The sequence below is a fragment of the Cygnus atratus genome, chromosome 24 (assembly GCF_013377495.2).
Source record: "Cygnus atratus isolate AKBS03 ecotype Queensland, Australia chromosome 24, CAtr_DNAZoo_HiC_assembly, whole genome shotgun sequence".
NCBI classification, from domain to species: Eukaryota; Metazoa; Chordata; class Aves; order Anseriformes; family Anatidae; genus Cygnus; species Cygnus atratus.
In genome coordinates this window covers 4,910,592-5,046,146 of record NC_066385.1, presented here as the reverse complement: position 1 = coordinate 5,046,146, position 135,555 = coordinate 4,910,592, and the positions used below count along the sequence as shown (strand labels likewise).

At 61.0% G+C, this 135,555-nt stretch overlaps 4 protein-coding genes across 5 annotated transcripts in view; all 4 read left to right on the top strand.

Annotated features, from left to right (window-relative positions):
- The window catches only part of LOC118255381 (lysozyme C-like), a 40,286-nt gene extending 554 nt beyond the window's left edge, over positions 1-39,732 (top strand). The window contains exons 2-5 of one of the 2 annotated variants that reach the window (XM_050715291.1): positions 36,977-37,069; positions 37,432-37,593; positions 38,240-38,318; positions 38,745-39,732. In XM_050715291.1, the coding sequence (XP_050571248.1) occupies positions 36,977-37,069; positions 37,432-37,593; positions 38,240-38,318; positions 38,745-38,805 (395 nt within the window). In that variant the 3' untranslated portion in view covers positions 38,806-39,732. Of the gene's footprint in view, positions 1-36,787; positions 37,070-37,431; positions 37,594-38,239; positions 38,319-38,744 lie in introns of those variants that run through there. The other variant, XM_035561529.2, reaches the window with a different exon arrangement.
- A 2,815-nt stretch (positions 39,733-42,547) lies between these two features.
- Positions 42,548-77,052, top strand: CACNA1S (calcium voltage-gated channel subunit alpha1 S). The gene is made up of 44 exons (XM_035561364.1): positions 42,548-42,708; positions 46,537-46,642; positions 51,363-51,502; positions 52,035-52,168; positions 52,563-52,715; positions 52,996-53,201; positions 53,748-53,851; positions 55,274-55,422; positions 56,375-56,456; positions 57,015-57,175; positions 57,836-58,061; positions 58,411-58,618; positions 58,935-59,055; positions 59,522-59,636; positions 59,751-59,844; positions 60,194-60,263; positions 60,479-60,611; positions 60,767-60,896; positions 61,801-61,860; positions 62,402-62,508; positions 62,792-62,879; positions 63,142-63,249; positions 63,641-63,693; positions 63,931-64,077; positions 64,379-64,580; positions 64,912-65,070; positions 65,359-65,469; positions 65,615-65,698; positions 67,215-67,271; positions 68,695-68,823; positions 69,007-69,072; positions 69,600-69,691; positions 70,123-70,282; positions 70,675-70,802; positions 71,252-71,348; positions 72,092-72,194; positions 73,260-73,361; positions 73,477-73,601; positions 74,197-74,325; positions 74,869-75,059; positions 75,711-75,775; positions 75,984-76,093; positions 76,522-76,638; positions 76,798-77,052. Exons 1-44 carry the CDS (start codon positions 42,548-42,550, stop codon positions 77,050-77,052), a joined length of 5,538 nt encoding a protein of 1,845 aa, XP_035417257.1.
- Positions 77,053-79,546: 2,494 nt separating this feature from the next.
- Positions 79,547-109,428, top strand: KIF21B (kinesin family member 21B). The gene is made up of 35 exons (XM_035561363.1): positions 79,547-79,584; positions 90,419-90,641; positions 90,934-91,116; positions 91,828-91,977; positions 92,175-92,309; positions 92,656-92,823; positions 93,297-93,412; positions 93,941-94,136; positions 94,703-94,892; positions 94,976-95,039; positions 95,430-95,636; positions 95,891-95,969; positions 96,341-96,461; positions 96,761-96,952; positions 97,483-97,682; positions 97,859-97,966; positions 98,396-98,464; positions 98,829-99,058; positions 99,336-99,483; positions 99,561-99,755; positions 100,257-100,358; positions 100,458-100,623; positions 100,820-100,880; positions 101,148-101,205; positions 101,620-101,825; positions 102,204-102,278; positions 102,445-102,558; positions 103,151-103,189; positions 104,895-105,031; positions 105,285-105,465; positions 105,766-105,930; positions 106,355-106,472; positions 107,256-107,426; positions 107,911-108,110; positions 109,281-109,428. The coding sequence occupies exons 1-35, from the start codon at positions 79,547-79,549 to the stop codon at positions 109,333-109,335; spliced, it is 4,860 nt and encodes a 1,619-aa protein (XP_035417256.1). The 3' UTR covers positions 109,336-109,428.
- Positions 109,429-117,871: 8,443 nt separating this feature from the next.
- On the top strand, positions 117,872-122,635 carry ELF3 (E74 like ETS transcription factor 3). Its single transcript, XM_035561558.1, has 8 exons — positions 117,872-119,027; positions 119,521-119,742; positions 119,964-120,050; positions 120,144-120,263; positions 120,441-120,530; positions 121,069-121,185; positions 121,338-121,533; positions 121,653-122,635. The coding sequence occupies exons 1-8, from the start codon at positions 118,865-118,867 to the stop codon at positions 121,771-121,773; spliced, it is 1,116 nt and encodes a 371-aa protein (XP_035417451.1). The 5' UTR covers positions 117,872-118,864; the 3' UTR covers positions 121,774-122,635.
- Positions 122,636-135,555: the final 12,920 nt, after the last annotated feature.

Here is a 135,555-nt window from a genome sequence, read left to right as displayed (position 1 = left end):
TCATTAGCGTCGAGGGGAGCAGCGCGTCTCGCAACCCAGATGGTTTGGGGCCAGATCATCGCCGTGCGTGAGCCTTGCCCGAGCGGCGATTTCCTGGGCGCTGAGCGGCACCCCTTCCTGCGGGCACGGAGGGCTGGCACCCCGTCTTGGGGGCGATGGGGAGGCATTTCCCCATGTGGGGCACGGCACGCTGCCCTGTTTCCCAACCGTATCCATCTCCTCCCAGAATAACCCCCCCCCAGCCACATCGCCGGTTCCCAGAAGACCCCAAGCAGGGCTGGGAGCCGGCTGTTCCCCCAGAGCCCAGCCCACGAGCTCACTTCTCCCTCCCGCCAACCCCAGGCGACGCCGTTGGGATGTGTCAGACATTCAGGTTAACACGAAGCCAACCTCATCCTCCTTTGCCTTCCTCCGGAGGAATCACCTTTTCCCCCAACCCTCTTCCGCTTACTGAAAGCCATCGGGCGCAGCAGAGCACCCCGCACCTCCCAGCGTGCGTGGGCACACGGCCGGCCCTATGCGGGTGGCCCCAAGAGCCGGGCACCAGCATCCCCAGCCCATGCTGGCTCTTTCCACCACCCCTGGGTCGAACCCCAGGCTCGGCAGGAGCCCCGGGTGCAGCTCTGGGAGGAGGTTACGCGGGGCTGCGAGGACAAAAAGCCCGAGGGACCCACGCCGGGGAGAAGCAGGACCCCGGGGCTGCACGTGGGGCTGGTGGCGGGTCTGCGGGAGAGCAGCTCCCAGCAGACATCAGAAGATCGGTTCTCAGCCTGCAAACAATCCCGGCAGCTTTCGGGCTCTTCAGCGGCATTCCAGTCTAACCAGGGCTGCCTTGCATGATAATCAGGCTTAATTACTGCTTTATCGCTTGATTGCTGTGCTGGGCCCTTGGAGCTGCAGCCTCGCTTTCTCAGTTTACTTTTTGTGTTTCCTCCTCTCGCCTCCCGCCCTTCCCTGCTGGCACAATTAGCAAATAGGTGACGGTGGGGAGGGCCAGGGCAGTACCCGGGCTGAGAGAGGGGCAGTTCCCTGCTCTCGCTGGGGCGTGGGGGAAGCAGATCTGCACCCTCCGGAGGAGGTTTCCCCCATAAGCACGGACAAGACAGCGGGGTCGGAGGCAGGCGGCAGGGAGCACAACCCCGTATCAGCCCCGCGAGCATCCCCCGGCGGAGGGGCCGGCCGGGGCACCCCTGCGGGAGGGAGGGGAGGACGATTACCGCCGTGACACAGAAAGGCTGCGGTTTTCCTCGCATGAGCTTTGAGTCACGGCGTGACCTTGGCTGCGCCTGCCCGTGGCTGGCGGCCGCTGGGGCTCAGTTGCCCGCAGAACCGGCTGGCCCAGGGTGTGGGGTGAGCCCGCGCTCCGAGCGGCGTCGCCGCCTCGCCAGGCGTTGGGAAAGCCCGAAACCGCCGCGCACGGGGCCAGGAAAGGTGCTGCCACCCCGCAGCGAGCGATTCCTCCCCAGAAGGGGCGCGGGAGCTGCCCTCGGCCGGGCATTTTGGGACATCCCCCCCCCCCCTGCGTTTGGGGCCTCCCCAGCCTGCTGTCACCTTCCTGAGGTCACCCAAAACGTGCCCCGGTGTCTCACCGGCGATGCTGGGAGTGCCATGAGACGTGTACACGATCCCCGGTGCCACCGCGGTGCCGGGGACAGGCACTGCCCCGCAGGATGCGGCCGAGCCCAGGGCGGATGCCCCCCAAAATATCGTGGTCCGTGGGGCTCCAGCGCTGGCTGGGGGCCGCATCCCTCCCCACCCAGCCTCTGGGTCCTGGGGTCCCCCAGACCTTCTGGGACCCCAAAACAGCGGCGACAGCTTGGGACACGCACGTCCCATCCCGGGACTGGCATCCCCTGGCTAAACCAGCACCTTTGGGTGCCGCTCCCCAGCAGCCGGGCGCCTTGGCCCCGGCTGGGAGCAGGGCGGGAGGAGGAGAGGCCGCGGGAATTTGGTCTTTTCATCCCTTTTGAGTTTTTCCTCCCTCGCCGCTGCTCGCTTTTTAGCGCGGGCTTTTTGGGAGAGGTGCGCGTGGAGCCGGCAGCATGGCTAATCTGCTTTGTGAATGGAGCCGCACGGGGGGCGGCCGAGGGGATGGGGAGGTGGAGAGAGCCACATTTTTGGGATTCCTTCATCTGGGTGGGCTCCTTCTCCCCAGACTCTCAGGATGTGGGAAATGGAAGATGAAAGGCGCTGCATTTCCAGCCTCTCGGGTTACAATGTCTAAAGCAGAAAAAGGGTGGCTGGGGGTGGTGGGGGGGGGGGGGGGGGATGCTACAGGGAAACCTGGGTTGGGAAATGGCCCCGGCGAGATTTGGGGCAGGGAAGGGGGCGGCTGGGGCCGAGCCGCTCGTGTTTCACATCACGTCAGGCCTGAGGAATTTCCTCTGCTCTGGGGGTGCCTCGCAGAGAAAGGGGGAGGCTTTAAGGTTAGCCGGGGATGAATAATAGCCAAGAGGCGACGGATTAAAAGTGTTACCCGGGGACTGCTGTTTACAAGCAAAACCCTCTCGCCGAGCGGAGCGGAGGGGAGCGAGGGGCTCGTCGGGGCGGCGCGGGGCACGAAGCCACGTGCTGCGGGGGTCCTGGGGCCGGGCACCACCCACGGCCCCTCCGGAGGGGAAAATCCTCGTGCCACCCACTGGGTGCCCTGGGACGGGGCCAGGAGAGGGGCAGGAGCAGGGAAGCAGCACCCGAGGCTTTGGGCGCAGGGTTTGTGCCGTGCCGGGGCACGGAGCAGCCCCAGGACCTCCCAGTGTCATCCCACAACCTCGTGGGCCCGGGTCCTGTCCCCATTCCCTTCGGTTTCATTTCCCTTTTATTCTCATTTCGGGTGATGCAAGGTCAAGGTGGAACAGAGGGGAAGGAAGTGCAGTCCTCCTGTTGTCAGCCCCTGTTAGCCTCTGCCTCGGACACGACGGCCGCGCAGGGACGGTGGCGGGGTGGGAACGCAGCCCCAGGCTGGGCGCGGGGATGCTGCGGGATCAGCCCCGGCTGCCTGCCCTGGGGTGGCAGGGACACGCCACAAGGCGCTGTCCCACGCAGGGGGGGACCCAGCACCATGCCCAGAGACTCAGGATCCGTCCCGGTGGCATCACCTGGGGGGAAAGGACGCAAAAACCCAGCTGCAGCCCAGGCTCCCTTGCACCCCCAGCAGAACTGCTCCCTTCCGCAGAGCCTTTCCGTGGGGACAGCACCTTTTTAAGAGGATAAAGGTGATTTTACCCGGCTCCCCGCTTCCCCTGCCGCCCTGCCCAGCCTATCCCCAGGTACATTCCTGGCATTGCTCCGGCCGGGAGGGCAGGGAGGGCGCTGACCCTCCGAGCATGGGAAAAATGCCTCGTCTGCCCGCGGGAGCGGAGGTGCAAACAGCGCGGGGTGAGGAGGTCAGCGGGGAAATCCCTTTCATCTTTTCCCGGGGTTTTGGCGGACACGCGGCCGGGAGAGCGCGGGAGGGAGCGAGGGAGGGAGGGAGGGAGGGAGGGAGAGGGTTTTGTCTGCGGCCGCTGCGGGGCCGGAGGCTGGGGAGGCTGCGTCGCCACGTGGGGAGGTCGGAGCGGCGATGGGAAGGATGCAGGAGGTGCCGGGCAGTTATTTAGCTTTGGGATCTGTCCCTTTGCACAGATCTGGGGCTCTGGGTGCTGGGCGAAGCCGGAGCAGGGCGCTGCTCGGAGAAATCCCGCTGGAAATCCAGCCCCGTGTCCGCGAGGCAGCCTGCGGGTTGGGAGCAGGGCTCGGGAGCAGCCCTGGCACCGGACCTGGGCCGTACGCAGCCCCCGGGGCCACCCGCGCTGTCCTCTCGCCGTCGCTTGTTGGCCAAAGGAGGAGTCCCCAGCACAGCCCTGCCCCGCGCGGAGCCGGATCCCGCCTGGCTTCCAGGAATCGGGGCTGTGGGTGACAGCTGGCGCCTGGGGTGGCATCGGCGTGTCCGAACGCACCCGGGTCCCGCGGCGCCCAGCTCCCCGTGAAACCCGGGGACTCCTGCAGCACCCAGGGATTTCCCTTGCCCGGCCACATGGCGAGGGATTCTCCTGCACGCACAAAGCAGATGGCAAAACGCGGCCTAACGAGATCAGCCATTAGTCTGCGCTTTGCTTCCCAATCGCATAATCACGCAATTATTCTTGGTATCGGGGCGGAGCGGGGCCCCGGTCCCTGCTCGCTCCTGGGGCACCGCGGCGGCGACGGGTCGGCTCCCTCGGAGCACAACAGGAGCACGCCCAGCCCAGCGACTCCCAGTTTCCACCAGTAAGAGGCAACAGGGCCGGCACTGGGGCATCGCCCCTCTGCTGCGCGGTGCCGCCGCGCGCCCCGCACTCTACCCGGGGCCGCCTCCTCCCCGGCACCGCGGCCGCTCTTCGGGGCAGAGGAAACGGGGGAAAAATCTCGCGTTTTCGGGGCGGCGTGTGCGGCCGGCGGCCCCGAATTCCTGCGCGGCACCGGCGCGGCCCTGTTATCAGCAGGCGCGGGCTGTTTGCTGGAAAAGGGCGGCAGCGGGGCCGGGTGACCCCACACTTCCTTCCTTTCTTGGAAGCCGCTCGCTCCGAGCGTGACGCTCGCGCGCTGATAACCGGCTGCTTTCACAACACGGGGCCGGGGCTGCTCCCGCTCTGCGCCCTCCACGCACCCGCTCCCTGCCTCAGTTTCCCCCTTCCGTCTCCTCGCCCCTCTCCCGGTCCCCCCCTGCCCCGTGGGTGGCTGCGGGACCCCTGCAAGGCGCGGGATGGCACAGGGGCAGCTCGAGGGCTTCGTGGTGTCCCCGTGCCATTGCCGGGTGGCTCCTGGTTGGGGCCGGGGCTGAGCAGCCCCTACTGCTGCTGCAAGCGCTGGTGGTGGTGGAGATCAGGGGCAGCGTCCCCAGGCCAGGACCACGAGCCCTGGCCGCTCCCTGGACGCTGTTTGGCAGCTCCTGGAGCCGCTCGGAGCCAGGCTGGTGACAGCAGGGTTTGGTCCTGGGCTCGTGCTGGGCGCTGAGCAGCTCACGTCCCCCCTAAAACCTCTCTGGTGCCCGCAGCACCGGCACCAAGGGACCCCCCGAGGGCATCGACACCCCCGATGCAACGGGTGGAGGCTGGAGGCGAGGCCGCGGCTCCGGCGTCCTCCCCGCGAGGCCGGAGCGGGGCCGAACGCGGCTCCCCCGCCTTATCGGGCCCGAGCGAGGAGGAAGTTTGCAGGGTGGATTCCAGCAGGCAGGTAAACAGCAACCAGATGGGGCCCAGATACCTGCCCGGAGACACCCGCCGAGCCGGGTTTGCACAGCCTGGCCACTTATTTGCTCTGGGGACGGCTTTTCCCTCCGTCGGACGTCAGCAGCGGGGCAGGGATGTCACCGCAGCAGCCCGGCCGGGCTCTTCCGTCACCGGCCTGGCCGGGTGCCTGCATCCAGGGTGGCACCGTGGGGCTGGGGGGGCGGGGGCTGCGTGGCACCACGACCCCCCCGGGAGCCGCATCTCCCAAAGCCGGCGCTCAGGGCGATGCTCATGCCGTGGCCAAAAGGACTCGGGGTGCATTTGGGGTCGCATGGGCACCAGCAGCGCCGGGATGTGGGGGGTGGCAGGATGAGAGGTCCTGGCCCCTCCCTGGACCATTTTGGGGCATTTTCCCCCACGGTGGGTTGGCAGCGGCAGGCGCCAGGCGTGCCGTGGCACACGCGCGGCTGCGCCTCGCGCCCAGCCCTGGCCCGCAGCGCCGGCGGGATGCTCCCAGCCCCGGTTGCGAGATCCTGGCTTGGCTCATCCGGCTCGCCCGGCTCCTCCTGCCACCCCTGGCAGCCCCATCCGTGCTCTGGATGGGCAAAAACTGAGGAAAATGGGGGAAACCGAGGCAGCAGGAGGTGCGGGACCGATGCAGGGACGTGGCGGGGAGGACACCGGGCAGGTGGAGCACCTGGGCAGGCTGAGCCACCGCCAAGCATCCCCCATCCGTCAGACCACGGCATCTCGGGGGTCCTGAGGCGTTACTCGAAGCCGTCTGCATCTCTCCCATCCGGCGGATGCTGCTGCGGGGTTTCTCCTTCCAGGTCTCCACCTCCTCATCCCCTCCACCTCTCCCATCCCTGCAGCCCCTGTCCCCGAGGTGGGGCCAGCTCTGGGGCGCAGCACTCGCCGCGGCATCGCCCATGGGTCCCTGGGCTTGGCACGGTGCTGGTGAGTAAATGCGGAGCCCAGAGGGGTTCTGGCTTCACGGGGCGAGCGCCCGTGTGCTGCTGCTCCGTTTCCCTGCTGGGGCAAGGAGGGGACTGGCGGGTCGGGACCCTGGGGAGAGCCCAGCAGCTGCTCGGAGCCCGTGTTTGCTGTGTCAGAGAGAAAAGCCGTAAATTCACCCGGTTTAATTGAAAGCCGGTGCTGTGGGTTTGGCTTAATCCGCCCTCCTCCTCCTCCCTCATTAGATAACGTCTCGCTGAAACCACTTTGCAAACTCACAGCATTCCTGCGTGCTGAGCCCGGGGGCAGTCGCCGGGCCGTGGCCCCGCTGCACCGCGCTCATCCTGCCCCGCTCCAGTCCAAAGCATGTGGGGAGGACGGACCCGCTGGGGGAGAACGGACCCGCTCGTGACGTGGATGGGGATGGGACGGGGATGCTGCGGGTGGTGGGAGAGGGATGCAGCGAGGTGCAGGGGTGAGCAAAGGCCAGCAGGAGAAACAGCCTCGTGGGGCTGGCAGGAGTGGGATTGGGTTCATTTAGGGGGGAAAAAAAAAAAAAAAAAAAAAAAAAAGATTTCTCCGAGCCTTTGAAAGGGCGAAAAAAGGTCTCTGGGAGTGGATTCAAAGGGCTCAGATTGGAAAGATAAGGGGAAATGTTTAGGGCGGGGGCAACCCAGCCGGATGCAATGCGTCCAAAAAAAGAAAGCGTGGGTACCCTCCGTGCCCAGCAGCGCCGCGTTGGCACCGCTCCCCCCGGCCCCGTGCCCGGGGAAACCGAGGCACAGAGAGGGGCAGGGCTGGGGGGGGCTTGGGGCCGTTCCTCTTTGGGTTTCTTCAGAAGCAGCCGGAGAGGAAACTCGCAGGTTGCGGAGAGGCCGGTTTGCTGGCAGCGCGCTTCTCGCTAACTACCCACGCTCTTCGTCACCCGTCCCCGTCATCCTCCCTGCCCAGGGCCACCCATATGGGGAGGGGGGGAAGGGGGGGGGTCCCCGCTGCGTCCCCCGTCCTCGGCACCCGGCTCAGGGGGAAGTTTGCTTTGGGAGGGGAGTTCAGCGGCAGGGCAGGGATGGCGGGGGCCGTCGGGGTGTCCCCCCGCGCCGCTGACCTGCGAGGAATGCCGTGAGTCACGGGGAAGGCATCCCCGCTCCGCCGGCACGCTCGCGGCCCTTGGCACGGCACGCTCCGGGGACGACAGCTCCAGGGTTTTAGGGAGGACAGAACTGGGTGTGCCCCGTGTCCCCCCCCCCCTCCCCCCCCCCCCCATTACATCCCGCACAGGCACCCAGGGAAAACGCAGGGTGCAGGGAGCGCCCCGCAGGGGCACGCTGGTGCCGCAGAGGTGGCCGTCACCGCAGCGCCTGGCCGCGGTCCCCAGCCGGGGAGACCAGACGTGACCTCAGCCTCTCCGAGCAGGGAGAGGTGACTCGAGGCTGGGAGGCCAGCCGGGGCCGTTCTCCGGCTCTCCACATCTGGCTGGAGGGATGGAAAGGGGCAGGGATGCTCCCCGAGGCTCCTCCTGCTCCCTCCCTGGGAACGCCGCCGTGCTGGGCTTTATCAGCTCGCTGCAGCCTCGCGCCCGGCGTTGGAGAGAAAGGTTTTTCCCAGCGGTGCCTTATCGAGGCGCCGAGCCCTGGACCACGCTTTGTTTCAGCTCATGTCGCAATTAAAGATGGAAAACGGCGTTTGGGTGAACAATTGCAAATTCCTGGAAGATTATCGGAGCGCCGCAGCTGCCCCGGGGGCTCTGCGGGGAGGGCGCAGGGCAGGAACCCCAGGAGGGGACGAACCTGGGAGCATCCTTCCGCGGGGAGCATCCAGGAGCCCCTTTTTGGAGCTGTCCCCTCGGAAGCAGCCCGCTGCTTTGGCTTCCGTGCAATAAAAGGTGATGGCTCATTGCAGGGACAAGCGTGCGGGGACCTGTTGCCACCTCCTGCCTGTCCCCAGCACCAGGGCAGCAGACCCGGGAGGCGCACGGAGGTGACGGGGACAGCCCGGCTTCAGGGGCTGGTGGAGGTGGGCAGGAAGGGACCTTTGGGACCCTTGGGGGTCTCCATATCCAATCTGCCACCTCCTCGTCCCATCCCTCCCGTCCCAAGCCAGCACCCCTGTTCCCGGGAAGAGCAAAGGCCCGATGCTCTTGTGACACCTAACGGCAGTGACTTCTCATAGCCACCCACGGCCGGCCCCAGGTGCTCTCACATGCTCCAGGACACCAAAAGGGGAAAGAAAGGTTTGGGGAACAGAGATACGGGCCCCAGGGAAGATGAGCCCAGGAGCTGGATTTTTCCCCCATTCCTTAGGGGGACGCAGGCTGTGATCGTGGTGCTGCTCATCCGCTCACCTCCTTTTGGACCTGCCGGCCAAATCCAGCCACAAACCGAGCGCGTGGCGGCGCTCGCAGGCACGGGGGAGAAAATCTGCAGGAGCCCGGGCAGGAGGAGCCCCAGCTCTCTCGCTCTTCCATCCTCCCCCAGACGGAGGGGAAGGCAGGAGCCTGCCCTCAACCACAGCGCCAGACATCAGAGAATCCACAGCAAAGCACCCGGGAGCAGCCCTGGCTCCCCAAATCCTGCTGCCGGGGGAACGCCCTGATAAACCCGTCCCGTCCCCAGGGAGCAGGACACGTCCCCTCGCATCACTGCTGGAGGAGACCTCGGGGAGAGCCGCGCACCAGCCGGGGAGGTCCCAGAGCACCCCAAAGCCCCCCGCTGAGGGGATGCCTCCTCGACTGACGACAGCCCCGGGCTCAAGCTGATCCTGATGCTTTTTTTTTCCCCTCCCTGGGCGCATCCAGCACAACATCTACCTTGGCTCCAAGCCACAGCCCCTCTGCAGCGGAGCCACGGGGCCTTCCCCACCCCTGGGCCACCCTTTTTGGGGACCGCGGGGCCATCCTGGGTGCCGCACCCAGGCTGCGGGTGCCTCAGGAGAGGATGGGGTTTGGGGAACTTGGCCACCCAGCCATGCGCCGCGCTCACCGCTGCTTCCTTTCCTGGGAAGAGGGGTGGCGGGGGACACGGCACGGACACGGGGACAGCAGCTTGGTGGCACCCAGCAGCGCCAGATATGGGGAAACTGAGGCACGGAGCAGGTACGGGGCCACCCATGGGTGGTGTCACCAGAGACACGGGTCCCAAAGGAGGCAGCTGAGCCTGGGAGGGTCCTCGCTGCCTCCCCTGCGCTTCCATCCACCTCCAGGCCGTTCTCCCCGCCTGAAGTGGCTCTTTGCAGGGCGGCTGGCAGAGGGGGGCACTGCCTTTAAGTGTATTTGATGGATAATTCCTCATTACCTTAATGCATTCGCAAGCTGGGATAATTGATGGATGTTTAACAGGATGCGTTTCCGACAGTCGGCTGGAGAAATGGACTCCCATTACTCCGCAGCCCTTTCTTTTTCCCATTGAACTCCTTTGTTTCAATTGATCCTCGCCTCTCCCAGCATTCGCTGCTCATTAATAATCCCCCAAGCAGCTGCTTCCCCCCGGCCCTCGGCGCGCTCGCTCCTCGACCTGCGACGCCGAAGGCTCTCACTGGGCTTTCCAGGAGGATTTGGGCACCGTTCGGGGCCGGCCCCACGTCCCCGCCCCATAAAAGAAGGGGGTGTTTTCCCCCGGAGCGTGGGGTCTGAGACGAGGCAAAGTGGTTTCTGAGCAAACCTACAAAGAAAGCAGGGGGGAAGCACACCGGGGGTGGCACCGCGGTCAATCAGAGCCACGCAACCTGCTTGGCCGGGGGCAGTTTTGGGGTGAAACATAGAGGTAGTGGGACTGAGCCCCAGGGAGAGGTCGCCCTTGGGGCCGGTATCAGCCCAGCGCAGGCGAGGAGCTGCGCACACCGCTTTTATCTGCGGATCCTTCTGCTCGGGACGGGGTTATCTGCCCTGCCCTCCCGTGTCCCCGCCCCGGGGGGCACAGCACCGAGCAATCCCGAGCCGTTCCCCGTCCTGGTGCCTCCCAGGTGCTGCCTCGATGCTCTCCCCACACTCCCAGGTCAAGGCTCCCAGCTCCGTCCCTGCCTCCAGCCCCGTCCCCTGGCCCCCAGCCAGGATTCAGGGCTCCCCCTTTCCCCTTTTCCCCGCAGATCTCAGCTCCCACCCGCCTGTGGCTCACCTCCTCACCTCTCCACGTTCCTCCTGGAGCTGCAGGGAAACCTGCGGCATCTCTGTGGGCTTTCTGTAGGGTTTGCCCTGCTCTCAACCCCCTCAATAGGGCCCAGCCCCGCGTCTCACCGCAGCAGGACCCTCTGCCACCCCTCAGGCGCTCTGTTTGCCTCATCTGACGACCCCACAACGTCCCCGATGTTTCCAGCCCTTCTCCCACCTGTGTCCTGCCCAGGATGAAGCAGAAGAGCCCTAGCACGGGAGACAAGCAGCCACAAGCCCCATTGGAGGCAGAATTAGGAAGAAAAGAGCCCAGCAGAGCCAGCTGGGGCTGTTTGGGGTTTATACGGCCCCAGGCAGGTGGGGTGGGGGGCATCGGGTCGGATCCAGGCCAGCTGGGGAGCAGGGATGGAGCAGGGCTGGAAGACCCCAGGTGGTCGAGGTGGCTCTGCTTAGGGTGAGGGCACCCAAAGGGGACGGCCTCACCTCTTGGAGCCCCCCACGTCCCTTTGCACAGCCCCTGGGGATGATTTGCTTTAGGGGGCCCTCGGCAGGAGGACCCAGGGACTCCGCCACCCGTGTCTCCATCCCGTGCTGGATGAGGAGATGCTGAGCGGGACGGGGACACGGGGACAGTGGGGATCGGGACTTCCCAGGTCCCAGGGAAGGTGTCCAACCCGGGCTCATGCCCCAGAGATGTCCCCATGGAGCACACGAGGTGGGTGCTTGCCGTGCAGGGCTGTTCCAAGCCCAGACCGGGTTTAACCTGGGCAAACCTGGGGGGTCCCGCGGAGCCACCAGCCACGGCTCCGCTCCCTTCCCGAAGTGCAGAGCCGGCCTTAAATCATCGCGGGAAGGCTGGTAAAAGCCTCGGTGCCTTCAAGCATGAAATACAAAGCACTCACCGCCCCCTTTCAGCCTCTTCCTTGAGTGCCCGTCTCACCGCATGAAACCTTTTATGTCCCCCTCCCCGCTCTCCCCGCCAGCCCCCAGAGCGCCGGCGCGCAGCCGGAGCCTCTCCTAGCAGCGCTCTCCAAAAATTGCTCAAAAAAACCGAGGCCGCAGTTTCCCTTCTCACCTCTGAAACGCCAGCGGGGCGAGGAGAAGGGCCGGGACCCCAAAACCTCCCCGCGGTCCCGTCCCCGGTGTCTACCCCAAACCCCAATGGACCGATTGTAAAGGGGAAAGGGCTCAGCCGGGCACCGCGGCAGGGATCTCGGGGAGGATGCGCGGCCCCACAGCCTCCGAGGGGGGCCCCGGGGTGGGGGCGGCTCCGTGCGGCGATGCCACCGCAGGCAGATGGGGCCGCGGGTGGCGCGGGGCCGTCCCCGGCTGCCGGAGGAGGATGCAGATGGCGCGGGGTGGGATGCTGTCGCGCCGCCATCAATCAGCAGCGGCTTCGCCGAGCGCGGCAGCGTCACCGGGGCGTAAATCAGACCCGAACGAGGCCGGGGATTTCTCTGCGGGGTTTGGCCTCGCTGGTGGCATTCGCTCTGGGTGGCAGCAGGACGGGGGGAGAGCTGGTGGCCCCAGCAGCCGTGCGAGGATGCCGAGCTGCCACCACGCCACCGTCGGGGCGTGCGGGGCCCTTGCTGTGGCCAGGAGAGCCCCGGCAGCAGTGCCCGGCAGGCTCGGAGCCTCCTGCGGTGCCTCCTCTTTTTGACGCCCTCCCTCCCCTGTCCTGCTGCTGGGGGATCGGCCAAGCCCCTGCCTGCCCACCCGCCGTGCCCCTACAGGGACCTTGTAACGCCTCGGTGGTTTCTACACCTGCACGAACAGGGGGGTGTTGGTGCAAGGCCAGCGTTTTTTCCCAGGTGTGTAGAAAGGGAGACCTGGGTGGGGACAGGGAGCCCTTGGGTGCCCGGGGCAGTGGCAGGGGTCTGGCTTGTCCCCGTGTCCCTGTCCTCGCTGGAAGACCGGACTGTGGGACGTCTCCATTCAAGCTGCCCCCTTTTTCCTTGGAGACCGTTAGGTCCAGCACAACCCCGCGCAGCACAGCATCCCTGCTCCTCAGCCGCAAGGACAAACTGAGGAAGCCTCTTCCCTGCCCCCCCAAACCCTCTTCTGGCTGCCCGCACCGAGCTCGTTGCCATTTTCCCCACATCAGGCACTACTTCCCCAACTGCAGGAACTTGGAAATCCTCTCCGGTGACCTGTGAGCCCAAAAAGGTGGAGCCAGCACCACCGACAGGCGCTGACCGTGCCGGGAGCCTTTTGCCCTTTGTGCTTGAGCTTTTCTTTCCCATTGCTTCGTTTTTCCCTCCCCATGCAGCGGGTGCCCGATGAGGCAGAGGCTGCACAGGGCCGAACCACTTCGGCTCCTTCCAGCCCAGCCCTCTGGCAACCCCGGCCCGCACCGACTGCTCCGTGCCGGCGGCTTTGGCTTCATTTGCGTGGCCGGGGCTGAGCATCGCCGCCTTCGCCGTAACTGAGCCGCACGCACCGAGTCCGGGCGTTCGTGGCCGCCTCCCTTCCCCTCGCAGCCTCGGAGCCCTGTGTTTTCATCCACTTTTTGCCATCACGGTCCTCCCTGCAATGTTTCGCCTTCTTTCCCGGTCGTGGTCTGTTGTTCTCCCTCCCCTGGGTGCCCCCCGGTGCCCCCGCTCTGCCTCCTGCCCTGTTCATCTCCTCTGCATCCATCCTTCGGCTGCGGTCCCACAGCCGGCGCGTTTTCCCCGTCCCCACCGAAATGCGGCTGAATCTGCTCCTTTCCTGCCGCAGCGGCGGATGGGGCACAGCCTTTAGCCGGCGGGGGGGTGGGGGGGGAGGAAGAGCAAGCGAGCTCCCTGCGTTGTCTCGTGCGAGAGCCGTGCGCATCCTTCATCCCCGCACGATCGCGCTCACATCTAAGGCGCAATCACCGCGTGACTCAGCCGCTCCGGCGAACGCCAGCGGCTCCGTGCCCGCGCGCCCCGATTCCTCCAGCAGCGCCCCCCCCCCCCCCCCCCATCCTCTCTGGGGGCAGCGGCTGCCAGGTGAGGTCTGGGGGATGCGGAGCCCTGTGTCCCCCCCCCCCCGCCCCGCCGTGGCACGTCGGACCCCTGGGGACAGCGGTGCCCGTGCAGGGGGCGCGGGGACGTCGGCAGCCCGGGACGCGGTGGTCCAGCGGCACCCAGAGCATCCTGAGCTGGGGCTGCCGCCCGTGCACGCGCTGGGGCGGCTGCGATTCTTCAATCCGGAGCAGCCCCGACCTGCTGACAAAGGCAGAGTTATTTTTAAAAAGCAGCCACTCAGCGAAATTTGCCTCCGCCGCCCGTCCTGCAGCCGCTGCCCGCCGCCGGGGATAAATCCACCCCGGGATTCAGGCTCGGGGATGCCTGGAACAGGGACGGGGAGCGCGGTCCCTGCCCTGAGCCCTCCCAGCCCCCCAGCACCGCAGGCTTTTTGGGCTGCCAAAGCCTCGGCGGAGCGACGGGAGCGTTGCAACCTGCTTTCCTGCACTATTTATAGCCCCACGCACACGGCGCAGCCAGCCCAGGGTGCGGCGGGGGGGGGGGGAGCACCCCGCATGCAGACCCTGGAGCATGGCGGGCAGCGGGGTGGATGGATCCTGCCCAGCTCCGAGGCCTTTTTTTTTTTTTTTATTGCTCGGTTCTTTCTTTATTTATTTATTTGCATTTCCAGGTCAACAACCGGACCCACGTGGAATCTGCAGGGTGAGAAAGCGGCCCCGAGCCTCGCTCCGGTCGCTTTTTGACGGCAAATTAATGCCTGGTTGGAGGGGCGGGCGATGCTTTGCCCGCAGCCGGTGCTCCCATTTCGCAGCCCCCACTTTTTTTTTTTTTTTTTTTTTTGAGTCCAAAAACCTCTCAGGGGGGTGAATTTCCAGCTGGGGCGGGGGGGGGGGGGGGATGGCGGATTTGCTGCAACAGGGCACGGCCGCTCCCCAGCCCTGCTCAGCCGCACTCCCCGGGGGCCGCCACTCTGCCCGGGAGCCCTCCTTCCCCTTTATTGCCTGGCTGTGAATTAATACCCATTTCCTGAAGCTTTTATGGTTTCCTCCCAAATGGCCCTTACATCAGGGGGATATTGGGTTACAGCGAGCACTCGCGGCGAGGAAAGAGCCCAGGCTCGGCGTGCTCCTAACCCCACAGCCGGGTGCTGGCTCCCCCCGCCTGCCCCTGCCCTGCACCCGGGGGGGGATCGGTGCAAATGCCCCCGCCTTGGGGCCTTGGGAAGCACCCAGGGCCCTCTGGAAGCGCTGCGAGGGGACAGAAGGGCTCTCTGTGCACGTGGGGTACCGGGGTTTGGGGGTGGCCGAGGGATGGTGGGGGGGGGGGGTCCCCGGTTTTGGGTTGGTTTTGGGGCTCCTGGCTTTGCTGCCTCTGCCTCGCTTTCTGCCGCGGGGCCGAGCGCGTGCACACCTCTTGGGCTGGTTACTGTAGAAACGAAATTAGCACAGGGAGGGAATGCAATCCCAGAGCTAATTAAGGTAATTACAGCTTCACACCAGCTGCTCACGAGGTCCAAGGACCTTCTGTAACTTGTGGAGGGGATCTGCCGCTCGGGGGGACCTCGCACTCCGGCTCCTTGCCGCGGTGGTGCCCCTGGCTCGCAGGGACCACGCGAGGACAGCGCCTGGCACGGGGCCGGGATGTGACACGAGTGACACCGAGGTGGTGGCGCACGGCCCCAGGGGTGCCTCCCAGCTGTGCCGGCCCCATTGCAGCAGCGGGGCCCAGGCTGGGTTTGGGGTCTGGGGTCCCCCCCGCCACCGTGTCCCACCGGCGGTGGCACTGGGGGACGTGCCCGGTGACGCCGCTTTGGGTCCTCGGTCCGGCACAGCCAGCAGCAGCGGGGTGAGGAGCTGGGGATGCGCTGACCCAGCTGGGGGGGACTGCGGCCGGGTTGGGGTCCCCTCCATCCCCCGGGGACCGGCTGGCCAAGGCTGGGGGGAGCGGGATGGGGGAAGGCTGCGGGGAGGCAGCAGGACCTGGGGCTGGGGGGTGCCGGGGGTGATTTTTGGGGACATGGGGCTGGAAAACAGCAGAGCTCAGCCCCAGGGGAGGATGAACCCACCGGGAGCAGCGAGGGACCAGCAGCGATGGGGTTGGGAGCGGGGACAACCTCAGCATGTCCTTGGGGGGGGGGATGGTGCAGGAGCATCCCCAGGTCTCCCGCAGCCTCCCATCAAAATACTATTACCTAGCGGGCGCCTTCCCACAAAATATGATTTTTGAGCCGATTCCCGGCACCAGTCTGGGGCGGGAGCCAGGGGAATGCGGCCAAACATGTTTGTGCCGTGGCCGAAATTTCCCCGTGGCCGGGTGGCGTGGAGCTGGGGGGCTGGCGGGGGGCCAGGGCCGGGGACAGAAGCGCCGTGTGCTTGTCAGCGCCGGGAGCGGGTGGTGATTCACCGCTTACCAGAACGCTGATATTTATTCCCCGGCTTCGTTAAGAGGCTGAGACGAGACGTTAAAATAAAGAGATGAATGAAGAAAGAAAGAAATTAAAAAAAAAAAAAAAGGAAAAATCTAACGCCGCAGCTGGGGGGGGGGGGAGGCAGCATCCCCTCCGCGACCCCCAGGGGGTTTCCTCGCCCTCCCCTCCCTCTCTGCTTGTTCTGCGGCTGGGGGATTTGGATGGAGGAAAGGAAAAGCTGGCAAAAATCAGACTCTGCCGCTCCCCCCCCGGCTTGTCCCCGTTTGCCCTGCGCTTTGGCAGCTCCGGGCTGCGGGCAGGCAGCGGGAACGGAGCGGGGAAGGGGCGGGGGGGGGGGGGGACGGATCCATCGCGGGGCTGGATGCGATGCAGGGGGCTGGAGATGCTGCGGGGGGGGGGGGGGGGGCACGGGGCTTTGTCACCCCCCTGCCCTGCCATCAGAGCCCAACTCCCCCTAATTCCAACCCCTCCCCCCCTTCCCCTTTCCCTCCCCAACCCCTCCCGTGCCTCAGTTTCCCCGCACCCCCCGGGGGCAGAGGCTGCTCCGTCCCCATTTCCCCGCATCCATCCCTCCGTCCGCCCACCCAGCGAGGATTGGGGGGGGGGGGGGGGGCTCCGGCCTCTCCCGCAGAGGCCGGGGATTTGGGGGGGGGGGGGGAAGACACTTGGGGACAGCGCGGGACGCGGGGACAGCACGAGCCGCCCCCGAGCTATTTATAACCACCTCCAGCGCCGGTGCGCGGCGGCAGCTCCCGGCGATATTTTTAGCCCGCTGCAGGGAATCACGGCGGGGCGAGGGCGGGAGGCAGGCCGGGAGGTGCCGCAGCACCAAGCCTCCCAAGCCCTGCCCGCAGCCTCGCTCCCAAATCCCCCCCCACCCCCCCCCCCCACCTTTTTTTTTTTTATTATTATTTTTTTTGTGTTGGAACCCCCCCCCCCCCTCTCCCCCCCCCGCCTTTCCCTGCAGGGGATGCGCCCGGCTTTGGCACCGGCGCATGGATGAAGGGCGAGGGGGCCGAGGCCCGGTGCCCCCGGCAGCCTCCGCCAGGCCCCCGCTGCTTTGCGCAGCCCTGCGGCAGGCAGGAGGCCGAGGGGGCTGCGGAGGCCGGGGGCGGGGGGGGGGGGCTGCGCGGGGGGCTGCCGCCTGCTCGAGACAGGAAGACATTACCGCGCGCCGCTGTCTGCATTTCTAATGGGCCTCGCTCCGCCGTCGCCTCCCGCTCCCCATCCAGCTCCAGAGGAGCGCTGCTGCGGAGGCTGCGGGAAAAAGGGGGGGGGGGCGAGGGCGCCCCGGGGTCCCCGCCGTGGGTGCCCCCCACGTGGAGGGGAAAGAGCGCCCGCGGCGAGCTCGGGGAGCTGGGGATGGAGATGCTGGCGGGGGCCACGCTGCAGATGTTTCGACCGGGTGGGGAATCGCCTGCAGCCAGCCCCTGGCCCCACAGAGGGTGCAGGTCCGGGATGTGGGGCTGGGGGCAATTGCCCCAGATGGGGGACAACGCCCCCCCCCCCCCCCCCCCCCTCCTTCCCGTGCTCTGTGAGGCTCCACAGCTTCGCCCCGCACAACCCCGACCTGGTGCTGCCCCGCATTTTCCGGCCCCCGCAGCCTGCAGGACCTGCGGAGCAGCCGGCGGCACCTTCCCGAGCGCCCCCAAAAATGGGCACCCCAAAAAATCTGGGCACTCAAATACGGGGTCAGGCACCCCGGGGGACTGGGGCTGAGCACCCAAACCAGGGCCAAGTACCCCAGGGACTGGGGCCGGGCACCCAAACCAGGGGCGTGGGGCTGAGGTGCGAAGCCCTCCCGTTCCCGGCGGTTTCACAGTTTATTTTCTCCCCTATTAGATTCCAGCTGGCAGGACGGCGCCCATAAATATACATAAGGGCTCATTTCCATGACGGTTTATTCGGGGAGCAAATTCCACAGCTGCCTGGCAGACGGCTCCGTGCCCGGGGACACGGCAGGGCCGAGCCCGGTGCCGGCCGTGCCTCAGTTTCCCCACCTGCAAATCGCGGCGCGGGGGAACGGCTTTCCCCACGTTTTTGGAAGAGCTACTCCTGGAAAGCTCGGGGTGTCATTATCGAGGCTATTTATAGTAAATGGGTTATTAATACGATTCTTCGCAGCGTGGCAATGGGTAATTTGCCCCCGAGCGTGCGTGGGGACGGCCCCAGCCCCAATCTGCCTCCATCCCCGGGGGAAATCACCCCAAAACCCTGCGTGCCCGGTGGGGTCCCACATCAGGGCCAGGGCCTCGTGGCGCTGGAGTCCAGCTCTTGTGTTTCGATCATGATGATGAGCTGAGTCACAGCTGGGGTGCTGCTAATTAAATGTATTTCTTAATTAACAAGATCACAGAGAAGGCCTGCCAGCTCGGCTGGGCTCTCAATCACGGCTGACAGAGGCAGCTGCGGCCGCAGCCATGGCCTGAGGTGTGACGAGTGTCCCGGTGCTCAGCTCGGCCCCCCGGCCCCCTCCCATGCCGTCGTGTGCCCCCCGGGAGCTGTCACCATGAGGATGAGGAGGGGTCGTGTGAGGCAGCGGGGTCCCATGAGCGGGTGGCCCTGGGGTGCTGCGAACGTGCCGGGGCTCGGCACGGGGCCGCCGGTGACTCAGGGCTGCGGTGGCTCCGTCCGGCTTCCACGTCCGCCCCGTCCCTCCCTGCCACCTGAGCCCATTAATATTAATAACAGCACCCCACTGCTGCTCGGAGACCTCAAAGCATGACCTGAAGTCACCCCCTCCTGCCCCCTGCCTGGGGACATCTCCGCTCCCCTTCGGACGGGGAAACTGAGGCACGGGAAGTGGGGCAGGCGCAGCGCTGGGAGCGGGGCTATCCAAGGGGTTCCCTGCTCCCCTACGGGGTCTGGGCTGGAGGATGGGGCAGCAAATACCTTGGGGAGGCACCCATGGCCCCACGGATGGGCGATGTGAAGCGGGTGAAGGGGATTTTCCCGGCCTGGAGGGGAAAAAAAAGGAGAGGAAAAAAAAATAATTAAAAAAAAAGAGGGAAAAAAAAAAATAAAAAAAAAAAACCAATCTGCCCCCCCATGCTGAGCTCTCCCACGCTGAGCTCTGCCCCACGGCAGTGGGGCGATGCCCCAGCAGGGTGCTGAGCAATGTGGGGGGGCTCCCGCGTCCTCCCCGCCGGTGGGCGCAGGCAGGCGGCGGCGCTGGGTTTCTCCCAGGCTTTGGCAGTCCGGTCATGTCCTGCCGGGGAGCAGCAGGACTGAGTCACGTTCCAGCAGCGGCGGTGACTCACGGCTGCCCCAGCCTCCCAGGGAGCAGCCGGCACATTGCAGAGATTCCTGGATGGAGGCAGGAAAATAAAATTAAATAATAACAACCCCCCCACCACCCCCCCACCATCCACGTTCCCCGTCCCCGCCTCCCCCCCCCCCGAGCCTCCTGCAACACAGGCGCAAACAGCAAATTCCTGCGCCACTGGGAAACACCTCCCGCCCGCGGCTCGCTAGACGCCGCGATGCACGACCTGGTTCTCAATTGCACGAAACGCCCTTCGCCGGCAGCCTGCGGGGGCCCTGGAAAGGATGAGGAAGCTGCAACCCCCCCCCCCCCACCCCCAAAAGATCCCCCAAAGCTGGCAGCCGGATCCTGCCGCTGCAACGCAAAGCGGGGTGCAGCCGGCTGGATGCAGCCGGCTGGATGCTGGGGACCCCCCCCCCCCCCAGATTTGCCTTCTCCCTGGAGGGCTTTTTTGGGTGTTGCTCAGTCCCAGCTGCATTCTTTTTTTTTTTTTGGGGGGGGGCATCGTAGCCTTTTTGCATCATTTGGCAGCATCTCCCGTCCTAAATCCCCGCACCCAGGGGTGCCCCCAGCGTAGCCGCGGGGGAGATGCGAGTCCCACGGGACCCTGGGTGCCGCAGGGATGGCTGCACTGGGCAGGGCTCCCCCGTGGCCTCCTTCGGCCTCGGCCATTTCCTACCGAGAGCGCTCGGCCGGCGCGGCAGCCCGTGAGCGTAGCCAAAAACCCCGCGGGCTGCAGAGGCTGCGAGCGGGGAGAGGCCGCGCTGCGGTGGCTCCGACTCGCGCGGCCCCAGCGCCGCGGCGCGGGCGATGCTCCCGAAAAGGCCCCACGGGGATGCGCAGGCAGCAGCGTTGAGCAGAGCCCCTGTGGACTGCAGCCCCTGCGGATTACAGCTCCTATAAGGCAGGACTGCAGCCCCTACAGGGCAGGATTGCAGCCCCTATAGGGCAGGGCACCGGGAGCAGCCCTTCATGTGCCGCAGACTCCCCTGGCTCCGCTCCAGCAGCTCCTGGGAATGCACCTGTGGAGCCCAACACCTATAGGGCAAGAGCTCCTGCTGTGGGGAGCCGGCCCCTATGGAGCCCGGCTCCTATACAGCCCAACCTCGGCCACTATAGCACGAGGGATACCGCCCTAGTGATGCGGTCCACTGGAGGCCAGCCCTATAGAGCAAGAAACCCCATCCCCTATGGTGCAGTGCAGCACCTACATCAATTATCACGCAGGAGAATCTACCCAACAGAGCAGTCCCTATTGGGAGGGGGATGCTTACCCTGTAGAGACCCCCCTATGGAGCCTGTCCCTATAGAGCAAGAGCCCCCGCCCCACAAAGCAGCCTCCCAGGGGTGCCAACGTGCTGTGGGACAGGATGGGGTGCAGGGTGCGTTTCGGCTGGCGCCTGCTGGACGCCTTTCTGCTGGCTCCAGGCCCTTGAACCTTTCTGCCTCCCCTGCCCGACAGCCTCGTGCTGTGCCACCCAGCCAGGATTTGGGGTCCAGGGTTCGGGTACCTGGCTGGGATTTGGGGTGAGCACAGGACAGCGAAGCCTCTGCAGAGAGGCTGCTGCACCAGCGCAGGTTCCTCCTTGCCGTGGTTTGCGTTTTCTCAATGATGGGTGGCCCGGCCCCCCGGCGTAGCAGCCGTGTGGGTTTCACAATGTATTTCGGTCAGTGCTTACAAGAAAAGGCCGCGGGGAGGGCTGCGGGGATTCCAGTAAACGGCCCCCGAGCCTTCCTCATTCTCAAGAATGGGAAACTGCGCGACTTCTCCACGGGGTTTCGCTTTCCACGTGGGGAGACGAGAAGGTGAACCGCTCCGCGTGGCCATTGCTGCGAGGGGGCTGGAAAAGCAGGGGCAGGCAAAATTCAATAAATTTGTATCATTTAAAATTATAAAAAATATATATATTTGTATGATTTTTAATTATAAAAATTGAACCCATTCAAAATGGGTTTTGCTGAGCGCAGCATGGGGCCCTGCTTCCCCCAGAGCTCCCCAGTGGTCCCGCTGGGCTTTTGCTGCAGGTTTTGGGTGCAAAACTCTCTTTTCTTATGGGAAAACACAGTGGGGAATCACAAGGTGCCCCGTGCGCTGGGTTTCGGGGATGCTCAGGGCAGCTCAGTGATTGCTGCACCCCAGCAGGACGGGGGATCCAGGTCCAGGCACCTCTGGAAGTGCTCCTTGCTACGGCAGGGGGCTGGCAGCTGACATCCTGGGGGCTTCATCCCTGCCCTGCCTGGCCCCCCAGCGCCGGGGAGACGCTTGGTGCCGGGGGCAGGAGCTGGCTCCGTGCCTCCCTGGCGCTCACGGCCCGCGGGTTTCGTGCCCTCGGCACCCCGCAGCCATCCTCTGGGACGGCGTGACGCTGGTGTCACGGCTGTAACCGTGTCTCTGCCCTGCTCCTCCGGTCCTCGGCAGCCTCTGCTCCCCAGAGGATGCTGCAGCGGCGCAGGGGTCCCCGAGGGGTCCCCGAGGGCGGCTCAGGGCCGGCCAGAGGCAGAGCGCGCTGGGGAGCGGGCTGGGCAGGGGCTTGGCAAAAATAGCAACCAGGTGCCCTCTGCCCCAGAAGCGATTTGTCGCTGGGTAAACAGGAAATCTATTCTTAGGCCCATTCATGAGCTGCGGGCTGACGGCAGCTCCCCGCTCCGGGCTTGTTTTGTTCCTCGCTGACACACGGGTGACGCTGGGGCGGAAGGCGGCCACGCAGATGTTCCAGCCCCGCGGGCTTCCCCCTCGCTTGCTCTTTCCCTCCCACCCCCGGCAGCACCCTGAGCTTCCTCGGCTTTTCCAGGGGTGCTGGGGTTTCCCCTGCGCAAGGCAGCGGCAGGAGGTGCAGGGGCGAGGGGGGAACACGCGCGGTCGGTGGCACCCTGAGGCAGGCGCCTTGGCAGGGCTCTGCCCCCCACACCTGAGCTCCTCTCGCCCTTCCACGATGCTATCTCTTGCTTCCGAGGAGATAAAGCCACCACGGTTTGCCCTTTCCTGGGATGGGCTGAGCTGGTTAGGCTGGGGAAGGGGGGAAAAATACTTACAGACCTCTCCTGGCTCCCCAAAGACCCCCAGGGTGGCGACGGTTGAGGTTTATCTTTGCCCCTGATTCTTTTCCCGAGTGTTGTCCCCATTTGCAATACTGGGCAGTGACCCACCTCCCTCCCACCCTCTGCAGATCCCTTTCACCTGTGACACCCCTGGGCCCTGGCTGAAGCTTTGGACTGGGGCTGGGGCTCTGCAGCTGTCCCCACCTGATGGGTAAGCGGGCACCCCCTGATCCCTGCGGGATGCAAGGCTCCTGGGGCCCCCGGAGCCTCCCCGCATCCCATTTGAGCCCCTGGCAGGCTCAAAGTGGTGACTTCTGCCTGGACAACATTTCTGGGGAGCTAAAGAGGATGGGGACAGAGAAACATGAGGCAAATGCTGGGTGAAACAACCAGGGGCTTTCATTACGCTGATGGTGTGGAGGGAAATTCCCCTGTCTCCCCGACATCACTCCCCTGCTTTAGTGTGGCAGTGCCATGGGTGTGGAGCCCGCCTTGTCCCAGAGCATCGCTTCCCAGGAAGCAGATGGCCAAGAGAGGTACAAAGGTGAAAAGCATTTGTGGGCAGAATGAGGTCCAGGGAAAGTCTGGGATGGGCAGGAGTGCAGGGACACAGAGTGTCTGTGGCTACGGGGTGCCCCCACACCAGGGGACTGCAGCCAGGAGCAGTGACAGGCTGGGAGAGCAGCATCCTAAATCCTTAATTAGGGTCCTCGAGCTGGGTGAGGGCGAGCTACCAGCCTGGGCTCTGCAGGCTGTCGGCCTGGGGCCGGTTACGGGCGGGATGCCGCTGGGGCACAGCCCTTGGTGACCATCCCGCAGGGCACTGCAGAAAATACACCCTCCAAAAAGGCTCCTGGAGCGCACACTGGGGTGGCAGGAGGGTTTAGGGCAGGGTTTATGGCATCAGTACCACAGATGCTTGCACAAACCCGGGCATCTCCCCTGCACCAGCCGGCACCGGGCTCAGAGGAAAGCTGAGGCGTTGCTGCCCTCGGGCGGCAGCAGGCAGCACAGCACCAAGGGGGGGCCGGTCCCCAAAACGTCCCCAGATCGTCCCGTGGTGTCCCCCAGCCTCTGCATCCCCTGCTGGGGAGCGAGGAAGGAGGGCAAGGGGGATCCAGATCGTCCCCTGGGTCCCCCCAGTCTCTACATCCCCTGTAGAGAGCAAGGAGGGAGGGGAAGGGGGATCCAGTTTGTCCGTGCGGTAGCGACCGTGCCCCCAATTCGCTCCTTTTTTGCCTCAAAAAGCCAAAGCGCAGGGAGGTGGGGATCTGCCCAAGGCTGGCCAGGAGCAGGAGGTGTTGGAGGCCCAGCCTCCGTGGCTGGCACGGGCTGAGCCTCACGGGCAGCGGCGTGTCCCTGCCAGCCAGGGGGACCTGGCTCGGTTCCCCAGTGCTCACGGTCCAGCATCGAAGTGGATCTCGCTCTGGGTGAGGTCAAAGAAAGGGCCTCAATGTGACATGCAGCAAAACTGAGGGCGAAAACGAAGCTGAGGGGAGGCCTGGCTCATGTCCTCCTGGGTCACCCTGTTTCTCCCAAGGCGATGCAGTGCTAGCGATCCCGAGGAGTAGGGCAGTATGGAGCAGGTTAACCTGGATCCATCTGACCAGGAGGAATTCCAGCTTGAAAGGAACTCACTCCCCCTTCATGAGATGTTTTCCGTTCCCCTTCCTGGGAGTCACATCACTGGAAACAGCTGAGGCTGGTGCCCAAGGTCTGGGGCCTCCCAGACACTCAAGTGGCCGGTCCCAAGGGCTGTGAAGAGCCAGCTGGGTGCCCCCGGCCCAGAGCTGCTGGGGCTGCTGTGGTCGGAAGGCTGGGTGACAGGAAGGGCGATGGTTGGACCAGATGATCTTGAAGGGCTTTTCCAACCTTAATGACTCTGTGATTCTGTGAAGGAGGTGTGCTGGCGGAGCTGCTGTGGCTGCACCTGCCTCTGGGTGAGAATGGTCTGCGTGTCTGCAACCGAAATCCTCTTCCCCGGAGGCAGCAGAAAAAGAAAACGTTGGCCAGGCAGGCTGGCTGCGAAGTGTGCCACTGCCTAGACCTGAGTCCGGCACCGAAACCAACAGCAAAGTCAGCCATGTCCCAGCTGGGGTTTTCAGGCTTCTCTCCAGAACCTGCAGCAGGAAGCAGACTGCGGGGTGGATCTGGGTGCTGAAGAAAAGCAAATAACCCCACCTCCTTCCCCACAGCCTCCAAACCATCTCCACATGGGGCTTCTTTCCCAAACCCACACCATGTGGAGCCCTGGTGCACCTGCAGCACCCACGATGCTCCCCAAGGCCTTCAAACACAGCCACCGTGTCCGACACCATCGCCTGCCATCCTCTCCATGGCATGGGCCATGGGTATATTGGCACTGCGGGGCCGGTTGGTGGTGACCACGGCTCCCAGGAGCCTTGTCCTCCCTCTTCAAGGTCTCCCTGGGGCCCTGCAGCGTTTGGGGACGAGGATTTGCACCACAGGGGATGGGAATTTGCACCACAGGGCTGCAGAGGACGGAGGGAACGGAGGACGGACTTCACTGTGGGTCCACAGGAGGCCAGGGGGAGGACAGCATCTTATGAGGAGCGGCTGAGGGCACTGGGGGTGTTTGGCCTGGGGAAGAGGAAGCTCAGGGCAGACCTCATTGCTCTCTGCAACTGCCTGAAAGGAAGGTGTGGGGAGCTGGGGGTCGGCCTCTTCTCGCACATAACCAGGGATAGGACTAGCAGGAATGGCCTCAACTTGTGCCAGGGGAGGTTCAGGTGGGAAATGAGGAGACATTTCTGCTCAGAAAGAGCAGTCAGGCGTTGGGACGGGTTGCCCAGGGAGGTGGTGGAGTCCCCGTCCCTGGGGGTGTTCAAGGAGAGGTTGGACGTGGTGCTTGGGGACAGGGTTCAGTGGGTGACAGCGGTGGTAGGGGACGGTTGGACCAGGTGATCCTGGAGGGCTTCTCCAACCCCAATGACTGTGTGACTCTATGACGGCAGGAGGAGAGCCGCTGTGCCCTTGGCCTGTCACAGCCTCCCCCTGCCTGGCCTCGTCATGGCCTCCCTGTGCCAGCGCCAGGCCCAGGGGCTGCCAGCTCTGGGGGCACCCTGCTATGGAGCCTCCACTTCCAGGGCCTCCATCGCCTGCCCTCCACTGCCCGCCCTCCTCCCTCACCCCACAGCTCCTTCCCCCCCCCCCAATCTCCCATAATGGTCCCTCCCGCCCGCTCCCCCCGCCCCTCCCGCAATGTTCCCTCCCTCACCCCCCCTTGTCTCCCACAATGGTCCCGCCCAGCCCAGCCCAGCCGCGCGGCACCGCCCGGAGTGATGACGTATGAGGCAGGGAGGGCGCAGGCGCGGTGGTGGCGGTGGCGTTGCCATGGCGACCCCGCGGGGGGGGCTGTGTGAGGAGGGGGGGACAGGGATCCCCCCCCCCCCCCCCCGTGTATGGGGCCGGGGGCGCCACGTGCACGGGGCCTGTAATGGGGCAGGCAGGGCCCCTGCTATGGGGACCTGGGTGTATGGGCATGGGGACAGCCTGTGATGGGGTCCCTATATATTGGGGGGGTCCTTTTTGGGGACCTCTGTGCAATGGGGACCGCTGTGTAAAGGGGGAAGGGCCCCCGGTGTGTAACGGGTGGCAACCTGTGTAATGGGGTCCTCCCTGTAACAGGGGAAGGGTCTGCTGTGCAGTGAGGTGATGGGGAACCCTGTGCAAGGGGGACAATGTGTGTAACAAGTTGAGGATGCCCTGCATAATAGGACCCCTAGAATCATAGAATCACAGAGTCATTAGGGTTGGAGAAACCCTCCAAGATCATCTGGTCCAACCGTCCCCCTACCACCGCTGTCACCCACTGAACCCTGTGCCCAAGCACCACATCCAACCTCTCCTTGAACACCCCCAGGGACGGGGACTCCACCACCTCCCTGGGCAACCCGTCCCAGCGCCTGACCGCTCTTTCTGAGCAGAAATGTCTCCTCATTTCCAACCTGAACCTCCCCTGGCACAGCTTGAGGCCATTCCCTCAGGTCCTATCACTGGTTACCTGTGAGACGACACCGACCCCCAGCTCCCCACACCTTCCTTTCAGGCAGTTGCAGAGAGCAATGAGGTCTGCCCTGAGCCTCCTCTTCCCCAGGCCAAACACCCCCAGTTCCCTGAGCTGCTCCTCACAGGACTTATGCTCCAGGCCCTTCACCAGCTTCGTAGCTCTTCTCTGGACACGCAGGGCCTCCATGTCCTTCTTGTACTGAAAGACATGAGGGCACCTATAAAATGGGGAGCCCTGTATAGTGGGATGAGGATACCTTCTGCAACGGGGACCTTCTGTATGACAGGGAATATGTAGTAGGGCAACAAATGCCCCCATTACAGTGCAGGCTCCTTTATAGCAGGTTTTGGGGCTTCCTCACGTGACAGGTTTTGGGGGCCCCTGTAAAGTGGCAGGGATGAGGATACCCTGTACCCTAGGGACCCCATGTCACAGGACCCCTAATGTCATGGGGATGTGGCCCTTCAAGAGCTCAGGGAGCTAGGATAGAGGCTGTTGTGGCCCAGAGGGTTTGGGAACACCAGGACCTGCCCAGGGACCTCCTCATAGGGTTTTTCCTGCAGGTCAGGCATGAGCCACTACCTCCAGCTGTTGAAGAAATGTGCAGGGAAGGAAAGCTCTGTACCTGCCTGGCTTCACTTATGGTGAGCATTCCCCCCAGCTGTCCCTTGCAGCCCAAGCACGGTGCCGTACCCAGCCTGCAGCAGCTCTCCCAGCTCCCCAGCCGCACCCTCGGGCTCATAAAACATTACAACCAGTTGCAGAGCTGTCAGATTTATGTACCTGTTGTTGCAGGGCGGGGACAAGGAGATGTTGGCCCAGGCGTTGCTGCCGCATCCCCTTGCTGTGACATGTTACGTTGGCTTTGCTTATGGATGAGGGCGCAGTTTACGTGGCATAGATTTGTTGGTGGAGGGTTTTGCGTGTATTAGAGATGGTGAAGCATGCTTCTTAGCTACAAAACAGCCCTTTAATAACTTGGCCTCCTGACCTGCTCATTTGCAGTGTAGATGGAGCCCTAAAAGGGTCAGAAACGCCAAGAAAAGGGATGTTAGTGCATTTGGAAGTAAAAAAAAAAGTGCTATTTTTGCAGATGCAGCACGGGAGAGGCACGTGAATACTGTATGACCTCGGAGGTTGCTTTCACAACTTTTGCAGTGTTTTGGCTATGCTGTGGTTAATTCTCCCCAAAATGCAGTTTGTCCTCGTGGCTGCCAGGGTGCGCTGCTGGCTGGTGCTGAGCTGCTGCCACCAGCACCCCCAGGCCCCTTCTGCTGAGCTGCTTTCCAGCCAGGTGTCCCCCTATTTGTGCCTGTGTCCAGCATTGCTCCATCCCAGGTGCAGCACCTGGCATTTTCCTTTGTTGAATTTCATGCTGATGCTGATTGCCTAATGCTAGATCCTTCTGCAAGGCCTTTTGTCTGTCCAGAGAGTCAACAGCACCTCCCAGTTTAGTGTCACCAGCAAACTTGCTGAGGGTGCACTCCACTCCTGCATCCAGGTCAATAATAAAAACATTGGACAGAACCAGCCCAGGGGAACAGCACTGATATAGCTCCGTTTACTGCAAACTTGTGAGCTGTACCACCACCCCAGTTCATCACCCAGCATAGCATAAACCTCATTATCTCACAGCTGAACAGTTTGCCCAGAAGGATGCCGTGAGGGTCAGTATCAAAGGCCTTCCTAATATCCAGAAAGATTATGCCCGCTGCCTTCCCTTAATCCACCAAGCAGGTGACTTTACCATAGAAGGAGATCAAATTAATAAGGCAGGACTTTCCCCTGAAGAACCCTTGTTTCGGCCTGACTGTAGCTTGGTTCTTTAATTTTATTTCACTGTCCTCCAGGATGATCTACATAACTTTTCCAGGGACTGACTTTAGACTAACTCTGTAGTTTCCTGGGTCTTCTCTCATACCCTTTTTGTAGATGGGTTAACGTTGGCCAGATTCCTGTCAGCGGGGACCTCCCTGGACTCCCCAGACCTTTGGTAAATTGGTGAGAGGGATCCAGCTACAACATTAAACTCCTTCAGCACTCTGGGTGAACCCCGTCAGGCCCCATGGACTTATGAACATTGAACTAGTACAACTGGTCCCTTACAATTTCAGTGACCACAGATCATAGAATCATTCAGGTTGGAAAAGACCTCTAAGATCACCTAGTCCAACCTTTAACCTAGTACTAATGTCCACCACTAAACCATGCTACTAAATTCTACATCTACATGTTTCATGAAGACCTCCAGTGATGGTGACTCTACCACTTCCTTGGTCAGCCTATTCCAATCCTGCACAACCCTTTCTGTAAAGAAATTTCTCCTCATATCTGACCTAAACCTCCCCTGGTGCAACTTGAGGCCATTTCCCCTCATCACCTGGTGCTTGGGAGAAGAGCCTGATCCCCTTCTCGCTGTAGCCTCCTTTAAGGTAGTTGTAGAGCACGATAAGGTCTCCCCTGAGCCTCCTTTTCTCCAGGATAAACAACCCCAGTTCTCTCAGTAGCTCCTCAAGACCCTTCACTGGCTTTGCTGCCCTTCTCTGGACACGATCCAGCACCTCGATGACCTTCTTGTAGCGAGGGGCCCCAAACTGAATGCAGTACTTGAGGTGCGGCCTCACCGGAGCTGAGTACAGGGCACAATCACTTCCCTACTGAGCCCTGGGGGACACCACTGGTGACCGGCCTCCAGCTGGATTTAACTCCACCACAACACTTTGGGCCTGGCCTCCCAGCCAGTTTTTAACCCAACGAAGCATACACCCGTCCAGGCCTTGAGCAGCCAGCTTCTTCAGGAGAATGCTGTGGGAAACAGTGTCAAAAGCCTTACTGACATCCACAGCCTTTCCCTCGTCCACTGGGCACATCGCTTTGTTGTAGAAGGAGATGAAGTTCATTAAGCAGGACCTGCCTTTGATAAACCCAGACACAGACACAGACACAGACACAGACACAGACACAGATTTCTAGGTTGGAAGAGACCTCAAGATCATCGAGTCCAACCTCCGACCTAACACTAAGTACTCCACTAAACCATATCACTAAGCTGTACATCTAAACGTCTTTTAAAGACCTCCAGGGATGGCGACTCCACCACCTCCCTGGGCAGCCCGTTCCAATGCTTAATAACCCTTTCGGTAAAGAAGTACTTCCTAACATCCAACCTAAAACTCCCCTGTCGCAACTTTCGCCCATTCCCCCTCGTCCTGTCACCAGGCACGTGGGAGAACAGACCAACCCCCACCTCACTACAGCTTCCTTTAAGGTAACTGTAGAGAGCGATAAGGTCGCCCCTGAGCCTCCTCTTTTCCAGGCTGAACAAGCCCAGCTCCCTCAGCCGCTCCTCGTAAGACTTGTTTTCCAGACCCCTCACCAGCTTGGTCGCCCTTCTCTGGACTCGCTCGAGCACGTCCATGTCCTTCCTGTAGCGAGGGGCCCAAAACTGAACACAGTACTCGAGGTGTGGCCTCACCAGAGCCGAGTACAGGGGGACAATCACCTCCCTAGACCTGCTGGCCACACTGCTTCTTATACAGGCCAGGATGCTGTTGGCCTTCTTGGCCACCTGAGCACACTGCTGGCTCATATTCAGCCGACTATCAACCAATACTCCCAGGTCCTTCTCGGCCAGGCAGCTTTCCAGCCACTCATCTCCCAGCCTGTAGCTCTGCTTGGGGTTGTTGCGCCCCAGGTGCAGGACCCGGCACTTGGCCTTGTTGAACTTCATACAGTTGACCTCAGCCCATCGCTCCAGCCTATCCAGATCCTCCTGCAGAGCCTTCCTGCCCTCGAGCAGATCGACACACGCACTTAGCTTGGTGTCATCTGCAAACTTACTGAGGGTGCACTGGACGCCCTCATCCAGATCATCGATAAAGATATTAAAGAGGACCGGCCCCAGTACCGAGCCCTGGGGGACACCACTTGTGACCAGCCTCCAACCAGATTTGACTCCATTCACCACAACTCTCTGGGCCCGGCTATCCAGCCAGTTTCTAACCCAGCGAAGCGTACGCCAGTCCAAGCCCCGAGCAGCCAGTTTCTTGAGGAGAATGTTGTGGGGAACGGTGTCAAAAGCCTTACTGAGGTCAAGGTAAACCACATCCACAGCCCTTCCCTCATCCACCAAGCGCGTCACTTTGTCATAGAAGGAGATCAGGTTCGTCAAGCAGGACCTGCCTTTCATAAACCCATGCTGACTGGGCCTGATCGCCTGCTCGCCCTGCAAGTGCCGTGTGATGACCCTCAAGATAATCTGCTCCATGAGCTTTCCTGGCACTGAGGTCAAACTGACAGGCCTATAGTTACCCGGGTCTGCCCTCCGGCCCTTCTTATAGATGGGCGTCACATTGGCTAGCCGCCAGTCAACTGGGACCTCCCCCGATAGCCAGGACTGCCGATAAATGATGGAAAGCGGCTCGGCCAGCTCCTCCGCCAGTTCTTTCAGTACCCTCGGGTGCATCCCATCCGGCCCCATCGACTTGCGCACATCCAAGCTCCTTAGCAGGTCGCCAACCATTTCCTCATGAATAGCAAAGGCCACATCCTGCTCCCCATCCCCTTCCGCCAGCTCAGGGCACTGGGTATCCAGAGAACAACCGGTATTGCCGCTAAAGACTGAGGCAAAGGCGGCATTAAGCACCTCAGCCTTTTCTTCATCCTTAGTAACTAGGTTTCCCCTCGCATCCAGTAAAGGATGGAGATTCTCCTTAGTCCTCCGTTTCGCATTGATATATTTGTAAAAGGATTTTTTGTTGTCTTTAACGGCAGTAGCCAGGTTGAGCTCCAGATGAGCTTTGGCCTTTCTAATTTTCTCCCTGCACAGCCTCGCTACATTCTTGTAGTCCTCCTCAGCGGCCCGCCCTTTTTTCCAAAGATTATAAACCCTCTTTTTTCTGCTAAGCACAAGCCGCAACTCTCTGTTGAGCCAGGCCGGTCTTCTTCCACGCCGGCTCGTCTTTGGGCATGTGGGGACAGACCGCTCCTGTGCCGTTAAGATTTCCTTCTTGAGGAGCGCCCAGCCTTCCTGGACTCCTCTGCCCTTCAGAACCGCCTCCCAAGGGACTCGGCCAACCAGTGACTGGCGATGACTGGCAACCCATGCTGACTGGCGTAGGTTTCCCTGGCACCGAGGTCAGACTGGCAGGGCTGTGGTTCCCTGGATCCTTCTTCTGGCCCTTAGGATGGAAAGGCACTGCTCCGCCGGTCATGGTCCTCTGACTGTGCAGGCAGCCCAAGATCTGTCATTACCATTAAAAACTGAGGCAAAAAAAAAGGCATTTAATGCCTTCACGTTTTCCTCATCCTTCCTTTGGTGACCATCTGCATAAAATATCAGTCCAATGTTTTCCTCTGACCTCCTCTTGCTCTTGGCATACTTGAAAAAGCCTTTTTTTGTTGTCTGACACAACAGTGGCCAGTGTCAACTCAAGGCTGAGTTTTGGCTTTTGTCATTTTCTCCTTGCAGATGAGAACTGCAGCTCTGTCCTCTCCTTGTGAAGACAGACCTTGTTTCCAGAGGTTGTATACTTTTTTTTTTTTCTGCCCTAGTTCCAGGAGGAGTTCCCCATTCAGCCAGGCCGGTCTGCCACCCCACTTGCTTGACTTGCATCAAATAGGCAATCCCAAACTCTTCCTGAGTCTTGCAGTAGGCACCATTCCTAACTGGATGATGCAACTTGAGGACTGGATTTTAAGGCCAAGAGGGAGACAAAACACTTTAAGTCTTTTTCCTCCTCAGAGGGGATCATGGGCATGGCTTGGCTTTCTGACTAGCTGGTACCACTCTTGTAGCCCAGCAGAAGCAGTATGCAATGAGCAGGTACGAAGGAAGGTGAGGTGAGGTGCTAGTTCCTTGCAGAAGTTTGGAGTCAAGGCTTATGAGCAGTGTATTTCAGGTCACCACAAGTTGTGGCAAGACCTCCACACCCAGCCACCTAATTTCGGGTGTGATGGAGCACCAGGAAACTTAACAAGGAGTCAGCAGAGTTGAATAGGATGTGCAGAGCAGAATCAGTGTCTTCTTCTGCTGTTAGCCTTTTCTCATATGAAGGTATAAACTCTGGGTGAGACAAGGAACAATATTTGCTTGAAGATGTTTGCTTTTGGTTATGTTCAGCCTATTTCCTTTCCCATGGCAGTCCAGTGGCATTTTGCTTCCTTGAACCTATTTGTGTGTCTTCACAGGGAAAACAAGTGATAGAGTACAGCCAGGTTAACGTGATCGTTCCAGGTGTGCTGCATCAGGAGGGGTGGTTAGCAAGATGATGCTCTAGTGGAGACCTCCGCACTTTAATTTAAGGTAGTGTTACTGGCAAAAGACAGGTGAATGTGTGCATTATTTTCTGTATAGTGCCATGGTTAGCAAGTGCAGAATGGAGTAAAAGAACTTGCTGAAAGCAAGGCAGTTACTGTGTTTGCTGATGGCACTCGGTAGCTGATGGAAGGGATGGAAGTGAGCCACAGGGAGGAAAACTTTGTCGTGAAGCCTCTTCCTGAATCGCACAACTCTGGCACAGGTTGGACCAGGTCCATAGTGGTGGCACAACTGTGTCGTAGCCCCCCAGAGGCCAGAGCTCCCATAGTATGAAGAATATACCACCCGTTGTTTATCGCTGTGGTCAGCTCCACTGGTGCAGTGTATTTCTGTCGTGTCTTAGGACAGTTCGGTCTCTATCAGCTCATACTGGGAAAAGTGCGAATGAAACATAGACTATGCAAAATGTCTGCTTGTGAAGACGTTGAGGAGCATTCATTGAACTGTTAGCGTACAACTCACAGTGCTGGGGTGACATTTCTGCCTTTGTGTGACTGTTTACTTAATCACTTCTTTAACCACATCCGTGACCTGACCACCCAAGCATTACTATCTCAGCAAGCAGTAGGCAATTGTCTTCATTTCTGTGGTTTGCCTCCCATTCTACTCGGATCAGAAGACCTGGAATCAGGCCTTTACAGGCAATGATATAGTTAGAATTTCCCTAAACACCTGAGTAGCCCACTGTGAGGTGGATACGTGAGCAATTTCTGCTGGAGATAACCTTTCTGTGGCATCAACACTTCCCTCATTTTTCCTCTTGAGGACTGGGGTCTTGCTTTGCCTTTGCTGGTGCACAGATGGATCCCGCAGGGTTGCTCGGGGGGCTGAGAACCCCAGACAAGCGAGCTCCTGTGAGGTTCATGGAGCTGCTCCAGCACAGGGACGATGCTGTCCCTGAGGACTCGGGAAGACACGCAGAGTGCTGGGAAGGAAGAGAAGCCCCCAGCTTTGAGCAGGGCTCAGCCCTGCCAGGGTGGATGTGGGGAGCTCCAGGCAAGAAATTCCGTGCTACAGGAAGGCGAAGGCTGGTGTCAGTGCACGAGCCAATTGTTGAGTGTTCCTTTATGTTTAATTTGATGGCTGACCTAAAGGGAGTGACTTTACTGGAAAAGGGATTTTAATAAGATAACAATGCAGAAGTGGAATTTACTTAATAGACAATGACTCTTTTATTTTTCTAATATGGAGTAAGCATAATCATAATAGAACTATTAGATTCATAATTGGAGCTCCAATATTTTCATTAGGACACGGGATGGGTGGAGGTATTCCATGACACCTATACTTTGTGCTTCACTGGCAAAACAGCTGCTTGCAGGTCTCCACATTTGCTGGTGAAATCGGGAGGAGAGCGGCACTACCCGCAGTAGCTGCATCATAGGATCATGGGGTAATTTAGGTCAGTTTTCTGACACTTTCTGAGCACTTCAGATCATCAGATCCAACCACCAACCTGACACTAGCCAGTCCACCACTAAACATGTCGCTCAGTGCCTCATCCACACATCTTTTAAATCCCTCCGGGGCTGGGGACTCCAACACCTCCCTGGGGCAGCCTGTCCCAGTGCCCAGCCATCGTTCTGTGAAGCCCCCTGTAGGAACGACTTTGAGATGCTGGAGATGCGCTGGTCCCTGATACCTGTGGGATGCCTCTGAAGGTGCTGCTGGATATTTCCAGTATCATCGCAGGAAAGCAGTCATGCTTTGAGAGGTTCTCGTTGACTGGAAAGAAAAGCAAATGCAATGTCCATCTCCAAAAAGGCAGGAGGGCAGAAGGATGCAGGGAACTACAAGGCAGTGAGCCTTACCTCTGTCCCTGGGAGAATCATGGATTCAGCCCTCCTGGAAGCCACTTCCAGTGGGACTGGGAACAATCATTGTGGATTAAACAAGGGCAAATTGTGGCTGAACAGCCTCTGGGATGAGCCCATGAATGAAGGGAAAGCAGTGCTTTGTTATTTACCTTCCCCTTTCTAACACAGTATCCTGGATGAAACACCAAGATCGGAGGAAGAGGAAGTGCATGGTGGAACAGATATTCCTGCAGCCAGAGGGGAAAACACGTGAAAACAGAGGAGAAGTATGAGGAGGAAGGAGCAGCACAGAGGAACCGCCACGTACCGACTGTAGCCCCCATCCCTCCTGTGCTGCCTGGGGGTGGCAGAGGTGTCCAGGCGTGAAGGAATGAATGTGAACCTGGGAAAGGGGAGAGGAACAAAAGAGAAATTTCCCCTATTTAAGCCTGTTTTTCCTAGGACAATAATTGGTAAGCGACCTCCTTGTGTTTATCTCAACCCACAAGGTTTCTTTGTCCCACTCTTCCTATTTCGTCCCCCTGTCCTGCTGAGATGGGCAGCGTGCGAGCAGCAGGGTGATGGCTTGGCCGAGGCTAAGCCTCTGCGAGCAGGGAGGCCGGAAGGCTGATTTCCCAGGTCTGGAGCTGAGGTGGGATGGCAGAGCTCAACCTGACAGTGCCTTGGGGACAGGACGTCTGGGCAAGGCTCAGTTGTCTACGCGCTGATGTCTGGTGCCATCTGGGACAGGATGCCCGAAGCATCAGCGTGGATCTGTCAGATACGGAACAGCACTTACAGGAAACCTGAATCAGTGACCAGAGGCCACTTCGGGTACCTCAGACATTTCAAGACACATGTGTTTGGTATCTGAACCTTACCCCGACCCTCTGCAGCACAATGGGCAGTTTGTGTTTCAATGCAGACGGCAGCAGGTCCCACAGAAGTGACTGCAGTGACTGTCCTTGTGATCGAAGGCAGAGGGTGTGAAGACAGTGGGAACTGCGCTTTCTCGTCATCTTCTCAGGCACAGAAATAAACAGGATCGTGACCTGCCAAACCCTAAGGCGCTATTGTTGCTTCTGAGCTTTTGCTGGAGACATAAACACAATCAGTGATTTTACCTGTGCATGTCTTGCAATTATACTAATCATGTTAATTCTCATACATGTGTTTCCTGCATCATTGAATTCCCGGTACTGATTCAAATTAATTCCTATTTGTCACCATTTTGGCACCTCCCTGTCTACAAGGGAGGTGCTCGAGTATGCATAGGTTCAAGCTGTGGCCATTTCCTTCTCTCCGTGCCATCTTTGGACTCCTGAAGGCTCAGATAAACAATGACCCAGCATCAGAAGACCAACCCTGGTCAGCTGGAAGATTTGTCCTCTTCCTGTCCGCATTTACCAGGAATGTCTGCGGGATTAGGATTCAATCCACAATGGGAGCACATTGGAAATGTAATTACGGGCAGGAGGAAGTTGTTTTATCAACCCGAGACTGTGTCCAGCACCCTGTGCCAGGTGCTTTTCCCAGAAGCATGCCTCTCAGTTAAGCCTGGTCAGATATACCGGTTCCTTTGTGAACAAACTGAAAAGGGATTGGTTTTCAGATTGACACGTTTAGCCCGCGTTGATTAGCAGTGCTGCATAACAAACTAGGAAGGATGACACCTGCAGAATGAGGCATCTACAGTCACCAGCTGCTTTGGAAAGTTTCCCATGTATCGTTTCATAACAGACACGGCTTGCAGTGTGGGTTTTTGGTAGAAATTGCAGTTGGTTTTGAAGCATCTGCAAAGAGAGGTGTTGACGTTTTGCTGTGGACATGTCTATGACATTGGAGACACAAATATTTATTTTTTTTTCCCCTACCCCACTAACCAGATTGCTAATGTCTTAAAAAGCTGTATACAACCAATTTAGTAGGTATTTCAAACCCAGAGCCCCCGTCTGTCAACTGCTGCTTCCCACAATGGGAACAAACACGGGTGTTCCGACTCCTCGTCCTGCCTTCTTCTGAACTACTAGACTGTGTGCCCTTTTCTAAGCTCACTACACCAACATAAAGTCTTTTTTCCCCACTCCCACTGAATATACCTTAAAATGTGGCCTTTGACAAGCCTGCATCCTAGCCCAGCTTCTAGGACAATGCCATTTCCAGCTCCGGGGTGACAGTAATCCACCCAAGGTAACTGATCCATGAAGTGTCCGTGTGGATGCCTCATGAATTGGTACCTACACTGTCATAAAACTAATAAATGTGTAGCCAAACCCTAATTTAGAGGAACTTGGGGTGACCTCAGTTACTGTAATTACCCTAAAATGGTCCCTATGGCAACCCTGCCCCCATATGGTAGGGCAACACTAAATCATATCAACAGAATATACCTAAGGCTAACCCATGGGTAACTGTAACTTAATCCTAAACTCAGTCTTTTATGTTGCTGGAAATGAGACTCTCAGAGTTTTCCTTGCCTTTATCCACAGGTAAATCCCAGCTCAACTCCTATGGCAACCATAAACATAATCTCAACGCTAACCCTAAATTTCATCCCTGGAACAACCCTGTCCATGACTTCTGGCTGTGACCTCTGTCCATGACCCCAGCCTCACCGGGCTGGTGAGATAGGTACTAGCATCCTCCAAGAATTGTCTTTGGCTTTTGGCCCAATACTTTGCTAATTACTGCAAAAACCTCCCACGCTTACCGGACACACTTGATGAGCCAGTTGGCCGTCCTCCTGCCGGCGGGAATAAAAGGCTGGTGTTGGCAGTCCTGGTAGACAGAGAGTTCGAGGCAAAGAGCTAAAGTCGCTTTGGCACTTCTTCGCAGGGACTGCGGTATGACAAAGTCAATTCTCTTCTTTGGCTTTCTTCTTGTCTTCCTTGGCCTGACTCTGCCAGGCACCCAGGGAAGAAGGATTCCCCGATGTGAGCTGGTGAAGATCCTACGCAACCGTAGCTTTGAGGGCTTCGTTGGCAAAACTGTAGCTGACTGTGAGTATAATGAGCTCCCCCTGTACCTTTCTGCCCATACCACCCTTGTCCTTCTCAGCTTCTTTGTAATCCTCCAGCTGTACCACTCTGTCCCACCATTCCTTTGACAGGCTGTCTTTCATCATTTCTCGTCCTCATCCCCTTCCTGGCCTCCTGTTGCTTACACTTCCCTGCTCATGCGTCTGCCCACCCAGACCTTTCTCCTTCTGAACATTTGTGCATCCATATCTCAGTCTTACAATGTCCACAATTTAATTACTCTTCCAGGTCTTCATTCATCATTGACTCCTTCATCTCTTTCCGCTTACTTACCCTGAGCATACTTTGATGTTCCTCCTCTGGGCTCTCTCCTCATCCTGCAGGGGTCTGCCTGGTGCAACATGAGAGCAATTATGACACCCATGCTTTTAATGACAACGGGGGTAAGAGCCGGGACTACGGAATCTTTCAGATCAACAGCAAGTACTGGTGTGATGATGGCAGAACCCCTGGAACTTCAAATACCTGTCGTATCAATTGCTCAAGTAAGTGCTGGGGCAGAGCAAAGAGCCTTCTTCACCCACTTGGTGAAAGCACCCTGCTCTGTCCATGCCACCTGTCCAGGCAACTATTCTGGGCATTTCTGTCCATGTGTCTGTCCTATTTGGAGTAGCTGAGGGAACTGGAGTTGTTTGGTCTGGAGAAGAGGAGGCTCAGGGGAGACCTTACTGCTCTCTGCAACTGCCTGAAAGGAAGGTGTGGGGAGCTGGGGGTCGGCCTCTTCTCACACATAACCAGGGATAGGACCAGAGGGAACGGCCTCAAGCTGTGCCAGGGGAGGTTCAGGTGGGAAATGAGGAGACATTTCTGCTCAGAAAGAGCAGTCAGGCGTTGGGACGGGTTGCCCAGGGAGGTGGTGGAGTCCCCGTCCCTGGGGGTGCTCAAGGAGAGGCTGGACGTGGTGCTTGGGGACAGGGTTCCGTGGGTGACAGTGGTAGGGGATGGTTGGACCAGATGATCTTGGAGGGCTTTTCCAACCCTAGTGATTCTATGGTTGTATGGTTCTATTCATCCAGCTCCTCAGTATCCCATTTACCCCTCCTGATGAACACCTTTCCCTCTGCTCATCCATCTGTGCTGTTTCTCTACCCCCCTCCCCTCCATGCTGACCTTTTTTTCCCTTCTCTGCAGAATTTCAAGATGATAACATTGAAGATGATATTCGGTGTGCCAAGATAATTGCTAAAGAGGCTCGTGGCCTCACACCCTGGTAAGGAGCTTTGCAGAGGGAACTGGGGATGGCTGAGCAGAGGAGACAGAAAGAAATCCTCATATCGTCTGGTGGCGGTGGGGGGGGAGCCCTAGGTATGGGGGTGTATTTGGTAGAATTTTAGCACAGCCCTTTTCCTGGAGCTGGGAGAACAGAGGGGTCTTGGATCCCAGCACTCACCCTAACTCCCTGAATTTCTCTCCCCTTTCTGTGGTGAGGATACATCTCTGTTTTTCTTCCCTCACATTCTCCCAGATTGAGTACACCAGACTTTTCCTTAATTTATATCTTTCAGGATAACCCTGCTTTCTTCATCCAAAACTATCAAAGCCTAATGAATTCTCTTTTTATAACCAATTCAATCATTATCTAACTCCTCAAATTGCATTCTAAGTCCTCAAATTACATTATGTATTTCTTTTCCAGGGTTGCCTGGAAAAAATACTGCCAAGGCAAAAAACTGGATTCCTATGTCAAGGGTTGCTAATTGACTCTGCGAGCAGCGGCTGTGTTCTCAGGATGACCAACGGTGAAGAGTGAGGCTGTGTAGAGAGCGACTAGGAAAATGGATGGGTGCAGGGAATTAAACGCAGCGTAAGGTAGATGGGTTGCTGGCTATCGCTAATACAATGAGGCTTTGTGCTAATACAATGCAAGTAGGGAATTTAAAGGCTGATGGCTTAGTAGAAATGAAACTTAGTGGAAGTGAGAGCATTACAGGTGGATTTTCAGCGATTTACTTGCATAGTCCTGTCTCAAGATTTTGTTGTCCTGAATGATGACCATTTAGGTGTTCTCTCTGTTTCCCTATCTTTCTCTCTCCTCCTTCCTTCCTTCCTTCTTCCCACCCTTTCCCTCTCCTTCCCTTATCTTCTTTCATTCTTTTCTTCCTTCTTATCCGAGATGAAGAAAATAAGATCATTAATGAATGCTGCATGAGTTACAAGGCCTGCATAATGGCAGGTGCCTTGTATCTAGGGCAGTCCCCGGCTCATGTGGGAAGTACAGAGACAGAGAACTGCACTGAAACAGAACCTTGTCCTTAAATTTGTCCTGAACATCTGCTCCTAGCTGATGTGGGAGATAGGGCACTGAAATGTATGGACATCTGGTCTGGCTGAATATGGCTTTTCTTACTATCTTTTGAGGTGTCAGATCAAATACAGTGTAGAAAAGATGCAGGGAGTTCCTGTCTCAGTGAGGAAATAAAGGATGGGAAAGCCAATTAGGGCAGGGAAATGTTTTGCCATTTAGATCACAAGTAACTTTTCCAAATGAATGCTGAATCCAGGAGCTGCACAAATGGAAGGGGACAACACTTCAGCCTTCAGCCACGCTTGCTTCTTTGTATGCTTTGTTCTGCTGCTTGGTGAGCAGTGACTGCTTTTATGTTTAGACAATAAAGAGATGCTTTCACTTTTGTCTCCAGAGTTTATGTTAATGTATAAACCAATTATGAAAGGTACGTTTATTCAGATGGCTAAAAAATGAAAAAAAAAAAAACCCACACCAAAAACAAACAAACAAACAAAAAAACAACTTGAAGTAGCCTTGCAGAAGACCCTCTCCCTGGCTACAGGGCAGACCTGTGGCTCTTTCCCCTCCCATGACAAAATTAGGGTTCATGACCTCATTAAGTAATTCAAAGAAGAACTATTGCACATGCTGGAGTCCTTAAAATTTTGAGAAAATTCAAGAGAACTTGAACTGAAGCCTGACCTTGTCATTGTATTCAGTGCAGGTAGTTTCAATCTATGTGGGGTTTAGAACAAAGCTTATATGGGCTTTTTACTTGTGGGTTGAACTCTGATGAAGGGATGTTTTCTGTCTAGCTGATAGTTAAGGCCATACATGAGTGTCCAAGGGACACGCTCAACAAAAAGAGATCAGGGGAAGTGAAGGCTGCAAACCACATGTGTCCCTGCTAGGGGCTGCCAAATCCTACCACAGCTCCACAGCCCCAGGTCCAGCCAGAAGTCAGGCTGTAAATTCAGTCTAGCACACGCCAGTCGAATCTGCCATTACCTCAAACCCTGTGCGCATCACATCGGGCACCAGAAAGGGCTGCTGTGGTTTATCCCTGGTGGCAGCTGAGAACCACGCGCCTGCTCACTCAGTTCCCTGCTCTCACCCTCTGCTACAGAGCACAGGAAGGTTCTTGTAGGGAATCTTAGCAGAATGAGGACTGGCCACAGGCTGGTGGTTATAATTGGAGCTTTATTATGACACAAAAAAATTAGCAATCAGCATAGCTTAGTGCTATCTACAATCTCTAGCAGCTAGCACAGCTTGCAGCCACACAGAACTCCCAGCAGTTAGCATTGCCTTCTTGTTATCCACAGTTCTTGTTCCCTGCATTTTTCAGACAGCTGAACCCTCTGCAGATCGGGTCAAATTCTTAACAATCAGCACACAAAACAATCCTCAGAATCTAGACTCAGACACGAGTCGCTCGCTCAGTCCTCGGGGGGAGCAGCCGACGGTGGCGGCAGCTCGATCGCCATCCCTTGCCGCACAGCGGCTCCAGTCCAGGTCCCTTGTAGGGTTTGCTGCTGCTTCATTTTATAAAGCAGAGCCCGTGCGTTGTTACGCCTCCCTGTTCCACGAGTGTCAGCCTTCAGGGACCCCTCCCTAACTGTGTTGTGCTAATGCCACGTCAGGCTGGGCTTGCAGCAAGCCCCCGTGCAAAACCCGGGGTGCAGGAAGGCAGCTCCCAGCTCCTGCCCGCAGGTGCAGAGATCTGAGAGGTTTCTGAGCATCCTCTCCAGGAACTGCTCGCACCGAGCCCGCCGTGCCCTTTATCACCAAGACAGCTTTTCCAGGGGCAGATGCTTCTTCATCCCTCACAGAGACCTCCTGAGGAGGTTCTGTGGGTGCCCTCGCAGCATCCTTAGGGCGAGGGGCCGCAGGTGCCTGGGGTGCTGCCAGCCTGTCGCTGCTCTCAGCATCAGCACCACTAGATGGGCCCCGAGCCCTTGCTGTGCATGCAGCAAGTGAGCTCCAGAAACATAAACTCATGGCTGTCACCAGGGAGAAGGGGAAAAACAAGGGCGAAATGAGGAAAGGGATCGTCGCCAGTGGCACAGAGACGAGTCCGCAGCCCTCAGCAGGAGCAGCGCGACTGCTTTGCCCAAAATGCCCCAAAAGGGTGGTGGGGTTACTGCAGGGAGAGGACTGTCACGGTCTAAAGGGTTTCCAGGCCTGCTGGTGCATAGAGGTCACAACAGTGGGTTCATGGCATTCTGTAATACACACAGATGAGGAGGCTTTATTTTCTAAAATATCTCTTTATTATAGATTACCACAAATCGTAGAATCATAGCAGGGTGATGGTTGGACCAGATGATCTTGGAGGTCTTTTCCAACCTCAGTGATTCTGTGATTCTATGAAATCACCACTAACTAATATATATACCACTAACAAATATATATAGAATATATACACAATATATAGAATATATACACAATATATAGAATACATACACAATACACAATATATTGTATACAGTATATACTGTATACAATATATATACAATATATACACCACTAACTAATATATTATGATTAAAAAAAAGGCAGGCATGTATCTGGATAATAAGCCATCATAAATATTGCCAGGAAGTGAATAGATAATCATAGATAATGAGGGAATAGCACTACTAGTAGTACTTTTCCCAGTAGGGATGGCTTACTTGTGGCTGCCCCCATCCAGGGGTCTGACCAGTGACTTCTTTGGGAAAGCCCCCCACCGGCTCTCCACCTCGCCCCCAAATTTGTGATGGGGGCACGCATCCCCCCAGCAGCCTGGCTTCCCAGATTGGGCTCGGGAGGCTGGGGGAGCCGTGAAACGGGGTGACCTGGGACAAAGGCACTTTTCTTTTTCGCAGAAGGGTGTCCCGGGGCCAGGCAGCCTGTCGCCACCCCCAGCCCGGGTCCGCGGCATGCGAAGCACTCGCCCGCCTCGCAATGCGCCGGGTGAAGGAGCGACAGCTGCTGGGGGCCTTTTGCTGCCTCAGGAGCTGTGACAGCACCAGGGAGCCAGGCTGGGATCTAAATTTAAATCCGTGCTTTGTGTGTTTGGACATGCGAGCGCAGCCTCCAGCCCCCACTGCCCCACCACTCCGCCCGGCGCGCGGAGGAGACGGGCTCCGCAAGAAGGGGGCTCCCGGGGGGCTCCGGCTGGCCGCGACCCGGGCAAGGGGGCGAGAAAAGGCTTGGGGACGAACACCATGGAGCCCACTTCTCCCCAGGATGACGTGAAGAGGAGGCAACAGAAGGAGAAGTCCAAGAAGCCGGTGCCACCAGCAGCCCCTCGGCCGCCCCGGGCTCTGTTCTGCTTAACCCTGCAGAACCCGCTGCGGAAGGCATGCATCAGCATCGTGGAGTGGAAGTATCTTTTGGGGTGTGCAGGGGCTCGGGAGTGCACGTGGGTGTGTGTGCCTGTGGGCAGGGGTGCAGGGGAGCGGGACCCTCGCCCTGCGGCAGCAAGGGAAGGGCTTGGAGGGAGCGGGACAAACCGAGGAGGTGATCGGGGACCCCTGTAGGAGGTGTCAGGATGGCTTGCCAGGAACATTAGGGGGGTTGGTGTGTGAGGAGGGGGCACGGTGCCCGTCTCGGGGTGAGGACAGGGCCAGGCAGAGCCGGACAGGGACAGGGAGCAGCAGCCGAGGATGGAGAAAGGGGAGGGAGGTTTGGGGGGGAGCGAGGCCACGGCGAGCTGCTTGGGATGGCTCCTTGTGTGCGTCACTGCCTGCCTGGTCCTGCAGCTGCTCCCTGACGTAGGGGGGGAGAAGGGGGCTGGACAGCGTCCCCCAAATCCTTGCCAGCACTGGTGACCCCTCACCCCTTTCTCCCATCCCTCCCTGGCACCGCTGCCGCAGGTGAGGGCTTTTGTGAGTGACTGCTCAGGGGGACGGCATCTCTGTGCGCCCCTGGTTTGATTTAGGGATGGGATTTTGTTGGTTGCTCCTTGGTCATGTGTTTACTGGGATGTTTTGGCTTGGAAATGGTAAAATGTGGTGTTTCTGCCACCTGATCAGCAACTATTCCAGGCCGTTAGACGTGGTCTTGTTCACCTGCATTTTATGGAAGGGAAGAGGGTGATTTTACCTAGTGGGAGAGGAAACATTTCGCTTTATGTTCAGTGAAACATCTGGGATCAAGTGAAAGTGGTGGGATTTGGGGACATTTCCAGCAAACCCAGTCCTTCCACCCCAGTTTTTCTCATTTCACCCACTGAATTCACGTGCGTGTTCCCAGCCTTGGCAGGGGTGTCCCAGCCCAGCCAGGCTTTGCTCTAAACCGAGGAGGAGGCTTGGTCGCCTTGTTCCTACACTGCAAAGGGGCTCTCTGACTGTCGAGTAGAGGAGCAGAGCCAAAACTGGGGAATTCTCCATTCCTGCTTCTCCTTGGCTTTTCAAAATCATCCTTCCCAGAGCTGTGTCTGTCTTAAATGTGCAGTGAGCATGGAATAAACTTGCCCATACATCCCAGCAGCAGGGGAAGAGTTGGAAATAGGCCTTACGCCCTCCAGCGTGCTCAAACACGTTCCTCATCCTAGGCCAAGGCATGCTGGAGAACACATAGCACGGGGGGACTTTACCCACGTTGCTGCCCTGGCAGAGGGGCCTGGGGGGACGAGGCGGGTGTCCCACCAGGAAGGGTGCAGGTGCTTCTGCCCCATGCAGGACAAACGATCCAGGGCGTTGGGTTTCGTTGGCATGGCTCGTGTGCCTGCCTGTATTTGTACCCCAATGCACCTGACCGCCCGCGTTGCAGGGTCGGGATTTACAGGGTCTGATGGTTCCAGCTCCCATGGGCTGCTGCGGGCTTCAGGGCCAGGCAAGCAGCCAGGCGGAGATGAGCTGTGTCTGTTTGCTGGGGGGATGCCTCGGGGGTGGGTTCGGTGTTGCTGTCCACACTCGTGTCCCTTGGGCTCACCTCTGCTGCGCAGCATCTGCTGCCGGAGCCACCAAGGTGCAGAAGTGGGACAGGGTCATTTCCAGGCTGCTGGGCAGTGGGGTTGTGTCACTGCTCTCAGCCTATTGTGGGTGAAAGGCTGGCCTGGGGCTGTCTTTTTTTTTTTTTAATGCTGAAATTTGCTCACATCTCAAACCCTGTATTTGTTAGTACAAGGAAATTGGGGTACTCTGCAAAGTGGCACGGCATCACACGCTCAGCAGCTGGCCCAGCAAGCTGGTGGCTACTGGGATGTGCCTGGCTTTGTGGTGCTACTGTGGCATTTCAGGTCATTTCCCAGCCAGGAGGACTTCAAGGCAGAAGTCTCGGTTGGCTGGATTTGGCCCATTGCATTTCTACCTCGTTACGGTGCCAGATTCGCACACTTGCATGCGACAAGTTCCAGCTCCAATTACAAGAGTTCACCCTCCAGGAAGGCAGAAATAAGCCCGTGGCTGTTTTCCCAGAGCAGGGGGACGGGCCAGCCACGAAGGAGCAGAGAGGGAGAGGGCAACCAGCAACCCCGCGGAAGAGCGATGGACAGGGCTGCTGAACAAAGGGCACGGGGGGTGTGGTAGGGAACGATCCCCAAATCAACCAAATGGGGATCAAACAGGGTCCCCTCCAGCTCTTGCAGATTAGCAGGGAAGATGAGAGAAATCCCCCAAACACTTTCTAGGAACCCAATAAGATGGGATGCCAAGGGCGACATGAGGGGCTTCTACAAGTATATCGGTGACAAAAGGAAGACTGGGGAAAACGTGGGTCCTCTGCTGAATGAAACGGGACACAGGGTGGTGAAAAGGCCGAGGTACTGAAGGTCTTTGCCTCAGTCTTTACCAGCAAGACCAGCCTTTGGGAATCTGGATGCCAGAGACCAGGGTGAAAGGCTGGAGCAAGGAAGATGTACCCTCAGTGGAAGAGGATCAGGTCAGGAAATACTTCAGCAAAATGGACATTCAGAAGTCCATAAGATCCTCATAAGATCCAGCAGACTTTGGTTTTTATAATGTCATCAAGTTAATAAATAGATGGGTCCAGATAAGGCAAAATAACCCATGACGATCAGAGAACATGACTGACAGCACTCAGCCAGCTCAGCATGCCGAAACAGAGAAAACACCCCCCAGGTGCCACTTACCCCGTGATGCTGAATCAGGCAGCCCAATGCCATATAATTACCTGCAAAGCTGAGCTAAGTAGTTAATTAACCGTGGTGCAGGGAAGTGTCAGTATGGCTGCAGGGCTGAGTTTCAAGGGCTGTGCTGGGCTCTGTAGTGGTATTGCTCTGCGTGGCTGAGCTGCTGGTGTGCCCATGAGTTGTCCTTTGTAGGGTCTGCCCGAGGGGAGGATAGGGGTGCTGGGAAAGCCCGATTGGGAGTGATAGCAGGTTGGTATTTATAGGCTGGGATGAGAGATCTCAAAAACAGTCTGTGGGGATAGGCGCTGGCTGTGGTCATAACTGGATGTTGTCTGATGGGACAGTGGAGAGGAGAAGGAGCTGGAGGGGGTGTGCTGGTTTGTATTGCAGTTTGTTGATTTAACCTGTGGGTGGGTTTGGCTCCATGGATGGGACTCACTTTCTCCATCTGCACTTAATTTCAGTGGCTTCCAGTACTACTGGTGGGCACGGGCAAGGCAAATAGATCAAGGAGAACTGACATGAGCATTCTGACCAAAAATGTTCATTGTCCCTTTCCGTGCCATGCTGTACCCAGCTGTCTTCTGCCAGCACAAGGCCACTAAATGAACAAAAAAGTCCTCTCTGCTTCCAGGCGTGTGCACGGCTCCATGGTGCAGTGGTTAGAGCTCTTCGGAGCTGCATCAGGGCCTGGACACGACCAGAAAAATGATGGCTGTCTTCTTCTGACCACATCTGCTGCAGGGTACCGCAGAGCGGTGGGTTTGAACCACGCTGGGAGGAGCTGGGGTCCCTGGGGTGAGAGCCCTGCCGTTCGTGAGGTCCTGGAGATGGATTTTGGGCCCTTCTGGGACTTCAGGGAGGTAGCAGCTGAAGCTTGACCTCGAGGCTGAGAGGTCTCCAGGTCCTGCATCTCATCCTAAATCCTCGTTCCTGAATTCCTTCCCTTTCCAAGGACCCCAGGAAGGGGCAGGAGCTGGGGGTGTGCAGGGGGTGAGGTCTGGCTGTTGTCTGGTTCCCTGCCCCAGGGGGAGGTTGGTTCCCTATGTGTACCCGGCCAGGGTGGGGGCTGCGCCTGCTTTTCCATTCCCGTCCCCCTTCCTTAACTCTTCCTCTCAGGCCTTTCGAGATCATCATCCTTCTGACCATCTTTGCCAACTGTGTCGCCCTGGCCATCTACCTGCCCATGCCCGAGGATGACACCAACGTCGCCAACTCCAGCCTGGTAAGGCAGAGCCCGGCGTGTTCCCCGAGCCTCCTCGCTGCGTGGCCCCGTGCTGCATCCCCTGGGTGCAAAACAGGGTATCTGTAGTGCTGGGGAGCTGCTGCCACCCCGGTGGGTGCAATCAGGCCTTGGCGCTCCATCGAGAGAGACAGAGAGGGGCAGGCAGTGGAGAAACTGCTGCAAAAAGGGTCTTCAGAGGGGCTGAAACCGCCCCCAGGTCGGCACCCAGGGCAGCAGACTGGTGTGTGAAGTGCACAGGAAGGAAGAATTGGTGCCAAAAAAGGAAAGAATCCCCTCAGGTTTTTTTTTTTTTTATCCCGATGCTTCCAAAAGGAAACATCCTGTTCCAGAAAGGCTGAAATGTTTTGTTTTAGCATTTTTGGAACAAAGTTTCCTGACCTTTTATTTCTAAACTGTATATTTAACTCTGGGACCCTTTTTTTTTAAAGGGGGGAAAAACCTCTGTTAAGCAGAGTGGTCACTCCTTTCCAATCAGTAACTCATTTTTTTCCAGTCACTCCATATTGCCTGGAATAAAATATTTTGGTGTGATCCCAATCAATAATTTTCATTATTTTTAGCTCACCACCACCACCTTCCCCCTCTTCAAATCCCTCTTGTGGTTCAATCCACATTGATTTCCATTGAAAGCCTGAGTCCGGGCACTGAATCAAGGCAACCAAATATGTTGTTTTTAATTAAATGTTCTCTTCTGCTAATTTCAGGACTCGTCAGTGCTGGGGTGGGGTGTTGTGTGCAGGTATTGCTGACAATTTGTGACTTAAACACCGCTCTGTGTTTTGACTATTCTTAGAGGCTCTGCAGGGAAAAATATTAAGGCAGTCATAAGATTTGAGGTTTGGAATACAAAGCAAGGCTTTCATCTGAGCAGGTTTTAATTCCTTGAGCTGCTTTTAGCTCTTTCCCTCCCAACAGGCTTTTAGTGGCACTGAAGATGGTGCTTGCTTCTCATTTCCTTGGAGAAAGGGAAGGGGATGCTGTTGCCAGTGTGTTAGGATTTTAAAAATAAAACCAAGAGAGGTTGGCAGAGGAGGGGAATTAAATGTGTGGTGGACATCTGGGGTTTGTTCAGCCTCCTGACATGGTCCCTGAGCATCTTCTGACCCCCGGTGTGCTCGGAGCAGGACGCGCTGCTTTGGGTTTGTCCCCTGGCCGTGGGGGCACGAGGGGATGGGGAAAGTGCTGCTATCTCAGCCGAGAGATGAAAGAGGCAAAGCAAAAAAAAAAAAAAAAGTGGAGGGGGCAGGGGCGATGGGGGCTTCCCACTGGGAAGGGGTTTGGGATTTGGCTGAGATCAGCCAAAGGATGAGCCCGAGCCCAGCAGCAGGACAGGAGGCGGCCGGGGGGGCTCCCACAGCACCCAACACGTGCTACCTAACTGCGTCTACAAAGCCATTTCAGCTCCTTATATTTATTACGTATTAGCTTATTTATACTATATCTGATTTGGATTTTTTTCAGCCTGTTGCCATGCCAACGGCCCGCTCTATCAGGAGCCTGGCAGCCCCGGGGCTCTGTTCTTTCAGCCCTGCTCCACACATTTCTTTGTCTCTTTGTCCCCATGTGCTGGTGGCATTGGCGAACATCCCCTGCTATGAGCTGGGCCAGGCTCAGCCCTCAGGTGCCAGGCTGGGCGCTGCACGAGGCTGCAGGTCCTGCAGCAAAGGCTCCTTGGATGCATTTCTTCCCCCAACAGAGGGATGCTGCGATGCATTTAGTCTCTCCTTGTCAATTTTAATTGTCTCTCCTCGTTGCCCACTTGTCTCCAGGGAGGATTGCTTTTATCTGAAGGCTTTAAAATAGGTGATGAGGGGAAATATGTGAGGGGGAAGAGAGCAGGGCAGTGAGGACGTTGCCCTAGATCTCCTGCAGGACCAAGGCTCCCATCTGGGCTCCCCGTGGGTCAGTGCAGGGAAGGGGGGATCTCCTGGGACACCTCTTCTGCTGCTTTGGTCCTGTGTGCCTGGAAAACCTTGTGAGCAGCCACGCTTGTGGGTGTCTTCCCAGGACCACCCAAGGAAGACTTGCATACGGAATTTGCACTAGGTACAGAATTAGTCTCATTGACGCTTTCTCAATCAAAACTCATTTAGGGTGATGGAAAATATTCGATAACCCCTAAATGTTCTATGAATCTGTTTTCCTATATCCTGGGAGAAACACAGATGCTTAATTTCAATGTATTTAAGTTTTATTCCTTATAGATTAGATTTCATCTACCACAGAAGGTTTTTGTTTTGTAATGCAGATTTTAGAAAATTTTGTGTAGTTCTAATGAAATCAAACTTTTTCAACACTGAAATGTTTTTTGACTTCAAGTCAATCCAAATGTCAGAGCGTCTCATTTGGGGCAGCCCAAGGAATGTCATTGGGGTGCCCCACAGCTTTGAGCCCAAGCCTCTGTTCCCCCTATTTGCTGGAAGGAGACGCTGGGGCTCGTTCTGGAGGGTCCTGAGCGCCCTTAGGGTTGGGGGCTGGTGCTGCCCAGCAGGCTGGAGCTGTGTCATGTTGCATCGCAGCGGCGTGGTGCACGCTGTTATTTCTGCTGTGCTGTGTCCCCGTTCAGAGCCCGCAGGTCAGGTTACCCCATGTCCCTGAGCATTGTTGAAGCATGTCTATGTGCAGCAGCCAGCAAGCTATAAAGATCTGCATCTTTTTATAGTGCTTTTTGAAGGCTGGACTTGCACATTCAACCCCAGCTCTTCAGGGCAAAACACCCCTGGCTTCTCTCTGCTGGCATCCAGCGGCAGCAGTAAGTTTGCCCTGGCTCAGGACATCTCTTTGGGGCCACATGGGTTTCATTCTCAGTATGTGTTCTGCACCTACATTTATTTGGGGAATTCATGGAGAGTTTGCTGAGAGGCGACAGCCCTAGTTAAAGGCTGTCCCACCTCAGTCCACTGATATCTTTATAGTCAGGGGGCTGGTTTTCCTTTGCTCTGCTAACATCAGAGCTTGTCTGCAGTTTACAGCCAGACAAGGCTGGGGGAACTGGACCCACAGCTGCTGGACAAGTGATGTGGGGGATTCCTCCAGCCAGCACTGATGGATCCCAGCATAGCACCTTCATACTGACTGTGCCACGAGCTTTTCTTGCACCGGAGGAGTCAGACCAGCAGGACAGACCAGGATGATCCAGTTCTGCTTGTGTGGCTGGGTCTGCAAAGCATAGCATGGAGCTGGAGCTGTAAGGATGTCTGCAGCCTCCCAGGAGGGAGGCGACGCAGCCAGCTAAGGTAGCAGGGGGCTTTCGGGTTTGAAACTCCCTGTCTGGATATACGTGGTGGGCTCCAAATGGCATTGGAGGTGGCCAAAGGACAGTTCATCTGATGTGGGCTTCTCAAGGGGATCATGAAGGAACAGTAAGTCATCCTCTGAATCTGTGTGAGGGGTTTTTAGAAGGGGAGCTCTGCTGGTTGGAGACTCTGGAGGCTGATCCTGCCTTGCTGGGTGAAGCAGGGCGGGGAATTAACAAGGACAGGCTACGGGGGATCTGTCACTGATAAGCGGGGAAGGCAAGCAGCGTTGCCTTCGTGAGAACTCAAAGATGTAGCCCCGATAACAGCCGTAGTTGCAGTGCTTAGGTCTCTGCTCTCACCACTGCTTCCCACCGATCTAACAAGGGGCTGGCACTGGTATGGGTGGCAGTCACACAGGGACACTTCGCATGCCAGCCGCTTTTGGACGCGGTAATTGAGCAAGCAATGGGTCTGTCTGAGCCTTGGCTTCATACATGGACAGCATTTTCCGTTTGGCAAGCCAGATGGCCCTGTGAGGAAGCAGCGCTGTGGCAGCGTGCCCTCGGTGCTGCGGCCTCCCTCTGCCTTTCTGGGTGCGATTCCCCATAGAGACCAAGTGGGGGGGATGCTCCTTGCCCTCCGTGGGGTGCAAATTGAGGAGAGGGGCCACGGAAAACTAGAAATATAAATATCCCCATCCATTTGACTGCTTCAGAGGCATTTTAATCCCAGCCTGGAAAGGGCCAGCAGCAGCAGTGGCGGTGGTGATCGCGGTGACGGGCAGAACCAGGTGGGCACAGGCAGATTTTGGCCAGGCTCCATGGAAAACGGAGCTATTCTGGGCCTGGTGGCTGTGGCACGGTGCCGAGCCCCTGCAGCGGGCACCAGGCCCTGTTGGGGGGAGTGGGCATGGTGGCAGAGCCCCCGGGCCAGGCTCTTTCTCACAGCTCAATTTGCTGTGCAGATGTCTGGAGCAGGCTGGAGGCCTCAAGGATGAGGCCTGGCTTCCCTGGGAGCCTGTGACGGAAAACACAACGCAGCCAACTTGTACCATGGGGTTTGTGTGGTGTCTCCAACACGTACCCAGCATGTCTGCTGCTGGGGAGGCTGAGGAGAAGGAGCAGTGGGATGAAGGCCCCAGGGGAGTGGGAGGGTGAGGCAGGGACGTGCACTGCCCTAGATCAGGCACCTTAGGGTGCTGGTTTGGGAGGTGGCGGCGGTCCTGGTGTAGTTTGTAAGAAGCAGGGGTAGGATCCTGTCCGCACGTTGTTGAAGGGATGCAGAGGGTGGCATGTGGTGGCTCAGCGTGCCACCGAGTCCTGCCTGGGACAACCACGGTGCTGCCTGGGAGATCACAGATGGGTCAGCAGCAGGGGCAGAGCCAGGGACACATGGCGGTGAGGCTGAGGGAGATGACAGACTGCTCTAACGGAGCGTTCTCTCCTGCTTGCAACCCCCAGGAGAAGATCGAATATGCCTTCCTGATCTTCTTTGCCATCGAGGCGATGCTCAAGATAATTGCCTACGGGTTTCTTTTCCATACGGATGCCTACCTCCGAAATGGCTGGAACGTGCTCGACTTCTCCATCGTGTCCCTTGGGTAATGCAAGGAGGGGAAGCTGCTGGCACTCGGCTTGTGCCAGGCCTGGTCCATAGCCCATCAGCTACACTGAGGGTTGTTTTTTTATTTTGCTTTTAGTGACTGCAGTGGGTTTTTGGGCAACCTGTAGAGTTAGTTCATGGTCTTCTCCCAAGGGCCCCGTTTTCTTGCCCTGACCTCCCCTGAAAGTCTCTGTAACTCCCATTTCTTCTTGTCTGACTCCTTAATGCCTCTCGGACCTCCTTGCTCTGGGCTGTAGGAGTGGCATGGTGTCCTCCCATGCTTGGCACATGGGGAATGGGTCCCCTGGGCATGGGATGGGAGGACTGTGGGCTGCAGAGCAGGTTGTGCCCAGCCATGAGTGCATCCAGTAGCTGGGCTTAGCCAAGAGCTGGCGGAGTCCTGTCCCTCGCCTTCCTGCCTGCAGAGCTCTGACTCCATCACAGATCCTTGGTTTCCATCCTCATGCCCTTCTCTTCCTCCCTGTCCTTCCTTTTTTCTCCCCTTCCCTCCCTTTCCTGTGCCTTTTCAGGCTTTTCACCATGACCCTGGAGCAGATCAATGCGAAGCAGGGAGGGTCTTCGGGGGGGAAAGGCGGCTTCGACGTGAAGGCCCTGCGAGCGTTTCGTGTGCTGAGACCGCTGCGCCTGGTGTCGGGAGTGCCGAGTGGGTGCCGGGCTCCCTGCCAGCAGGACGGGCTGTGGGGTGGATGGGGCCCTGGGCCTGGCCGGGTGGAGGTCATAGGGCAGGTTTCATTTGCTTCTGGCCGGGATCTTCTTTTCCCATAAGCCGTGTAAATATAAGAAGGGAGCAACAGAGTGGATGGAGGGGCATGAAGTATCCTCCAGCACTGCTCTGCTGGAGTCTTCCAGGTGCTCACATGGTGGGTAGAGAAAGGAGCAAGAAATTGCTCTAGAGATCTCAGTCCCAACACACCTGAGCTTCTCTTCCCTTCATGGGGCATTTCCAGGCTGGCTGTCGGAGGGTCTGGCAGGAACGCAGGGTGCACCCAAAGCAGTTTGGGGAGTGGCTGAGCTCCTCTCTCTTCTCCCTGGTGCAGGCCTTCAGGTCGTCCTGAACTCCATCATCAAGGCCATGGTGCCCCTGCTCCACATCGCCCTGCTTGTGCTCTTCATGATCATCATCTATGCCATCGTCGGGCAGGAGCTCTTCAAGGGCAAGATGCACAAGACCTGCTACTACTTCGGGACAGGTGGGGCTGCGGCAGGGGGGGACATGGTATAGAAGTCTCTGTGTGGCTCCTGTGGGGACCACAGAGCCTATGCAGGTAGCAGAAAGTCTGGTCCTGCCAACATCAGGCCTGGGAGATCATGAGGGCTAAAGGATGTTTGGTACAGGACTGGCAACTGTAGATGGTGGGAGGAGGTGGTGGAAGGAGCCCCCTTTGGAAAGCTTCTGCGGGAGGCTGGGAGGTGCTGGGACCTGCTCGCCTTGGCCCAAAATGCTGCTTAGACCATGGCTTCTTCCCTCAGATGTGATCGCCACGGTGGGGGTGGAGAAGCCAGCCCCCTGCACCACCTCTGGCCACGGGCGACACTGCACCATCAATGGCACCGAGTGCCGAAGCGGCTGGCCGGGACCCAACAACGGCATCACTCACTTTGACAACTTCGGCTTTGCCATGCTGACAGTCTACCAGTGCATCACCATGGAAGGCTGGACTGAGGTCCTCTACTGGGTAGGCTCCAGCAGCCTGGGCTTGGTGTCCAGCTCGGCACCGGTGACCGCTGGTTGTGCCTTGCAGCAGGAAACTCCCTCCGGGACCCTTTCATGGGGTTAGGTCTCTCCCCCACTGGCAGACACCCTGCCCTCACCCAGCTTCACGCTGTGATGCACAGCGCATCGTGCACGGGGCACATATCCCACATCTCTGCCCTGCAGACACTGCCCACCATGCCTTTGCTCTCCAGGGTGTTTCAGCTCCCACCTTTGGGGGTGCAGACCAGGCAATGGGGGGCTGGTGGATGCTTCTGCAACAAAACCCCGTGTTTTGCAGTCCTTGGGAGGCTGTCTTGCTGAGGCTTAGGCGTGAGGCTGATGTTTAAATCTGCTCCCCAAATGCTCTGGCTTTTCCTCCACTAACAGCAGATGCAGAGTGGTGCAGGGTAAGGGCTCAGCCAGGTTAATCTGCTGCCATCCCAGGTGCTCCCTTCGGAGGGGACAAAGCTCCCAGAAGCTGTTGGGAGGCTCCCAGGTGGCAGACTTCTGCCTCTCTCCTTGCCAGGTTAACGATGCCATTGGGAACGAATGGCCCTGGATCTATTTTGTCAGCCTTATCTTGCTCGGCTCCTTCTTCGTTCTCAACCTGGTGCTGGGGGTGCTCAGCGGGTAAGTGCCACCCTGTCCCTTCTCTTTAGCAGCAGATCAGCGAGCGCAGTGTGGACATTTAACTGTACAAGGAGAGAAAGCCTTGAAAAGTGTGTTCCTTCTCCTCTCCCAATCCACTCCCTTTCTTTTTGCATGCTTGGAAAAACAACCTCGAGTTACCTTTTGTATCAGCATCTGTGGCTGCCTGAGATTTTAGCTCAACACCTAACACAAAAACACCTTTTCCCTGCAGTACTGGCACCTGTCAGCAGATGCAGCCGTGAAACACATTTGAGGTGTTTGCATTGTGGTTTGCAGCCAAAGGAGCTGAGCAGAGAGCTCAAACCAGCTGTCCTTACCCTACAGCTGTGTCGAGACACCAATTAGTTATATGCTAATTACTTGGATATGTTAGCCCTCTTTTAGGACTAACAAGCGATTTGACAAGAGGCAATGGGCACAAACTGAAAAAGAATGGTAACATTGGGAGCCCCCCCCCACTGGCAGACAGATCTTATCCCCATTGCCATGGAGACAGCATCCTGATTATTTGGTGTGTGATGAGCTCCCCTTCCCCACATGGAGAATGTGGGGCCAGCTTTTTGTCTCCAAACAGGGGAGACTCTGCTTGTTCTAATCATGGGATCACAGAATCATTTAGGGTGGAAAAGACCTTCAGGACCAAGTCCAACCATCAACCTGACCTACTGAGTCACTAACCCATGTCCCTCGGTGCCACGTCCACATGTCTCTTAAATACCTCCAGGGACAGGGACTCCACCACCTCCCTGGGAAGCCCGTTCTGATGCTTGAACCACCCTCTGCGTGAAGAAATCATTCCCAATATCCAAGCTAATCCTCCGCTGGTGCCACCTGAGGCTGTTGCCTTGTGTTTTATCACTTCTTTCCCAGTCCCTTCCCAGCTTCGCTGCCCTTCTCTCCACATCCTCGAGCAATTCAGTGTCCTTGTCGTGAGAGGCCCTAAACTGAGGGCAGTATTTGAGGTGAGGCCTCACACCTGGATCCACTGCTGGCTTGTGTTCAGCTTCCCCAGGGCCTTTTCTGCTGGGCTGCTTTCCAGGCACCCTTCCCCACGCCTGCCCCATGTGTGGGGTTGGTGTGCCCCAAGTGATCTGATCCTGAGCAGGGCTGGGGACCTCTGCAGCATCTCGTGGTGGTTGGCCTGCCCAGCCACAGCCTCCTGCACCACTGAGGTCCCACGGAGCAGCCGGTGGTGGGGAAGAAACCCTGCCTGCCAACACATGATCTCCCGTGATCTTGTGTCGTGGAATGGGGCTGAGGGCGAGGAGTCAGCAGAGCAAGCTCTTGGTGGGAGGGTATTTTGGGCTTTTATCTTTCTACGAGGATTGGTATGGGACAGGGCTGCGGGACGTGGCCTCTGGCTGCCTCCTGAGCCTTGCTCTGCTCCTTGCCTCGTCCCAGTGAATTCACCAAGGAGCGTGAGAAGGCCAAGTCGCGGGGCACGTTTCAGAAGCTGCGGGAGAAGCAGCAGCTGGAGGAGGACCTGAAGGGCTACATGGACTGGATCACCCACGCTGAGGTGATGGACAGTGACCGGGCTAGAGGAGAAGGTACTGGCTCTGCCTGGGCAAAGTCCCTGGTGGAGGGTTGGGTTCCTGACACTAAGCACCCTGAAGAAACAATGTGACTTCTCCAAAGCTCTCCCCAGACTCATTTTGCCTGAAAAGCTATCAAACAAAACGTTTTGACTTGTGCAGAACAGTTTCCTTCCTCCTGTTTTTTCGCTTTCCTGAATCGTGATGCTGAATCTGACCCAAACTAGTAAATAACTTGGCACCTAAGCTAACCCTCCACCTCAGCCACTGTATTTACCATTGGCCAGCTGCTAACAAGACCTAGGTCCCCTTTGGCAGAACGCATTTGAAATGGCCACGAGAAGCCTCGTATGTGTGCAGGGGCAGCCAGCAGGGCTGCTAGCTCTCACCTAACAGATGCACGAGTTTCTTGCCTCTGCTTGACCATTTTGAAGGATTAGAAGTAGCTTAGGGAAGGAGATGAACATCTAGGCAAGGGCTCTGCCACTGAGCCTCTGTATTTGTGGGTCACTCGTGTCCCTCACAAGCGCTTTGCCACTCTGCCTAATGCAATAACTGAGAGGTGATACGTGTGTGGAAAAGGCCTTGTAAAACAGTGGGAAAGACCACACCTGTAGCCAGTGTTCTCCTGTTGTTCAGCATTTGCTCAGATCCTGGCTGACCCCAGTTTTCTCTGTGCTGGGGGTGTCTGGAGCTGTGGGGAGCCATCTCCACGCTGCTCTCTGCTCCGGCTGCCTCCCTGGGCTGCTGCTGCCCTTGCTGCAGGAGCTCCTGGGGCCTCCCAGGGCTTTGCACCTGACATTTAAACCTTCCAGCTCAGGCTCCCTCTGCTGTCTCCCTGGGATGGCATTTCTTGATTTCAGTGCTGGGGGGGAAGCTCTTCCAGGTGTTGTCCTGGGAGAGGTCCCCTTCTGTACGCTTTTCTCAAGGGCTCCAAGGAAAGCCTGGGATGTCGTTCCCTCCATAGGTATGATGCCTTTGGATGAAGGAGGGTCGGAGACGGAGAGCTTGTATGAAATTGAGGGCATGAACAAGTGGATTCTCTACTTGTGAGTATTCATGGGCTGCACCATCTGCTGTCTCTCGCTTGCTGTCGTGGCTGGGCCAGGCTTTCTTTTCAGCTACCAGTTTTGTGGGGAGAGCCAGATGCTCTCCTGGAGCAAGCAATAGGGAAGGATGCTTGGTACTGGCAAGATGCTGCTGCAAGGGGAAAAACCTCTTCAGCTTGGGTCTAGGCTCCTGGCATCCTCTCACAGCCCATGCAACACATCTTGTGCTTCAGAAGCTGGGCCCGTGGCAGGAAACCAGAAGCCAACGTAAGCCAAAAAGGAGCCAGGAGGCGTTCATGTGAATGAACAGCAAAGCTTGAGCGATTGGGGACGATGCCTGGGGTCAGGGTTATGCTCCTGGTACCTGCATGCCCCCAGTTTGTAAATGGGGTGACACCATGCATTGCCCCAGCACCGGTGGTGGGCCAGCTCAGCCCTTCTGAGGGAAGGGCCTAGGAGAAGGGAGTGGGGTGGCTGTGCCTGGCTGTCTGTTAGCATTGCCCCGGGCTGCTCGGGACCCTGTGTTCAGCCCCACTGACCCATTGGCCTTCTCTGCAGCCGGCAGTGGAGGCGCTGGAACCGAATGTTTCGTAGGAAGTGCAGGGATGTGGTGAAGTCCAAGTTCTTCTACTGGCTCGTCATCCTGCTGGTGGCACTGAACACCCTCTCCATTGCCTCTGAGCACCATTTCCAGCCCGAGTGGCTGACGGTGGTGCAAGGTGAGCAAACAGCCCCAGGGAGAGGGAGGGCCTGGGAAACCCTGCTGCAATGGAGACATGCACGAGGAGCTCTTACTGTGTGTGCACAGCCACACTGGCCTGTTAGACACCCACAGCCTTGCTCATGCACACAAACACAGCCTGCATGCACATATGCGTACACCATCCGCACTAGGCTGTTGCACAATTGCACATTGCATATGCACAGTGCGTGCACCTACAGGTGCATAGTGAGCACAGGGTGTGCATACTCACAAATGTACGTACATAGTTCACTTACATGCACATTGCATGCACTCACACGGTACGGCCATGCGTGTACACACTGTACATGCAATCGCACTGTGTTCACACACACACAGAATGTAGCACACGTGTACACAGCTCAGCCATGCAGCACACAGAGCCCAGTACACATGGACACAGCACCCGGACACACTGCGTGGACTCACACTCTTATGTGTGCAAGCATATGGTTATACATTGCCCATCTCCTCATCCTTTTCTCCCGAGTGCTCCCTAGAAAACTGCATTTGCTGCAGCTCAGGGCTCGGTGGTAGGCAGAAAAGGGATGTAGGCAGCACTGCCCTCCTTCCTTCCTGCCATGCCATGCTGAGAGGAAGAGGCCCGTGCTCTGACGGGCTGGATCTCCCACCCCAGACAACGCCAACAGGGTGCTGCTAGCACTCTTTGTGGCCGAGATGCTGCTGAAGATGTACGCGCTGGGCCTGCGCCAGTACTTCATGTCCCTCTTCAACCGCTTCGACTGCTTTGTGGTGTGTGCGGGCATCTTGGAGACCATCCTGGTGGAGCTCAGCACCCTGTCACCCCTGGGCATCTCCGTGCTGCGCTGTATCCGGCTCCTCCGCATCTTCAAGATCACCAGGTTGGGATGGGAGCTCCGTGGGTGCTGGGGGCTGGATGCCCCCCAGGCATCGCTGGCCTTGTCCCTGGAGAGGGCTGCAGCATGGGCAGAGCTGGTAGATCCTGGGGTGATGAACAAGGCCAAGCCTGGCGATATCTGTGTCCCTGGGACGTGGTCTCTTATCTCCTGACACCAATCCTGGGGCCAGGATGGAGAAGTCCCAGTGCCCACCCTGCAAGTGGTGCTGGCTCAGAGCCCCCCTTGCTGGGTTTCTGGGACATCCCGGGGGGCAGACAGGGTGCTCCCTGCTCCTCCCTGGTCCTGCCCCACTCCTTCACCTCCTGCATGCTCCTCTCCCCACTCTCCCCAGGTACTGGACATCCCTGAGCAACCTGGTGGCCTCTCTGCTCAACTCGGTCCGCTCCATCGCCTCTCTGCTTCTCCTCCTCTTCCTCTTCATCATCGTCTTCGCCCTGCTGGGCATGCAGCTCTTTGGGGGCAAGTACGACTTCGAGGACATGGAGGTGCGGCGCAGCACGTTTGACAACTTCCCCCAGGCCCTCATCAGTGTCTTCCAGGTACGGGGCTGTGGCAAGCAGGGCAGGGGGGCTGGCAGACTCCCACAGCCTGGGTTCTCACCTCGGGGGTCTCCTGGCAAGAGCTGGGGTTAGGAGAGATGTGGGTTCATGGGAGGTGGTGCAGCTCTGAGGATGGAGTGGGGAGGGGAGATGGGGTCGTGGGTGGCAGTGGGGGTTCAAGGCCAGAGGAGGGAGGTGAGATCTGGCAACGGGGCTGGAGCAGGGAGCAGGATGGAGCTGTGGGGTTCTGCCCTGCTCTGCTGCGGGGACTCTCATGTCCCTGTTTCCCCTCATGCTGTCTCTGCTCTTCTCCCAGATCCTGACCGGAGAGGACTGGAATTCAATAATGTACAACGGGATAATGGCCTATGGAGGCCCGTCCTTCCCTGGCATGCTGGTTTGCATCTACTTCATCATCCTCTTTGTTTGTGGGAACTGTATCCTTTGACATCGAAGCCATGCCTGGGCGCCCTGTGCCCAGCCCCACAAACTGCTCCGGCTGTGCGAGGCTGAAGGCTCGGTGTGTCTGTGTGTGTTTGTGTGTGTGTGTGTGGTATGTGTGTGTGTGCATGTGTTTGTGTCCAGATTGAGCCCAGGCAGGGATGGGGCGGTCATCCCAGAGCTCAGCACTCACGAGGATGGGTGCAAGATTGAATCATAGAATCACAGAATCATTAAGGTTGGAAAACCATCTCCCTACCACCAATGTCACCCACTGAACCATATCCCCAGGCACCACATCCAGCCTTTCCTCGAACACCCCCAGGGACAGTGATTCCACCACCTCCCTGGCCAGGGTTGTCTCAAGGGCTCTTCTCCAGGAAGGTTTCTCAGACCACGGGCAGCCCCAGCCACATCGTCCAAATGGGAACCAAGTTCACGTCCTTAGTGCTGTCCCACCAGATATCCTCCTCAATGTCTTCCTGGCCATTGCGGTTGACAACCTGGCCGAGGCTGAGAGCCTCACCTCAGCCCAGAAGGCCAAAGCAGAGGAACGCAAGCGGCGCAAGATGTCCAGGTGAGCGCTGCAGTGCTGGCAGGGGGAGTTCCCAGGCCAGGTGTTTTGGGGTAAGGGGACAGAACAGCGTCGCCTGTGCCCCTGCCCTAAGCTCAGCCCTTGCTCTCCGCTCAGGGGTTACCCAGAGAAGTCAGAAGATGAGAAGCAGATGCTGGCGAAGAAGCTTGAGCAGAAAGCGAAGGGAGAAGGGATTCCCACAACAGCCAAGGTCGGTGCTGGTGGGGCTGGGCCTTGGGGAAGCCCTGGTGAGGGATCAGGCACCTCCTGCCACCGGCAAGGGCTGGCAGAGGCTTGGAGCTAGCTCAGGTCTGGACTCTGCTGGGCCAGAATTGCTCCTTGCCTTAGTGTCTTCTGGCGATAGAGGCTCTCTGGGCCCAGACTGGGCCTGCTGTGTGGTGGAACAGGTCCACCACATCCTGGGCCAGCACCCCACATGCCTGGTGTTGTACAAGGCCAAATGTAGACACCACTGACCCCACAGGGCTTCCAAGGGTCTTTGGCAGCAATACTGGCACACTTACTTGCGTGTCTTCCTTTCTGTCTCTCCCTTGTTTCAGTTAAAAGTGGATGAATTTGAGTCCAATGTCAATGAGATCAAAGACCCTTACCCATCTGCAGACTTCCCAGGTAAGACTTGTCCCCACTGAAGCTGGGGAAGGTGCCACAGCCCTGGCTGTGTGAGGAGCGAGGGATGTGGTGGCCCCTCACCAGTCTTGGGGTGCTGAGGTCTGTCTGGCCCAGAGGCCAGCTCAGGATCACAGCATCAGATCTTCCACACGGTCACGTTGCTACTCCCTCTCTGGGTGACCCTTTCCTTCTCCCTCCCTGTGACCATCCTGCAGGTGACGATGAGGAAGATGAGCCTGAAATCCCCCTGAGTCCTCGGCCACGTCCCCTGGCAGAGCTACAGCTGAAAGAGAAGGCTGTGCCTATGCCTGAAGCCAGCTCCTTCTTCATCTTCAGCCCAACCAACAAGTAAGTGCCGAGCCTTCTCCTTGCCTCTCTCTGGCACCAACCCTTCCCAGTGGGACCCTACTCGTTTTGCCATAACCCTCTTCCAGGCTACCACGGCCCCAGCTAATGTCCTTCTGACCTCTCACAGTGTCTCACACCATTTTTGTCCCCGGTAGGTTTCGGATGCTGTGCCACAGAATCGTCAATGCCACCTGGTTCACCAACTTCATCCTGCTCTTCATTCTGCTCAGCAGCATCTCCCTGGCGGCCGAGGATCCCATCCGCGCCGAGTCGTTCCGCAACCAGGTGCGTGGGTGACTTGGGTGGGTTGGGGTGGGTGGGGGAGACATCACGGAGACCCCCAGCTCCCCTGCGAGCAGATACCTGCTTGCCAGGTGTTGAGCCTGGGGGAGTTTTGGTAGTTGTGATTTTTTTCCCTCTAAGGGAATTTTAAGCAGAGAAAGGGAGTCTCAACAAGAGCTCCCTGTTGCTCTTCTGGTCTACAGGAGGCAAGTCTTTGTGTCTACCTCATTGCTCTTGTTCTGAATCCAAGGAAGATGAATCTGGGGGACTGGGTTCTCCTGGGTTAATCCCTGCCTCTGGGAGGGCAGGACGCTTGGGGAGGGGAGGCTGCTTGTGCTTCCCATCCAGGGGAAACAGCCGGGACAAAGTTTTACTGCTCCATGTCTAAGGTTATTCCCGGTAAAGAGATCTACCTGCCAGGGTGAGCAAGATTACCTTGATTTAGGGCTGTGGCAGCTTCCTGGGGACAGGGACATCCCATGCAGACTGGACCAGTGGTGTGTGCAACACCGGAAACGCTGCCTGCATGGAGCAGGGGTAGCCCCATGGGGTCTAGGCTTGTGTGGTGCCTGGCAGGGGCTGGGGGGTCTCTCAGGGGACAGCTCCCCAGGGTGCCCATTGCTTTCGGGGACCAGAGTCTTCCAGGTGAATCAGGGCAAGCATCACTCGCTTGGAAACTGAGAGCTTGGTCCCAGGCTGGAAGCTGGATCGTGTACTGGGGGTAATTGAGAAAGTGAAGGGAATTTCACGGGTGGTCTCAGCCCTGGGTTTGCAGCCCCTGTTGAGCTAGACAGGCTCCCCAGTTTGCAGGGTGGATGGCAAACCACAGTGCCAGGACGTTTGAAAACAGTGGTTGCATTTCCCACGTCACCCAAATCTCACCCAGTCCTGGTGCTTACATCCCCAGATTCTTGGATACTTTGACATCGGTTTCACCTCTGTCTTCACCGTTGAAATAGTCCTGAAGGTGAGTCCATCTGCTCCCATGGAGCACATGCACATGACCCAGGTCTGGGCTGTGTTCTGGCCGTGGGCACGAGCTCCAGGAGCAGGCAGGGAGCAGCTGCCAGCTCATTTGCCCCAGTTTTGGGCACCCCAGGGTGCGTGCCCTGCCCCAGGGGCCAGAAGTCCCCTTGCGGTGAGGTCAGGCAGCTGTGCTGTGACACCAGGACAGATGGGCCATGGCACCAGCATTTCTGTCCTGGCATGTCTTTAACAAAAACTTTGAGAAAGAGAAAGCAATGAAAATCTGTGAAGTAAAACCATATTCAAGCAGCTGCTGTGAGTTGCTCCTGCTGCAAGTCTTTTTGCCCTTCTCCTCTTTGCTTTGCTGAATGACTGGGAAGTGTTTTTTTTTCTCCACCAGTGCAGTGCAAAGGATTTCCAGCTGAAGTCAGCTGCCTGCCTGGCTGCAAAGCAAGGGCTTTGAGCAGGATGGGGACCCCGGGCCATGGGGAAAGCTCCCTGTGCTCTGCTCGGCCTCTCTCCTAACTCCTCCTGCTCCCCAGATGACAGCCTACGGCGCTTTCCTGCACAAAGGCTCCTTCTGCAGGAACTCATTCAACATCCTCGACTTGCTGGTGGTTGCTGTCTCCCTCATCTCCATGGGAATCGAGTAAGCAGCTCCACGCTTCCCAGGGTGGGCACTGCTCTTGTTTAGCCTGGCCGGGCAGTGGGGGTGCTGCAGCAATTTGGGTTGGGTGGGATGGGAGCTGCCAACCCACGTGTTAGTGCCCCCAAAATTTGTCCCTGGATGTATTTTTAGGGGGGACAGGGCCTGGGTGACTGGGAGGCAAACTCCTTGAGTGACAAAGGAGAAGATCTGGGTGGGAATTCAAATGGGAGCCCCTTTTTCCCATCTGGGAATTGCCTTGTCTCAGCTCTGCGTTCCTCCTCAGGTCCAGCACCATCTCGGTGGTGAAGATCCTCCGGGTGCTGAGGGTGCTGAGACCTCTGCGAGCCATTAACAGGGCCAAGGGGCTGAAGGTAAGAGGGAGGCTGGGGTCCTCAGCCCGTGGGAATCCCCACGGAAAATTATGTGGGATTTCATGCCCTGTGGGGTTTGTAGGGTCAGGAACACAATTCCCACTCACCATCTGGGGAAGGAGCCTGCCCCGTCTCATTGCTCTTGGCAGGTTCCTGCTTTTGCCTGCCTGTTTTTTTTTTTATTGTTCTTTTTTTCCTGAGTGTGGGGCACACGGGGGGACCTTGCCCCAGGCATGCTCATGTGTGCTCTGTCCTCGACCAGCACGTGGTCCAGTGTGTGTTCGTGGCCATCAAGACCATCGGCAACATCGTGGTCGTCACGACGTTGCTGCAGTTCATGTTTGCCTGCATCGGGGTCCAGCTTTTCAAGGTGAGAGATGTCCCGGATGGACAGGAGAGACGTGCTGCCCAGGGCTTTGGGGTCTTGTAGTCACAGGGCTTTGGGGTTGGTGTCTCCCGGTGCCGAGGTCAGCACAGACCATGCTGTCAATGCTCTGCCAAGAATGCCCGTCTGTAGCAGACGTCCCAGCAGAAGTGCCTGTAGTGGGAGGAGGGCAGGAAACACCCAGGACATTGTCAGCTTCAGGCAGCACGCTCAAAGGGACCAGCTCCCTTCCCCTGCTCACTGCCTCAGTTTCCCCTCTGGCAGAGGTCAGAGCCAGCACGGAGGCAGGGTGGGAATCAACCAGTCTGTGAAAAATCACAGGGGCTTTTGAAGTCACCACAAAATCATAGCTCCTCCTGCTCTCTTTCTAATGCAGGGGAAGTTTTACAGCTGCTCAGACCCATCCAAGCTGACGGAGAAAGAGTGCAGGTAAGAACCCAGCAGGGCAGCAGGCAAGGAGGGGAAGGGGGCGTGTGGCTGTTCGCATGTCTGCAAGGGGATCCTGCAGCCAGAAAGAAGGGGCTGGGAGGTCTCTTGCTGCTGTCCCTCACCCTAGGATAAACGTAGCCCAAGGCCATGCTCCCCTCCCAGGGACAAGCAGCCCTGGGCCAGCGCGGCAGCAGGAGGGGGCCGTGCCAGGTGAGCGCCGCATCCCTTCTGCTGCAGGGGTGATTTCATCGACTACGTGGATGGGGACCCGACGCAGATCGAGCTGAAGAAGCGTGTCTGGTTCCACAACGACTTCCACTTCAACAACGTCTTCTCAGCCATGATGTCGCTTTTCACCGTCTCCACCTTCGAGGGCTGGCCAGAGTGAGTCCGGTGTGTGGGGGCCTGCTGAGGGCTGGGTCGTGCTGGGAACAGGTCGCTGCCCGCAGGCCGATTGCCAGCCAGGAGCTGGAAAGCCTTTGCCAGGGAAAGAAGAGCTGCCCAGGCTGAGGAGCAGGGCTAGCCACCCTGGTAGGGGCTGGAGAGTCAGCAGGGTGATCCCCGCAGCCCAGTTCTACCCCTGCTGGATTTGGGATTTCTCCAGAGCTCTCCATAGCCTGCAAGAAGACAGATGGTCTTCCCCCCCTTAACTAGGGTCTCTGTTGCCTCGCTTTCCCTCCTGTAGGCTGCTATACAGGGCCATTGACACTAATGATGAGAATAAAGGCCCTATCTACAACTACCGGGTGGAGATTGCAATGTTCTTCATCATCTACATCATCCTCATTGCCTTCTTCATGATGAACATCTTTGTGGGCTTTGTCATTGTCACCTTCCAGGAGCAGGGGGAGAGCGAGTACAAGAACTGTGAGCTGGACAAGAACCAGGTACTGGAGCTGCTGGGACAGGGCGAGGTGGATCCAGCCCTTAGTGCTTAGTGGGGGATCAGCACCAGGGCAGCAATGCAATCTTTGGAGGCAAGAGGTGGCTTTGGAAACACGGTCCTGGGTGGGGTGTCTGGGTGCCTTTGCAGAGAGCACAGCAGGTACTTGGTCACTGCTGTCCCTGGCCCATGGCACGTGGGGCTGAGGAAGAAGGGGGGATCCAGCTGGTGCTGGTGGGGCTGTGCACTGTCACTGGTGGTGCTGGCTCCGTGCTTGTGCCCCTGTCCCTGATGTGTGCACCTCCCCAGCTTCACTCCTCCCCTGCTCTCCCCAGCGCCAGTGTGTGCAGTACGCGTTGAAGGCTCGCCCGCTGCGGCGCTACATCCCCAAGAACCCCTACCAGTACCAGATCTGGTACGTGGTCACCTCCTCCTACTTCGAGTACCTCATGTTCTTCCTGATCCTGCTCAACACCATCTGCCTGGGCATGCAGGTAAGGGGGGGAGTGCCGACTGTGGGCGGTGGTGCCCCTCTGAGACCCCTGTGCCTGTGGCACCGAGCAGGCTGGGCTCAGCCCTGCTGCCTCAAAGCTGCTGGTGTGTGCTCTGCAGCCCTGGGGAGAAAGGGGGACAGGCTGGATGTGGGGTGCCCAGAGGAGGGGCTGCAGCAGGGGGGATTTTTCTGTGTTGCTGGAAGTTTTCCCAGCCACAGGTCTGTGGGAGGCTGGTCTCTCTGCAGCCTGCACCGCCGGGCTGACACAGCTCCTCCTGCCTTCTCTCAGCATTACAACCAGTCTGCGGAAATGAACCACATCTCAGACATCCTCAACGTGGCCTTCACCATCCTCTTTACCCTGGAGATGATTCTCAAGCTCATGGCCTTCAAAGCCAAGGTGAGGGCAGGGCGCAGGCTGGAGATCAGAGGAGGGCTGATTAATTCCCTCATCGGGCTCTCCTTCCCCTGGGCTCCAGCACCATCTCCTCCTTGGCTTGATTCTTGGATGTTCATTCCTCTTCTCTCTGGCTCTCCCCTGGCAGGGCTACTTTGGGGACCCCTGGAACGTCTTTGACTTCCTCATCGTGATCGGCAGCATCATCGATGTCATCCTCAGCGAGATCGATGTAAGTGCTGAGCTGCTCGGGCACGAGGGTGTCCCCACGCCCTGCCGCTGCTGGCGCCTGCCACAGGGCAAGCGGGGGATATCAGAGTGGTGCCCAGCTCCTTGGGGCTTTGGTGGCCACTCTTCTCCCCTCTGCTGCGTTCGGAGGAGGGACAAGCCACATGGCATGGGTGTTCGGAGGTCACAGCCGTGCCCCTGTGAAACCTAAAGCACCGTATGAACACAGGGGACCATCCCCAGCCTAGCAACTTGTCGTGTTGCCCCCTCCCTTCCCAAGAGCCTGTAGGGGCTGGGATGCCATGGAAAAGAGGACCATGAGCAGCAAGATGCTGCCCCACTCGCCCTGCCTGTCTGCTGTGTGTTCCCACCTCGACAGGCACTGTCTGGGTGTCCATCCTCAGATTGGGGCAGGTGGGCAGAAAAAGGGTTCCCCTGCAGCTCCCTGTACCCACAGGGCACTGCTGACCGTATACACCGGGGAACTGCAGCCAGTGGTTATATGCTGATAAATGCTCTACTGGGAGCATTTTCAGAGCAGTGCTTGTAAACCACTGTGCCACAGCACTGGGACCTCCCCAGACCACAACCAGCTCTGAAAACGCCCCTGTGCGCCGGGAGGTCATGCGCTGTGTTTGGCAGACCCGATGGTAACTGTAGAAGCAGCTGTAGGGTCGGGTAGGTGAGGTTAACCCTCTCTGGTGACTTTGCACTTCTCCTCTCGGGAGCAGGACTTTATCTGGCAGAGCTGCTGCCACGGCCACCCCCGGGAGAGTCCTGCAGCCGTTCTCCGTGCAGAGAACGAGAGGCTCAGGGGTCCTTGGATGGGTGAAACCACCCATCTTTCTCCCAAAACATTCCTTCCTGCATGGCCCACACCTCGATACTGCCATCCTCTGAGCCTCTGGGCTTCTCAGCCTTGATGATCCCCAAATTTCCTGCCAGTCCCAGCAGCTTTCAGCTGCCACCAAGCCTTCCAAGACCCCATCCTTGGTCCCCCAGCTCTCTGTGCCTGTGACCTGGTTTCCCGTGGCCTGCAGTCCTTCTGTGGCACCTCCACGGTCACCGACAGAAGGACAGTGCTCATCCCCCGTGCCCATCTTTGTCCACACCTGAGAGCATGGCTCAGGCTCCCCAGGGCTGCCCCAGCCTTCCTCCACGTGCCTTCTTCTCCATCCAGTCCTCACCTCTCCCAGCACTGCCATCCAGCGATGCGTAGTGGGATCAGGATGGGGCAGGGATCGCAGCCTTCCCTCCCCTTCTGGTAACCCCCCTCTCTGCCGAGGGGTCAGGGCGAGGTGGGTCCGTCCCTCCTGGTCCCCAGGAGCCGGTTGCAATCGCTGCACCCCCACAGGTCACCGTGCCCATGTGGGCACACCTTGGGGGCTGTAGCCTTTTCGGGAGGGTGTCCCTGGACAGCCGATTTCCATCTTTCTTCTGCCTGTGCTGCCACCTTCTGCAACCTCCCCCCATCTCTCGTTTCTCCCTCCCTCCTGCTGACTCTTTTATTCTCTTGGCAGACTGTTCTTGCATCCAGCGGCGGATTGTACTGCCTCGGCGGGGGCTGTGAGAACATCGTAAATATCAGCTGCACGTGCTTGCAGTGGACCCCTTTCCCCTTTGCTGCCTGGGGCCATCCCAGCCCGCCCGCGGCCAGCGTTTGCACGCGTCCTGCACGCATTAAGACGCCCCGAGCCCTGCTGCTCTCCTCTGCTGTGCACATCTCGCCCCCAGGAGCCCAAGGGCCAGGCTCCAGAAATGGGGAGAGGTCGGTGGCAAGGTCCCACGTGCAGCAACGTAGCCTGGTGCATCTCTGTGCCCCCAGGGCATCTTCTTGGGGGTCCCAGAGCCCCAGTGCTGGGAGCTGCAAGGCCGAGGTGGCCTGCCCTGGGCACTGTCCTGGTCCTGCTGGGTGGGGATGTGGCCACTTCTCTGGCCACTGTGCTTGCTGAGCGCTAGGAAGGAGAAAGGCGAGAAAAGGAGGGGTGGGGAGAGGAGGTGGTGGCTTTCAGTGCAGCCCTGGGGACTCAGAAATGCCATAACGGGGAAATTGGATCTGCTGGAGGGCCTGGGGGTGTCTGAGGGTGGGTTTTATTGCCCTGATACCTCTGGGAGCAGGTGGGTTGGGTGATGGGAATGAGGGGGGTCAGCACAAAAGCTCTGGGAAGCTGAGGGGAAGCAGGAGGGGTAGCAGAGGTGCGACGGGATGGACATTTGCTTGTGACACTTGGTGAGCGAGGCTGGGGCTGTGCTGTGCCAAACCAACCTCCCCAGCGGGTAACTGAGCCCCCAGCATCTCCCACAGACCATGTCCCAGGTGTTGCAGCCTTACGAGCCCAGGGCCTCTGTCTGCTGCCTCCCCTCCGCCTGCCCCTTCTGGGACTCCCTCTCAACCCAGCAGTCCCCAGACCCCGTCCCCGACTGTTCTCTCCCCAGGTTGGGGTCCCACAGCCACCCCAAGAAGTGGAGGCACTGCTGCAGGATGCTCGCCTCCCCAGAGCCACCCTGCCCTCTGTCCCCGCTATGTCACATCAAATCCCTGCTGGGACGCTCTCAAATCAACTCTTCTGTGCGATAGCAGCCACCTTGAACCCTTCCTGTGCCTGGTGCCTGGCCCAGAGCTCACCTTACAAATAGACCCCAAGGTGGCAGTGTCCCATATATATAGTGTGTGCAGGGTGAGAGAGCAGAGAACGAGCCTGTCCTGGGGCAGCCCTGGGTAGGGTAGGATAGGACAGGATAGTTGGAAGGAACCTTCAAAGCTCATCAGGTCCAACTGCTTGACCACTTCAGGACTAACCAAAAGTTAAAGCATGTTATTGAGGGCATTACCCAAATGCCTCTTGAACATCTCCAGGCATCAACCACCTCTTGGGGCATGCACTGAACGGCACGGCTCTCCCAGCCTGCGCTACAGCATGCCTTTCCCCCTGCCGTGTCCCATCCCTACCTAACGGGACTCCTGTAGGGTCCGTGACTGCTGCCCCCCTCTGTCCGCAGGACCCCGATGACAACTCCCGCGTCTCCATCACTTTCTTCCGCCTGTTCCGCGTGATGCGGCTGGTGAAGCTGCTGAGCCGGGGAGAAGGCGTCCGGACCCTCCTGTGGACCTTCATCAAGTCCTTCCAGGTTTGTGAGGAACACACCAGCACGTGTCCTGGGCTGGCAGCAAGCTCTGAGCAGCAAGCTGTCCCGTCCCCACGGGACACCGGGGTGCTGCCCCCCCCAATAACTCCAGCCCCAACCCGCTGTCCCTGGGTGTCCTCTGGTGCTGGGCTGCCTCTCACCCGAGCCGTGATCCTTTTGTTGCAGGCTCTGCCCTACGTTGCCCTCCTGATTGTGATGCTTTTCTTCATCTATGCTGTGATCGGGATGCAGGTGAGAGGCGCAGGGTGGGGGATTTGGCCTTGAACAGGGACCTGAGCCTGGGAGCAGCTGGGGAGATGGGGCAGGGGGGGACTGGGTCCTCTGCATGGCAGTGCCGGGGGCTTTGAGCACAGTGGGACTGTTTTGCCCCGGTCTCTGAGGATGCACAGGGTTAACGCAGCCTGAGCACCTCCTCCCATCCCCAGGCTGCAGCTAAGGCAACCGAGGCACACACCAAATAGCACTTTCTGAGTCAACAGCATGACGCAGACACGCTGTCACCAGTGCTTGTGCCTGGTTCGTGAGATCTCCTTGTCTCGGATGCAGCGCAGCACCGACAGGGGCGCTTTCAGCATAGGCAGGGATGTCCAAGCTGCTCACGAGCCCCAGAACAACCATGTCCCCCCTGGTCTCACGCTCTCTTTTGGAGATACCCAAAGCCAAATAACCAAGACAAAGAGGAACTCCTGGACTGGGGTCCTCTGGAGGGTGGGAGTGCCTGAGAAAGGGTGCTGGGGGCCTGATGGTCTGATTTACAGATGTTTGGGAAGATTGCCATGGTGGACGGGACCCAGATCAACCGAAACAACAACTTCCAAACCTTCCCACAAGCTGTGCTGCTGCTCTTCAGGTTGGTACTGTCTCAGGGAGCAGGCAGCTCCAGAATGGAGCTGGGCTCCAAGCTGACATGGGAGCCTCCCGGCTTGGACAAAGGGACACCAGCGTTTCTGCAGCTGATTGATTTTTTTTGCCCTACAGAAAAAAGTCTGGGGGCACCGCAGCGTTTCTGTACTGCATGTTTCCTTCCCAGACTTGATTTTAATTAGTGAATTTTCAGGAAAAGCAAGGGGAAGGGAGAGTTCAGCCCAAGGCTTTCCTTGACCCCAAATGCTTTGCTTTGGAGCTTGCAATAGCAGGCTCCCACGCCCTCCCTGCAGCAGTGCAGTGAGCCCAGGATCCTGCCCGCTCCTTTCCCTGCTCCCCTGTGTATGGGGCTGGGCCCTGCGGGCCCAGCAGCCCTCCAGGAGGGGCCAGGTCCAGCGGGCATCCCCTTCTCCCCAGGTGTGCGACAGGGGAGGCCTGGCAGGAGATCCTGCTGGACTGCAGCTACGGGAAGCTGTGCGACCCCGAGTCCGACTTTGCCGAGGGCGAGGAGTACACCTGTGGCACGGGCTTCGCCTACTTCTATTTCATCAGCTTCTACATGCTCTGCGCCTTCCTGGTATGTGGGGCTGCACATCCCTGTTAGTTCCTCCCTGTATCCCCCACGTGCTGCTGCTCAGCCATGCACCGGTACTGACTCCTGAGAGGGAAGAGCTGTGTGTGCCAGCTGCATCCTGCTGTGTAATCCCATGGGGTGTGGGTCCTGCCTCTGCGTGGGGTCACCAACAGCATCCCCTGGCTCCAGGGAACCCCGGCACCTTCTTGTCCCTGACCTGACGTGTGTCTGCCTGTGCTTTGCCCCCTGGCTGGAGCCCATGGGCTGCCCTGCCCTGCTGCGCATGGGGTGGGGGGTCACGATCCCATTGTACATGGGGTGGGGGGTCACGGTCCTGCTGCGTGGGGACCCACAGAGGGCCAGGGCATCCTTCACACCCGCCCCTCTGCCCCCAGATCATTAACCTCTTTGTGGCCGTCATCATGGACAACTTTGACTACCTCACACGCGACTGGTCCATCCTCGGACCCCACCACCTGGATGAGTTCAAGCGGATCTGGGCTGAGTACGACCCCGAGGCCAAGTGAGTGACTGCGTGTGCGCAGCAGGGGGTGAGGGACACGGAGGGGACACTTTGTGGGGGCCGGGGTGGGCTGCCCTCTCTGCTGCAACCTGGGGCCAGCAGGGCCGTGCGAGACTCAGCACTGTTTGGCATTTAGATCCTGGCTTCTCAGAGGTGGATGTGGGCTTGTCAGTATGTCCCAGGGTTGGCACAAGCCATCAGGAGTTTTGGGGACACAAGACTCCCGTTTCCCTCCTCATCCGGCCCTGGTGGTGCTGCCAACTCTTCCCATGCCACCTTTATCTGCCACCTTGCCTTGGGGAACAGTTCTTTTCCCCAAGAGGAGCAAAGGGAAGTAAAAAGACTTGCCCACCACGCAGACCACGAAGACAAACCCACCCAGGCTCTCCCCAGACCACTGCCCCCCTTGTCTGCCACCACGCTGCTGATGCAGCTCATTGCCTCTGCAGGGGCAGGATCAAACACTTGGACGTGGTGACTCTGCTGAGACGTATCCAGCCTCCCCTGGGCTTCGGGAAGTTCTGCCCGCACCGTGTAGCTTGTAAGGTAAGAGCCAAGATGAGGTGGGTGCGTGGGCATGGGGCACCTTCCCCAGGCCATCCCCGCATCCTCCCTGGGGAGGCTGAGGACACGAATTCAGCCAGCTTTCTACTTTCATGCTTTATACTCGTGCTCTGACCTCTGGTTTTTAATGGAGAGGAGTCTTTCAGAGGCAAGGAGAGGTGCTGTAACCTGCATGGAGTTGATGCATTTCAGGGTCCTGAAGAAAAGGACCTGCCTGTGCTCACCTCCACGCCCAGGGGATGATACCCATGGGCTGACCTCCTGCAGCCCTCGTTGCAGAGGAGTTTCCAAGCTATGCTGGGTGCTCCACATCTGCACCTGGGGCAAGAGGGCAGCGCTGGGGCTGAGTACACGGCCACATATTCTGGGCTGTCGAGGTTTGTCTCCAAGGGCTGATAGCACTGAGGGAGCTGGAGACTCTGCAGTCTTGAGCATGCTTTTCCATGCTTGGCTCTCTGCACGAAGCCAGGATCTGTACGAGGCTCCCAGGAAAACCGCGTGGGCAGGAGCTCAGGTTTATACCTCCATGGGTATAAACACTCGGGGGTCTTGAGCAAACTTGATAGGGGGTTGATCCCCAGACCCCTCATGGCAGCCTGGTGCGCTTTGGGAAGGATGGAAGGCAAAGCAGCACGACCCTGAGAGCAGCTCCGTGTTTCTCCTGCTGGGGAGAGCAGCCAGCCTGCTCTGCCTCATGGGGACATGGTTATTGGTTTGCTCTGCAGCGTCTGGTGTGCATGAACATGCCCCTGAACAGCGACGGCACCGTCACCTTCAATGCAACCCTCTTTGCGCTGGTGAGGACAGCCCTCAAGATCAAGACAGAAGGTACGGGGTGCTCGGGTCTGCTTCCATGGCACGGTGGGGGGCACCCTCTCCTTGTGCTGCAGGCTGCCAGTTATGCACCGTTCCCCCCTCTGTCTGGGGACCTCAGGGCTTCTTGTTGGTGTGGCAAGACCCTCTGTTGCAGCCCCCAGCTTCATACCATTATCTTGTTGGACCAGAGACCATGGGCACGTGCATGGGGCTGCTCAGGCCAAGCCTGGAGGGCATTATGAGTTTCAGGGCTGTATGTTGCAACCCTGAAGAGTGAACCACTGGCGCCACAGATGTGTAACTTCACTCTGAAGAGCTCGGGAGCTGTTCTGACCCAGTTCCAATCCCTGCCTCAGTGCACAGCCCCCGGGCTCCCTTCCTACACCGTTGAGAGTAGCCTGATCTCCCCCTGCGCTGGTTGTTCCAGTTTTCCATCTTCCCCGGGTATGTTTAACCTCAGACTGGAATGGAAGAGGGTGGCTGCCCTTTGAATTCAGCTGTGCCGGGGTGGAGTTGCTTTCACCCTCTTCCTCGCCAGCAGGGCGGTTTGCAAAGCCCTGCCTTGGTAAGAAACCACACCAGCTGGTTTCCGTGCCTGTGGGTCAGGCAGCATCCCCCAGGCAGCCCAGGCAGGAGGGGGGCTGAGGCCAGCCTCCCCCAGCAGCACGGCGCGGTGCCTCCCCTTCAGCCGGGGTGGGGGACGTGGCCTCCAGCACCAGGCAGGAAGCACTGGGAAGATCACAGGAGATCTGAGAGCAGGCATGAGGACAGACTGGGCTTGCAAGAGAGCAGGAGTGGTAAAGCCTGGGAGAGCACAGAAGGGGGGGGCGTTGGAGTCTGCTGCTGATCATCACAACAGAGACCACGGCACTCATGTTCCACCCGTTTCCTAGCTCTGACTCACCCTGTAGTTAAGGTCTTTTTGCTAAAATCAAAGCCTTATTCCTACAAAGCTCCTGTTTGATGGGTGGTGTCACACCCTGGAAGAGCCTGGCCAGGTTTCCACACGCTTTGCCGTCCTTCATGTCCGCTTTCCCTTGGGAACGAACCACTCCGTCCCGCTCGCTTTTCTCACAGGTAACTTCGAGCAGGCCAACGAGGAGCTCAGAGCTATTATCAAAAAAATCTGGAAGCGAACCAGCATGAAACTCCTGGACCAGGTCATCCCACCTATCGGAGGTATCCCACCCTGTGCTACCTCCTGGGGGGGCAAACAACCCCTGGGGCTCAGCCGCTACGGCGTTTCGGGGCCTTGTGACAGGCAGTGCCATCAGGTTGCTCTCCTCCCTTCCAGATGATGAGGTGACAGTGGGCAAATTCTATGCCACGTTCCTCATCCAGGAGCATTTCAGGAAGTTCATGAAGCGCCAGGAGGAGTATTACGGGTACCGTCCCAAGAAGAACCCCGTAGAGATCCAGGTTAGTGGTGCTGAGAGACCTGGGTGCCTGGTGCACCCCAAACCACCCCTCATTGGGAAGAGGAGAAGAGATCAAGTGGAGAGGGGCTGATGTGGGTGGTCCTGAGCAGGACCTCTGTGGTCAGAGAAACCTGCACAGGAGCCTCGGAGGATGCTGTCAGGGTGGGACTGGTGAGGAGGCATCTTTGTGCCCGGTCAGAGCAGCAGGGATGTGCCCAGCCTCTCCTGACCTTCTTATAGGGAGGAAATCACTTTGTGGTGGAAACAAAACAAGCCCTGAGAGTGCTGGGTGAGGGAATGAGCCAGGCCCCTGCTCAGATACCTGTGGGTGAGGGACAAAGGCCCGTCTCCCCCTTGGGCACCACCGGCCCAACTCATTAACGGGCTGCCCTTAGCAAACCCCTTTGTGGGGCAGCGTCAGCCCAAAGCTGTTTCACCAAGCACAGGGCCAGCGGCAGGGTGACCACGGCCTTTGCCCTGTTGTAAGGCCTGGAGACCTCCTGAGTGTGCCTCATCACCGTTCCTTCTCCAAAGCCCCACGTGAGAGGGGTTGTGGGGCCAGGCCACCTCCAGCCATGCCTTCTTCTCCCCACCAGGCCGGGCTGAGGAGCATTGAAGAAGAAGCAGCTCCGGAAATCCATCGAGCCATCTCTGGGGACCTGATGGCTGAGGAGGAGCTGGAAAGAGCGATGGTGGAGGCTGCCATGGAGGAAGGGATATACAGGGTGAGCACAGCCCATGGGGTACCCCACCATTTGGTGGGGGCTCAGCGTGGCGACCAGCAGGCCTCGGAGATGAGCCTGACCATAGCAGGCAGTTTGGGCCACCACAATTATATCAGTGCTTGTCTTCTCCCTGAGCATTGGGACATCCTGGCCAAGTCGCCCTGAGCAGCATGTTCATGGTCTGAATTTTTGGGTAGACCTGTGTGGTGCCAGGAGTTGGACTCGATGATCCTTGTGGGTCCCTTCCATCTTGGGATATTCTATGATTCTGTGTTAGTCGCCTCAGTTTCCCCCTCTATTTTTATAGACCCTGCTCATGTGCCTGGCAGGGATGCGATGAACGCAGGTTTGGAGGGCCCCATCCACACCTTCTGCCAGGCTAAGGCAGGACAGCGGGGTGCCACCACCACCACAACGGGGTCAGATCCACTTCTTGCTCCCTGGTGTTCCCACGGGCCCCCAAACACGTTTCCTCCCATGGGAATGGTTCCAAAGCCTTCCAGAGCTCCGGGCCTCCTCTGACGCCCTCCCCGTTGGTTGCAGAGGACAGGCGGCTTGTTTGGCCAGGTCGACAGCTTCCTGGAGCCGAGCAGCCCCCTGCAGCCCCAGGTGGCCAGCCAGAGACCCCTGCAGTTCACAGAGGTGGGCAGCGAAGACCTCGATTCCCCTGTCTTCCTCGACGAATTCCCCCAGGAAGGCAACACCAACACCAACAACAGCAACTGGCCGGAGGGGTAAGGGCTGGTGAGCCTCGTGTGGGCATGGCAAAGCTGGGGGAAGAGCCGGGGACCGTGCCCTGCAGCTCCCAGGGAGGCTGTGCTGGTGCCAGGCTGCGCGTTGCTCATGCCCAGGGGCTCCTCATGGGGCCAGGAAAGATCTGGAGAAGGGGCAGGGTTGCAGCAGCGAGCTCCCTGCGGACTGCGGGGAGGAATCAGGGGCTGGATGCCAATGCAGAAGCAGTCCCATAGATGCAGGAGCTCCATGCAGAAATTTGGCCCTTGAGGTGTGAGGTAGGGGTATCTGCATGTCCAGAGGTGTTCCCAGGACACACAAGGTAGCTCTAGGGCTGATGTGCAGCCCACACGTCAGTGTGCATGTCTCCCCGAGCTTGTCCTTCTTGTCATTCCTTCAACTTGTTGCTGTTAGCATCGCCTTCTCTGAGTGCCAAGGCCCAGGTAGAGGCCACCAGTGCCCAACATGGGTACAAGAGAAAAGTGTTACCAGTGTAAGAGAATACACTTCTCCTTCTTGGGGTCTTCACCCTGCTCATCCATTCCAGCTGTGTCCCCCAGGGTGGAGAAGGTGGGGAGGGCTGCAGCCGTGGGTGGAGCTGGGTGCAGAGTGGAGGTCCCTGCTCAGCTGCCCCGTCTGCCTGCCCCTGCCAGGCTGCAGTACGAGGACGAGGTGCTGAGGAAGACGGCGCCAGCAGCACCCAGGCCTCCAGCACAGGGTGAGTGTCAGCATCTTTCCTGTCCTGGGGTCCTGAGCCTGCTCGGGGTGGTGGTAGCAGGCAGGAGGAGGAGCTGGGACTTCCAGCAGTCCAAAACCACTCCACATGGTTCCCCTAGTTTAGATAAGCCTTTCCCACCTGGTCCCTTCTGGGTGGCTGTCGTGGCCTTGCCCTTGTGCCCACCCGATGTCTCCTCCTGTCCTTCTAGGCCGTGACCTCCCCTTCCCTTCGGAGAGGCTGCAGCGGAGGCCGAGCGGGAGGCGAGGAGCCACCTCTGGGCATCGCCCAGCATCAGGGCAGCACCTTCTGCCCCAGGAGGTAACGGGGACGGCGTGGGCCAGAGGCAGTGAAGCAGGGAACGTGGGCTGAAGCTCCTTCCCCTCCCGGGCAAGGCCACCACAGCTCCCTGGCTCCCTGCATGCTCCTGGAGACGGAGCAGAATAGAATGGGGTCAGGATCGCTCCCCCAGTCCTCTGCTGCCCCGTGGCTGGCTGCAGTGCCCCCTCACCTGGTAATTTGGCTCCGGCCTCAGTACCCAGGCAGGTGGGTAAGGGCTGGTACCCCGCTGTTTGCCCACACTGCCCTGCTGGTCCCGTTGCTGGTGGTGCCCTGGACGTGGGAGCTCCAGAAAGATGGGATTGCGTGTACAGTGGACACGGTCCCTGCAGCCCTCACATTCACATGGGAGAGGTTTTCCGTGGGCACTGCCCAAGGCTGAGCTGCGGCTCTCTGCTCCTTTCACCCAGCTGTCCAGAGGGGGTGGCGCTGCGACGGGAGCAGCCCCCAGCTCAGAACACCAGCGGGGTGAAAGCAGCGACCCAAGCACTTCTTCCACCCCGGCCATCACCTTCCTCATCCAGGAGGTAAGGCAAGGGCTGGCGGGGGGAAAGGCAGAGCTGCCGGGGAGGGAAGGGGGCTGGCGAGGGCTGCTCGTGGCATGGTGGGGGATTGGAGCAGGACAAAGGCAGCGAGCATGAGCCCGTCTGCTACAGACTGGGCTGTGACCCTGTCCTCTGCTGCAGGCTCTGATCTCCGGGGGCCTTGAGGCTCTGGCCCGGGACCCATCCTTCGTGGCAGTGACCAGGGACGAGATGGCAGCCAGCAGCCAGCTAGAGATGGATGAAGTGGAGAAGGCAGCTGTGGAGCTGCTGAAGGGAAGAGAAGCACCGCAGGACGCCGGTTCTGTCCCCTGGGACACTTCGGCTGCGTCACCAGCCGGCTCCCCGGGGCTCAGCACAGCTGCCTCCCAAAAATCCAGCCCTGCTGCTCACCCGTGAGGCGCCTGCCACTGTGGTCCCATGGGCTTAGCCCCTTTCAGGACCCTGTGGGGGCTACCAGAGCAACGACATACGTCTCCCCACCTTTTTGGGTCTGTGGCTCCGGGATGCTGGTGACGGGACTGGATAATGCTGTGCCAGAAGGGTCTGGCAAGAGCTGGACAGATCATTAAAATGTCCCTGCTGTGTGACTCCATGGCTTCCCCGTCCCCTCCTTCCTCTGCCAGTCCTGCTGCATAGCTCACGGCTGCTGACCCAGCCCAGCCTGGGGAGGGGACTGCGCATTAAGGCACAATTAAGCAGAACTGCAGCGATTTGCAGCCCCCAGCCCCAGTGCTGAAGGAGATCTGACCCCGCAGGTCCGTGCAGCAGCCCCAGGTCTAACTGAGAGCAGAGCTGGCCCCCGCAGGGGAATTTCCATCCCTCTGGGTATCTCCAAACACCACACTGAGGCTCAGGCACTGCACGCCCACCACACGGCTCAGCTTGGGCTCATCCAGCCCCTGGACATCATCCCGGCCCCGCAGGGGACAGATCAGAGATGCCACAGCCAGAGGCTGGGATCCCAGTGCCTGCTGCCTGCTGGTGCCAGCTCTGCCCAGTGCTGCCCGCTCATGGTCCTCTGCTGCCTGGGCAGTGTTGGGGCCATGCAGCAGCTGGTTTTATTTCTCTCCAGGAAGGGGTCTGCCCCGCGGCTCGGTTTTACAGACTTCAAGTGCCCCAGGAGGAATTTGGGTGCCAGGCACTGGGGCAGCCCCGCCTCCCTCGGGCATCTCTTTGCAGAGTTCTTGCTTCAGAGGGCCTCCAGCCCCTCCAAAGTGGGCAATTCAGGGCTCTTCTTTGCCTAATATATATTAAAATGCAGCAAACCGATAGGTCCCAGGAGAGGTATTGAATCAATAGCGCTTGTCTGCTCTCCAGCAGGGCATTTTGTTAACTTAATAAAAGGGAAATGGCTGTTGCTGAGCTCCATCTGCAGCCCGAGCTCTGGGGAGCCTTTCTGGCACAGGGGACGTGGTGGAGCAGCCCCCTTCCCCCAGGGGATGCAGGCAGGCAGTGGGATCGGGTAGGGGCAGCCCTGGGAATCCCTTTCTCCAGCCCTAGGGCAGGGCACAGGCAGGGCACACAGCCCCTTACGTGATCCTAAACACCTCTGCACACTCCCAAAGTGTGTTTTGGGAGCGGGTTGCTGATGAACGTGGTGTTTTTGTTGGGAGGGCTGTCAAGGATGCGCCTCAAGGTGGACAGGGGTGGTTTGTGGGTCCTCCGGGGGGTGCAGGGCTGCGTGTGCCCCCTTCTGAGGGTGGAGGGGTGGGGACGTGCTCGCTGGAGCCCCCAAACGTGAAGGGTGACACGGTGAGGGGGTCCTGCTGCAGCAACGGGGCAATGCCTCCGCACCCTCTCCTGGGGTCTGGGGCTGCAGGGGGGGTGATCTGCCCCGAAGTGGTGTTTGGGGGGGGGGGTTCTCCCTCAGGATGGAGCACGGGGTGGGCTCTGTGGGGCAGCGCGTGGAGTCACCAGCTCTCCAGCCCCGGGGGGCTCTGGTGGGGGCACCCAGCTCCCTGCTGCCCTGCTCAGTGGGGTGACACCACGGCTGGGGTGGCAGCTGGCCCCGCACGGCCCCGGCACCCGCTTGGTACGCCCAGTGCAGCCCTGTATGGCCCAGTACGCCCAGCGCAGCCCTGTACGGCCCAGCACAATCAGTGCAGCCCTGCACGGCGCAGTGCAGCCCTGCACAGCCTGGTACACCCAGTGCAGTCCTGTATGGCCCAGTACACCTGGTGCAGCCCCGCACAGTCCGGTGCAGCCCCATATGGCCCAGTACACCCAGCGCAGCCCTGCACAGCCTGGTGCAGCCCTATATGGCCTGGTACAGCCGGTGCAGCCCTGCACAGCCCGGTGCACCCAATGCAGACCTACACGGCCCAGTTACACCCAGTGCACCCACTGCAGCCCAGTATGGCCCGGTTACACCCAGTACACGCAGGAACGGGGCCGCCGGCCCGGCAGAGGGCAGCAGGGACGGACGGGGGGGGGGGGGGCGCTGGGGTGGGTGCGCGTGTAAGCGGGGGGGGGGGGGGAGGGGGGGGGGCGCTGCGCGTGTCCGACCGTGCGCGTGTGCGCGCCTGGCCGGGGGCGTGCCTCCGAAGCCCCGCCCCTCGTGACCACGCCCAGACACGCCCCTCGAGGCCCCGCCCCCGCCCCCCCCCCTCGAACCACCCCCTCCCCGCAGCCCCCGCCCCTCCCGGCACCGCTCGCTGCGGAGCCCCCCCCCCCCCCCCCCCCGGCGGCACCGACCCCGGCGGCAGCGCCCGGACCGCCCCCGGCACCTGGGGCCGCCCGGCCCCGCCGCCCCCTTCCTCCTCTTCCTCCTCCTCCTCCTCCTCCTCCTCCTCCTCCTCTTCTTCCTCCTCCTCCTCCTCCTCCTCCTCCTCCCCCCGCAGCCGCGGATGCTCTCGGGCAGCGGCGGCCGCGGTGCCCGGGCGGGGGGGGCATGGCGGCCCCGGACAGCTGCGTTAAGGTGGCCGTGAGGTGAGCGCCGGCCGGGGGGGGTGGGGGGGCGATGGTCCCGGGACGGGGGGGGAGGACGGGGAAAGTGCATCCCCGGGGGGGGGCTCGGTGCAACCCCCAGGGTGGCTCCGTGCACCCCCATGGGGGGCTCGGTGCATCCCCGGGGGGGGCTCCGTGCATCCCTGGGGGGGACTCGGTGCACCCCCAAGAAGAGCTCGGTGCACCTCCAAGAGGATCTCGGTGCACCCCCGGGGGCTCTGTACCCACCTCGGGCTTCCCCCCCCCCCCCCCCCCAAGTCTATTCCCCCTCTCCAGGGCAGCACGGGGGTCCCCCGAGCGGTGCGGTGCCGTGCCAGCCCCTCCCAGCCCCCCCCTCATCGTTTTTGGGGCTGCCCCCCCCCTTCCCCCCCCCCCCATCAGCTCCGTCACTGCTCCGCTTCCCGGCCCTGCAGTGCAGGGGGACCCCCAGACCCTTCCCCTGCACCTCGCTGCTCCCCCCCCCCCTCCCCGGCTCCCGGCAGGTTTGGGGTCGGGTTGTTTGACCCCCGGTGCTGTGTGTGTGGGGGGGACACGGGGGGGGGGGGGTCCCTGCTATGTGCTGGGGGGGCGATGCAGCATCTCCGTGTCCTTTGTGCTGTCTCCGGGCTGGGAACAATGCCCCTCACGGGTCTTGCACCTCCATAAAGGAGCTGCCGGCGGCACCTAATTCATGCCTGGCTGGGGGGGGGGGGGGGGGGCTCGGGGGGTGCCGGGCTGGGGCCTGGGGCTGGGTTGCAGCCGGCGGAGCAGATCCCCAACCTCTCCTGCGGATCCGCAGGGGGATGGACGGAGCTCGGAGCCGAGCGGGGGGGCTCTTTGTTAGCGCCGTACCCGGCTGGGTGTATTCTGAGCGCAGCCGCTGGGGTCCTGAGACCCGCGGCGTTTTCTTTGCTTCTCTCTCCCTGCCAGGAAAGGAGGAAGGAGCCCCCACGTCCACCACCCCCCCCCCCCCCCCCCCCCCCCGGCAGAAGGGGGTTAAGACCCCGGTGGGAGCCCACGGGTGAGGCAGGCAGGGCTGGTGCCCCGTTGTCCCGGCCGGAGCTGCCACCCGGCGTGGGAGAGGGACAGGGCGCTCAGCTTCCTCCCGCTCGCCCCGTGGCTGCCCCGGGTCAGCCCGCGGCTTCCGCACTGTCACGGGTCAGGCCCTGGGTGCGCTGAGCTCCCCTGCAGGCTGCCGGAGCGGGGCGAGGGAAGGATCAGGCCCTCCCCGTCTGGCTGCTCCTGCCTCGGATCCCGCCTCGGGGCTGCGGGAAGGGCGAGGGGGTAACCCAGGGGGGTGCCGCGGCCCCACGCCCGTAACGGCTCGAGGTGGATGGGGTGCCGATGGCAGTCTGCAGGGGGGATGCGTTAGTGCTCGAAGGAAGATGCAGAGGCAGTGCCCCGGGCAGAGCACAAAAGATGCTGGGCGCAGCGTCAGTGATGGAGGGGGAAATGGTGGGTGTGTGGCTGCGCGCGCCGCCGCCTGCGTGCGGGTGCGCCAAGGCACCTTGTGGTGCTGCCCGCTTGGCGAGCTGTTGATGGGGGTTTTCTGCCTTGTTCCACTCGACAGGCTGAGAATTGGGGTCCTGCAGGCTGGGGGAGCAGCGGGGAGGTGACAGCATCCCTCTCGTGTGGGTGCTCCCGCGGTGCCTGCGCAGGGCAGGTCAGGGGTGGCTGTGCCAGGGCACTGACCCGGGAGCCGAGCGATGCCGGCGGCTGCGGGTGGAGATTTCCTGCTGGCCGCACTCTTCCCGTCCTCCATCCTGCGTTTCTCTTGGGATGGAGCCTTGGAACAAAGGCCCGACTCAGGGCCGGTCCCTTTTCCCCAGGAGATGAGCGGGTGCTGTCAGGGATGGCGGCTGCGGAGCTGGTTTTGGGCAGGGCTGTTCCCAACCGAACCCTTCAGTCCCTGCCTGCGATGATGTTGGGTGCATGGGGAGGGGATCACGAGCAGGAGGTGATCGAAATATGCATCCTTCCCTCCACGGCGTCGTGGTGGGGCTGGGGCATCCATGGCGAGGATCGGGGCGGGGAGGGAAGGCGCCCATCCCTCTCCCGCCCCCAGCTCGGGGAAGGGTGCCGGTGTCCCCCCGGGTGCCACCGGTGGGCAGCGGGTGGCGGGGGCGATGCCGTGGGTCTGTGAACGGGCAGGACAAAGGAGGGTGAGAGCGAGGAGGCTGCGAGACAAAGCAGGCAGGTCGCAGTGCTGGGGGGGGGGGAGATGCGTGGCTCCTGGGCACAGCAGGGCCGAGCCTCTCTCCCTGCTGCTTTTGTGCCCAAGCACAAGCACGGGTCCCCTCCCGCCCTGCGGGGTTTCTTTGTGTGACACCTTGCGGGGGAGCAGCCGGGCTGCGGGGTCCTCCTGGACCCCCACCCTCTGTGCAAAGCAGGTCCCAGCTCCCCCCGGCTGTCTCGAGACAGGGCAGCTCCGGGAAGGATTGCAGAGGAGGTCGAACGCCTTTGGGGTGCGGCAGGATGGGAACAAAAGCCCCGATTTTGTCCCTTTGTGATACCGTGCCAGCTATGCCCTTTTTTTGGGTCTCTGCATCCCTGCCGTTTGTGGGAGCGAGGGGGGATGTGGGGGGGGCTTGGGAGGAAGGTGCTGGGAGCTGCTGGGCGGTGGGCACGGTCCCACTGATGCCGAGAGGTGCCGCAGCCACCAGGACCCATCTCTGGGGCCTCGCGGAGCCCCCAAGATTGGGAGGACCAAGAAGGGGGGGCCCTGGTTCTTCCGCTTGCCCTGCCCTGGCAGGAGGAGGCAGGGGAGACGCTGCAGTGTTTCACCGTCGGCCTTAACGTATAAAAGAAATCTTCTCCCTTCCTCTCTGAGAGCCTCGGCAGCTCTGTTGGCACTGGGGCCGCGTGGAGCTGGGTGCCGAGGGGGGGTTATTTAGGGCACGGGGGTGTTGTTTGGGCTTCCTGTGCGCCACGAGCGAAATGGCTGATGCCTGCTGCAGCGCCGCCGCCAGCAGCGAGAAACGCAGGCCTGGGGGTGCTCCCGGCCCCGCGGCCAGCGTGTACCTGGGGCAGGGACCCACACCGTGCCCCTGGGGCTGGCTGGCTCCTGCCCCACAGGCAGGGTCTGCCTTCCCCGGTGCCGAGCCCGCCGGGTCGCTTCGTGGGCCCGTCGGAGCTCGCTGGCTCCGGCGGACGCCGCCGGGGAAGGAAGCGAGGGGCTGAGCCGGGTGCTGTGCGCCGCAGCACCGCGTTCAGCTGCCGCCAGCCACCGCGGTGCTGAGCGGGGTGGCCTCAAAACCTTGGGTGCTCGCTCAGCAACCCGGGGAGGCAACGACCCCCCCGTTCCTTCTGCAGGTGACCTTCAGCGTGGTTGCTGCACAGCAGCTCGCTGCAGCTCCCCGCAGAGCGTCTGGCCAGGTTCGGGCCCCCCCCCCCCCACCTCTGTGTGGCACCGGGGCTCGTGGTGGGCTCCGGCAGCCCCGGCGAGCCGGGGGTGCTGCGGGGGGGAGCAGGGCTCCGGGGCTGCCGGTGGGTGCTGGCGCCCGGCCCCGCTGCACGCGTGGTTTTGCTGTGTCAGGGAGGGCCGGTGGTGCGCGGGAACCCGGAGGCTGTGTGAATCCTTGGCTGGGGGGGGGGGGGGGGGGGGGAGGTCTGAGAAGCCAGGCTGGCTGCAGAAATGCTCCCCAAGAGCCCTTTCCAGCCACCCAAACGTGGTGTTCATCGGGGGGAAAGCAGCACCCCCCATGCCGGAGCTGCCTGCGGCACCGCAGCTCGCCCGGCCGGCTGCCGAGACTCAGGAAGCTGAGCTTGTGAAATTGGGGAAGGAAGTCGAGTCGGATTTCAAGTTTATTTAAACTCCGCAACCTCCAGTCCTCCGCTGCTCTCGTAAACACTCCCGCCGAGATGCTCCGTGCCCCCGTGCCGGCAGCCCGGGCGCTGGCTGGGTGCTGCCCTGGGAAGTGCTCCCATCCCGTGCCGGGGAGGCAGGGCGGGATGCTCGGCGTCACGCAGCCATCGCGGCGTGCCCGGGGGGCTCGGCTCGGTGCGAGCACGGGGGCAAAGCGTCCTGCCGCCGTGCCTGGGGCTCCGCTGCCCGCTGGGGTGGTTTCCGCTCGCACGAAGCCTGCGGGACCGGGGACGGCGCTGAGGAGGCGGGGTGGTTGTGCCCCTTTTGAACCAGAAGGGCACGGGCCGTGGGGGCTGGCTCCTCCCGGGGCTGGTTTTGGGTCCAGGTGGGGAGGTGGCATCAGCCGGAGCCGTGTCACGGCAGTGTCACCCGAGGGCGGTGGCACTGCGATGGGTGGCACAGCCTGGTCCCCGGTGCTCGCTGCCGTCGTGGTGCTGCCGTGGCTCCGAGCCCTTTGGTGTGGTCCCAGGGTTTTTTTGGTTGAAGGTGTCCCTTAAATGGTCCGTAAGGTCCCTTCCGTCCCACGCCGCTCTGGGACACCATGGGGCTGGCTGGTGTTAGGCTGGTTCTGCTCATGGGGCTTTATGGGGGGGGCAGTTTGGGCAGGGGGGCGGGTGAGACAAACCCACCCCGCTGCCTGGGGACGTGCCTGGCTCCCAGGGTGACGGCGGGACAGCCCTCCCCGGTGTCATGGCACCGCCCAGCACCGGGACATCCCTTCTCCCATCCCTTTTGGGGTGTTTCTCCCATCTGCAGGGACTGGGAGCCTCCTTAGTGAGTGGGGTCCAAGCTCTGAGACCTGTGTTTGGGGGGGGGGGGGGGGCAGCATTTTGGGAGGCTGCTGCAGCCGCAGGGACCCTGAGCCATCTTCCCCCATCCTCTGCCTCCGTGCAGGGCATCCCCATCCCGCTGCCGTGCGCGTTTCCATCCCCGCCCCGAGCGGGGTTCAGGTGGGGGGGGGGGGCCCCCATGCTTGGGGGCAGCGCCGGGGCCAGGTGTGTGGGCGAGAGGGGTTTTTCCGTGCCTGGCCTCCATCAGGCGTGCGCCTGCTGGGTTTTACAGCGGAAATGTTCGAGAGGGGCTGGAAACATCGGCGGTGCGAGGGGAGCGGGGCTGCGCCCGGCGGCTCAGCGCGGGGACGTCGCAGCCCGCGGCTCTCAGGGGCTTTTGGTGCCTGCGCCCTACGGGATTTAAATGCTTGGTGCCACGAAGCACCAGGAACCGGGGGCTCTCGGTGCCTTTCCCGCACCAGGAGCGAAACTGGGGGGACGGGAGATGAGGCTCTAACTGAGAGCGGTTTGCGGGAGGTGAAGCTCCAAACAAAGCTGTCAGGAACACGGCCCCGGCCCCGGAGAGGGAAGGCGATACCCCCACCGAGCCCGTGCTAATCGAGGGGCCTGCCCCGGCCCCCCCGGTGTTGTGCTGTTCCTGCTGCGGGGGCTGGCCCTGGTGGTCCCAGGAGGGTTTTTTCCTGCTGGAGGCTGTCAAAACAGTCCCCGACTGCTGGGTTAAACAGCCGGCGGGCTCGGGGCATGCTGGATCGCGTGGAGAGCTGAGCCTGGCCCCGTAACCTGTGTAACCCCCCCCCCCCCCGGGGGGGGTTCCTGCCTGGCTGCTCTTCGTGCCCAGGGCTCGGTGGGTGCCGGGGGGGTTGCTCGGTGCTCTGTCCCCCTCCCCAAGCTCAGGGTTTGTTTTCATGGTGCCACCAGCACCCTGGGTACAGCCCGGAGACTGGTGCCGACGTGTCCTGGGGCAGCGCTGTGCCAGCCCAGCCCTCCTGGGGGGGCGAAAGGTTTCATCGGTGTCCTCCTGCCCCCACCAACGGGGCCTTGCCGCAGTCGGGACCCCACGCCCATTGGGTGATGGGCGGTGTTGTGCCCATCACCCCCTGCTCGGGGCTATTTAGGGTGGGCTCTGGATCTGCAACCCCTTCCCCTCCTAGCGGAGCCCCTGGGTGACCAAGGCACGTGCCATCTGCACGGGTGCAGCCGACTTTTTGCTTGTGCTGGAGGGGAATGGGGCAGAGAAAATCCCCCAGGGGCACGAGGGCAGCTGCCCTCCCTCCGAGCAAGGACGCTCCCAGCCCAAGTTAGCAGTAGGGCATCCCCCGGGCTGTGGGGCTGCAGCCTCTGCTCATCCGTATTTCATGCTGGACCTTCCCAGGAGGGATACAGGGGCGTAAGGAGCCTGTTGCCATCCCCAGTGTGGGCCCAGCTTTGCTCCTGGTGGTTTCGGTGGCTTCGCAGCGTGCCCGTGCCGTTCCCGTGTGCTTGGAGCGGACGGGGCCACGCGGTGCCCTGAGCCTTGGTCGCTTCACGCGTGCTCCTTGCGCTGCCCACCCCAGGGTTTTGGGGCCCTGCACCCCTTTGTGTGCGGCTGCCCTGGGTCTGCCATCCACAAACATCCTCGTGGCATCTCCCAGCCCTTCCCCCAGGCAGGGCCAGAGTGGAGCCTCTGGGAACCCCAGCTGCTTTGGGGATGGAGGAGGAGCCCAGAGGCATTGCAAACTCGGTGCTCCCGCTGCCCTCCAGGCGATGCGCTGGGAAAAACGCGATCCCCTGCTCCCCCTGAGCCCTGCTGAGCCCTGCCTGCAGCCTTGGGCTGGGGTCTCCTGGGTGCCAGGTCCCCGTGCAGGCCGCGCATCCCCTGGCCCTTGGTGGGTCTCGGTGTGGAGCAGATGGCGCGGCTCGGGGCCGGTGTGCTCCTGCCAGAGCTAATGAGCAACACACGGCGGCTGCCAAGGCCTGATTTAAAGGTTTCCCTAAGCCTGGGAAAGCCTGGAGCAGGAGGATTAGGAGGCCCGGAGGGCTCTGGGGTTGAAAGCAGCGGGGTTTGCCCCACGGGGACCTGGCAGGGAGCATTGCTGTGCCCTCGGTGCTCAGCCAGCACGGAGGCAGGCTGAGCCCAGCGCTCGCCCGTGTTGTGCTGGCTCCCGCTAGGAAATGCCCTGCTATATCTCTTAATCTAAGTGTTTTCCGACCAGACCTGGCAGTCCCAGGGGAGCCTTATTCAATTTTCTCTTGATTGCTGAGCTGCTTCCCTGCCGCGGTAATTAAATGCTCAACTTTGTCTTGATTTGGGTCCGGAGCAACCTGTGTGCCACCAGCCGGCTCTGGGCACGTGAGACCCCTCTGGGGCCCCGTGCTGGGCTGGGGGCTCGTCCTCTGGGCATGGGGGCAGGTCTCCAGGGGGAGCCTCGGGCAGCCCGAGGCTTTCTGTGCTGGCCTGGGGATGTGGGAAAACCGGGGGGGGGGGGGGGGGGTCTTTGCTCTGATCTATCCCTGGTGCTGCTGGTGGCACCTGGGGGGCTGCTGGTGGGCACGGGCAGGCCGGACCTTGTGCCAGCACCGTTAGGTGTGCGGTGCATGGGGGCTCCCTGCCCCCTAGGGTGTTTTTGGGGAAGGGCACAGCAGGATATTAGGGACGCTCTCTGCTCTCCTCCTGGCTGCCCTATGCTGCTGGGGGGGGGGGATCACGGGGCAGCAGCAAAGCATGGAGGGCACCTTTGGGGTTGACGTGAGCAAAGTATTTTTGGGGGGGGGGGGGGGGGGGCGGAGCAGAAGGTCTCCCGTGCAAGTCTGGGCTGCGCAGCGGATGCTCCTGTGGGTGTGATGCTGGGGAGGCCGGAGAGAGCCTGGGAGCGGGGACGGGAGCGATGTGGGCGCCGTGGGGAGCGGGGATGGGAACCGGGGGACCGCAGGCACCGTGGGGAGTGGAGCCAGGCGCTGCCCAGGCTCGCCCGGCGCTGTCTGTGCGGGTACATCGGAGGCTGCTCGGCTGGCCCCGGGGCTGCCAGCTCCACCCTGCACCAGCCCTCGCCGCCAGGGCTGCCTGCCAGATCCGCCTCGGAGAGGTGGGAGCTCCCTGCTGCACCGGGGCAATGCCCGGCAGCCTGCGGTCGTGTGGCTCTAACAGGCAGCGAGAGGCAGTGGCAGACAGAGCGATGGCCCCTGGGTGCCCAGCAGGCGTTGGGGGGGGCTGCCTGCACCCCCAGTCTGAAGCAGCTGCCCTGGGCTGGGAAGTGGTGGCGAGTGGACGTGTGCTTGGCCTCGCTGGGGAGTGCCAAGGGCTGGGACAGCCCCGGTTGGAGGTGGGTGATGCTGCGGGAGGGCTCTGGGGGAGGTTGGATCCCTTCCCGTTGCATCGAAGCCCACCCCGCTGGCTGCAAGGCTGGAGGTGCTGGGGGGGCTCCCCGCGGGGTCAGCTCCTGCCCCGGGACCGGAGGGAGCCCCGAGGGCTGCCCGTGGGAGCCGGCAGCCTCGTGCTGCCCGCCCAGCGCTTGGCTCCCAGCCTGGCACCGAACAACCCGACCTTTGTGCGTGCCGCGGGGCGCTCCGCGGCGCTGCCTGCCCCTCGGGGTGCGGGACCCGCTCCCCGCTTCTCCGCTTCCTCCCCAGATGCTCGGTCGCCCTGGCAGCCGAGCCATGGAGACGGGCGCTTTCACAGCCTGCCAGCCCGGCAGGAAAGGGGAGGAGAGAGGCAGAGAGGCTCCCCTCCGCGCCGCCGCTGAGCCTTTGTGTCCCCTTGTGTCCCCTGCGTGGATGCGGGCTTTCCCTGGCATCGCGCTGCTCGTGCTGCGGGGTCTGCGTGCCGATGCCGGAGCAGGCAGGCTCCTGCCGTGCCGCCTGTCATCCCCTCGGCGAGTGCTGCTGCTTTGGGAAGGAGCTGGTTCGGGAATCACCCCCTTGCCTGTGCCTTCCTCTGTCTGCGCATCCGTCTGCAGCCATCCCTGCGCCTCGTGCCTCGGTTTATCAGCGTGGGCACGAGGGAGATGGGGCTGGTGGTGTCCTGGTGGCCCCAGGACAGTTTGTGTCCTCCCCACGCTGGTGGCTTTGCACCGAAGCAGCTGGGGACAGCCAAGGGGACAGCCAAATAGCTGGAGGAGCCTGCACTGGGATCAGCTGGGCTCTCCTCTCTGTGCTTGTCCCAGCCTCTTGGGGCAGGGCATCCTGGCACGTTCGGCTCGGTGCTGGGCACGGTGCTGGGCACAGGCTGTCTGGGCTGGTGGGGCTGTGTCCCACTGCTGGGATTGCAGGTGAGGGAGCAGCTCCATCAGCCTGTAGGGTGGGCCCTGCTGGCACCCCCCCCCCCCGTTCTGCTGGGCGGACGGGACATGGTGAGCATCCTTCTCAATAGGGCAGGGCCAAGGAGAGGCAGAGCGCACCCGGACGGTGACCTCGTGCACCCCACAGTTGCTGCTCTGTGTTGCAGAGGAAAGAAACTGGGGCAGGGCAAGGCAAAAAGCTGCCGGCTCCCCCGGCAGCACCTGGTGGGGCTGAGAGTAGGGCCGAGGGGAGAGCCCATGCTGGCTCTGCAGGTCCCTAGGGCTTAGGAGGAGAAGGTCTCGTGCCTCTACACCCAGTGCCTGGCATGGCGATGCACCCCCGGGAGGGCTGGGCTGGGCTGAGACCCCCCGAGGGGCAGAGAGCTGGGGCTGCCCAATGCCTGGGAGCAGGGACGGTGGCACTGGCCTGGGGAAACCTTCGCGGTGAGTCTTGGTGGCCACGTAAATCTCCCGACGCTGGGTGGCCGGGCTGCTGGTGACAGCGGCGTCCCCCATCCGTGTCTGCTGGCGCTCGTTGTGCTCATCCCTGCCCTCTGCTCCGCTCTTGTAACGGGGGGGGAGGGGGGGGGCTGATATTTGATGTCTGCAGCAGCTCCCCGGGGTGTACCCAAGTGGTACGATTAAAAAAAGAACGAAGGATTTTGCTGAAAGCCCTGCTCTGATTTTTCTTGGAGAGGGAAAAGTTTCCAGAAGTGCCCTGGTTCCAGTTTGTTCCTCTGCCCGTCCCCGGGGGACGATGTCGCCGTGCATGCCTGGGGATGGGGAGCGCTTCGTCTGGGTGGGGAAAAAAAAAAAAAAAAAGTAATTAAAACTGGGGTTCATTTTCCTGGAGGAGGGTGGGCCCCTGGGAAGGCGATGGCAGCGAGTCTCGGGCTGAGCACACCAGAAGCTGCTTTCTATTGTGGCTGCTGAGCTAAATATACCCGCGGACACATTGCGCTGTTCCCACGCGTCTGCTGCGCAGCCTCGCAGCCCACCCACCTCCCACGCCACGGGGGTTTTGCCCCCCCCCCACCTCTCCCTCACCTACCCCCAGCCCTCCCGGTGAGCCCCCATCCCGCAAAGCCTCTGCTGCGGGCGCTGCGGGCTCGGGAGGAATTAATAGCCTCGTTGATGAAGCACCAAGGGAGAGGAGCTCTGCAGTCATTAGCTCTAATGAGAGCCGCTTGCCAGGGTGCTTGGCTCCGCGTTCCCTTCTTTCTCCGCAAGTCCCCGGGGACCTGGCAGCTTCCCGCAGCCGCCGCTTCCCCCGAAACGCGGAGCTGCTGCACCGCCCTGGCGCCTGTCGTGCAGCAGATCCGCGTCGGTGCGGTGCCTGCGGTGCACCCAAAGGGTTTGGGGCGGTTGGATGCAGCGGGTGGGGACGCGGCGGGTTGGTTGTGCCCGCTGCCGGAGCTGCCCTGGTCCCGTCTGCAGCCTGGGGCAGGCACCGGGCTGGGCGGAGGGTTGGTTCCAGTCGGTGGTTTTGGCGCTGGCACCGTCTCGTCGGGTTTTGCGCTTTGCATTTCATTTTGCACTTTTCATTTTTTCACTTTTCTAAGTGCAGTTTGATCTCGCTGCCTTTTGAGCGGGTGCGCCCACGTTGCAGCTGGCTGTCCCTCGGCACGCCCGTGCCCTGGCGCTCCAGGCTGCTTCGAGGAATTGATCGGTGTCTACCTGCAGCCCGGGGCTTGCTGCCTGGCTGGGGACATGGTGAATAAACTGGTGTGGGAGTGGGAGACTGGGCTTTATTCAGCTGTCGGTGCAAGGGAAGCTGTCGTGAGCTGTGCGCTCCGTACCGCGAGCGGTGGCACTGCTGTCACCTGCCTGGAGCAGCCACAGCTCCAGCGTGGGGCACGGTGGTGTCCCCAGGAGCAGGCAGCGGGGTGAGCCCCGAGGCTGTCCTCAGCCTCTTCCTCCTCCTGCAGGATCCGTCCCCAGCTGTCCAAAGAGAAGATCGAGGGATGTCACATCTGCACCTCCGTGACGCCCGGCGAGCCCCAGGTGCTGCTGGGGAAGGACAAAGCCTTCACCTACGACTTCGTCTTCGACCTGGACACGTGGCAGGAGCAGATCTACACGACGTGCGTGGGCAAGCTCATCGAAGGCTGCTTCGAGGGCTACAATGCCACCGTGCTGGCGTACGGCCAGGTACCTGCTTTGCCCTCTTCTTGGGCTCCGTCGTGGGCTTTGGGCTCTCCTGAGCCACCGGCACCCGCAGAGGTTAGGGGAAGGCAAAGGTGTTAAAGGTCCTGGGTGCGGAGGGGACAGAGATGGCCCTGGGCTGGGTGGGAGCTGGGGCAGGGGCTGACCTGGGTTGGGAGAAGGGGGAGACACAGCTGGGGCATGTGTGGGGGTCTGGGGCGTTTGGGGAGCCCGGGGTGGTGTGGGCGCAGGGGGCATCGAGGACCTAAGCAGCCCCCCCATCGCGGCCCCTTCGCAGACGGGCGCCGGGAAGACGTACACCATGGGGACGGGCTTCGACATGAACATCTCCGAGGACGAGCAGGGCATCATCCCGCGGGCCATCGGCCACCTCTTCAGCGGCATCGAGGAGCGCAAGCGGGCGGCACAGAGCCAAGGCGTGGCGGCACCCGAGTTCAAAGTCAGCGCCCAGTTCCTGGAGGTGGGTGACAGCAAGGCTGGGGTGGCACCCTGGGGGGTCCCTTTGCCTTGTCCTGGGCTCTTGGAGCTGTGACAGCACGCAGGAGGCTCAAAGCACCCAGGTGCTGTCGGCCTCACGATGGCCACAAACTGGGGTGGCATTTCCTTGGGAGCTCCCCCCCAGGGATGGGAGCTCGTGCCTTGGTCCCCAGGAGATTTGGGGTGCTCTGGGCTCTCTCGCTCCTGTTTGAGGTGTTTGACTGCTGTCAGCTCTGAGTCCTTGGGGTTGTCCCTGCTTGTCTGGCACTCCCCTGGCCCGCCGTGTCCCCTTCCACCCGGTGGAGTTGACCTCGGGACCCATGGTGGGACTGGGGCTCTGCCGCTTGTGTGGCCGGGGCGCACGTCCCCCTGCACCCCATCCCTTCTGGGCACGTGTACACCTAGATCCAAGCTTACCCATGCACCACCTCCTCTACATGTTTGTGCATCCTTTGTGCATCCTCTCCTACACTTGTATGCACGCCAGCTCTCCTGGTCACCCTTCCCTGTGCGCACACGCGTGCATCTACGTGCCTGCACCCCCAGCTCTCCTGCGCAGCCCGTCCTAGCTCTGGGACTGCAGCAGAAGGGCACAGGGCAGCACCTCCAGCCCCCCCCGTGCCAGGCTCCAGCAGCCTCCTGCTCACCGTTGCTCACCGTTACTCACCCCCCTGCCCGCTTTCACCCCGTTCAGCTCTACAACGAGGAGATCCTGGACCTGTTTGACAGCGCCCGCGACCCGGATGCGCGCCACCGCAAATCCAACATCAAAATCCACGAGGACGCCAGCGGGAGCATCTACACCACCGGCGTCACGTCGCGGCTCATCAGCTCGCAGGACGAGGTGGGTTCGGCACCGGGGGGCTGCAGAAGAGGGGTCGCAGCCAGGGATGCTCTACCTGGGGAGCAAGGCGAGGAGGGACGGAGCAGAGCAGCCCCAGGGTGGTGCAGGGGGAGGTCGGGGCTGCCGAGGGATGCTGTCCTGACTCTCCAAAAGGGTGCTCCAAGGTTTTGTTTCCTCTCTGCCGTGCGTCGTTGCAGCTGATCCAGTGCCTGAAGCAGGGGGCTCTTTCCCGCACCACTGCCAGCACCCAGATGAACGTGCAGAGCTCCCGCTCCCATGCCATCTTCACCATCCACCTGTGCCAGATGAGGGTCTGCGCCCGCCCGGAGCTGGTGAGACACGGGGGGGCTGGGGAGCCTGTCCCCCCCCCCCACCTTGGCTCTGCGTGGGGGTTCCTGGAAAGAGGCAGGGGTTTGAAGTCTTGCAAAGAGAGCTGGGTTTTTGTTTTTGCTTCTCGCCTGTTATTGCAATTATTAACATTTAATGGGAGATGAGCAGCCCCGTTCCGGGCAGGGTGACCCACAGCAAGTTTCTGTTGGGATCCTCTCCCCCGATCCTCGAGGGGCGGAGTGCTGAGGGTGGGTGCTCAGGGTTTTGCTGGTGGCTGAATATGGCTGAGAGGTTTTCTGGCTGCTCAGGGGTCGTGGCAGTGACCCCTCTGCATGTGCCTGGCTGCAGGTGAACGGGGAGGTGAGCGGCCTCCTGGATGGAGCCCAGCCCACCACCGAGTATGAGACCCTCACGGCCAAGTTCCATTTCGTTGACCTGGCGGGCTCAGAGAGGCTGAAACGAACGGGTGCTACCGGCGAGAGGGCGAAGGAAGGCATCTCCATCAACTGCGGGCTGGTACGGCCCTGGACGAGCAAGGGGCAGGGGGAGACGGGGGCTGTGGGGGGCCCTGGGACACCTTTAGGTTCTGCTTGGGGCTGCTCCGAGCTGCTGAGTTGCTGTTCTCTCTGCTGTGGGTTCTGCCACTTGGCCCTTGATTATCCGTGACCCTAAACAGCAGCGGTGAGGGCACGGCTTTACTGCTGAGGGCGTGGGGTGGGGGTCCAGCTGGGCACAAGGGTGCAAGCCCCCAAAAGCTCGAGGTCTGCTAATTTAAGCTTAAAACCCACGCTGAGGTTCAGCGCTGCTCCTTGCTGCACATCGGAGGGAGGCGCGTCCCGGGGAGGGCGGCGAATGCTGAGCCTGGCCGGGGAAGCCTCCAGCTCTGGCACCCCACAGCACGCACCCCAGGCCCCAAGCACTGGCCGTGGGGGGGCTGTGTTCCCAGCAGGGGCTGAATTTGGGGCGGGGGCTTTCCTCTGTGTTGGCAGCTGGCCCTGGGGAACGTCATCAGCGCCCTGGGAGACCAGAGCAAGAAAGTGGTGCACGTGCCCTACCGGGACTCCAAGCTCACCCGCCTGCTGCAGGATTCCCTCGGGGGCAACAGGTATGGGGGTCCCCCTGCAAATGGGATGAGGGTCCGTGGGGCTTGGGGAGGTATTTCGGGACTCAAAGACGTTGTGGGTTGCCTGCTGTGGGGTGGGTGCCTCCTGGCAGGCAGAGCGAGACGCTGCAGGTGGGGACACCTCGGCCGCTTGTGAGCACCAGGTGCAAGTGGGCAGCTCTGGTGGAATGAGCTGGTGCTAAACGCTCCGTAGCCCCTGTGGACCCAGGACACAGCAAGAGGCAGTGCCCAGCACGGGGCAGCCTGGGTTCCCTGCCTGCTGTGGGGGCACTGCTCCCTTTCCCCCTCCCTCAGTGAGCCCGGTGCCTGCTCTGGTTTTGCTCCGTGCCGCCTGATGGGACGGACGCATCCTGCTGGTGCTCTGACCCCAGGGGGAGCTGAACCCGGTTCATTCCTCGTTCACAAAACTCAGAGGGGCTGGGACGGGTATCTGGAGGCACGTGGCCTCGGCTGCATCCCGTGTGCCAAATGGGGGAAACCCCCCCTGACCCCGACCCTCGCCTCCCCCAGCCAAACCATCATGATCGCCTGCGTCAGCCCCTCCGACCGCGACTTCATGGAGACCCTGAACACCCTCAAGTATGCCAACCGGGCTCGCAACATCAAGAACAAGGTGGTGGTGAACCAGGACAAGACCAGCCAGCAGATCAGCGCCCTGCGGGCCGAGATCGCCCGCCTGCAGATGGAGCTGATGGAGTACAAGGCGGTGAGCGCCCGAGCAAAGGCTGTGGGTTGGGATGGAGCCAGGAGCAGGGAGCCTCCTCGTGCTTGCATCAGGGTGATTTTAGCAAGCAAGACCCTCCTGCCCACTGTGCCCCCTCCCCAGGGATACCCTGGTTGTCTCCAGCCCTTTCCCCCAAGGAGGGTGTCCCACCAGCCAGCCGAGCTCTGTTCTGTGTCTTGGTGGCACTGGGGTGTTGGGGAAGTGGCATGGCACTGAGAAACCATGGGGCTGGTGCTTTGGCATCGCTGGTGACGGCTGCCAAGCTGCTGCCTGCCCGATGCTCCCCCGGGGCAGGAGGTTGGACCGGCAGCTCGAGCCTGGGAGGCTCAGGAGACCGAGGGCTCAGCTCCTGCCCTGCCACGGGAGGACCTCGGGCAAGTCCCCCAGGGATGCCGAGGCAGAGCAAAGCCTTGGAGCATCTCTCACCCTCTGCCCGTTGGGTTCAGGCCTTCCTGGTCCTTAGGTTTTCCCTTCCCCTGCACTGGATGTGGGTGGGTGCCCGTGTCCCGGCGCACCCCACGCTCAGGGGCTGCCCCCTGTCCCCGCAGGGCAAGCGGGTCATCGGGGAGGACGGCTCGGAGGGCTACAGCGACCTTTTCCGCGAGAACGCCATGCTGCAGAAGGAGAACAGCGCCCTGCGCATGCGGGTGAAGGCCATGCAGGAGGCCATCGATGCCATCAACAGCAGGGTCACCCACCTCATGAGTCAGGAGGCCAACCTCATGCTGGCCAAGGCAGGTGAGGCTGGGCGCCTCGGGGCTGGGCTGGGACCGCGCCACGGCTCTTCCCGTGACCCACCCGAGCCTCTGCTCCTCCTCCAGGGGACGGTAACGAAGCTATCGGCGCCCTCATCCAGAATTACATCCGGGAGATCGAAGAGCTGAGGTGAGCCAGGCACCGGGTCTCTTGGCTCACCCAGGTCCCTGGGCTGGTGGGTGCTGTTGTAGGGTCCGAGCCCGCTGCTCTCAGCTCCGTGCCCCCAGCATCGTTGGGATGACTCCTAGACCCCAATGGGGCAGCAGCTGAGACCAGTGGGGCTGCCTTGGTGCTGCTCTGGCCAGCATCATCCTTTGTGTGGCTGTTGATGGATGGGGGAGATGCTGGTGGGAGTCCCCAGTGTTCCCCAGGGGCTGCTGGCCCCCAGACACGGGTCCATCGGTGACCCCGGGGCGCTCCCTGTCTGCAGCATCCCAACCTCCTGGGTTGGCGTCCCAAACCCTGGGGGCGGTGGGATGTCCCCCCTTTGACCGCGTCCTGTCTCTGCCTTCCCCCCAGGACCAAACTCCTGGAGAGCGAATCCATGAACGAGTCCTTGCGGCGCAGCCTCTCGCGCGTCTCTGCCCGGCCCCCCTACTCCGTGGGCTCATCCCCGGTGCCCGGCTTGGCTGCCCCCGCGGAGACGGAGGCGTCCGATGTCCTGCGCCGGGCCAAGCAGGACCTGGAGCGCCTGAAAAAGAAGGAGAGGAGGCAGCGGAGGAAAAGGTGAGGGCAGCTGCCGTGTGATGCTGGCGAGGCTGTCATCCCTCCTGGGGCTCCCCTATCCTTCCCAAAGCTACCCAGATAAAACCTGGGCACCTGGGTTCCCCCCCCGGCACTGCCACGTCCTCGGTCTCCTTTTCACCCACCGTGGACACCTGGGGGCTGATTTTCCCAAAGGGAGGCGGGGGGGGCCCGTGGGACCTGTCCCGGTGTTGTCCCTTGCTGGGACCCAGCAGCCCCCCCTTGCTCTCCCCCAGCCCCGAGAAGGAGGCGTTCAAGAAGCGGCCGAAGCTGCAGGATAACGGGGAGGAGACGGACGAGAACGAGGGAGAAGAGGTGAGGGGGGCTTCGTGCTCGTGCCGAGGGGGGGTTGGTTATGGAGGGCTGTCATAGCCCCCCATGGGAGGGGGACTGAGCCCAGCCTGGCCTCACAAGGAGGCTGGGGGGGTTGGGGACTTTGTATGGAGGTGGGTGAAGGAGATTTGGGGGATGCAGTGCTGCAGGGATGGATGGGGCACGGAGCTGCTCCTCGCCATGGGGTGGGGGGGTCCAGAAATGATGCTGCAGCCCCCTGGGAAGAGGCTGAGCCCCACTGCAGGAGCTGCAGGTGGTTTCTGCGGGGCGAGCTCAGGTTTGGAGGAGGGGGGAGAGCGCAGAGAGAAGGGCAAGGCCACGCTGCAAATTGAGGTCAGGCGCTCGTCTCTTAGGAGGAGGAGGAGGAACAGGACGAGAGCGGCTGCGAGGAAGAGGATGGGCGCGAGGATGAAGACGAGGACTCGGGCAGTGAAGAGAGCCTGGTGGACTCGGACTCGGATGCGGAGGAGAAGGGTAAAGCGCAGAGCTACGCGTGCAGCCCAGAGCAGGGGGTAGCGTGTGCTGGTGTCTGCTGGCACTGAGCTCCGGTTCTGGGAAGGGGGAGTCCACGGGGGCCCCCGGCCACCTCCTCTCTTGCTTGGAGAAGCCCCAGGGGTGCTGCAGGGGGTCTCCGAGGCTCATAGGGGTGCTGCCACTCCCCAGCCCTGGTCCATCAGCTCCTCCTGCTCCTTCCTTGCTCTGTGGCTCCACGGGGCTGTGGGGGTGATGCCGTCCCTGTCCCTCCTGGCCTGACTGCTCCCCCCGGCCTCCAGCCGTGAATTTCCAGGCCGACCTGGCGGATCTGACTTGCGAGATCGAGATCAAGCAGAAGCTGATCGATGAGCTGGAGAACAGCCAGCGGCGCCTGCAGACCCTCAAGCACCAGTACGAGGAGAAGCTGATCCTGCTGCAGAACAAGATCCGGGACACGCAGCTGGAGCGGGACCGGGTCCTGCAGAACCTCAGTGAGAGCCGCCTCCCCCAGGGGCCCTATCCTTTGCGTTGGGTCCCCGTCCCCCCCCTTTCTGCCCACCTGGCTCGGGGTCAGTGCATCCATGCAGCTACTGGCCCCGGCACAGTTTCGCTGCCCCTGGGACCCCGAGGCCGTGCGTGTCTTGCTGTGGGAGCTGGAGAGCTCCTGGCCCCACTGATGCTGGAGAGGAGGGGAAAGCAAAGCCCCTTCTAATCCCATACACCCCTTCCTGGGTGAGCTGAGGTGCTGCAGGGCACGTGGAGACCCCAAAGACCCCGCAGTGTGGCTGATGCTAGGCTCAGCAGGCTGGCACCAGCCAAGCAGGCTGAAGGTCCAGACTCACAGCTCCTCCCAGCCCAGCGCTTGTGGTGCAACCCACAGCCCTCATCCTGTGCTCAGCCCCCGATCCATCACCCCCTCGGGTACCCCATACAGACCCCAGCCCCTGCGGGTTGAGGGAAGGCTCCGGCAAGGCAGGCAGGGCGCAGCGACCCCTTGCAAACCCTCTCCACGCTCCCCCAGGCACCATGGAGTGCTACACGGAGGAGAAAGCCAACAAGATCAAGGCCGACTACGAGAAGCGGCTGAAGGAGATGAACCGGGACCTGCAGAAGCTGCAGGCGGCCCAGAAGGAGCACGCTCGCCTGCTCAAGAACCAGTCCCGCTACGAGCGCGAGCTGAGGAAGCTGCAGGCGGAGGTGGCCGAGATGAAGAAGGCGAAGGTACCTGGGCACAGCGGGGCAGGGAGGGCGCCCCTTGGGACCAGCCTCGGGGAGGCTTCCATGGGACCAGCCTGCCCTGCTCGAGGCAGAAGGGATGGTTTTGGTCCCGGGGGGCGTCACCCTGGCTGCTGGGAGTGCCGGGTGCCCACGCCATGCCGGCGTTTTTCCCTCCCCAGGTTGCGCTGATGAAGCAGATGCGGGAGGAGCAGCAGCGGAGGCGGCTGGCGGAGACCAAGAGGAACCGGGAGATTGCGCAGCTCAAGAAGGAGCAGCGGCGCCAGGAGGTGAGGAGCCGGCCCTTCTGCCTGTCCCGGTGCCGGGGGGGGGTGTTTGTGCTGCTCTGGCACCCCAAGATGCTCGTAAATACCAGCTGGTGACGCTCGGGGGTCCCTGCTGTCCCCATGGCCTCTTTAGGGGCTGCTAGCCCCCAGCAGGGCTCACCTGGAGGAATAACCCCCGGGGGCTTCTCGCATCCCCTGGTGCGTTGGTTGGAGATGCTGTGAGCTCCCCACCACGCTCCGGGGGGGATTGTGCCACCAAAACCAGCCCTGAGGCTGGAAACCTGCTCACTGATAGAATCAGGAGTGACCCTGTTTGTGCCAAAGCAACTGCTCGAGGTGATGGGGGGGGGGGGGGGGGGTTGTGGCCATCGCTGCGGGGTCCGGGCGGCTTTCCTTTCCCCATCAGGAGCTAAGTCTGTCTTTCTCGTGCAGTTCCAGATCCGGGCTCTGGAGTCTCAGAAGCGGCAGCAGGAAATTGTGCTGCGGAGGAAAACCCAGGAGGTGAGGGGGGGCGTCTCTGTGGGGGTCCAGGCCAAGCTGTGGCTCAGCGACACTGCATCACTCAGACGGTGCTGGCCGGGAGTGGGACCCCCAAAGGGTGGGAGGGGGTTTATAGCTGCGGGTAGCCTGGTGGGAGAAGGTTGCAGATGGCGGAGGAACTGAAGTGCCCATCTCCTGGGGCAGCTGAGCTGAGAAAAAAGGCTGTGAGGGCAAAGGGATAAAGCTGCCTGCTGTCTGCAGGGCTGTGCAAATGGCTTCGGGGCTCCAGAGCTCTGCTCTTGGCCCTTTGGGGGAGCCGAGAGAGTCGGCGACGGGCTTGGGTTGGGGACGCCCGTCTGACACCCTCGTCCCCTCTTCTGGGCAGGTCTCGGCGCTGCGCCGCCTCGCCAAGCCCATGTCAGACCGGGTGGCGGGCAGGACGAGCCAGAAGCCGCCCATGCTGGACTCGGGCGCAGAGGTCTCGGCCAGCACCACCTCCTCCGAGCCCGAGTCCGGCGCTCGCTCTGTCTCCAGCATCGTGCGCCAGTGGAATCGGAAAATCAACAACTTTCTGGGAGACCCCTCGCCCTCCGCCAACGGGGCTCGGCCACCCAGGTCAGGGCAGGGGCTGTGTGGACGAGTGGCGAGGCGTCCCGGGGCTCCTGTGTCTGGTTTTAGGCTGGTGGCAGAGGCTGGAGGGTTTTTATTGTGTGTTTGGCTGGAGGCAAACCTCCAACGCGAGGCACGAGCTGTGTTAGTGAGAGCAGGGATGGGTGGTGGCGGAGCTGGGCGATCCAGAAGCGATGCAGCCAGAGCCTGGGCATCCTTTTGGGGGAAGCACAGCTTTCCGGACGCGGTGCAGCCACGTGCCTCTGGTCCCCTCGTGCTGCAGGAAGAAGTTCCCCAAGAAGGGGACGAGCCAGACCTTCAGCAAGGCCGCCCGCCTCAAGTGGCAGTCCCTGGAGCGGCGCATCTTCGACATCGTGATGCAGAGGATGACCATCGTCAACCTGGAGGCCGACATGGAGCGGCTCATCAAGGTGAGGGTGGTGGGTTTAGGGACGGGGGGGGTGGCCATGCCAGCAGTGCCAAACTCCCTCTTTTTTTTTTCCCCCAGAAACGCGAGGAGCTGGCGCTGCTGCAGGAGGCGCTGCTGGGCAAGAGGGCGAAGCTGCAGGCGGAGAGCCCCAAGGAGCAGAAGGGGCTGCAGGAGCTGAACGAGGAGATCGAGGTGCTGGGGGCCAACATCGACTACATCAACGACAGCATTTCCGACTGCCAGGCTACCATCATGCAGATCGAGGAGACCAAGGTGGGCATGGAGAGAGTGGGAGCGTCCCCGGGAGGCGAGGGGGGAAGACCAGGCTGGGGAAGGAACCTGGGCATCCCAGAGCATCCTGCCCCAGGACATGGGAAAGCCGCAGCCTTCCCATGGGGCTGCCGGTTTCTGGTCTCCGTGGGAGCCTGCAAGCATTTGTGGGATGCTGGAAAATGCCTGGGAAGCCCAGCTTTTTTTTTTTTTTCCCCAGAGAAACCCCCACGGGTTCCGGTGTCTGGTTTTGGCACCAGACACAACAGAGAGATGCATGGCTCCTCGCCCCCTCTAGCGGCTGTAGCCTGGGCTGAGGCTCTGCACTGTCCCCAGCCTGTCCCTGGCTGTGCCACACGGTCCCTGACTGTGGCATGAGCCAGGACCGGGTGGTGCTGGTGCAGGACCCGTGGCACCCGTGCCACCCGCAGTGCCTGCGCTGCCTGACCCTGCCCTGCTGCGATGCTCCCTGGTCCCATCCCGTTCCCTCTCCTCCCCTTCCAGGAGGAGCTGGACTCCACGGACACCTCGGTGGTGATCAGCTCCTGCTCCCTGGCCGAAGCCCGGCTCCTGCTGGACAACTTCCTGAAGGCATCCATCGACAAGGTGCGGGCGCCGGGCCGCCTCCTTGGGGTCTCGTCCCCACCTGGGGGCTCCTCCCAGGCAGCGTGATGCTGAGGTCGGTTGTGGCTTTCTGTCCTCCAGGGGCTGCAGGTGGCACAGAAGGAGGCCCAGATCCGGCTGCTGGAGGGACGCCTGAGGCAGACGGACGTGACCGGCTCCTCGCAGAACCACCTCATCCTGGACGCCCTGCGGGAGAAGGCCGAGTCGCACCCCGAGCTGCAGGCGCTGATCCACAACGTCCAGCAAGGTGGGCCTGAGCCCAGCGTCCCCCTTTAGGGTCAGGGTCCGGGTCCTCCCCATGGGGTGAGGCCGGGCCTCCGGTGCCAGGGAGCACCCGGAGGTGCCACCACTGGCATCAACGCGCCCCTGGGTGCCGTTCTTGTGGGACATGATGGGATGTGGCCCCCCTCACACCACTCGTGTGCCTTCTCCCTTGTGCGCAGAGAACGGCTACACCAGCACGGACGAGGAGGTCTCCGAATTCAGCCTGGCCTCAGATGGGAGGTGAGCACCCAGCCCTGTGGGGTGGGGTGGGATGTCCGGGGCCTCTCACGGGTAGGTTTTGATGAAGAAGTCCCCACCTGAGCTTTCCCGTGGCCCCTGGGGAGCACAGACATCTCATAGACTCCAAGTGGGAGTGAAGGTGGGGTCGTTCTTTGGAGAGAGGGAGCTGGGGAGTGGGGGAGACCTCAGGGGTTTTGGGGGGCTGCAGCAGCCTCTCTGAAAGGGGTTCGGCCCTGAAGATCCATCTCTGCCACCTTCTCCTCGCAGCTTCTCCCAGTCTTTCACCATGAAGGGCTCAGCAAGCCAGGATGACTTCAAGTTCAAGGTGAGTTGGCCTTTCTGCCACTGGCTGTGGGAGGAAGGATGGAGGGAGATGTTTATAGGGCCGTGGGGCTTGGCTTTGGGGTCTGCTCCGCAGCCTGGCCCTCGGGGAGCCAGCCTTGGGGTACGGCTGGGCTCTGGACGGGGTCAGCTCTCGGCAAGGAGCCGCCCGGCTCTCCTGGTTCTGCGGTCCCCCGGGGTGCTGGGGGAAACATCAAGCACAGCTGATGGCTTCCAAGTTGGGTGGGCACCAGGAGGATTTCCTGTGCTAGATCCTTTGTAGGATAAAGTGGAGGGAAGTCCACTGCCCTGTGCAGGCTGTCAGATCTGTATGGAAAACTGGGAAGTCATCCTCCTGCAGTCGGGGGGCGCGAGCTGCTGGCCCTGCAGCTCCCCTGAGCCCCGTGTCCTGTGCTAGGGAGAGCCCAAGCTCTCCGGGCAGATGAAGGCGGTGTCAGCTGAATGCCTGGGACCCACGCTGGACATCTCCACCAAGAACATCACCAAGTCCTTGGCGTCCCTCATGGAGATCAAGGAGGACGGGATCAGCTTCTCCATCCGAGACCCGTATTACAAGGAGAAGGTGTCGCGCACCGTCAGCCTGCCCACGCGAGGAAGCACTTTGTGAGCAGGGGGTGCTGGCTCTCGGGGTGGCGGGGGGCTCACGGAGGTCGGGGCCGGTGGGGGGGAAGCTGTGCTCTGTGGCAGAGCAACGAGGGCGAGCCGAAGCGTGCATCCATCTGGGCTTGCCCGCAGCAAGCAGCGGTGGGTCTCTCCAGAAGGACCCCCTCATGCTGCCCTGGCTTCCCATCCTTCATGGAGGCTTCTTGGGTTGCCAGAAGTGTCCGTGCCCACCGGGTGACTCTGATGGGGTGGTGGGGACATCAGGGCAGCCCCCTTCCCCTTTTGCTCTGCTGGGGGAGGACGAGGGGCTCAGCACGGAGCAGCTCCCCCCCATGGGGAGGAGAGCAGGCACCTACCGTGCCGTTCTGCTTTCCCTAGCCCCAGACAGTCTCGCATCTCGGACACGTCGCCGCTCACACGGAGGAAATCCTACGACCGTGGGCAACCCGCCAGGTGAGCTCGGGAGCCAGGGACTGGGGCAGGGGGATGCTGGGTGGCCCGGACAAGCCAGGAGAGAAGCTCACCGGGTCCTGTGGTGCCGGTATGAGGAAGAGGAGTTCGGCAGGTGCCGGATGAGTAGTCCCCAAATCACGCGTCCCTCTAATCCTTCCTGCCTCAGGCCTCCAGACGTCGGCTTCACGCCCCCCTCGTCCCCCCCCACCCGCCCGCGTAACGACCGCAACGTCTTCTCTCGGCTCACGAGCAACCAGAACCAGGGGTCGGCCTTGGACAAGTGAGTGTGGGTGTTACGGGGGGGCTGCGTGGCGCGGACCTGTGCCATGACACTGGAGGCACCTACTGCGTCCCACGGCGGGGCGCGGGAGCGCAGCACCTGGGTGGGCTCCAGCCAGCCTCCTGCCACCGTTTTGTCCTCGGCTGCTCCTCTGCAGGAGGGAGGAGGTGCTGTGCCAGGGCCCTGAAGGATTTTTGCCGCCTCCAGGCTGGCCACTTGCAGGAGCTCCCAGGCTGAACCTGGAGGCGCAGCGGTGCCGGGCACGAACTGGTGGCCGAGGCGGTGGAGCAGGACGGGGGGAGGCGGGCTGGGGGCTCGCAGGAAGCCCGCAGGCTGGCACGGACCCACCAGTGCTGCCCACGTCTCGGAGTGCTGCCGGCAGCGCCGTGTCCTGACGGAGATCTGTCCGACCCTCACTGCCCTCCTGCTCCTCTGCCCTCTCTGTGTGTGCTTCTCTTTCTCCTCTCCCCTCCTCCTCCTCTACGTCCTGCGCTGGCTTGGATGCAATAACAATCCTCCACCTCTGACTCCTCTGCTGCCTCTTCTAGTCTGGGTTTTCTCTCCCGTAATCCTGCTAATTTTCTGCCCCTAGGTCTGATGACAGCGATTCCTCTGTCTCGGAGGTGCTGAGGTATAGACAACTTTCTATTTATTACCCCTCCCTCCTCTCCTCCTTCTCTCTCTCTCTCTCTCTCTCCTGAGGTCGCTCTCCCCTGTCCCTGCATGTTCCGCCTGCACCTCGCTGCTCTGCCCAATCTCCCAGCCCGTGCGTGCTGTCCCCGTGCTGTCCCCTCTCAGCACGGCACCGTCCCCCGGGTTGGGACCTCCGATCCCGTCCTGCTCCGGTCTCACCTCCGGACGCCGCCCGCGTAGCAGTGGCAGCATGCTCTGTGCCACCCGCGGCGGGCTGTCAGCATGATGTCCCCGTGTCCCGTCCCGTCCCCCGGCTCTCCAGCAGGACTTGCGTGGTGCTGGGGAAGGGGGCGAGCCGTCCTGCACGCTGCCGGCATGGTTTTTCTTGCAAGCGGCTTCCCGGGAAACATCTCCCCGTGCCTGGCCGTGCATCTCCAGCACCGGGCTCTGGGGCAGAGCTCTTCGCCCTGGAACCCAGCCCGGCTGGGGGCGAGGGTGCTCCTGGGCTTGTCCCGGTGCCACCTCCTGCCTGCTGGGGGGTTTCCCGGCACCAGGACCACCTTTCCCTCACCCTTTAGGAGTAGCAGCTCTCCAGCACCCTGCCCTGAGCACCCATAGGTGCTGGAGGGGTGACACCAGACACTTTGTCACCTTGGGTGCTTTGCAGCGAGGCAGCGAAGCCCCCTGCTAGCCTCTCGCCCTGGGGAGTTGGGGTTTCCACCCACTTTGTCACCTCGAGGCCGGCACAGACACTAGGGGTCAGGGGAGAGCTGTTTAATTAGAGTGTGGTTGCACCTGCTAATTGAGAAAGGACGATCATGCCTGTGTGATTTCCAAACCCCGATTAACGAGCCTGCAGCCATCCTGACTAATGCAAGCCTTCTGTGGCCCCGGGCCTGCCCTTCCCCAGCCTCGTGCCTCAGTTTCCCTGCCCGTAAGAAGAGATCAGCGCAGCTCAGGGCCATGTTTCGGGATGGCAGAGGGGAGGAGCTGTTGGTAGCTGTGCGGGATAGGGCTGTAGCTGTGTAGGGTTGTTGGACCTCAGCGCCCCGAGCACCCCTGGTGTGCTGTGTCCCCAGGGGGATGAGCCAGGCCATGCGTGCCCACGGGCATCCAGTGGAGCGGGGTTTGGTAGGGACAGGTCCCCTTGGGCTCGGAGCCAGCGGTGGATGCGTGCGGGGCTCCCACAGCCACTGCCACGGGGATGCTGGGCACAAAGGCCAACGCTGCTCCCTGCTACCCCTGAGGTTTTAAAAGGAGCAAAGCCCTGGCAGCCTGTAAGGAAGCGGGGTGCTGGATATTAGCATCCTGAAACATCTATTTATGGCAGAGCTCAGGCTGGACAGGGTGCAGTTTGTCCCCTGTCTGCCCTGAGGGACGATGAGCCGGGTCTCCTGGTTCCTCAGCTCGCTGCTGGCTGGGCTCGAGAGGCTCAGCAGCAGAGCAGAGGCTGCTGGCCACCCCCTCTCCCAGCCTGGGGCACCGGGACGGGGGCATCAGGCAGTGGGGAGATTTCCAGGGTTCCCATAAAGACATTTCCTCGGACGTGCTGAGTTCAGACAGGGGGCCCATCGCCCTGCCAGGCAGTGGAAGATGCTTGGGGTGAGGCAGCTCGTGCTGCCCCGTGCCCCTGGGATATGTGGTGCCCTTTTGCTTGCACGCACACGCACCCCACCATGCTTCTCCTTTCTTTCCCATGCAAGGGGCGTCATCAACCCGGTGGGAGGCACCAAGAACGCCCGGACGGCCCCGCTGCAATGCGTCTCCGTGGCAGAAGGACACACCAAGCCCGTGCTCTGCCTGGATGCCACCGATGAGCTGCTTTTCACGGGCTCCAAAGGTGTGTGAGGGGGCGAGGAGGATGCTGGCTTGCGAGCAGATCGGCATGGGGGAATGGGTGATGTGGTGGGCACTGCGGGGATGCTTCCTTCTGGGCCACTCTCCTGCCCTCAGCATCGAGCTTGTGCTGCCCAGGTTGGCTCCTTTGCCCTGGGGGGGTCCCTGGGGGCTGTGCTCAGCATGGGGAGTGGTCCATGCCCCTTGGGAGACCCCCACCTGATGCCCACCCCATCGGCACATTCGTCCTCCCGCAGACCGGAGCTGCAAGATGTGGAACCTGGTGACGGGGCAGGAAATCGCCTCCCTCAAGGGACACCCGAACAACGTGGTGTCCATCAAGTACTGCAGCCACACGGGGCTGGTGTTCACCGTGTCCACCTCGTACATCAAGGTGTGGGACATCCGGGACTCGGCCCGATGCATCCGCACCCTCACGTACGTAGCAGGTGGGGGGGGGATCCCAGGGGGGTCCCAAGGTACCGGGGGCATCTCTGGCTTGGCAGAAGCTGGTCCCAGGACTCCCTGGGGTCCTGCAGGCTGGGGTGCAAGGACAGAGGGGACCCTCTTGGAGGTGGGGCTGGTCGCATGGTGGCCAGACAGTCGATGGTACCTGTAGGGCCTCTCCCAATGTGGGACCATCTGTGGCATCCCAAACCCATCAGCCCCGTTGGGTTCCGCGGTGGGGCCCTGATATCTGCCTCTGGTCCCTGACTGTGCTTCATCCTCCACCCCTAGATCTTCTGGCCAGGTGATCTCTGGGGACGCGTGCGCCGGGACCACCACCCGCACTGTCACCAGCGTGCAGGGGGAGCACCAGATCAACCAGATCGCGCTCAACCCCACCGGCACCACGCTCTACGCCGCCACCGGTAACTCCGTCCGCATCTGGGAGCTGAGCAGGTGAGAGCAGGACGGCTCGCTGATGCCGAGGGGATGCTGTCTGCTCAGAGGCACCCAAAAGGACCCCCCAGGGAAAGGGAAAGCCTCGTTAGCAGTGGAAGTTGCCTGGAATAAGGGCTTTCAGGACCCAAGGGGTGATGAGCAGCAATGGGGCTACTCAGGGTGTGAGCACAGGAGAAGGGGGGAGATGTGGGGGATGAGCAGCAGCCCCACAGGCTGTGCCATTGCCCCCTTCCCAGGTGGACACCAGCTTGCTGAGCCCTTGCTGCATGCCCCAAGGCTCCCCTGGCATCACTAGGAATTGGGGTGCCCTGCTCACAACCCCCGTCCCCAAAGGGACCTTCCCCTGCTGGGGGTCTGTGCCTGGGAGAGGCTTTTGGGGGAGCTTTTTGGGAGATCTGACCCCAGCCCCTGGTCTCCGTAGGCTGCAGCCCGTCGGGAAGCTGAGCGGCCACATCGGGCCTGTGATGTGTCTCACGGTAAACCAGACAGCGAGCAACCACGACCTGGTGGTGACGGGCTCCAAGGATCACTACGTCAAGGTAGGCCCCTGGCTGCGGGCTGAGCCGCTGGCACCTCGGGGGGCCCGGGTCTTGGCAACCTCCTGCTGCCTCCATGCCCAGATTTCTGTTTTCACCTCTGTGTGTGGCTTTCTGTGCATCTCCACGCCTCAAATCTTGCCTTTTGTCCGTGGTAGGGATGCAGCTTTGGGTGTGGGGGTTTGTCTGGCTCGTCCCTCAGGATCCGTGCCTGGTGCTGGCGCGTTATGGCTGACCCGGATCAGCAGCTTGCCCCGTTCTGCTGACTTCTCCTTCCTGGTGCAGATGCTTTGTGCCTGCTGATTTGCAGCTCCAGCACAGCAAAAGCTCACCCCTCCGTTTTATTTTTGGCTGGCTGTTAGCAGGTTGAGGTGGAGCTGGCACCAGGGGGATGGGGAGGGAGGCAGGGTCCTGCTCTTCTGACAGCTGCGAGCTCTTGGCTTGGCTCGTGGAGAGGTGTAAAAGCTCACCATGAGTGAAATCCTAGAATCATTGGGGTTGGAAAAGCCCTCCAAGATCATCTGGTCCAACCACCCCCTACCACCACTGTCACCCACTGAACCCTGTCCCCAAGCACCACGTCCAACCTCTCCTTGAGCACCCCCAGGGACGGGGACTCCACCACCTCCCTGGGCAACCCGTCCCAACGCCTGACCGCTCTTTCTGAGCAGAAATGTCTCCTCATTTCCAACCTCAGAGGGCGATGGCCAAGTTCTCCAAGGCAGAGTGACCTCCATTTATTTCCACACCCATCTGGGATCTCTCCCCCGCTGTTTTTTTCCCCAGGTGTTTGAGATTGCCGAGGGCATGGTGGGCAATATCGGCCCCACTCACAACTTCGAGCCCCCTCACTACGACGGCATCGAGTGCCTGGCCATCCAGGGGGACGTCCTCTTCAGTGGCTCCAGGGACAACGGCATAAAGAAATGGGACCTGGAGCAGCAGGAACTTATCCAGGTCTGGACGGGAGAGCATGTGGGGGGTCCTCAGGGTGACGTGGGGCAGAGCAGCAGTGCTGTGGGGGTGCTGGGGGACGGTTCAGGGACCTGGTGCTGGTGTCCTGTGCTGAACGCACCTGGAGGGCACCCCTGTTCCTGGCAGTGCCTGTTCCAGGTGGCTCTGTACCCCCATAAACACCTATGTATGTGGATTGGCACCCAGCATTGCCAATTCCCCTCGGCACACAGGCTTTGCAGCATCAACTGCTGTGCTGAGTCCCTGGGTGCTGGGTTCCACTCTGAAAACAGGATTGGTGCCCCCTGCCCAGGGGGCAAACTGAGCTCTGGGTCTTGGATCCAGCCCCTTGGCATCCTAACTCGAGCTGATGGAGGTCAGCCCTGGGGTGATGATGATCTGAGCCCCTCAAGTTGGATGCACGAGGCTTTTTTTGGGGCTGCAGATGATGCTGATCGTCATCTCCCCTCTGTCCCCATATGTGCAGCAAATCCCCAACGCGCACAAAGACTGGGTCTGTGCCCTGGCCTTCATCCCCGGCCGCCCCATGGTGCTGAGCGCCTGCCGAGGAGGCGTGATCAAGGTCTGGAACGTGGATAACTTCACCCCGATCGGGGAGATCAAGGGGCACGACAGCCCCATCAATGCCATCTGCACCAACTCCAAGCACATCTTCACCGCCTCCAGGTGAGCCGCGGGCTTTCTGCGCCCCACAGCCCCCGGGAGGTGGGAGCCCCTTGGGTTGACCTGTCATCCCTGGGCCTGGGGGGGCTGCAGGGAGCAGGGAGGGAGGGAAGGGAGGGTCTCACAGCTTCCCAGTCCCTGCACCCCTCATCTCATCTTGCCCATCTTAGTCTGTCCCCTGCCTGCGTGCCGGCGATGCCCTGGGTTATCCCCCACGCAGGGACCCCTCTTCCCTGGGGCTGGGCACCCCCTGCTGCTCTCGGGGAGCAAATTGGCAGCAAGACTCTGATGTCCTCTTTTCGACCATGTCCCTTTTCTCCCTTCCTGTTTCTGTCTCTCTCTGTCTCTCCTCCTCCCCACCTCCCATCTGTGCCACAGCGACTGCCGGGTAAAGTTATGGAATTACGTGCCTGGGCTCACCCCTTGCCTTCCACGACGCGTCCTTGCCATAAAGGGCCGTGCTACTAGTCTGCCTTGACCCTCCTGCTCTCTCTGACTCTCTCTTGCTCATGCACTCTTCTTCTGTCTTTTCCTTTCTCTCCATCTCTTTCTCCCTCTCTCTTTCTCGCTGTTGCTTGCTTTTGCTCCTCTCTCTCTTTCTCTCTCTCTCTCTCTCTCTGGTCTGAGCTGCTTCTTAACGGTATGAAACTCTTTTGCGTTTTTCCCCACTTGATAAATCTTTGCTAGGAGTGACTCCGCCCCCTTGGTCCCCATCACACCCCCGCGTTGTTTTGTTTTTTTTGTTTTCTTTTTTCTTTTTTCTCTCGCCCGGTGCCCACGTCTGCCGTGGCAGCCACGGCCTGCCCGCACCCTTGCATGGAGACGGGGCCACCCCAAAGCAAGCCTGTGCCCGGGGGAGACCCAGCTCAGCAGCTCCCTGCGGCATCACTTCGACCTAGTCAGAGCTCATCCGAGGGGTGCAGGGGTGGTCCCGCTGTCAGGGTCCCCGCTCCCCTTTGTCCCCAGTCCCTGCCCGCGGGGTGAGCTGGAGGCTGAGCCCCACTGGGTCTGCCTGCTCCCCAAACCAGCCCGGGCGTCCTCGCGACGAGGGGAAGGAGCCTGGGGGAGCCCTGGGGGCTGCATGCTGCCAGGGGCTGGGGGTGGAGGACGTCTCCTCGCAGTGCCAAGCCCCCTGCCCCTCTCACGCCGCCCCTCTCACCCTTTATTTCTCAGCGACCTGACAGTGAAGCTCTGGAGCGGGAGGAGGTTGCCCGCTGGGTCCAACTAGGGACTGCAAAGGACTGGAAGAAGGGACAGGAGGACGACGGCCGGGTACCTCGCCCTTGCTATCGAGACCCCGTCATCGACAGAAGCTCAACCCAGGGATGGGATTTGTTGTGCCTGGCCTGACGGGGTGGATGAGGCCCCACCTGGTACTTTGAGCACTGATTTTTTTCCCGTGAAGAGGCAGCTCCGTGGAGCACCGGCAGCTCCACCTCCCCTCCTGCTGCGGTTTCTCGATGGTTTTCCAGTGACCAGGAAACTTCGTCTCCCTTCTCGCCCACCCTGCTGTACTGCCTGCCAGGACTCTGAGGGGTTGGAGTCCAGGCTGAGTTCCTTGGCTCCTCCTGAAAGGAATCTGGGGACACCAAATTCCCTCATGCCCCTGTGGCTTCCTGCAGCCTCTGCCTGGATGTGCTCCTTCGGTCCCTCTTGGCTCCAGGGCTGGTTCCTGCAGGAGTCTTTCTCCATTCCCCAGTCTCGAGGCCGCTGGGGGTCTGCTGGCCGGGACCGGAGCACGGAGGGGCTGCTTCTTCGGAGACGGTACTTGTAGGACGGCCTCCGTGCTGCGATGGGGTCTGCAGGAGGATTTCCAGGCAGCTCCATCATCCCCGAGCCTCAGCCTGTCCGACCTGGCTCGCCCTGAGCATCTCTGCTGTGCCACAGCCACGGGTGCACGGTGAACCCGGGCACATCTCCATCCATCGCACGACTTCCCAGCCTGCTGCGTTTCCTCGTGGTGACCTCTGAAAATCTGAGCCAAAATCTCAGCAGACCCCCAGCTCCGCTCTGCAGCGGGGTAAGGACGGGCTGCTCAGTCCTGCTGCTGGCACCTCGGGTCTCAGCAGGCATTTCTGGTGCGTCCCTGAAGCATTTTAACCCCTCTCGAGCTCAGGACCCCAAGAAAGACCTGAAGTTCCTGGCTGAAGAAGCCAAGGCTGGGTTATTACCCTGAAGGCCCATCTCATTTTGGCACAGCTGGGAGCTGGAGGCTCTCAACACCCTGCTCTCAGCCCCTTTTCCTGGGAAGGGACCAGCTCGGTTTTGCCCCGCGAGCCCTGGGGTGCTGGCCATGGGGCTCGGTGCCCCACAGAGGCCGGGTGAGGATGGAGTTGACCCTGCTGGGAGCAGGGCAAGGAAGGGGTCGGCTGCTGGGGCTGGCACAAATTCCCCGCTCGCTGCACGCTTGAAGGATAATCCTGCAGGCGGATGATCTTGCACGGTTTGCTCCGTCCAGGAGTGTGATCCTGAGGATTCAGCCTCTGCAGCTACCCTCCTCTTCCTCCTCCTCCCCTGGTTTAAGGGTCAGCAAGGCTCCGGTCCCACGCTGGAGCTTTGATTTCTCCCTCCCCTGGTCCCTTGGGCCGTCCCCTGCGCCATGCCAGGCTTTGTGGGATGGCCGAGGAGAGCCCAGGAGGGGTGCCCTCTCCCGTGTTCTCACCTCATTTTTGTCGCAGAAGAAGCAGCATTTGGACTCGGACTTACGGATTTCCATACGTGATCCCACCAGTGCTGAACTGGGATCTCGGAGGCCAGGGGCTCCAGGACCTGCCCCGTAAAGCACAGACCATTTTCCCTCTCCTTTCTGCAACCACAGCAACTCCTGGAGCAGCCCCGGGTCATTTGCCACCAGCCCTGGTTAAAACCTCTCCAGGTGGAGCGTGGCAATTCCTCCGCATCCCAAAGCACAGGAGCATCTCTACTGACTTGATGGGGATTATTTTTTTGTGTGTGTGTTTTGGGGGGAAAAAAAGCAACAAAACAATCCTGCTGGCATGCCTCGGTGCAGGGCACGATGCTGTGTCACCCTGCCCAGGACAGTGCCTGGGCAAACCAGGAGGCACAAGGGCCCCACGGCCACCCGCATAACCCACAGAGGTACGGAGCTGGAGGCGGTGATGCCCTCTAAGCCTGTCTTGGGGAGGGTTTCCCTGCTCCTCGATACCTTTTTTTGGGGATGTGTTTGTGTGGCTGCAGCCGGGTGCACCGTGGGCATCGGTGCCTGCGCCAAGGTCTGCCAGCGCCTGCCCTAAAACCTCGCGCTGCTGGAATCAGTGAAGGGGCGCCCTGTCGGGGCGATTTGGGGTCAGATCTGCCTCGCCTTTCTCTCCAGTTTCCCCCTCCACGTAGGCTGCAAGTGCCTGCTTGGCTTCCCAGGGCTGAGGGGCCGATCCTGGCTGATGCTGAGCACCCAGCTGCAGCCTGCAGGGGGAGGGAGCTGGGGAGCACGGCCCAGCAGCGAGGGGCCAGAGAGGGGGGTCTTTGAAGCAGGAGGTGACTGTGATCCCATATTGTGTGTGTGTTTGTGTGTGTGTCGTAGTCCCTGCATGGGTTGGTGCTGCCCACGCGGGGGAGTGATTTTTGGGGTGTTGATCTGGTTTAGCTACCTCACGGTGCAAGCTGGGTGCTGTTGTCATTGGGTTTCGTCTGGGGGATGGGGTGGGGGGGGGGGTGGGGGTTTGAAGTTTGAATTTCTCTTCCTTCCGTCCTCGTCGTTATGATTTTGATGCTTGAGTTTGTCCCAAAGACGTGTGGCCTCACCTGCACCTCGCTGCGTTTCTGAGCCCCCTCCCTGGGCAGCTCAGCACCCCAACCCCCCCCCCCCCCCCCAGCTCCCACCTCCCCTGCACATTTCCTGCTGAGATTTGGCTCCCGCTGCTGGAGGATGCTCACGCCAGGGCTCTGCCTCGACCCCGTTAGTTATGGGGTTGAGCTGCAGCCTTGCAGAGGTCCCTCCTGCCCCTTTGGGGGATGGAGAGCAGCCTCTGCAGGGCTGAGCTCAGCCTGCATCCCTGCCCCTGTGCTTGCAGCTGGTCTCTGGGGATGCAAAGCTCTCCCTGGGGTGATGGCATGCAGAGCACAACGTGGGCACGGGCTGCTACTCATCCCTGTTTTCCTGAGCCCGCCGTGCTCTGGGAGCAGGCAGGAGCTGCAGGGAAGCGGTGCTTTCAAAGCCTCTGCCCAGGGTGGAGGTGGTCTGTGAGAGAGGGGGAATCCCCTGTGTGATGTTAATTTTATTTTTTCCATCCCCAAAATGTAGTTGAACCTAGATCCTGTCCCAGGCACTGAACGTAAACTGGGGCAGCCCCAGGGCCCCCCAGTTATCCCCCCTTGGGGTTGGGGGGCTGCACAGGGCTCTGCTCCACTCCCTGCACCATGGGGTTTGGGGAGCTCGTGGCTCCCAGCCATACCCCCAGGTTCGGGGGGCAGGTCCCCCAAACCCTCAAGCACAAGGTCCCACCCTGCCGGCGGTCTGGTGAGGGGAGGCTCTTGGCCTCTGGTCCTTCAGCTCCTTCAGTTGCTGCCTCTGCCCGTGGGCACCACGAGGGTTTGGGGCTGCACTTCCCCAGTTTTACCACCTTGTCCGTGTCCCAGAGGACGGCGCCTGCAGGCTCAGGCTGGGGCCGTGGTTTTGGATACACCGAGGGTGTAGGGTAAGGGCAGGAGTGCAGGTGAGGGGCGGAGGAAGCCAGACAGCCCTTTGATCCTTTTGCACTGTGCTGGGCGCTCCCCTGGGGCTTTACGGGGGGTCTCTGAGCCTTTCCCCCAGCCCCTCCATCGCGGGGCCAGCTTGGAGCTGCCTTCACGCCACGCACCTCGTTTTGCTTCTCCCTCGGTGCCTTGGTTTGTGCCAAGCGTGCGCTGATCCCTGCCCCCGGGGGGGTCCTGCCCTCGCTCGGGGAGCTGGCTGCTGCTGCTGGTCCTGGGCTCTGCGCCTCGCTCCTGGATCTCCTCCCTCCAGCACACAGGGGCCGGCTCCAGCTCCGGCCTGGAGCTGAGCTTTGCACAGCAGGGATGGAGACGGCGCAGGAGTCCCGAAGGGCCATGCCCCCAAACCACTGTGAGCCCACCCGGGGAGCCCAGACCCCATCTCTCTCCCCAGCACCCACAGCTCTTATGGCACAAACGGGGGGGGGGTGGTTTTGGGGCGCTGCGTCTCAGCCCGGCCAGCTGCAAGGAGCTGAAGCACCAGGGCTTGGGGCTCCTCCCCAGCGCCTCCCAGCTTTTAGGATCCCAGCCCTGGTCCTGCAGAGCCACCGCCTGCCCCCAGGGTGTCCTCCCAGTGCCCCCCTTTCCCCGTCCCACACTGGGATGGGGTCCAGGTACGATCCTACGGAGCACACGTCACTCGCCTTGTCGCTGCTGCTTTGCTCCATCCTGCAGGCACCACGCCCCCCCCCCCCCCCCCCCCCCCCCGAGCCCCCTTCTCCCTTTGTGGGGAGCAGGGAAGGGGTCCCCCCAGCCCCCACCCCCACCCCCCCCCCCCGTGCTGCTCCAGCTGTAAGCAGGAGGGAGCCCAGCACAGCACTGACACCCCCCTCCCAGGCCTTGTTCCTAGAAAACCCATTGCCCTGCGCCTTCCTCCTGCCCTGGGGGCTCGTCCCCATCTCCCCCCAGGACAGCTCTGCCCTGGGACCTGCGCCGGGAGGGGGACAGCCCTGGCTCCCAGCCCTGCGCCTGCTCCATCGCCCCTTCCCGCTGCACAAGTCACAAGCAGCAGGTGCCTTTTCTTGCTCGGAGCTGTTCTACAGAGGCCAGCTCTCGTGAAGGCTTCTTTTTTTTTTTTTTTTTCCTCTCTGCTGGGTTGTGCAGCCCAGCCCTGCGGTCTGGGTTTGTCGGAGGACAAGGCGTGTGTATATATTTTATACCTCGATGTGTTCCTGTAAATAGTGTAAGTTATTTCGGTCTCATGATGTACATGTTTTGTTTTGTTTTGTTTTGTTTTGTTTTCAATGGATGTGGTTGTTCCTTGCCTTTTTGTCTTCACGAATAAAGTGTACTGAAACGACCGGGCGAAGCCTCCCAGGGGATGAGCAGAGCTGGGAGCTGCCTGGGCTGATGGATGCAGGACCCGGGGAGTGCAGGGGTGCTGCTGGGGCCCTTCTGGTCCTGCTCAGCTGCGGGAAGGCGACCTGCGTCCTCAGGGGCACCGAGTGCTCAGGGGGACAGCGCGGGTGCCGTGGTTCTCCCCCAGGACCTGAAGGTGGAGGAAGCACAGCCCTGGCCGGGCTGGCTCTGCCCCTGGTGAGGAGGAGGAGGAGGGTGGGAGCACCTCGTTGTCCTGCTGCAGGGTCCCCAGGCAGGACGAGGTGTCACCAAGCGCCATCACACAGGGATGTCCCCGTGGCTATGGGCTATGCTGTAGGGCTGTGCCTTGGGTGCCTCCAGCCTGTGATGGTCCCCGTGGTCCTGCCCCGTCCCATGCTCTGGGGGACCTGGGGGACAGGCGATGTCCGGGGGACAGGGGATGTCCTGGGGACAAAGCTCTGGAGGGACAAGAGGCTTTGCAGGAGGATCTAGCGTGAAATTCGCCAAAGGAAAAGGCCGTCGGGTGCTGCGCCCGGGGCGGGGCGATGCTGGACACAGGCACAGCTCAGCAGGAGGGACCTGGGGGTGCTCAGCACCAGCCAGCAGCGCGCCCTGGCAGGTGTGCACAATGTAAAGGGGATGTTAAGGGGATTGTTATTTACTACAAAGCTGGTAAAAGCTGGAAGGTGTGTCCTGGAAGGAGAGGCTTGGTGTGCAGGGGTCTGGGCTGGAGGCGAGGCGGCTCCGAGCGCCCTCGGTGCTCTCCTCCCCGGGACCGATGCTGGCACCGAGCTGCACGGGGGGGTTCAGACGTGACAATAGGGAAAAATTCTTTACAGTGAGGGTGCTGAGGTGCAGGCTTCCTAGCACGGTGGTTGATGTCCTGTGCCTGGCGGCATTGATAATCTGCTTCAGCTTCTATTAGCCCCGCAGTGCGCAGGGGGACTTGGCGAGCTCTGCGCATCCCTTCCACCTCATCTACCCCAACCCCAAGCCTCTGAGGACACCGGGCAGCCGTGGCAGGACCCCTGTGTCCCAGCCTGGCTGTCGAGGGCCACCTCCCCGAGCCCGGTGTCCCCAGGAGCGGGTGGCTTTGGGGACAGCCGGCAGGTGGCAGCCCCGGCTGCGGGACGGCAGGGAGCGGCGGAGCTGCTGGCGCTGGGGTCAGCGGGGTCCTCCCCTGGCCCCGGGGGCTGAGGGGGCTGGGGAGGGGGCTGCAGGCAAAGGGGGGGTTGGGGAGTGAATTTGGGGGACCCTTCTGGGGGGTCAGGGGTTGCTCTGGGAGGTGGGAAGGAGAAGTGGCTGCAGGGAGGGGATGGAGATGGATTGTGTCCCTGGAGCTGGGATCGTGCCCCCAAAATGGGATCCTGTCCCCAAACTGGGATCATGTCCTCAAACTGGGATTGTGTCCCTAAACTGGGATCCTGTCCCCAAGCTGTGCCCGTGTCCCTTGGGGTATGGGGACAAAGGCAAGGCCCGGGGGTGGCACATGGCAGGAGGTGGCCCCAGCACCAACCTGCGGTGCCCGTGGAGGTGATGGATGGTGGCACCAAGCTGCACCCCCCCCCCAGCCCATCGGGCAGACAACCCCCCTCAGAGCAGAGAGAGGGGGCTGTGATCTGCACCCCGAAATCTGCACGGCAGCACCTCAGCCCCAGCAGCCTCCACTTTCTCTTTCCCAGTGGCACTGGTTAGACTGGTTGGATGGAGCAGCCGGGTGCTGGGAGATGCTGGTGCTGGACTGTGCCTGCACCCACCAACCCTGGAGCAATCCCTCCTGGCACCCATCCTGCACCCGCCCTGCCTGGGGCACCCCGTGGGAGATGGGGTCCCTCCCTGCCAGGGGTGGCCCGACACAGAGCTCGTCCTGAGAGTGGTGCCAGCTCTGGGGGGCTGCACTGGGGGGGGGGGGGTGACATTGCAGCTACCCCGGCACTGGGGGGCTGAGGTGGTGCTGGGTGCTTTCCACGAGGCCCCAAGCAGCGTGGGGGACAGGGGGGACAGCGGGCTGGGGGCACAGGGTGCTGCTCTGGTCCTGGCTGGGTCTCAGGAGGGTGCCCAGAGCTGTTCCAGCCCCGTGGCCTGCATACACCCGTGCTGCTGCTGCCAGGGTGATGGGATCTGAGGGGCCACAGCTGGGAGGGTACCGTGGGTCTGGGTTCTCCCCCCAGCAGGGCTGGTGGCACCAGTGGCACCCCCCTCCTGCCTGGGGTCCCACCCGCTTGCTGCACCGGGTGCACCTCTCCAACCAGCGGCATCACCCGGGCTGACTGCAGCACCTGGCTCTGCGGGGAGCCCCTGGGAGGAGGATGCTCAGCCCGGTCCCCCCCCAGACTGCCCCCATCTGTGCAGAGCTCCTGGGGGCTCCCGGTGCTCCGTGCCTGCCCCTTCTCCCCCCGGCTCAGGGCACCGCAGACCCACCGTGACCCTGCTCCAGGGGCTGCTGCCTTTTGAGAGGGGGTGGAAAAAGCTCCCCCAGGGGCAGGTTTCTAACCACAACGCTGGAACCCAGCCTGGCAGCGGGATCCCTGGGCACTGCAGGGTCACAGCACGCAGGGTTTCAGGCTCTGTGTGCGCCCAGCACCGGCATATCGACCCGGTGGTCCCGGCTTATCAAAGAATGGAGCCGGCAGGGGCTGCTCCCCGGCGTGGTGACGTCCCTGCACGCTGCAGGATGCTGTGCCCGGGAAACAAAAGGGCCTGGCAGCACCCAGCACTCGTGACGGTGCCATGCAGGAATGAAGCTGGGGCAGGTGATCAGCTCGCACGGCCCAGTGCCTCCCGGAGCGCAGGCTGGCCCCGGGGCCACAGCACGGCCCCGCAGCGCGGGGTGACGTGACCACAGGGATGGGGCCGAGGCACAGCATCCACGTCGGATGCACCGGTCGGCCGGCACCAAGCCACACCAGCTGGTTTGGTGCCAAGCACTGGTGTGAAGTGACCAGGACCTAGAGGTGATGCTGGGGTCGGCTGCAGTCACCCAGTGCCGGGGGTTTGCTCCAGCCCCTGGATGTGGCTGGCTCAGCAAAGCGGCAGCGCTGGGTAAATGGGTGCTGGGCTCTTGGCCTGGATGGGTCTAGATCTCCCTCCGCTAGCACAGGGCTAAAAAACCTGCATGAACAGACCCAGACAGGGTCCCAAATCCTGCCCAAAAGCCAGAGAGGGGCAGTGGAAAACAATTCCCCAAACGCATTCCCCCAGCCCTGCTTTACCCCCTTGGCGTGTGTACCTGCGTGCATACGTGTGTGTCCGTGCAGTGGTGCTTGTGAAATGGCCGGGGGTGGTCTGGCACAGCTCTGCAGCCTGCCCCAGCCACCCCTGGGCAAAAAAATGTCCCATCGCAACACGGCGAGCAGCGACGCTTGGGCACCTGCCCTGCCTCTGCTCCGTCCCTGCACAGACAGATCGTCACGGCCTCTGCCATGTGTGGTCCCGGGGACAGTGCCCGTGGGGTGGGTGACCCGGGCAGGGCTCCGAATGCAGCTGGGGACCCCTGCAAGAGCCCCCCTGCCACGAGCACTGCGCTGCCCCTTGGAGCAGGGCTTGGTGATGGGAAATCTGCATGGCCGGGGGGCACCTGGGGCAGCCTTCCCAGCCACTTTCCCCTTGGAAGAGCCCCCGGGATGGATGCGCAGCCCCTGGGGCTGCTCCGGCCCTCCTGGGCATGTTTTCTTGGCAGTGGGAGCCGAGCGAACCTGCTGCTGCGAGCAAACAACCACGAGCCGGGCAAACGGAGGCGAAGAAAACACCCCGCGAGGCCGGCGCGGGTGAAACTCTGGGCACCGGCAGGGCACAGGCTCTGACAATGATTAAACTGGCCAACCCAGATTTCCCGGCAAGGCAGCGCTGGGCTGGGACCCGGTGGTTCATATTATGCAAATCACCTGGATCTGGGAGCATGAACGTTTCAGCCTGGAATTCCCCTCGGGCCTCCAGATCGCGTTACGCCGCCCGTGCTATAAAAGAGGAGACGTGGGCAGGATCTGCCCATCGGCACAGCCTGGCCGGGCCCGCAGCCGTGGTTAGCGGCCGGGCAGGGCTCCCCTCGCCTCCCCCCTGGATTAGCTGCCGCCCCGCGAGTGCCATCGCAGAAGGTACCAAAGCTTTTTCCTTCGGGACCTGCTCCCCGATGGCGACGTCCCCCCAGCTTTGCTCCCTTCCCTCTGCATCTTCGCTCCCGCCGGGGATGTGCTCGGTTGGTCCTTGCTCGCCGCGCGCCCGCTGTCCCAGCGCGGCCACCGGCCCTTCTGGGGGGCCAGAGGGGGGCCCCCCTCCACCCCCTGGGCTTTGCCCAGCGACCAGCAAGATTTGGCTTTTCTACCACGGGCTGCCGAGTCACCGGGATGTGCTTTTTGGAGCTGCTGGCGGCCCTGCCTGTGGGCAGGGGGCAGGGGATGCGCCCACCCGCGGGGCTGGGGGCGCGTTTGGTGGCTGAGGGTCCCACAGGGGCCGTGCCTCGCCGTGCTGCGGGACCGACAGCCCCCTTGCTGCGAGAGGGGCTGGCAGGGTTGGGGAAGGGGCTGCGGCAAGCACGAGGCCACCTTGTCCCCTGCCCCGGGGTGGCAGGGATTCAGGCCACCGGGCGGGAGTTTCGGCAAAGGTGACCCGAGAGGCGGCGGCGGACGGAGGCAGGGAGAGCCCAGCCTCACCCAGCCCGGTCCCGGGGCTCCCGCGGGTGCTGCGGGTTGAGGGCCGGGGCTCACTGTGGTCTCTCGGCACAGAGCTTGATGGCAGGATCTTGCGAGATCAGCAACATTTTGTCCAAGTACAACAGCACCATGTACCAGCAGGAAGAGTCGCAGCTGGCCCTGGATGTGCTGGGACACCCTGGGGACGACGGCAGCCTGGGGCTGAGCTTCCCCCCCAGCCTGCCCCCGGTAGACACCACAGGTGGGTGGGGGCGAAGTGGTGGTGGGCTGCAGGGGGGAGCCCCCATGTAGGAGAGAAGTGAGGCAGTGCAGCTGCCTTGGAAGAGCACCCACGGTCCCATGGGGGCAGGTCGATGGTTTGCACCATGACTCAGTTTCCCCAGGGGGGTGATGGCTGGGAGGCTGCCGGAGGATGTGCCGGGTGGTACAAGGTGCCAGGCCCATAATCTGAACCCCATAACCCCAGCTCCATAATTCAAACCCCATAATCCGAACCCCATAATCTGAACCCCATAATCCAAACCCCTTAATCTGAACCCCATAATCCAAAACCCATAACCCCAGCCCCATAATCTGAACCCCATAACCCCAGCCCCATAACCCCAGCCCCATAACCCCAGCCTCATAACCCCAGCCCCATAACACAGCTCAGGACCCGCTGTGCCCCACGGGACCAACCCACGTACCCAGCCGCTCGCTGCCCAGCCCTGAGCCCCGCTCTCCGTCCCTTGCAGAAACGCCAGAGTGGTTCAGTGAGCTCCCATACTTCTGGACCAAGGTGCAGGTGCTGGAGTGGATCAGCTACCATGTGGAGAAGAACAAGTACGACGCCAGCATCATCGACTTCTCCTGCTGCAACATGGACGGGCACACGCTCTGCCACTGCAGCCGGGACCAGATGCGCCACATCTTCGGGCCCCTGGGGGACGAGCTCTACGACCGCCTGCATGAGATCAGTGAGTGTCCCGAGGTCCCCTTTGTCCCCAGGCCTGGCAGCTCCGAGAGCAAGGCTGAGACCCGCCCCCCCCCTCCCACCAGCCCAGGACCCCCGGAGCTGCTCAGGGTGGCGCAGGGGCACGGAGCGGTGTGCGGGGAGGGCTGGGCTCAGCTCCTGGCAGGTGCCGTTCCCCACCATGCCGAAATAGGGTCGCTAATTGCAGTCCCCTCACCCCTGCAGCCTCTGACGAGCTGACATGGATCATTGACTTGCTGGAAAAAGAGGATGCGAATTCCCAAGAGACCTTCCTGGACACCGGCCACCTGGGTACGAGAGGGGCCTCGGCCACAGCTACCCCCCGGGGGCCACATGCGGGCGCGGGCAGGGCTAACCCCTTCTCCCCTTCTCTGCCCCTTCCAGAGCTGGCAAACCCCTGTGCCAAGGATTCCCTGGAGGACCTGAAGCCCACAAACCCTTTCCTCTTCACAGACATCACCTGCTCGCCCGACGCCATGTCCCCAGGCAGCTCCGATGTCTCAGGTCAGTGGTTTCACCCAGCTGAGAGCTCCCACGGGGCTGGGAGAGCAGCGGGAACCACGGGCGGGTTTGGGGCTGGTACCTGGCTGACCGGGGGGCCTGGTGGGGGGAAAAAACAATGGGAAACACCTCCGGGTGCAAGTCGCTCGAGGTCTGAGCCCTGTCCCTTTGCCCCCCCAGGGCCTGCCATGTCCCACAGCCCCAACTCCCAGGACTCCGGTGGAAGCGACCTCGACCTCGACCCCGTGGAAGTGAAGCTCTTCCCTGACGGTGAGCTGCGGGCATCCCCCCAGGGCCGGGAGGGCAGAGCTTGTGCCAGCCATTTAGGGACAAGCCCTGAACACCCATCTGCACCGTGGGTTTTTTTTTTTTTTTTTTTTTTTGCGTGCCCTGGGCCCTATTCTCCCCATTGAGCTGCAGACGGGTGGGAAGGGGCAGGCGATGGCAGCGGGGTGAGGGCTGCAGCCGGAGGTGCTGGGCGCTGGAAGCATCGAGCCCAGCTGGCGGCGGGACTGGGGACACTGGGGATGCAGGGAGGCAGCGGGGTTTGGGGAAGGAGCGGCGTGCTGCCCTAAGAACACAGGCTCCCCTGTGTCGGGGGGGATGATGTGGGAGGGAAGGGGCAGACTCCGCTCTCCAGGGGATGGTTCCCTGGTGCCTGGGCTTGAAAAGAGGGCACAGCCCCTGACACCCCCAGCCAGCTCTCCCCTGCTCCCGAGGGAGATGTCTCTGTGCCCGGGGAGGGGGCTGCACGCCAGCAGGCCCTGCAGGTGGGATAACACATCCATCCCCTTCTCGGTGCGTGCAGACGGCTTTGCTGGGAGCAAGAAAGGGGACGGCAAACACGGCAAGAGGAAACGGGGACGGCCCCGAAAGCTCAGCAAGGAGAACAGAGACTGCCTGGAGGGCCGGAAGAGCAAGCACTGTACGTAAACCTCCGGCCTCCCAGGGGGAATGCCTGCCCCAGCCTGGTCCTTGGGGGGGAAATTTGGGGAAGGACCGTGTCCGCTGGCAGGAGGCTGGGCAGAGCTGCGGGCAGGAGTTTCCGTGCCCTGACGGCTCGATCTCCCCTTGCAGCCCCGAGAGGCACCCACCTGTGGGAGTTCATCCGGGACATCCTGATCCACCCGGAGCTGAACGAGGGGCTGATGAAGTGGGAGGACCGGCGGGAGGGCGTCTTCAAGTTCCTGCGCTCCGAGGCGGTGGCCCAGCTCTGGGGCCAGAAGAAGAAGAACAGCAGCATGACCTACGAGAAGCTGAGCCGGGCCATGCGGTGAGTGCCCCCCCGGGCCCCGACGGGTGTCCTGCCTCCCCCCCCAGGCCTCAGCCTTGGCCCCTGCACCCAGCAGGGCTGCACCCAGAGCCCTGACCCCAACACTTATCCCCCCCCAGGTATTACTACAAACGTGAAATCCTGGAGAGGGTCGACGGGCGCCGGCTGGTGTACAAGTTTGGGAAGAACTCCAGCGGCTGGAAGGAGGAGGAGGTGCTCAACAGGAACAAGGAGCTGTAGGAGCCCCGGACTTGGGGGCCTGTGGAGCCCTCCCCGGGCCAGTCCCGAGCCTGGCTCCTGGCAGGAAAATTTGGCAGCTGCTGCCCCACGCAGCCTGTGAAACTCCGACACGCTCGTGTGTGCTGGCGACTGCTGGCACCGAGGTGTTTAAAGCTAATATTTTGGCTCCAGTAGGTTATTGTAAACCATTATTTCCCTCGCTGGATTTGTACCTCCGACTCGGAGAGGTGGTGACTTTGGCTGTTTGAAAGCCTGGACAGGAGAAAAGGGGGAAAAAAAAAGTCTGAGCTGGCACCGAGTGGGTGTCCTGCTGTCACCCAGCGCCTCGTCGCCGATCGGACGGGAGCCACCAGCTCTCTCCCCACCGCTGCTCATGTCGTGAAGGCGCTGCTGTCCTGGCTGCCCTACGTGGGGTGAGCGGGGCCCCTCTGCAGCAGCGGCAGTGCCTGCCAGGAGACGACGGGAGCAATGCAGAGAGCTCCTCCTGACCCCGCAGAGCCTGCAGAGGGGACGCTCGGGGCACAAGGGCCTGTCCGTGTCACCAGCCCAGCTGCCTGTACCTAGGAACAGGCCGTTTCCCCCTAGGGTGGCTTCTAATTTATGTAAAAAAAAAATGGCACGGAGTGAATGTACAGATTTATTTTTTCACGAGGAAGATGTTCCCGCGTGGCAGCGTGCTCCCTGTCCTGCGGCAGGCGGTGATGCTCAGCTGGCCTGAGGCCACGTCCCGGGGGCACAGACTGGCTCTGTGCCCCGCAGCAGGAGGGGGATGCCAGCCCACCGGGCGCCCAGCAGGGGCGACTGGATTCCTCCTTTTGAGCTCGGGAGCATAAAAGGAATAAATTGTTTGTCTGGGTTTTTGTAGCTCCGTCTCCTTGTCCTTGCTTTTCCTCGAGGCACAGCGGGGGCCGGATGCATGTTGCATGGGATGTCCCCTTGCTGATCCCCTTCTGCCACCATCCCTCTTGCTTGCCGTGGCCTGGACTCACTGGCCCACTGATCCGGACTCGCTGGCCACCATGGCACGGGGTGGCAGGATCCTCCTGGGCTCTGTCTGTCCCCATGCTGAGAGGGAGAGCTGGAGGCCGTGTCCCCAAGCTAGCGCGGCAGGGGCACCTTACACCAGCTCCCCGGCCTCGTTCCCTTCTGAGGACCCCCCCAGAAATTCAGCCCTGGTGTTCGCCTTTGCAGGACGGCTTTTATGGAGTGCCAGCACCGAGGCAGAGCTCAGTCAGCTGCAGGGTGGTGGGAGGCAAAATCCTGGCCCCACAGGCCCCCGTGCAGCGGTCACTGGTAAAAGGTCCCTCAGCATCCTCCATAATTAGGTCCCCAGCCAGGCTGGCGGTTGAGGCAGGCAGAAGGCACGGCAATTTTATCTCGTTTTATTCTTTTAAGGCTTGCTCGTCTTCCAGTCTGGCTATCTGGGGGCTTCGCAAGGGGACCAAATCTTCAGGACCGGGCTTGGCAGCGGGGAGCCCACACGTGCGCAGTGCCAACACCAAACTTCCCCTGCAGCCCCGGCCGTGGGGAGGCAGGGAGGGGGCCCAGGAGCTCTGGGGGAGTCCCCAGCCCCCGGGCTGTGTCTGTGGGGTAGCCAGAAGGGAGCACAGTGGGCTGGAAGCCGGGCATCTCAGGATGTTTCCACCACGAGCTTGGCAAAGAGCGGTCCATGCCTCGCCCCCCGTGGGCGTGCTTCGTGGCAAAGCTTTCTGAAGCCCGCTGGGCACCACAGGGCTCGTTGCCACCTTGCTGGTGTACAGGACCCTCCTGAACGAGGGCATGCAGAGGATGGGGGTGCCCAGCTCCTGTTCACCCTTCAGGTTTTACCTGGGAACCCTACGCCAAGCTTGGAGCTTGACCAGGTTTGGGATGCCCAGGCAGAAGCAGCGCCGCAACCTGCGGAAAGGTTACGGGGTAGGGAGGCTGTAGGGATGGGTCCAGCCCAGCAGCGGGGGTGAGGGTAGGTTTTGGGATGCTTTAGGTGGTAAGGCTGCCCTGCAAAGCCTCAGAGAAGCCTTTTTGGCAGGGGGACCAAGCTTTTGTTCCCTGCCTGCCCTCCTTCCTGCCAGAGGTGTGGCTCAGTTAAAAATCGCCCGACACTTGCAAGAGCGCGGCCCTTTTCTCTTCCAACCCCCTGATGGCCGTAGTCCTGGCACCCCAATTCTCTGCCTGCGGCCCTCCAAGGACCCCCCAGTGTCCTCCTGGAGATGTGGCAGGGGCCCAGAACTCCAGCAGGAGGCTGTGCTGGGGGCAGGAGGGGCCTTGGGTCAGGTCCAACCCCTTCTGGGGGTTGGTCAGCCACTGCTTGCTTACAGGGGAATTTGCCTTGCTGGGACGCCTGGCTCCTGCTGATGTGCCGTGCCATGCCATGTTGTGCCATGCCGTGCCATTCTGTGCTGTGCCATGCCATGCAGTGCCATGCCATGCCATGCTGTTCCATGCTACACCTTGCTATACCATGCTATGCTGTGCCATGTTGTGCCATGCTGTGCCGTGCCATGCCATGCCATGCCGTGCCGTGCCATACCGTGCCACGTGCACCTTTGTGGTCCAGCAAGGCACCTCACACGAGGGAACCTGAACTCACAAAAAAATCCTGAGGATGACACCATCCTAGGCCAGCCCTCCATCCCTTCCCTGCACCTGCGCTGCTCCCGGCTGAGATGTGGCCATCAGGGCTCCCCGGTGGTGCGAGGAGAGGTCCCGGCCCCTGGGTGTGAGCTGCGAGCCAGCCCCAGGTCTGGGCTGCAGCCAGAGCCCTGTCACGCTCCTTGCGTAACCTCCCCCGGGAACAGGTTTTCCCGGCTGGAGTCTGCTGGCTCCGGCGAGCGGAGGGTGCTGCAGCCCATCCCTGACCTCCCGGGGCTGCTGCAAGCAGCAGGTCGGCCGGGGCGGCAGCGGGGACCGCGCCAAGATGCTCGGGGTGTCCACGAAAGCACCACGCTCGGGAAGGGACCGGGCTGGTGCCCGCAGAGGGGCCAGGTCAGGCAGGAGTTGTCCTCGCTGCTGGCTGCCATCCCTTGCTCAGGGTTTGGGGCTGTGGGCGAGGTGTTTGCTCTCCGTCAATAGATAACCCCAGCAGGCTGGCAGGGAGCGCGCAGCACTTTGTCACGCAGCCTGCTGCCCTGCCAAGCGCGCCGTGTTTGCACAAGCAGTTTCATTTCTTCCCTGCTGCGGTTTGGGTTACCTAACGAGCCCGGGACAATGTTTAACCAGCTCTGGCAGCAGCAGGAACCCCATTGCCTCGCCGTGCCCCCGGCGTCCCCACTGCTGCCACCGCTGGCCAGGAGGCTCAGGGTGGAGGCCGGGGGTCCGTGTCCCCCCACCCCGGCCGCACCTTCCCAGTGCCAGAGCAGGGAACGAGGACGTGGAGGCAGGGGAGTGCGGGTAGGGGCTGGGGACCAGGTCCTGCAGCCTCCCGTGAGGCTGGTGTGAGTAGAAGAGGCAGGGGGGGCCGGGAGCAGGGCGTGCAAAGCCACACACACGCGCGCGCACACACACTCACGGTGACCTCCCCGGTGACCTCCATGCCCGTGCTGAGCCAACCCCGCGGAGCCTCCCGGCGCCCTGGCACCAAAAAGAGATGATTTATTTGTTTTCTTAATCTCCCTGGAGGTGCCCAGATCCCGTGGCTGTGGCAAGCCCTGGCAGAAAATGGAGAAGAAGCTTTGCCACCTCACTGACACTGAGGGCTGCCCGGGGACCCTGCCCACCAGGCGGTCCCGAGCTGAACATGGTTCTGGCACCCATTTTCCACGGAAATACCTTAATCACCCTTCAAGTTTGTGCATTAAAATGGGTTTTCTGTGCCCTGAGACCTGCCCAGAGGGGTGCAGGGGCCAGTGCTGACCCCAAATCCCAGCTGGGGAAAAGGAGGGCGGTTTGCCCTGGCCAGCGCTTGCCTGGCCCCGTGTCCCCAAAGCTGTGGCTGAAAGGTGGCAAGCGCAGGGGCCGAGGAATGGGGAGAGGGCAGAGGTTTTGTCCCACATCCCATGCACCGGCCCATGAAGCGGCCCCGAGCGCAGCAGCACGACCTGATTTTCCAGCCCAGCCGGACCGTGGCCATCTGCAGAGCGGATCAGGGCCAGGGGGAACGTGGTGGGGATGGGGACAGCCTGTGGGAGGCTGGGACAGACCCCTGGGGACCTTAACCCTGCCTCCCGCTGCCCCTCCACCACGCTCCCCGCTTGCTTTCATCCTCTCTCACCTTCCTGGCCCTGGCTCAGCACAAAGGGAAGGGAGGACTGAAACCATGCTGGGAGCAACGGGGGGGCTGTGGGGTCCCGTCTGCCTTCCCACTGCAACGTGCCAGGGAGCCCCCAGTAGTGCAGGGACGGAGACTGGCCCAGGTCCATGGCCCAGGGTGGCACCTGGCCCAAAAGGCTGGCCCCAAATATCTTCTTTCTGCAGGGAAAACATTTTTTTGGTGGGACGTTTCATTGGTGGGATGTTTCTTTGGTGTGTTTCTCCCTGGGGTCCTGTTCCGGGGGAACTCAGCCCTTCAGACCCTGGGAACAAAGCCTGCAGAAAGAAAAAAGGTGTGTAAATCACTGGGTTTGGTCCTGCTGGAAACACGCAGGGGAAAAAACCTTGGAAACCCGTGAGAGACATTTATTGCAGCTGGACCTGTCCAGCTGTGATAAGAAACACTCTTCCTGCTGGATTTCACCCAGCGCTGCCCTCCCCAGTCCCTGACCAGCCCCGGGCTTGCTTCATGCAACCCAGGTGAAAACCTCCCAGCTTCCAGGACGGGTCGTACCTGGAGGAGCCGTGCACGGTTTGGCACGGGCAGAACCAGGCTCCGGAGCACCCAGACTTCCCCGAGAAAATTGCCAGAGGGCAAAAGCATGGTGCAGTTTGGGCTGCCCAGCTGCCTGGGGGGCTTTTCTGGCAGTGGGCTGGGTGAAAAGCTCAGCCGGCATAAACGTGCGTGGAGAAGTACGGGGGGAGCGAAGGGGTGCGGGGCTGTGTTGCGGTTCTGGGAGGGGGTCTCATGGGTGCAGCTTTAGGGGATGTGCTGGGGGCAGGAAGGGGAACACACTGTAAGGACATTGAATAGTTATATATATATATATATTTTTTTTTAATAGAAAAAAACCACACTTGCTTAGGGTGACATGGAGGGAAAAGATATTTATTGCCCAGGGGATGTGGGTTCTGTAGGGGCTGGGGGGACGTGCTGCTGGGGGCTGTGCCATGGCAGGAGCGAACCCAGCCTGGTATCGGGGTTGAGCTGGCAGCTTGGGGCTGGGCAGGTCCCCGGGGCTGCGTCCCTCTGCCGGGGGCTGCCGCTGTCACCAGGGCACCCGCACAACGCTCCCCCCTGCCTCGCAGCCCGACGCTTCCTTCTGCTAACCGCCTCCAGCAGCGGCTGCCCCGGGGGTGTCTGGCTCACCCAGGAGAGCTGCCCGCTGATGGTAACTGGTCTGTTAAAACCCTGGGCTGTTTGGTTGTTAAACAAGAGGGCGGCTGTTCCCGCTGTCGGAACGGGGAAGCCTCAGCGGTGGCTGCCTGGAACCAGAGGCAGCCGGCTCGTCTCCGTCAGCCCGTGCCCACCTTCCCCCTTTTTTTTTTTTTTGCTGTGCCCCGCGCTGCTCCATCCCACCCGTCCCTTGCCCCCAGCCCAAGCTCCTGGGGGTTTGTCCGTCTGTCCTGTGCTCTGTCCTGTGCCCTGCTCGCTGCTCCACAGCTCAGCTGTGCCGCACACAAGTGGCTCCGGCTGGCCACAGGGCCTGGGCCATGCTCCTCGGGCACAGAGGTGGGATGTGCTCCCACCCAGGACTGGCAAAGCTGCACCCCTGCATCCTCCCCAGCTCCCTTCCCTGCTCAGACACTTCCCCTCCTGCAGAAAATGTCGTGTCCCAGAGTCCCCAGGAGGGGACGGATGCTCAGCCCTTAGCTTGGTGGCCCCATTGGTGGCCCTTTTTGGGTCGATGTCCCCTGTTTTCCTCCCTTCCCCTCCCTCCACCACTGCCACCAAAAAACTCAGTTCTGTTCCATTGTGTAGCAAAACAAGATTTTCACTGCATTCTTGTTTCCCGGCCAGCTCTACCCTTTGTTATCCACCAAGCACCGAGCGGAGCCTGGCGCGGCACCAGCCCGCATGCGGGGTCACCGGGCAGCCCAGGGACTCGCGGCCCTGGCCGGGCTCTGGCACCAGGCTGGCACACACAAAAACCTTGTCCCAGGGCTGCTGCAGCTCGATTCCCGTCTCACGTGCATTTCACTTCGACACGATGAGCGCCTGCTGAGGTTTCCTGCTTTCTCCCACACCTCCAGCTCTTCTCCCCGTTTCCTGCTGAGCTGACTGCGCCCAAGCCTCAAGTCCTCCAGGGGCTCGGATGGGGACACTTGCAGCCTCTTCAGCTGTGGGATTTGGGGGATGGAGCTGTGGTAACTCGTGGGCTGCAGCTCCCAGCCCCTATTTTCCTTCCTCCACCTTGCACAGATTAATTTCATGGAGTGGTCCCCACTAACCCTGATCTCCTCCACTTGTTGCTCATCTCCCTACCCTGGCCTCATGCTCACCCTCTAAGCTTTCAGCTGAGAACCCAGGTAGTAAATTAAGGTTTTTGAGCCCACCAAACCATTTTGGCTGTGTCCTGGGCCCCCGTTTAGCAAGGCACTGGTCATTGAGCCCCTCTTCTCCCAGCCTGGCCTTGCCTTTCTGCTGTCACCGCTCCCTGCGCCCCGACCACATGCAGCCAAAGGGGAAGGAGGAGGGGAACGAGATGTTGGAGAGGGAGAGAAGATGGGAGTGGGGGGGCAGAAGATGGCTGGGGGGGCAGAAGCTGGCCGCCCCAGTGCAATGCCATATTCTTGGGTGCCTACAGAAGCCAAGCAGGGGACGATTTGCTGAGCGTTTTGTCTTGGCCACCGTGCCTGGAAGAAGAGTGCAATATCTCTCCGGGAGACCCCAAAACTGCTCTGGGGGGCTCTGGACTCCAGCACCAGCTCCTCACCACCAGCCAGATGTGGCTTGGGGGCAGCTGGTGGCCAGCGATGGTGCAAGGGTCCCCAGGATGGACGTGGAAACTGTCAGCTGCAGCGGGCCAGGGCAGTCAGGACAGGTGATGGAAGGGGACGTCACCCCCCCCCCCATGGCTGCTTCTGGGAGGGCTCAGGGGGCTGCAGAAGGATGGCAGACATACAATGAAGAGCCCAGTGGGGTGTCCTATTTGCCTGCTGGCCCCCAAGTCAGTGGCTGGGCCACCAACATGAGAAATTCCCAGCTCCGGAGTGTCCGTGCCTCGGGGTTGGGGCCGGCGGTGCCCTGCCGAGTGTGGCACACCTCAAGCTCCTGGCGTGCACCAGCAGCAGCCGAGCCCCAGGGCAAAGGTCTGCTGCGGTGGGGGTGGCAGAGCTCCCTCGGCCTCCAAAGGCTGGGGTGACGCAGGGTGATGGCTGAGACAAGCTGTGGGTTCAGTCCCGGTCATCCCAACACCAAACCTTTACGGTGCCCCTTCACTTTGAGCTTGCTTGTGGGGGCAAATCCCCTTGCAGAGGCTTTCCCCCTCCGGGGGATTTGGGTCCCCAAGGTGGCAGGGCACACAATGGGGCAGGGTGACCCCTCCTGCTGGCATGCTCGGGTGGCCGTGGTGTTTTCTTGTGCCCAGTCCCAGCGGGGATGCACCCAGCTGGCCCCAGTGCCGTCACGGTGGGGTCACGGGGGTGGCAACCCCAGTGGGATCTGCGGGCTCCCCAGGCAGTGGGCACTCCTCTGGTTTCTGCTTTCAGGACTGTAGGCGAGCAAGTCCGGACCTGAGCCTGTTTTCGGGCAAAGGGTGGGTCCTACAAGAGGATCTCATCGCTCCAGGGCTTTCTGAAACCAGACAGGTTTCAGTGCACACGTTGAGGGAGCCACCTCAGCCCCGGCCACCAGGCACGACGCAGCTTCAGGGCCAGCAGGCTGGAGGTGGCACTAGTCTTGGGGATGTGCTGCTGAGCTTGCAGGGGAGATGAGGATTTGGGGGCTAGGACCTGCAGGATGAGACCCTGGAGCTGCGCTGCCCCAGGTGGGCTCTGCACTCACCTGTGCCATGCCCCTCCAGGGCACCCTGCACCCACACTGAGGACAAAATCTGCGCTGGAGGCTCCGAGCTCTGGTGCACGAGCAACCTGGCACAGCAAAAAGGTGCAGCACGGCCAGAGCCTGGCAGATCTTCACCAGCTTCCCGTGGGTGTTGCAGTTCCCTTCTCTATAAATCCCCAGTGTACCCAGTGGGCACCAGACCTCGCCATGCCTGGCACCAGGCTCCTGCTGGGTCCTTCTCGAGGTGCTGCCCTTGTCAAAGGGAGCAGGGTCAGAGCGGGCACGGGGTCCACCGGGATGGACAGAAGGTGTCTGGTCCTGAGTCAGCCTCTGCTGGTGGCCAGGACGGTCGGGATAGGGTCTGCAGGGGTGGATGGGCGCAGACCTTGCAGCCCTTCACCCTGCCCACCCCAACAGGGTGCTGGGTGCCGAGTGCAGGGGGTTTCCCATGGGAGACCCCACTCCTGGGCCACCCCAGGCCCTGAGGATGTGGCTCAGTTTGGGACACAGCAGGAGAAGAGACGGGCCCATGGAGAGGGGCTGTCTGTGTGCTCCCCTCTCCTTGAGCACCCTCCAAGCTCTCTAGGGGACTCCCGGGTGCCGGGACCCCTTCCCAAGCTGTCCCCGGTGCTCTCCACAGCAGCCTCAGCCCCGAGGGAGCGGAGAGCCCAAGGGTCGCTCCAAGCCCAGCCGTTGCCTGCTGGTGCTGGGACCCATCCCTCTCGCATCCTCCCTTCCCAGAAGTGACGGTGGCAGGCGGCCAGCCCCACCTGCCCGACAGGTAGAGCAGGGGTGGGGGCAGGCTGCTGGCACCTGACGGGCTCTGCCCTGCCCCATCCCGCCCTGCCAGGCACTGCCCCAGCACCGGGACACGAGGAGTAGGCCCCCCCCAACAGCACTGCCACCCCAAAAGGCACGGGGGGGAAGCCTGGGGGCTGCGGAGTGCGGATCCCTTGCACCTCTGGGTGTTACCCACGGCCGTGCACGCGGCGTGTTGCACGGCTATAGGTGCACATGTATGGGTAGAGGTGCACGCAGGGACGTGCACGGGGTGTTGTGCTGCTAAACATTTCCGAACACAGATGCTCAGCAGGTGCACACACAGCACGGAGCAGGTACACGAGCGTGGAGCAAGATGCAAGCGTGCACAGACACACTTGCATAGTTGCGTGCTGCATTACATGTGCATGGTAGTGTGCAGAGGGAGCCTTGTCTGGGGGGGGGCAGGGGGCACCCCAGCAGCCTGAAGGCTGCTGAAGCCACACAGTGGAATGGGGGTCCCGTGGGACATGGGGGTCCTGGAGCGCTGTGATGGAGCTGGCATGGATGAGAGCAGCAGGCAGCTCTATGTCGTGGTGCAGGGGCTGGCCGGGGTTCAGGGCAAATGGCTGCAGCGGGGAGGCGAGGAGAGATGGGGGTGCAGCAAAGGGTGAAGTGGTCTGAAATCTGAAATTCTGACACCTGAAATCGGGCTGGATGCGGTCTGGGCAGCCTGCTCCAGCGGGAGGTGTTGTGCCCGTGGCAGGGGTTGGAATCAGATGGACCTCAGGGCCCCTTCCAACCCAACCTCAGGTGGCCCTCGAGGTCCTTTCCCACCCAACCATCCTGCGATTCTGCAATTTTATGGCATCCTGGATGAAGCGTGGTGCAAGGAGCAGGGAGGTCAGGTGCTTGCCCTGGACCTACAGCAGCTCTTTGGGAGTCCTGGCGTAGATCCTACAGCAGCCTCTACCCTGACTGTCCTCAAACACCGAGAGCAAACCCCATTTTATCCCGAGGAAAGAGGCACCAGAAGCACGATGGGGACGGGGAGAGGCGGAGGGACCGGTGGCCGCGGCTCCCCTGCCCCCGGGGCTGTCCCCACTGTCCCCGGGCTGGCGCTGAGCTCAGCGCGCTGCGGTTCCCTGCTCGCTGCGTGCCAGCTGCTTCGTCACGAGGCAGGAGGAGTGGGAACAGGTTATGCTAGGTCTGCCTGGCCCAGGGCGAGCACAGGTGAGCGCGGGGAGCTGGGGGGTGCAGGGCAGGCAGGCAGCGTGTGGATCCCCACGGCTCTACCCCAGGGAGACCCCCCCCTCCCCGGCTCTGCTCGGGACCCCCAGCCCGGGCAGCGCGGCACGGCCGTGGGGTGAGGATGGGGGGAGCAGGATGCGGCCCCCACCCGTGAGGTGTGGCCGAACTGAGCCGTCTGCGGGGCGTAATTATCGTCCCGGGCCGGAAAAAGCAGGTTGGGGTCAGGACGGGTCACATTCGGGTCAGATCTGGAGAAGCTGGCCTTGGTTCGGAACAACACGAAGCCCCACGAAAAAACCCCTGGGCATCCGCTTCCCCCCACTGGGGTCCATGGGTGGGGTGTCCAGCCCTAGGCAGGGAAGCTCGAAGCAGCTCCCTGTGGGTTTCTGCAAGCCTGAGCCTCTTCTCTGAAATAAAATTCATATATATAAGGGAAAAAGAGGGACAGATCACCCCGGTTACCACAGTGCCCCCCACGAATGTCCCTCCCTGCTCTGCCCCTTGGGCTGGTGCCTCGGGTGTTGGAGGGGGTCTTGGACCTGCCCCAGGGGGGTCCCCTTGGAGGGGTCTGGGCTGGAAAGGTCAAAGCCTTCGGTAGCCAGAGCCTCAGCCCTCTGGAGTGCCCAGGGAGTGGGACTCACAGAGAGGTGAGGATGCTCTGGGGGCCTGCCGGTGCTGTGCTGCCCCACGGCTGCCCCACGGCTGCCCCACGGCTGCAGTGCCGGCCCTGCCATGAGCAAAGGGACAAGGGACGGGGCAAGCATTGCCTTAACACGGCGCCTGGCCCTTGCTCCAGCCTGGGAAACACACAGCTCCTCCCTGCCCCAGTGCTTGGCAACTTTCTCTTTTCCAGCTGAAATATCGCCACAGACACTCCCGCACACCCCTCCTGCAACCTTTGTCCGTAGCCAAAAGAGCTCTCCCCCCTCTCCTGTGAACCGGCATGGGTCCATCAGACAGGGCCAAACCCAGCCCCAAGACCTCTGTACCCCAGGGGGATGCCCGGACCCCCTTGGGACAGGGTCCCCATGCAGACAGCTCCTGGGGCAGCAGCCCAGAGCGAAGCAGGGAGGGTTTGGGACTGCTGCAAACCTTCCCCACCATCACCCCTTCGCTCCCCTCCTGCAGGCACAGCCCCCTGGGGACCAGCTGCAGCCCCCTGGGGACCCCCTTGGGGACCACGGGTAGTGCAATCAGCCCGGTGTTTGTGCTGTGGGAGGTGTGTGTGTGTGTGTGTGTGTGCACGCGTGGGCAGGGTCCCAACGCGGAGCCGAGCGAGGACGTGACGCCAGCCCGGGGTGCGGCACCGCCCAGACATGGGTTTGGCAAACACACGGAGCTGGGTCACGGACTGCACAGCTGCACCCGTGGGCCCTGCCAGCACCGTGCTGCCCGTGGCCAGGTCACCCCAGCACCAGCAGGGTGGAGATGGGGGGGCCAGGAGCCCTCCTGCAGCTCCCAGCGTGCTGCATCTCCCCATGGTGCTGAGGTGGGCAGGATTTAGCTCTGCTCAGCCCCTAGCAGCGAGCCTTGAAAGCCCTGGGTCCCCAGCATCACTCCTTGGTGTGGTGACAAAAGGCAAAAGCTGGGCAAGGCAAGGTGCTTGGTGCCCCTGCAGGTGTTCGGGGGGAATTTGGGTAATGCCCTCGGTAACGTGCTTTAATTTCGTGATGTGCTCAGGCAGCTGGGACCTGATCTTTGTGGGTCCCTTCCAAGTGAACTGAACTGAACTGTCCTGTCCTGTTCTGTCCTATCCTATCCCATCCTATCCTATCTTACCCTATCCTACCCAATCTGTCCCATATTTATGGGCACAGCTCCCTCCCCGCAGCCCCACGCTGTTATTCTGCCTTCTCATCCCGTCCACCTTGCAGCAGGGGACATCAGGGCAAGTCCCAGGCTGGGCGAGATGCGCACCCCGTGGGGCTGAGCCAGCGCAGGATCGGCCCCTGCCCCTCTCTGGCACTCCAGGGAGGTCTCTTGGCTGCACAGGGCATTTAGGGCACAGATCCAGCTCTGTGCTCGTGCACACCATGGAGCAGCCGGGCCCTGGCCGTGGTTCCTGTTTGCCACGGGGCTGGGACCCGGTGGAGCTGGGGCAGCCCCCGCCAGCAGCACCAAGCTAGGGGCAATGGGTCTGCAGGCTCTGGGGAGCTCGCTTCCCTTTTAAACACATACTGCTCCTGAGAATAACTCGCCCCCAAGCCATTTGCTCACAGAAATAAAGAGCAGCAATGACAGTGGCAGTGGAGACTCCCACCCCCCCCCCCCAAAAAAAAATATCTCCTTTCCCCGCTGAGCTCCAGCTCAAGCAGCGACGCGTGCCGCGGCGTTTGCAGCTCCATCCCCAGCCCTTTGCTACCTGTGTGCTGCTGACTCACGGCGTGACCTGGGGCTGGCCACCTCGTCACCTCCCTGTGTCATTGGGCTTCCCGAGGAGAGGGCTCGGCCGTGGAATTTCCCCACCTCTCCGTCCCCAGGACCTGCCCCACCGCGGCACCCGCAAACCCAGGGGCTCTGCCCCGGCTGGCCCCCAGCCGACCTCGTGCCCTGCCAAACCCCGGCAGGAGGAGGCTGACTGCAGCCGTTGCAGGCGAGTGCCAGGCTCCTGCTCTTTGTTTATTTACGGAGGTGAACGCTGGCAGCTTGTTTGGAAACAAGGCGAGCACCTCAGGGCCCCGCACGCCCTTCACCTGCTGCGGCCGAGGCCGGGTGCACGGCTCCTGGCCGGGGCTGGGCGCGTGCCCTGGGGGGTGGAAGGGCTCTAAGCGCCCCCATCTCACCCAGCCCCCCAGCGGGGGTCCTGACCCAGCCTCCTGCACGCCGAGCAGGAAGGCTGAGGTTGCAGCAAGGAGAAGGAAAGGGGAGCAAAAGCCCCGAGCCCGGGGTGCCTGCGGTGCTGGACCAGGATGGTCCCCATGCAGAGCTGTCCCATGGCCAAGACCCACTGCAGACACTACAGAATTGTTTAGGTTGGAAAAGAGCCTTAAAATCAAGCCCAGCCATCAACCTGACCTACCAAGCTCACGACTACATGTGTTCCTAGCCACCACGTCCATCCTAAATACTCCCAGGGGCGGTGACTCCACGGCTCCCCTGGGCAGCCCCTTGCAGTGCTTAACCACCCTCCCATGAGGAAATTCTTCCTAACGAAGCCCATGTCCAGGGCCAGGATCTGCCCCAGCCCTGACCCGGAGCAGCCCATGGGGTGCTGTGCCCGGGGTGGGCAGCTCCTGCCTGTCTTTTGGGCACCCCGATAGCAGAGATGCAGCAAAATGTCCAGGAGACAGCATGATGCCACGTGTCCCCAGCATCCCTCCTCGCCTGGGACTGGGGTCAGTGAGCAGGAAGGCAAATGGGAGCCAAAATAAGTGAGGCCAGGGTTAGGAAAAGGAAGGTTATCGGCCAGCTTTGGGTTATCCTAGAGGCACAGGAGCTTCGTGTCCACCTAAAGCCTGAGCTTGGCTGTCAGACTTTGCTCCCCCTGCCTGGGCAGCAGCAGAGCTCCTCACCACACTTGGCCGTCCCCATGCTCCCCACCCTGCTCTCAGCTTCCTCCTGCTCGCCTGCAAAGCCTGGCTGCAAACAGCAGCGTCCGCGTGTTTTGAGGGGACAGAAAGTGGAAAGTTTGCTCGAGGGAGCCGGACCCCTGCGTGGTCCCTGGAGCCGTGGAAGGAAGCTGCTGAGAGGTTCGGGTTCCCCAGCAAGGCTGGGACGAGTCCTGAAGCTGCAGGTGGGAT

Excerpts from the sequence above, each read along its gene's own strand:
- ELF3 (XM_035561558.1), top strand. The coding sequence starts at position 118,865 with ATGGCAGGATCTTGCGAGATCAGCAACATTTTGTCCAAGTACAACAGC. Across the intron at positions 119,028-119,520 it reads GCCCCCGGTAGACACCACAG|AAACGCCAGAGTGGTTCAGT; the intron begins GTGGGTGGGGGC and ends CGTCCCTTGCAG. Across the intron at positions 120,051-120,143 it reads CCTGGACACCGGCCACCTGG|AGCTGGCAAACCCCTGTGCC; the intron begins GTACGAGAGGGG and ends TGCCCCTTCCAG.
- CACNA1S (XM_035561364.1), top strand. The coding sequence starts at position 42,548 with ATGGAGCCCACTTCTCCCCAGGATGACGTGAAGAGGAGGCAACAGAAG. Across the intron at positions 60,897-61,800 it reads CCGAGTCGTTCCGCAACCAG|ATTCTTGGATACTTTGACAT; the intron begins GTGCGTGGGTGA and ends TTACATCCCCAG. Across the intron at positions 62,880-63,141 it reads ACAGGGCCAAGGGGCTGAAG|CACGTGGTCCAGTGTGTGTT; the intron begins GTAAGAGGGAGG and ends GTCCTCGACCAG.
- KIF21B (XM_035561363.1), top strand. The coding sequence starts at position 79,547 with ATGGCGGCCCCGGACAGCTGCGTTAAGGTGGCCGTGAG. Across the intron at positions 91,117-91,827 it reads TCAGCGCCCAGTTCCTGGAG|CTCTACAACGAGGAGATCCT; the intron begins GTGGGTGACAGC and ends CACCCCGTTCAG. Across the intron at positions 105,032-105,284 it reads GCTTTTCACGGGCTCCAAAG|ACCGGAGCTGCAAGATGTGG; the intron begins GTGTGTGAGGGG and ends GTCCTCCCGCAG.